The sequence below is a fragment of the Coptis chinensis genome, chromosome 6 (assembly GCF_015680905.1).
Source record: "Coptis chinensis isolate HL-2020 chromosome 6, ASM1568090v1, whole genome shotgun sequence".
Lineage (NCBI taxonomy): Eukaryota > Viridiplantae > Streptophyta > Magnoliopsida > Ranunculales > Ranunculaceae > Coptis > Coptis chinensis.
In genome coordinates, this window is record NC_141461.1 from 5046608 (window position 1) to 5190786 (window position 144179).

Here is a 144179-nt window from a genome sequence, read left to right on the forward strand (position 1 = left end):
GTTTTAAAATTGTTTGTTTGGACCAAAAAGCGTAAATAAATCGTGAATATTAAATATAACATTAAAAATAATAGCTAAATTAGAATTTAAAATTTCTAAATTAAAATTTTCGGTGAGAGGAAAGAAATTTCGGTGAGAGGGAAAGGCCAAAATTCTCGCGCTCTTTTCCCCTATTTAAGATTACTAATGAACAACCCTATTTTCATCCTTCTCTCGTTCAACAAGTTCATCCTTCAACAAGTTTTGGGAGTCAGCACCGGTCGCCGCTGCTGCCGCTATTAGGTAACGTACTTTACGCGCCTTCTTCTTCTCTGATTTTGTATGTTTCATCATCTCATATCTCTTTTTCAATTTTTCACACTACTACTAGGTGATATCACAACTGAAATTAACTTGGGTGTTGGTTGGCTCTGATTATAACCAAAGGTGCGATTTTTATTACTTGTTTTATTCATTAAAAAATTCGATTTTTGTGGTTTGATTTTGCTCTTCTATATGTAATTAGTAATTACTTATTTTAGTTATGTTATGATTTATATTTTTCCTGGTTTGTGGATTGTTAGATTAATATTCATGCTAGCAAACACACACACACACGGTCTGTATAATGAATACACTAGTCCTGTTGATGACAAACCCAAACCCAAACTCAACTTCATACGGTTTAAATATCAGACCCAAGAAAGATACGGGTGTGGACAAAAAGGCAACTAATAATAATGTTGCTCTTGAGTTGAAATTGTTGGAGAAATTTCGTGAAGATATAAAAAAGTTTCCAGATGATAAAGGGTTGGAAGAGTTTATAGGTGTTCCGGTTAATGGGTATGGGAAAGCGGTACTTGCTGGGTATGGGTGGTATAGGGAGAGGGATTGGGAAGAATGCGAACGAGATGTTAAGGTTGTTCAAGATAGAGGAGTGTTTGAAGGTAAAAGGCTGGTATAGGTTTTGTTCTTGAAACTAACTAATTAAGGTACAAGTTTACCAAAGAGTTTTATTATAACGCGTTATGAGTGCCAAAGAAATGAACCCGAGTAACTCCTCTCGACTTAAACCCTAGTTTTGGTTTCTTCCCTCGCCTCAAACAACGCGATGACAATGAAGCTCGTCGGGGTTTTGATGAAGTTGAACAACGAGACAAAGTGTCGATCGAGCTTAAGAACGGCACTATTGTTCATGGCACCATCACCGGGTAGATATCGGTATTCATACTCATTTGAAGACGGTTAAACTGACGTTTGAAAGGAAAGAATCCAGTGACTCTTGATCATCCGACCGTGAGGGGCAGCAGATTCGCTATTACATTCTCCCCGACAAAGATAAACCTTGAGACTTTACTTGGTTGAGGAGACACCTAGGGTCAAGCCAAAGAAACCAACAAACCGGGAGGCCTATGGGGCGTGGTTCGCGGCCGCGTGGCCATGGGTGAGGACGCCGGGCGTGGCGGTGGTCGCTAGAAATGTTGGACTTCGCAAATTTTTGCAGGATTTGCTTATGTACAAGAGTGGGCATATGGAGAGATTTGGTGGATGTTAAGGATAGCCATATTTTTTTTGTTTACCATTCTTACTTTGTTGAAATGTTTTTTAGCTTAAGCCTACTTGGATGGATGCTTAGTAGAATTGTAGAATTGTTTGAACTCATTTCATGTGAATGCATAGTAGTACAATTTGGTTCAATCTTGTTTATCTTTTGGCATTTGAGGATTATAACAATTAGAATTGATAGATTGGTGATAACCCACATTTCTCTTTTGGAGGGAAGGTTCATAGAATGGCCACCTTCTTTGTTTAATGACATTAAAATTCAGATTTGAAGAAAATAGGTGGCCATGGAGTTTCATTTTCAAAAAAAAAAAAATGAACCTGAGTAAGTTGTTATACTTTACTATATTGACCAAATGTCATCTGTTAGTGTCCTTTCACCGGTTGAATGATTCTAACACTGGGTTAATATCTCAGCTTTGTCTTGAGTGATTAACAAGGTATGCTCGAACTGAGCTGACAGACTCCCATCTGAAGTAACAACCGTCCAGTTATCGTCTCAGGTATTTGCGTATCAGGTACCTGGTTTATTTTCCAATTCATGTTTATGCTTATTTTTATCATTTTTTCTACTCAATTCTCAGAGTTTAAGCTTTGTTTGACAGATTTCTTTGAAGGCAGATGAAAAAGACGTGTATGTTTATCCACTAGAATTCTTAGCAAGAACAGATTGACTGGTTACATTCCGGCAGAGTTTGGAAATCTGAGAAGTGTTATGGAGATGTAAGGAACCTCCAGTTTTTCCTATTTTATTACATTAACATACATGTGTAATGTTTCTGAACCAATCTAACCATGTTATTATATTGTAGAGACACATGTCGGAAAAATCAACTCTATGGTCAAATTCCTCGGGAACTTCGGTTCGACTACATAATTTGTTTTCACCGTGAGTTATACTTCCGATGTTTAATATTAGAGAATGAATCCCGATTCAGCCTCTCTGGGAAGAACCTCGGGTTTTAGACTTTTAGGACATTGGCTTTGTGACAAATGTGTGTTCAATGCACCTTTTGACAGATCCCTAGCTGATGCAATCGACCGGTCATCCTTCTCATGATCTTAGTGGCAAAGATGCACGGACCGCACAATCCACCTCCATTTTCCTCAAGGAGCTCGGACAAACCAGTCGTCCCCACTCCATATCTACTCGAATAGTTGTTGTGGCAGGAATTGTTGTTGTGGCGTGTGCAATATTTGTTGTGGCAATATCCCACGGGAATTGTTGTTGTTGTGGCGGGGAATAGTTGTTGTGGCGGGGTGCAATATTTCAAATTTTGAAAGCGTGAAATTCTATCTTAAAGTCTTTTGATGAAAGATTCTTTCTGGGGTAGTAATTATTTGTTTCCTTTTGTCTAACATTTTATTTTTTGGTGGTTTGTTTGTGGAAGCTTTTGGTTGTTAGACCCACAATACTTCAAGTGGATTCTCTAGTTTTTACGGAATAAGCGCCATACAATTAGAATTCACAAAGACATTTTATTTTATTACTTTTTCATTAGGGACTAGGTTATGTAAATTGGAACTTGAAATCTCTAGTATGCTTGTGCATGTTTGATGGGCATTTTAGCCAATTTTGGTAGAACCAACTTCATAGTTTCTGTAACACTTAAGGATTAAGAACAATTGCAGAATTTTTTGTAAATTTGTTAAAACTAGCGCATTAGTTCCATTGAAATTGATCAAAAGTGGTAGGAATTGTTATATTAGTTCCATAGTGCTATCTGACCTTTGAAAGGTTGCACTATAAAAAACTTGTAATTTTTATACTTGCGATTATCTTGTTGGTAATCATTCTATTTTTCTTATTTTCTAGTTTCCCATTCTTTTATTTCTGTGGGATATCTCATCCTACATTTTTGATATTATAGTTATATATAGATATACACCCTATACCGATAAAAAAAAAAGATACTTGATCTGTTATTTTTTGCTATTGGTTTGTTGATTGGTGTGTCTGTGGGTCATCTGTGTGGGTACCGCCTTTTACTTGATTCGTTTACCATATATAGAAGAAGATATGTTTGCATTACTTGGAAAATAATTGCACTGGGCAGTTCTGATTTTTCGTTCTCTTATAGGGTGTGGGAAAAGGACAGTTGTAAGATATGTTGCTTTCGCCCGGCTTGGTGCACGCGTAGTTGAGTATAGCTGTTATGATATAATGGGATCCTCCGAGAAAAAGTTTTACGTAGGCGCTAGCACATGCTTTCAAAGCGGTGAGAGGTATTTGAAGCAAGTGAGCTTTGTTTATGACCGACATGGCTTGTTTTTCGGTTCCCGATGTTGTAACTAATACATGACATTTTTCAGCTACTCTCCAACAATACTTCTTCTCCGCCATTTTGAGGTTTTCGGGAAAGTTTCTTCTCATGAGGGATCATCCGATCAAGTTGGTCTTACCACGAAGTTGCATCCGCTATCGGGGAGTTGACTCACCGCTTTTGATGATCAAGTATCTTGCTCGGAGGACGGTGGTGGCTCTACTTCTCTACTTCCTATAGGCATCTGTTAAAACTTGTATAACTTTGTTATTGTCCCGTCCCACAAAAATGTCCTATAGTGGTTAAGCATTTACACTTAAGTTACATTGACAAGGATTGTGTCCCTATCCAACCACGGATACAAAGTGTCGACATGGCGAAAATACCAAAAATTGAGGTATATGAGTATATCACATAGAATATGTTTGCATGTAGGTGGTCCGACACGGATATCGTGCACACGAGTAGCCGACCGCGGATTATTTTTAGAATATGGCTTGTCCTTGTAACATAGGTTTATAATATCAAGAGAATTGGCCCGGCAAGAAATGGCCTTCTTGTATCTTTCATAAATACACGATTACTATCTCTTACACTTCTCTTGATGAATATTGTACTTTAACAGATTTATTATGGTTCTTGACAAACTTCATAAAAATAAGATTACTTGGGTGATCATGATTATTATTGTCAAGAATCGATGTTTTAATCTTATCTTGCCAAATCAGCATATGAAGGATGCTTTGAGGATACTTGGACATAGGGTACTTGTTTAGTTGCGTTCTTGATTCGGAAGGTCTTCCAGCTCCTATTAGACGGCTGCTTGGTCATGAGATAAGCATCGCGTTAGTTAAGTGAAGACCAGAGAGCTGATATGCTTTCCACGATTCAGACCGCACACTGTCTCAAGTGATGTGAGTGAATTTTGTTGAGTTTTTTTTATAGTGGTATGGTATGAAAAGCACATTAATGCAGTCCTTGCTTTGGATATTGATAATAATCTAGCTAGCTAGCTTGGCTTATTTTTAAGCCATTTTGTAGGTGCAGTGGTAGGTGATATTGATCCGATTTAGTTAGGTTTGATGGGAATTATAAGATTTAGGGCGTCTTTGTGCTTTATTAAGTTCACATACATTTTATTTCCTTGTACATTGTGCTCGAGGAGATTGAATGGTTTTATTCATTTCCATGTTAATAAATGGATTTTATAAAATTGAAATGAAAATAAATTCTGTGTTACTTGGATCCGCCTATAAACTTTTAAAGCGAAAGACATCATCATAGGCCCTATGGACCCATTATCTGCAATTACATTAATCACTTTCCTTCTAACACTCAAACAAAAATCTAATTCAATTGTTGGCTTACAGATCATGAGAAAGAAAGAGGAGAGTAATTTGCTTTCATCCTTAGAAATGATATAAATATATTCATCATTTGTTTTTGTGCGCTCTTTCCTGTTTGATTGATTTCATCGTATATATATTCTGTAAAACTGAATTGTACATGAACTTTTGACATCCATAGTGTTCGTGTTTTGTCCTTTGCCACTGATTAGTACAGGTGGAACTCAATATTCCGAAGAGACTTTGCCAATGCTGCTCTTAGTTTAATATCACCGAAATGGCCATTCCTTGTGAAGAATGGGCATTGAAGAGTCAAACCTAAACTCTTATTCTTGAGGTAATTTTGCTTATAGTTTATATATTTTAATCATTACAGGACTCATTTCTATAGTCACAGATAGTCAGAAAGGAAGGGGTACATCTCTGGCAAGAACTCCTACCATCTCTAGTTTCCTTATCTATCTGGGGTCCTATTCGGTACTCTTCATCCGTTTATTGTCTTTATTACTCAATATTCTCGGTATTGATGATTCTGATTTCTTTTAGGTCGAAATTTGGTTTCCATGTTCTTGAGATGGCTTCACGAAGACATTACAGTTCATAATGAAGACCTTGAAGGTTTATTATAGCAGCGTAAATGAGTATAGTTTAACCTTTAAATTATCACCTTTTTTAATTGTTCACCTTCTTTTTTATATTATATTATTTATTTATTTCTTCATTCTTTGAGAATATCCTTATGGACAAGGGTAGAATTCTTGAGTTAAATAACAATCATAACCTTGGCTCCACCAAATATTATTCCTTAATTATCTGCATTAGGGCATTATGAGTGTGAGACCATACGTCCCCATTTGGAGATAAGCTATAGTGCCCAAGTTGATGAATAATTGCTAATGTTCCGGGCACCTTCCACTTTGGTAGCCTTATTTGGTGTTGTTAAAATTGGATCTCAAACTTGAAGAATCAGTTTTATATGTAAATTAGTTTCACTTTGTTAGTCTAGTAATTTGTGACGTGCAGAAATTCAAAGTGTCCATTCATCCGCCTTTCATTTATATCCGAGAACACTTGCGGAAAAAGTTGAATATGACTTATGACGAGGTGAAAGATGGATAGTGAATCTTGTGCAAAATTCAAAGCTTGACGCAAAGATTGATTCCAAGTCGGGAATTGTTGTCATGGAACCCAATCATGTGAATGTGTAAGTGTTCAACTAGTGTTCAATTTCTCCTGTATGTCTCCATTGACCTTGTTCTTTTACTTTTTTAAGTAGAATAATTTATATGGAAATTTATGTGCTATGCTGCTGACTTAATTAAATGTTACTGTGGACGCCTTTTTTGGACTCTATGAGCTTCTTTAGTAATAATCAATAGAACTGTTCTCTTACTCTTCCCATGGAATTAATAGAGTCTGTAGGGTTGTATATGAGACGAGAGAACACCTCCTTGCGTCAAATATTTTTCTAGAAGGCATAAAATAGTGTCAAAAGTAGGATCTTTGAAGACTGCTCAAGTGGAACAGTTTATTGGAGTTTGAATTGCTCATATTGTTAGGAGTATGAGACCCTGTTGCCACATTGTTTGTGAGTTTGGTTGTTGGACCAAAGAAAATAAATCTTGAACTTTCCGATGTCTTGGAAGGGACAAAACATACTTGCTACTAAGAATTATGCTATCATACTCTTTTTTCTGAATTCCATAGTTTGAGTATAAGGAGCTACTACTTAAGAATAGGATATAAGTATATATCTATATATACATATTTGTTTTCTCTTGCTTTCGACTCTTTTTTATTTATTTCTATTGGTGTATAGGATGAAAGGGACTTTTCTAATGATACCATCCCAAAGTCATCCCCTGATGCTTACAACTCTTGAAGGTGCTAGTTTTGTACAAATGATGTGAGAGCTTGAGTTTAAGGACAAGTCCCATTGATTTGGAAAAACAAGTGTGTATTTCATTAAGTGGCAAGTCTTATTTATGAAAAACGCGTTTTGGTGATGTTATTTTAATAAAAGATTATGTGATTGGATGTACTTGTGAGATTTCTTGTTTATATTATGGACGATTGTAAAATACCCAATAAGTGGGGGGATCTTTATGCAGGTTAAGTAGTCTCCCAAAAAGGGAGGGGGAGGGGGTTTGGGGGATTTTGTTTTTTACATATGAAATAGTTTTGTAACGGTTCTTCACCGTTACTAAACTTTGCAATAAGTAACACAAAAAATCGTTACTAACTTTATAAAAGCATTACTAATGTTAGAAAAGAGTAACACAAAAAAGCGTTACTAACTTTATAAAAGCGTTACTAATGTTAGAAAAGAGTAACACAAAAAAAGCGTTATTAACTTTATAAAACCGTTACTAATGTTAGAAAAGAGTAACACAAAAAGCGTTACTATTTTTATAAAACCGCATTCGATGTTAAAAAGAGTAACACAAAAAAAACGTTACTAATGTTATAAAACCGTTCTCGATAATGTTAAAAAGAGTAACACCAAAAGCGTTACTAATTTTATAAAATCGTTGCTAAAGAGTAATACAGTTGAGCAAAGAAAACAGTTAGTAAATATTTTAGTAACGGTTAGAAATCGTTACAATAAATAATTACGTAACGATTATAAACCGTTACGAATATTAATAACGAATTAGCAATGCCCAAATCAGATTTATAAAACCGTTACAAATATTTTCGAACGGTTTTACGATTTATTAGGGATGTCCTGTTTTGGTATAGTGGGATCCATTAACCTAAGAAAAGAGAAGACCTAGGAGAGCAAAGGAGAGTGAGAGGGCTGAGAAGGAGAATAGTGTTTAAGGGCTAGGGAATAGTGCTCGTAAGAGAATTAGGGTTGTAACATTTGGCCGCCCCGCGGGGACAACGGCGAGAAATGGCACCAAAGAAGGCGCGGTAGTAGCCCCGAAGATAAGGGTCCTGCAACAGATCTTGGGAAGCGGTGGTAGAAGAAGGGGAAGGACGAGGGGGAAGAGCGTAAAAGAAGCGCCGGCTTATGCGGGAAGATATTGAAAGGCCGGAGGAGGAAAAATGAGGAGAGGCGAGAGAAGGAGAGGGGAGGAGGAGAGACCGAGGAAGAAAACAGGGGGGAAGCAGAGAATGAAAAGGCGGAGGACGAAGAGGAACAAGGACCGACCCTAGTGGATAATCCGGTGATCGGGTTAACGGCTGAACAAGTACAACAAATGATTAACAGTGACCGAGTGGCGAATCTTCAACAAACAAGGGTCCAAACGGGTGCGGCCAGTCAAGTGGTGGCGGGGCTGAACCGCAACCCGCTTGCAGATGCGATATGGACTTCGGAGGTACTAAAGCGCTTTAATCAGCCGAGATTCGAGAGATATGATGGAACGGGTGACCCGGCAGATCACATCCATCATTTTAGACAGCAGATGCCTCTTTGGCAAGAGGCGAGGTATGATGGTCTGCGGTGCATGATGTTCCCGGCCAGTCTTAAGGGTGGGGCTTCCGACTGGTACTATCGGTTGCCTTCGAAGAGCATAACTAATTTCCAAGAGTTAGAGCAGGCGTTAGTTGACCACTTTATACATCAGAAGAGGAGGGTTGTGGACATCGCGACCCTATTTAACGTTAGATAGAGATCCGCGGAATCGGTCAGAGAGTACCTATGTCGCTTCAAGGCAGAGACCCTAAAGGTAGAGAATTTGGATGAGAGGACAGCGGTAATAGCATTCGAAAGGGGGCTGCGACCTGGAACGGCAGTTCATTAGTCCGTGGCGAAGAACGAGATAGCAACATTGCACGAGTTATATCCGCGGGTAGAGAAGTATATAAGATATGAAGACACCATGCAGAAGGAGTCGAAGAAAGGAGCCAAGACAGTATCGGCGGTAGAGAAAGGGGGTGAACGTAGAAAGACCGAGGGAAGTGGCCGAGGCGGGGAAAGGTACTGCGGACAGTCCTCAAGGCCGGAAAGAGGAAGGGAGATAGCGCGGAGAGAGCAAAGGGAGCGAAAGCCATACCGCGAGGTGGAACATGTCCCGTTGGCGAAACCGTTAAGTGAGATACTACCGCTGATTAAAAATGTGCAAGGATTATGAAGGGGTCGAACCATTCGGCGAAATGCCCAACAAGCCATCTTGTGAGTATCACCGAAGTCGCGCAATCACGAAACCAATGATTGTTATGCCTTGAAATGGTTAGTCCAGAGATTAATAGAGAAGGGGATGCTGAGGGAATTTGTTGGGGAAACTCCAGACCGGGAGCCTGGGCCTGCCGTGGGACGAATATTGGGAACCATAAATGTTATCTTCAGCGGAGAAGCGTTGAGTCACAATGCCCACCGGGATAAGGTCAGGAGGACAACGAGTATTCAACAGGTCAATGAGTCCCACAGAGGGCAGAGATACAGAGCAGATTTAATGAGCGGGGAGGAGAAAATTACGTTCTCCAAGGCGGACCTCCGTGGATACGCCTACACGAGGATCGTTGGTTATTACAGATGCGATGGGCAATTATGTGGTCAAAAGGGTCCTGATAGACTGTGGTAGCGCCGTGGATTTGCTATTCAGAGGAGCTCTTGAGGAGATGGGGATCAACCCGGGGCAACTAAGACCTCCGCGGACAAATTTGTATGGATTCAATGGAAGTGTGACAGAGCCTATGGGGGAACTTCTACTGCCAGTAACAACGGGGCCCGTGACAGTGTTCTAAAGGTTCATGGTGGTCGACTCCAATTCCTAACACAACGCGATCCTGGGGAGGAGATGGATACATGAGATGAGGGCGGTGCCGTCGACTTACTATCAAGTTATCCGATTCCCTACCCCAACGGGAACATATGAGGTCCGCGGAGATCAGGTGGCATCCAAGAACAGTCACCAGAATACAATCAAAAGGATGTCCCGCGGACCAGAAGAGGAGTCGACGAGCTCTAGGAAGAGGCCGGCATAGCAATTACAGTGCGGGGCCGTGGAGGAAGGAGAGGAGGTCGCGGAGGATCCCAAGACTTTAGACGAGATAGAGATAGTAAACTTGGGAGAGGGCGAAGAGGAGAAGTTCACATCGATAGGGTCGAGTCTTATAGAAGAATGGAAGGATAGGTTGGTCCAATGCTTGGTGAAGAATAGAGACGTCTTTGCGTGGGGGATAGAGGATGTCACTGGGTTAGATCCGGAGTTTGCGTGTCATCGCCTGCATTACGAGGGAGGACGCCGCCCGGTGAGACAGAAGATGAGAAGCATGAGACCCAAATTTGCAGAAGGAATCCGAGAAGAGGTTGCGAGGCTAAAGGGTGCGGGATAATAAGAGAGGTGGAGTTCACAGACTGGTTGTCCAACGTGGTCGCGGTCCCGAAGAAAAATGGAAAGGTCTGGATGTGTGTGGACTTCACGGATGTAAATTTAGAGTGTCCGAAGGACAGTTATCCGATGCCGCGAGTGGATGAGTTGGTAGACAGGACGGCGGGGTTCAGCATCTTCTCATTTATGGATGCGTCTATGGGGTACAATCAGGTGGCAATGTATGGACCTGATCAGGAAAAAACTGCCTTCGTAGTGGAAGGGGGCACATACATACTAGAATGCCATTTGGATTAAAAAATGCGGGAGCCACCTTCCAGCGCTTGGGAGAGAAGATGTTCGAGGGCAAGATCCGAAAAGGCATTGAGATATACATCGATGATATGGTGGAGAAGAGTATGTCAGAACAGGAGCACTTGGAAGGGTTGGAGGAGACATTTCGATCTGCGAACACACAATTTGAAACTCAATCCCGAAGTGCACATTTGGAGTCACCACAGGGGAAATTTCGGGGTATATTGTGACACAGCCGAGGAATAGAGGCCAACCAGGCGGATAAGATCGTTGGTGGAGATGCCATCACCAAAGACGATGAAGGAGGTGCGGCCGTTGGGTTTTGGAAGGGTCGCGGCTCTCAACGAGTTCATCTCAAAATCATCCGACAAATGTAGGCGGCCATGACACTATTGAGAAACACCACAGATTTCACATGGACGGCCAGAATGTGAACGGGCATTCCAGGGGGCTTAAAAGGTAATTAGAGGGTGCGCCATTTGTTCGTCGCGACCGAAGAGGGAAAAAATTGTATTTGTACCTGGGGGTCACAGATTATGCAATCAGCTCGGTCCTCGTTCGAGTAGTGGATAAGATAGAAAGGCCAGTATACTTTCAGAGTAAGACGTTGTTGGATGCAGAAACCGATCTGATCCGGGTGGAGAAGTACCGCCTTGATATTTTCAGCTCGGGTTGAAGCCCTATTTTGAAGCCCACGATGATCGTGGTCACGAACTTGCCTCTTAGCGGGCTTTGAGAGCGAGAAGTCGGGAAGAATGTTGAAATGGGCCGTGATGCTAAGTTCGTATGACATCCAATATCAGGTTAGGACAGCGGAGAAGGCTCAGGCAGTGGCGGAGTTCTTGGCAGAGTTCCCCGCAGAGGATCCTACGTGGGGGGAGGAGATGGTTTTGGAACCAGAGAGGGAAGAGAAACTGGATAGCTTGAACCCATGGGACGAACGAAACGGTTGGAGAGTGTTTTGATGGGTGGGGTCGCAATGGATCTTGCAAATGAATTGGTGTAATATTGGTCACGCCCGAAACAACAACAAAGGAGTGACAATGAAATTGGGTTTCGCAGCATCCAACAACGAAGCGGAGTATGAGGCGGTAATCGCCGGCATGAGAATGGCAGAAGGCCTGGGGGTGAAGGAACTCACTGTATACTCCGACTCTAATTTGGTAGTGTGCCAGGCAAATGAAGGGTTCACGGTGAGATGCCCCAGGATGGCAAGATATTTGGGAGTCCTGCGAAGATGGGCGTCGAAGTTCGCACAAATCCGCTTTGTACATTTGAACCGAGGGGAGAATCGCCACGCAGATGCTCTGGCTTATGTAGCCGCGGCCATGCCAGGGTCCGAGGAAAGGACCCTCGAAGTGAGGAAGTTGGACAAGCCAAGTATCGAGGAAGCATTAGGAGTGATGAATACCGCGGAGGGTGACGAAGGATGGGTGATGCCAATCAAGCAGTTTTTGACAGGGGGTGAGGGGATTTGTCCCAGAGAAAGACGAAGGTTGGAACAGACATCACGAAGATACACGTTGGTGGGAGGGGAATTATATCGGAGGAATTTCAATGGACCGTTGTTAAGATGCTTGGGGCCGAAACTGGCTCAAGAGGTGCTCAGTGAGTTGCACAAAGGGGATTGTGGGAGCCACTCGGCAAGCAGAACAATAGTACATAGGTTGCTAACACAAGGCTACTTCTGGCCTCACATGAAAAGAAACGCCGTGGAATTCGCCAAAAAATGTGAGAAGTGTCAGAGGTTTTCTCAGTTGATATTGGCCCCAGAGCCAGCCACCGCAATTAATGTCTAGCCGGGCCATTCGCGATGTGGGCCCTTGACATAGTGGGACCGCTGCCCATGGCTCGCGGTAAAAGGAGATTCTTATTGGCGCGGACGGACTATTTTACAAAGTGGATCGGCCGCACCATTGCGGCGGTGAAAGAGGTGCAAGTGATCAAGTTCTTGTGGGAAAACATCATATGCCGTTTCGGGGTGCCCTATTCTATCATTGCGGATAATGGAACCCAGTTCATGGGATCAAGGGTTAAGAATTTTCTGCAAGCGTATCACATTAAACAGGGATTCTCGGCCCCCTACAACCCCGAAGGAAACGGACAAGCGGAGTCCTCTAACAAAACCATACTTAACAATCTCAAGAGGAAACTGGAGGGCAAGAAGGGGACCTGGGTCGACGAACTAAGTCGGGTGCTTTGGGCCTATCGGACAACCCCACGAACCTCGACCAAGGAGACCCCTTTTGCATTGGCGTATGGTATAGAGGTCGTGATACCGACAGAAATGGTGGCGGCAACCACTAGGACCGCGGCTGTCAAGGATGGGTCAAACTGGGGCATTCTGGCCAGAGACATGAATCTAGCAGAAGAAAGGAGAGACATAGCACGCATCAAATTGGAAGAATATCACCGCCGCCTGCAAAGGCAATACAACAAGAAACTGAGAGTGAGGAAATTTAAGGTGGGAGACAAGGTGCTTCGACGAGTGACCCCCAGCACCAAGAAAGCCAGCGAGGGGAAGTTGGGTCCGACATGGGAAGGGCCTTACGTGGTGGTCGAGGTGGGGGGAACAGGCACCTACAGGTTACAAACTGTGGAGGGCACAGCGGTGGATAGGCCGTGGAATGTAAGGTTGCTGAAAAAATTTCACGAGTAAATGTAATGAGAGAAACTGAAAATGGCATGAGCTATTTGTACATATATAAAACCGTAGCACTTTTGAGTTAAGTATTATTGCATGAGTTTTCATTGCCCCTCAGAGTGAAGGGAAGGGAGGGGGTGAGCCCTCCAAGGACGAGAGGTCCAAACTTTAGTGGGGCAAAAAGAGTTGCCACACGAAGATGAGGTCCCACAGTGCCGGGGTGAGAGGAGTTGCCCCGGACCTATGTGAGATAGAGGCAAACGAAGCGAAGAGGCTTTCGCGCGCCGCAGCGCAGTGCCCCGCCAGTAGGTAGAGAGTGGCGGGAGGCCCGCGGGCGTGGGGCAAGCAAATCAAATATTCCCAACCAATGGGGATAAATACACTAATAGGGGTCGGTTATTGCTGGATCCATATACGAGTAAGAGTATCAACAGAAACAATCCAGGCAAACAAGCAAAACATAATATGAACATCCCAACTGGAGGGGGTGAAAATACAACAAAATGTAGCATAAAGAGTATGACAAAGTAGCATCAAAAGAAGCCTAGCCAGGGCATAAACAAGCTATTTTCAAGCCGTAGTACTTTTGCGGATCACGGACTCGGCGGCTTCTTCTATAATTTCATCCGCAGCCTCATCTATCGCCCCGGCTACCAACGCAGCGGCCTCTTGCCCTTCAACAGTCGAGTCCGGAATTGGCACAGCGACCTCGGATAGTGGAGCAGCGACAGGGGCTTCAGGAAGGAGACGACCTTCTTTGGTGAGCCGGTCAAACTCCTCCTTGACCTTCTTGGCCACCCTCTTCTCGGCTTGGGCCCGAAAGCTGTTCCGGAGCTCGTCCATATCGGCCTCATGTTGGTTAAGGAGAGCCGATACCTCCTCCTGATGCTTCTGAGAGAGGGAGTCTAGAGCGGCGGCGTGCTTCTCTTGGAGGGTCTCGCACTGATTACTCAAGCGGTCATTAACCTTGGCCATGTAAGCAAGGTGGGCGGCCTTTGCAGTTTTAAGCTCGTCCTGGGCCCTGAGCTTGTCCAGGTCCGCGGCTGCATTCTTCTTTTCTAGATGGGCGACTTCCTTGTCTAGCTCATCGATTCGTGCCCTGGCACCAAAGAGGCCGCGGATCATGAAGGAGATATCCAAACTCATCTGGAAAAGGGAATAGGAGTTAGAATACTCAGAGAGAGGGAAGAAAGATACTTGAATGAAAAGAAAAGGTTACCTTCTCCCAGCCGGTGTAGAACGAAGTCCGGTGAGACTCAAAGGAGCCCCCCCTCAGCGTATGCCATATCTTTGGGGAGATGAGACCCAAAGAACAGGGAGGAAGCCACTGCCGGATTTTCCAAGGCAGAGTCGTTGACAGTTAGAATGCGGTTGCGAAGTTTGAAAGCGGGGCAAAATGGAGGAACGGGTCCAGCGGCCCCCTTATCAGTCCGGGGTGCTACCTCCTTCCCGGGCCGCTGTTCCGCATGGGGAGGCGCGGTAGGTGGAGATGTGTTCTTAGCTGGGGGACCCTCTTCAGGAGCTGAGGGCCGTGGACGTTTGGAGGCTGGGGGAGGAGAGGAATGAGCAGCGGCGAGGGGGGCAGCAATGGGGACGACATCCTCATCCGAGTCACTGTCGAAGAGTTTGCGTTTGTTAACACCCATGTCTGAAGTTTGAGAAGTGGTGGAAGGGGAATGAGAGGATGAGTATTGATCTTCCCAAGTGGTCAGGGATCGGTAGGGAGTAGGGGCTGCGGAGGGAGAAGTGGTCTTGCGAACAGGCTTGGGACGGAGTGGGGGTTTCGTGGTATGGCGCTTTCCCTTAGGAGGTGGGGTGTCACGTGGCTTTCTTTCTTTGGGGGGAGGAGGACGGAAAAATGGGGAGCAGTATTTTCCTATGGATTTCAATTCAGGATCGGACAGTAGGGGAGTAGCGGTTGCAGGGTCAATCCCAAGTATCACGGCTTGAGCAGGTCCCAGGTCGCGAATCTTCTGGAAAGTGGTGGAGGAAATGTGGTCGTAAGGTCGCGACTTTGAGTCGGGGCGCCAACCTGAAAAAGAGAGCCGTCAAGTCAGATGAGAAACCAAAAGATGTACATCAATGGGTGTAGATAAAGAGAGAGACTCACCACTAGGAAGAAAAGCCAAGTGGTTAAGATTCAGTTCGGATGGAAGATCCACGGAGAGGAAATTGCCTGAGATATAAAGAGGGTAGTGATGCCACAATTTGTCTGAGGAAGTGACACCAAGAATAAAATGCCGCTTTCTAGGGCGGACACAAAAGGAGTGATAGCCGACACTGACATCCTTGGTGCTCTTTTTGATGAAGAAGTGAGCGGTTATGTCGCGAACCGTTATCTTGGGTACTTCGGAATGGTTGTAGTGGTTCGCGGCATACATGACCCTCCAGAAATTGCCAATGCCTTGGCAAGGGGGGATGTTAAAGTGATTACACACCTCGACATCAAGACGGGTGAGGGGCAAACGCAGGTCGGCAACAATCTGTCTTACCGTGGCCACGAGGCACCCCGGCCTATAGGGAACTAGATGCGGGAAATGAGTTAGGTCAGGCACATGCTCTAAGATGACGTCAACGGGTATCCCATAAGCTGCTTTAACAACCTCAAGGTTAGGTCTACGGCTGCGTGGTGGGGGCGGCGGGAGGGCAAAAGCTTGCCCAGAGATTGAAGGGGCCTCGGTCTGGTCGGGGAGAGGTGGGGAAGCACGGCTACAGGACTGGGAAGAGGAAGAAGTGGCGGATCTCGGAGCCGACATTGTGGTCGGAGTGGAAGACACACAGCTACAACAAGGCGGAGAAGGAAGGGGAGATGAACAGATTCTAATACCAAGGACAAAGGAGAAATGCGCAATATAGCAATTAAACGGAGCTAGAGAGAAGAGGAGACCAACCTGAGGTAAAAGGAAAGCAGCCGGAGCAAGAATTTCCGCAGAAGAAACCGGAGAAGACGACCATGAGAGCGACCGGTGCTGGGAAACAAGAAGAAAGGTAGAGGGAGAGGTTGAGAGGAACTGAAAGGCAAAAGAAAAGCTAGGTGAGAGAGGAAAAAATCGAAATGGCTTTTTAAGAGGAGGGGTAAAAAGTAATTTGAGGGGAGCTGAAATCGAGGGGACACCAAAAGGAACCAGCCGATGAGGGACGCTGTGGATGCACAAGAAAAGCGGGGCCAGTGTACTCACGTGGAAACTCGTGAATCCAGCGGTGAAAAGAAGACGGAAGGCTACGGTTGGAAAGTTTAATGTGGAGAACTCTCAACTCCCCGATCGAGATACTATCGCGGACTCAAGAGGGGGCATCTGTAGTGGCAGGATGTAGCACCGGGATATCAATGGTGAGATGGGCCGGGTCAGCATAACACATAAGTCCGCGATCCACCGGATCGGGGTGACAGCGTGTGGTCGCGGTACGGAAACCCTATACATGGAGCTAAGAGGACCGCGAGATGGAGGGACAGGTGGAGGGCCATGATGGATGAAAAGAAATGTATAAAGAGTAATAGTGGGGGAGAGAAAAAGGAGGGCGGATCCATTAACCTAAGAAAAGAGAAGACCTAGGAGAGCAAAGGAGAGTGAGAGGGCTGAGAAGGAGAATAGTGTTTAAGGGCTAGGGAATAGTGCTCGTAAGAGAATTAGGGTTGTAACACAAAACAAAAGAAGACCCAACATCAGGATTCTCTATTTATGAAATCCTCTTATAAACCATAGTCCATCTCTGTAATGGTTTTCTTTCATAATTTTTGTGGTTTTTTTCTTGTCATTGTAAATTTTATTGAACGGTTATTGTTATGTAGTGGGCTTTGAATGAAGTTGGGTTAAACCATAAATGGGTTTTGAGTATGATGATGTTGAAGATATTGAGTGGTGTCGGAAACGAAGATACAATGAGGAAGAATCACATGCACATAGAAATAGGACGGAGAGAAAAAGTGTGCGAGCTCGAAGCTTGAGAAGAGAGCGGGGAGACCGAGAGAGGAAAAATCGAGAAACGTTAGAAATTTTGTTAAGTGACTCAATTTACAATTTTGCCCCTGTGACGTACGTGAAAAACACTGTTCATCGACCCCCAAATTTTTCTAATATAGTAAGATACGTAAGAAAAATGTTTTTCACGTACATGCAAGTTTATGGTGCTGGACTAGAATCAAGAGTCCTCTTAATTAGATTTTGGTGTGACCTTTTTTTTTAAGCATCAAATTTGTATACCTTTAGAGTAGGTTTATATACAAGTTCACTGCTTGTTACAATTTGTTTGGACTATGATCAATATAGTTTGTTTAATTGCTTATTGGTTTTGGTGAAATATAATATATATAATAGTTTGTAGGCCCATGTATATGTACAGATTTTTTTGAAAATATTTAGATTTTTTTTTAGAAAATTGAGACTAATGTTTTAGTCGCTAAACTGTTTTAATTTTCTTACAAATTGTTTTAAATGAAGTTTGAAAAAACCCATTTTTTCAAGTGGGAGAGATCATGTTTTAATATGAGAATAATTCTCGTTTTAATTAGATATGCTAGATTACCGCTTTAATTAGAAGTGCTAAAATTTGTTTTAATAGGAGAGAATTTCCGAATTTCCGAATTTCCGTTGTAAACAAGAATTCTCGTTTTTCAAATATGAGAGAAATTTCCATTTTAATAGGAGATGACGTGGAATTTTAATAGATATCGAAAATACCCCTTGTGGGAGCTTTAATATTAAGATATAGACTAGTTTGTAGGCCCGTGCATATGCACCCGCTCTTTTGAAAACATTTAGATTTTTCTTAGAAAATTGGGATTACCGTTTTAGTCGCTAAACCGTTTTAATTTTCTAACAAATTGTTTTAAATGAAGTTTTAATTAAGTTTTTAAAACCCGTTTTTTCAATTAGGAGAGATATCTTGTTTTAATAGGAGAATAATTCCCATTTTAATTAAATATGCTAGATTTTCCCTTTTCAATAGGGGAGGTGTTTCGACCCCCACCTATGTGACAAACGTCCATTGGTAGGACTCTCCACTTTATTCGTTTAATCAACAGGGTTAAAGCCCAATTTGCAATATCATGGATCAATGTACAGGCCCATTAACTCATGTGTCTAGGGTTGAACCCTAGCCACATGGCTTGCCACTTACGTACATTAATTTATGTTTAGATTCGTTTCGTATCAAAGAGATAATCATAAATTAAGAGTCATGTTCAATTACAAATATTTGAGCTACAAGAAGTCTCTACTCTACACATATAAATACAGAACTATTTTTCATACAGAACTACGTTCTTGAGACTTGATCCCACCATTGGAGAGTTATTGTGTTTCATACAGAACACAACACATTGGAGAGTTAAAGAAATATGGCAATCTCTGAAGGAAAAAGCGGCATGGATAAATGTCACTCCAACATGGAGAGAGACTAATTTGGGAGCTGACAGCTGTGCCAGAAAGGGGGCTGCTTTAACACAGAGAGATAGTATATGGTGGATTTCTCGACCTTCTTTCATGATTCATCTGAAGAACCACCATACTACCTATTTTTGATTTGTTAACTAGATAATCATATTCTAGTGCAGCCATGTATTTATATTTTTTTTTCTCTATTCTGCTCCTTTTGGTACCATGTAACTCTTATTCTTTTATAATTAATCAATTACCTTTAGCAAAAAAAAAATGAGACTTGATTCCATCGATGACCGAAAGGTACAGTCTCATCATTCTCCCGATCACCGTCACTTTTCTAACTACTTTTCTACGTTCTTCATCTCTTTCGTCACCACTTAGTGTTTTGATCATATTTGGTCGAAACAAAAAGAATTCTTATTTTAATAGGATAATGATTCCCGCTTTAATTAGAAGTGCTATAATTTGTTTTAATAAGAGAAGAATTCCCATTATAATAGGAGAGAAATTAATGTTGTAAAAAAGGATTCCCGTTTTTCAAATAGGAAATAAATTCCCGTTTTAATAGAAGATGACGTGGAATTTTAATAGAGTTTTGAGAGCTTTAATATTAAGACTACAAAGTAGACCCGTGCATACGCACCGGCTATTTTAAAATTTTGCTTAACAATCATAACTATAACTATAACTATAACTATATATATATATATATATATATATATATATATATATATATATATATATAATATATATATATATATATATATATATATATATTCTAACAAATCGTGATTCCTATTTTTGTCACTAACCCGTCTTAATTTCCTAACAAATTGGTTTAATTAAGTTTTAAAAACCCGTTTTTTAATTGGGAGAGAGATCCCATTTTAATTTAAAAGTGTGATTCCCGTTTCTAATAGAAGAATGATTATCGTTTTAATTAGAAGTGTTAGATTTTTCTTTTTCTATAGGGGAGGAATTTCCATTATAATAGGAGAAGATTCCCGTTTAAATTAGAAATGCTAAAATTTCTCTTTTCAATAGGAGGAATTCCCATTTTAATAGGAATTGATAACATGGAATTTTAAGAGAGCTAGAAAAATACTCTTTGTAGGAGCTTTAATATTAAGATATAGATAGATACATATGAAGTTTGAATTGTAATAGTGGACATTGATGTATTAAATTTTCAAGAAAATATCAATAATGATGAAATATCATGAAAATGTGGAAAATGTGGGGGAGCATAAAAGTTATCCCTCGATCTACACTTTAATCTCAATGAGGAGAATAATTATGAAAGGGTACTCCATTTTTTTTTGAATTCTAAGATATTATTTGTCACACTCCAAATTTCCAAAAAATTTAAAACAGTGAATTATCCAAGGTATAATTATCTCAATCGTCACCTTATTCAATAATCTAAAAACCCAGGATAAAACGAAACCCTAATAACCCATTATCAAATACGACCTTAAAAATTTGAGATCAAACTAGATCAAAAGAATAAATCTTCATTCACGAATTCAAGAATTTCTAATCAACTCTATTACATCTGTTTCAAATCGAAACTTTACCCTTCAGAAAACTTAAACCAGTAAGACTCTAAGAGCGAATCCAAATCAAGTGCGCGTCGTCATCCACTGCATTCTACCAACTATGTTTCCAAGAACACACCTACGTTGCAAAACAAAGTAAACATGGGTCAACAAATTGAATTTGCTGGTATGAGTAAGACTAAATAACATATAACATTACCAACCAAATAACATATGAGTACTACATTCAATCTTCTAAATAAATAAATATAACATTACCAACCATTTTAACTTGGAAGACAAGAAAGTTTTGTTTTCCAAAACGGCGTGTTTGCTTAAATATAACATATGAAGTTTTGTTTTCCAAGTAAGATTTCAATCTCATTATCTCGTAAATTAATTTAATTAAAATCTTACCTATAACCGCTTACGTGTTAGGGTAGGACAACGTGTCTGTATAAAAAGTTAATAAGTCCTACCCGCCTGCAAAACAAAATTAGATTTTCCAAACGTAATCCTTAAAAATATACATTTATTTCACTCTAGATCACTGCAACCATCATGGGTATACATAATCTGGTATAATATATCGCCAATATTAACATTCATGTCACACCACCATATCCATCATATCACGCTAACCACATTCACGTGTATTCCTTCGTAAGAAATTATATGCATCCATTCGTCTACTTATGATAACGAGGAAATCACAACCAAAGAGTACATTCATCCCTCGTGAGTATCAACTCACACAAACCACGTATATATTTCTTGTAAGAACTCATGTGCAATCATAATATATAAATATTCATATGTAATAACTCCATTATACTTAAAATCAATATTTTACTAACTAACCACTTGTCTACTTATGAGAACGAGGAAAATATCACAACCAAGGAGTATATTCATCCCTTGTGAGTATCAACTCACACAAATCACATAAACATTCCTTTTAAAAAATCATGTACATCATAATACATAAATATTCATATGCAATATCTCCATCATACGAAAAATCAATATTTTACTTTGTTTATTAACTTAACTCATTGACTTATTTATTAATAGACACTGCCCAACCTTTAATTCCTACTCCACGATTTGCACTTTACACATTTGTCAAATCACACATACCCGTGTGTCTCACTCACACCGAGTACCACTACAAGACATATGTCCCAAGCGGGGATATCACCTCCATAAAACATATTTTCATCTTGTAAACTCGTAACTTGTGAGTCATAGCCATCTTTGGGCTTTCCATACACAAACAAAGTCTCTTGTGGGCATAAAAATATAACATGTCATTCATGACACATTCAATGAATACATTGGGTCATTCCCGCCATATTCAAAGGATACCAATCATAACACTAATAGGTCATTCATTGCACATTCAATGAATACCGGACCAAAACTAACGACTAAAACCCAAAAGATATATAACTAAAGACTAAAGCCCAAAAGTCTAAAACAAAAACCCCAGCCCATGACAACTAAAATAGATCCACATAAAAACACTTAATATGATAAGGGCCCAGCCCACACAAAGTTAAGAATCGGCCCCTATAACTAGACCAAGCCTAACTAGAACAGATTCGGCCAAAAAACAAACTCTAACCAAAGCCCATCTAAATTAATAGAATCCAGTCCATTTAAAATAAAAATGACCCAACCAACAAAAATAATATAAACTAGCCCAACAACTCAAGGCCCAAAACCATAAACTAAACTTAAGCCCAAAAGTTTATAACTTAAAACAAACTTAAGCCTACAAGTTTATATCCCGACCCAAGCCCAACTAACCAACAGATCTAATAAAATTAAAACTAGACTGGGAGCACCGGATCGCGCTCTCGGTTATCTCCTCACCAGCAGCTCTCCTTCCACCATTGGCCACCACGAGTTCCACCTACCCTACTCCAAAACCAACCGAAATCACTCAGGGTGAAAAACCCAACCACTTTAATTAATACAAAAACTCTAATTCATTAGTTCAAAAAATCCCTCCTCAACTATAGATCTAGACCTCCATTAACAACCCATTCAAGATTTAACAGCCCCACTCCACAGTATCCACTCAACACAATAGACCGCCCAATCACCAACCCAACAACTAACATATCCAATTCAAACAACAACCTAAATCAACCCGATATACACCAACAACAGTTCAAACAAAAAACAATAAAATCGATTTACCCACAATCAACAATTCTAATGGTAACAACTTTATATCAACAATATATAAATAATTAAAATAATAATTAAAATCGATTAATATTCAAATATTTTTATCACATAGCTTTGTTTCAACACTATGCAGACTAATTTGATAGCGTGTAGAATCAGCAGAAAAATAATGAGCAAAACCTTTATATTTTTGACAGTAAAGTTTTTAAATAGACAAAAATCTAGGTTCAGTGAAAGATAAAAATATCTACTCACCTCTGTTGTGTTTACGAGCGACGTGAATGAATATAAACTTGAAAATAAAAAACACCACGTAGCAATCATCAGAAAGCAATCCTAATCACCTTTTTCATTTTTCTGTCTCCCACTATCTTTTTTCTCTCCGTGTTTAAAACCCCCGAAAACAGGGAAGAGGGTTTATCCTCTTTACCCTCGTTTCCTATCTCCAACAAAATTTTATCATATTTTGTTTTATTTTATTTATTCTAAAATTAATATTAATTAAATATTGTAAAAAAATAAATAAATAAAAAGAGCAGGGTGTTATATATTATTTAATGACATAAAAAATGTGGGGGTCGACAACGAATAATTTTCACTTTAGAAAATGATATTGCAGCAATTCGAACCTATCAAAAGGATTCAAGGATAAGGATAGGCAATGGATCGTACAATTTGGAGTTAGGATTTGTATATAGCATTAAGTCATGAAACTACCATATGGCAGTTGCTCTCTAAAGAAAAGGCGCACGTAACAAATATTTTTTTTAAGAGAGCAGTAAGCTACTCATCGAGGGGAATGGGCTAAAGCTTACATCCAAGAGTCGCCACGATGGCAACCCAACCTAAATGACTGTTGGAGATCCCAAGAACTAGGTTCAATTAGAAAACGAAGTTGTGGATGACTCGCTGGACGCACTAAGGAGATTATCAGTCCTTCCTATTCCTCTAATGAAACAATACGTGCATCCTGAGATGTTTTAGGATAAGCAATATTTTTAATGACACCTATATCTTGTTTCACAAGTGGAGTACATCAAGGTACTCTTAATGGGTGGCCACCTATGTGAAATGTGAGAAGTGAGCCGCTTCTTTGAGAATCTTAAAGGCTAGATTTTCTAAAGCATTTCATTAATCCAGGAATTGTTCATGGCCAAAATGAACACAACCGAGAACCGAATATGCATGTAAGAACGAGAACTATGTGAATTCTATTGTCATATTGGTTTACACAAGCGGCTAATGGTTTAATACTTTTAGTACACTTAAAATAGCCAGTAAATCTGATAGTCTCTCACTAGGGAAGGTTCAAACCCACAAGGTACCTATCCCAATGCAGTTCCTATTCTATTTGTACTCTATTATTTTGTTGCATTTTTTCATTCATGTGGGAGATATGTTGGATATTTTGAATGAAAAAATTATGTGTCGCTCTTGCATTACTTAGGAGTTAGTTACTAGGTAGTTATGTAACTACTTGTGCATGTATGAGTGAATCAAATAGATGTGTGACCATTCAAACAAGATAGGTATATGTTGGAGAATCAACCCAAATTAGACTGAAGATCCATCACTTTCTTGGGAAGTGTGGCCCAATGTTTTCGGATCGATTCCCACCATCACCTGGAGGGATTTTTTTTTCTTTTGGGAAGGGGGTTAGGGTTGAAAATGAATAAACATTTTGTTTGTAACTATCAAAAAAGAGAAAACCATCCTTTCCTTCTATTCAAGTTAGTTCTCTGAATATATTTTTCCTCCTATTGAACTTGCTTAAGCTTGGTAATATTGAAAAAAAAATTGATATAGAATAATGTTGATTGTCTTATGTGGGATCTGGTGACGGACATGGAGTATACATTGAATACTTTCACTTGTTTGTGAGCTTTTCCTTTTGTTGACTGTGTGGACCTTTTAAAAATAATATGTCACAGCCCGAATTTCTAAACAATAACAAAGTGAATACCTGAAATATAAATATCTCAAACATCACTATGTTCACTTGTTTAAAAACCCAGACTATGACGAGGTGGATACAATACATACAAAAACCCTTAAAAGCCATATCATAAAAGAATCAACTTAAATTACACAATCCCAAAATTTATCCACCATCACTTTATTAATAGGCTATCTTCCGTCCAAAACAAAACATCAACAAACTCTAAGAATAAAAGTCCTCACTACACTATAACAAAAGTGGTCTTTTGCAACGCCCCCTTTTGCAACGCCACAAAATTGTTGGTAAAAGACATCAATTGCCATGCCTCCCAGTGTCACTAAATGTTTGTCGTTCTATCAGGTTTGACGTTAACTAGATTTACTGTAGCATCACTTGAAGAGTGACAAATGGTCTAATTATTTGTTTTAAAATAAGAATAAATATATATATTTTTAATGAAATTAACCTTTTGCAACGCGGTTGTAGTGGTTACACATAGAAGTATTCAGTAGCAACACGTTTTCCGTAGCAACAAGTGTCGCATATACGATTTTCAGGTGCGGGATATTTGATTTCTCTACCAAATTTATTGAGCGGCTAAAAAATTTTAAAAAAAAAAGAACAAAATTAGAAAACACTTCTCTCTCCATCCGCCCCCTTTTCTTTTTTCTTCACTCAAAGTTTCGCATCCCTTAACCCTCTTTCCTCCACCACCACAAACCTATGGTAATCTGTGTTAAAGTTTAAACCTTTAATTTTAATTTTGGTTTTGGTACGGTTTTGGGTTAATCCTCCACCACCGGAAAATAAATTTAGGGGTTGAACAATTATTTTCCAAATAGTTAAAAAGGATGTATGGATTCGAGGCTATGACGTTTAACATCCACGGAGGTTATTTAGAAGCAATAATACGTGGACATAGCTGATTATAACAATTTATGTCAGTGTGAAACTCTTGATGATATTAAGATGCATCTCTCTGCTACTGAATATGGCCCTTATCTACAAAACGGTATTCAATTTCTCTTTTTTTTTTATATATATATAATTTTACCTTAGTTCTTGTTTATTATAACCAATTGTATACAACTTAATGGCTTATAGAGCCTTCCTCATTGCATAAAACTACGATTGCGGAGAAATGTACTCTTAAACTGGTTGATGAGTATAAGCACATGTTATGCCAAACCACAGACCCCTTGTCGACATTCCTAGAGTATATCACGTATGTTTATTCTACTCACTGGTATATTTCGTCTGGTACATGTAAAATATAATTAAGGTTTTTCGTTGACTCTTATAGGTATGGTCACATGATTGATAATGTTGTCCTCATTGTTCTTGGTACAATCGCATGAGTGAGATGTGAATGAATTGTTAGAGAAATGCCATCCATTGGGTATGTTTGACGGTAATGTCTATGTTCCACGGTCTATATATAGCTTTTGATGCTTCAAATCTTTGGATGAATACTCATCTTCTACTTTCTTTCTTTCAGGTATTGCTAGCCTTGCGGTTGCTCAAAATATGTGTGAGCTTTACCGCTTAGTGCTTGTTGTTCACACCTTTGGCACCATACTTCTCTGAATGCTTTCTCAATTATTTTGTGATGCATTAATTCATTTACCTTAACCTAGTGTGCTTTACGTTTTCAAAGATTGGCACCGAACCCGGACTCGAGATTACTGCGGGAAGCTCTATTCTAGTTTTGGTCTACTTGTAAGTGGCTCCTCAAGCATATTTTTGTTTGTTTGTTTATGTATAAGAGTTCTTGATCAAGAGGGTGTATCATATTTTTCTTTGCAGTCATCCTTATGGCCACAAGGAACCGGGTTGCTTGTGAAGACATAGATCAAGTGAGTTCTCTATGAATTTTGACTCAAAAGCCCACTCTTTCACTCAAATTGTAGAGGGTCTATATATTGATAAGATCAAAGTCTATGCTTGTATCATTCTTTCCATCTTTGGTTATATTGTGTTTCGTTTAGGTTGAGATTGTAGTTGAGCTAGTTTGGGCAGTTTTATTTGGTAAAAACACTTGTAGTTTATGTTATTACTATTTTGTTATCTCACATTCTCACCATTATAAGAATGAAACTTGAGTCCCCTAACTCTCACGGGACCGGAAGAATTAAAATGTTGTATGTAGCAAGTAGGAAGACTGGAGTGGGTGCTCTACTAATCTTTGAAAGTGCATAGTTAGGTGTTTTTCTTTGAATGAAAGCTAATTGTTTAGCTGCTTTCTAAATTTGTGATTTTCTCTCTATGGTATTCCAAGCACAAGCATCGAAAATCATCCAAAATTTATAGACAATAAGCTAAAACCAAATGATTTAGCCTTCTCATGATTTAGTTGTGTGATATATGCTTTTTGTATTGGATGGACAATCTTGTGCAAATTTTATGGTGCTTGTGGCTCATATATGTGCATTGGTTTACTTTGTAGGTTCGTGTTGTTATGGAGAAGTACCCACCATATCAATCTATATTTTCCAAAATGTCCTATGGAGAGAGCCAGATGTTGGACAAGACATTCTATGAAGAGGAGGTTAAAAGGGAATGCTTAGCATTTGAACAACAGGTATGTAGATGTTGCACTCTTCTAGTCAAATATCAATAAGACGTCATATTTATCAACAACATCACAAATATTATGGCCTGGATAAGGTATACAAGGCTCAGTGGTTAGTAGATTTATCTTGTTATGGCCTAAAATTGGGATAAGTTTTTGGGCGATAATTTTGTGAAGGGGTCATATGTAAGAGCTTGTATGGTTGGTATGGAGTCTTACAGACCACAAAGACATGTACATTCCTTGTAGTTTTCTTGTTAGATGTTCTTGTTTTGGCTTCTATAGGAGCCTGTCAATCTTCTAATCTTAAATGCATGATACAGTAGTATGAGTTGTAGATCTGTCCCGGCTCCTTAGTGATCTTGTTTCTGCAACTATTCTATCCATGGATCAACTAATAATCAGAAGCTTGTTTCATTTTCAAATGTAGTTCCATTACGGGGTTTTCTTTGCGTGCATGAGGTTGAGGGAGCAAGAAATAAGGAATCTTATGTGGATCTCTAAATGTGTGGCGCAAAACCAAAAGTCTAGAGTTCATGACAGTGTTGTTTTCATCTTCTAGGTGATTCTGCAGACTGGGAAAGAAGAAAAGATTGCTTTCCTTTGTTTTTTTGGTTCTCTGTGTAAATCTCTCCTTTCTTTTCTTGATCGTTGCAGGTTGCAGAGATTTGGTGCTCCTGCCTTCATGCAACTCTTTGTGTTGGGTAATAAAAGTTATGTAATCTAAGTTTAACTGTTGTGTAAGAATGCCTATATTTTTAAGTTGAAAAATTGCAAATATTGAGATCCAGTCAAGATGTTTATGTTCGAATTTGGCTGTTATTCATGGTAGTAGGTTTTTCGTTCTGATTAAAGCCTTATAGCCTTTGCTGGGCCATTGAGAATATACATTTATGTTGTATTATTGAAAGCTGAAATTAAAGGACTTCTAAGTCTTTATGTATCAGAATACAATTATTTTCTTAGCTAAAGTATATGAAAATTTCACCCAAGTGATTTGTTTGTTCTTTCATGGTTGGCTTTACAATATATTGGTAACCCGATGGTTTCATACAATGGGGCCTCAAGCAGGTGCGGTGGTGATATGAGTTATTCAAATTAATTTTTTATATCCAACTTCATTTGATTGTGCTTATAGCTAATTGAGTTATGAATTCTTTTTGTGTTAGTGCTCATAGGTGATCAGGCTTTACTATGTTAATGGGACAGATATGTGATTGGATGCAAGATATTTAAGGTACTTAGATCTACTAAGAACTAGTTTAGAATATCAATTTTATGTATTCGAAAGCATTATGTGATTATTATCTACTACGGAATTTTGTCTTCTCCTTTATTGTGTGAATTTGTTACTTAGATTCTTTGTTTTTGTTTAGTTAGTCTAAAATATTTAGTATGTATGGTTTTGCAATGCATGGTTCCATAAGCTCTGAATGGAAGGAGCACTCATTAAATTAGGGGTGATGGTTCGAATCACTCGATCTGGATCCAATTATTATCTTAAAAAACAAATAAAAAAAATATTTTATTTTAGATAATTTGGTAGCAACTAAGTTTAGAGCATTATCATTTAGGAATGCTATATGAGTGCATTTTAGCTTTATTGTATTTATTCAGTTACTTACTTGTGTCTTTTTTTGAAATTTTTTGTACCAGATGGGCGATCAGATGCTATTATGACTAATGAAGAATACTTGGGTGGACGCTCTTCAAATTAGAAGTTTATGGACTTTTGTTGATTTTGCTAAGTTAGTTTTTAAGAAATTTGCCTAAATAAGTTGATATTTGTGGAAATTTTGTAAGACGGTGTATTGGCAAAGACTTGTATGGTTGTGTGAAATATTTTTACAGTATATGATTTGATTGAATGAAATTAATATATTTTGTTATGATCATTGCGAATTGATATGGGGTTGTTGTGTTTATCTACGTAAGTTGTATTAGGTACAATCTGCAAATAAAAAAGATTCAAAATCGTGCAAATAAAAAAGCACTATTTTGCCATGGCAAGCTTGAGTAGCTATAAGCCTATAAACACCCTTTTTGCAACGCTCTAGATGCAGCAAATGACTTAAACCTTTTGCAACAAACAAAGTGTGGCTAAAAGGTTGTCATTTGCGATGCCTCAAAGGCACAGGTAAAAGTACACTTTTTGCCATGCTTGATGGTGTTGTTACAAGTTATCTTTTGCAACACTAGGTGTTGCTAAAAATTTGAAATATTTTCAATATCAATTAAATTTGAAAAATAGAAGTAGCAACGACTGATGGCGTTGTAAAAGATTGGGAGCTTTTGCAACGCCATACATTGCGTCGCAATTTATCTTTTGTGACCAACTTTTTAGCAGCGCCTTTGCGACGCCCTGTTTGGCGTTGCAATTGACCAATTGCAACGCTTTTTAAGACTTTTAGCGACGGTATATGGCGCTGCAGAAAACCCCTTCTGTTGTAGTGCTATCATATTCTCATGTCATACTGAAAATGTAAACTACGTTATTACATCCTTCCAACAAAAATCAGACCTAATAAAGGAACTAACGAACTACTCCCTGAAAGAATCCAATACAACCGCCGTGGTTCCATTGCCTTTCACCTATGTTCCCAAGAACACACCCATGTTGCCAAAACAAAGCAAACATATATGGGTCAGCAAAAATGGAATTTGCTGGTATGAGTAGACTAACCACATATATACATTTTCAGTCTTTACTTATCAAACTAACACTTTAAATATATCATAACTTAATCATTCTCAGCTTGGAAGACAAGTAGTTCCGTCATTTCAACCGGCATATAGTTTCTTCCCAAGCAAAACTTTCATTATATTAACTCATTATAATAACTCATTTTAATAACTAAGTAATTTAATTAAAATTTACCGATAACCACTTCTGTATAAGGGTAGGACCGCGTCCCTACACAAAATATTAAGTCCTACCCTTTTGCAAACGAAAGTTAGAAATTTTATATAATATATGTAGATATCCTATAAGTATTCAAATGTAAGCCCAAACACACTCGCATAATCAATTAATCAATTACTTTTCTTATACACCCACCCTTTAGTACCTACTCCACGATTTGCGTGCACTCCACACATTTGCCAAATCACACATTTCTGTGTGCCTCTCCCCCACCGAATACCACGATATCATAGCATACACATATTTCACAGCCTCTTTGGGCATAAAAACTCAGGTCATTCATGACATATTCAATGAATACCTTAGGTCATTCCCGCCACATTTAAGGAATACCTATCATATCACTAACGGGTCATTCATGGCACATTCAATGAATGCCCTGGGTCATTCCCGCCACATTCAAGGAATTCCCAACCCTACATTCCCGTACACTCAAGGAATACAACTAACCCGCAAGGCGAATACCTTAGTTCCTCTCTAGGGTAGTCCAAACAATTTGGTCATTCATAGCACATTCAATGAATACCCCTTTATAACGCTAACGGGTCATTTATGGCACATTCAATAAATGCCCACCTAGCATATGACATCATCAATCATAACACTCATTTCCAAAACTTGAGGCGTGGAGAGTTCTAAAAGGGTGCGGTAAATTTGTTTACGCATTATTGAATTTTATTGTATATATATATTATTTCAGAGAACGGAGGAGTATCTTGTTTCACGTATTATTGTTTATGCATTATTAATTAGATTGATGTCTAAGTGTCATAGCGTCGTATATCATAAGAGACTGAAATATCACATAGTAGTTAATACACGTACACACGTATATATAGAAATGTCTTAGCCTAAAGCCAAGCACTCTAATAGCCCTAGACCTATCCTAATAGACTAATTCATAATCCGAGTTAAAAGTCAAACTTGGTCAACTAGTCAAAAACAACTCTAGTCAACAGTCAAAGTCAACTTTGGTCAACCGTCAAAGTCAACCTACCAAAACCCAATGACTAAGGCCCAAAGGGTTTAGTCTTTCCCAGGCCCAATCTAACATAACTTAAGCCCATAAATGAAATAGAAAGAAAAAACACACAAGCCCACATACTAAGTTCGGCCCAAGCCCAACAAAACCCAAAACCTCACTGCTCATCTTCCTCCCCAGCTCACCACTTCCACCGATCAGTCACCACCAGCCTCCACTAGTCCGCCACCCTCACCCCAGCGGTTTGGTTCCTTGTGAAAACCCCTACCCAATGATACCAACAAAACAAGATTTCCAATCATATGCTAGGGCATCTCTTCCACATTTCCTCCACCACCGCAGAGCTCGCCGGACCACCACTCACCTCCTAACAGTTCGGTTTTGCTCCCTAGCAAAAACCCAACCCAATTATACCAACAAAACAATATTTCCAATCATATCATAAAAGCCGATCTGACTCCATTAATAACCATTCCACGCCTCCACAGTACCCATTTAAACCTCCACACAATTTTAACCCAACAGACACCAACCACAGTTCAACCAGAACCCAAAAACAAACAACAACAGTTCGATCAAAACAAAATTTTTAACACACCAACACTCAAACAGAGAATCAACAATTCTACTGATACTAAGGACCTTGACAATATATACTAATAACTACAATGGTTAGTTAAATTAATCAGATTCGAAATCTTTTATCACTAAAGTTTTTGCGTATCGTTTCAACAGTATAACAATATGCAGCATGGTTTGAGAATAAACAAATGAAAACAGAATATAAAACTTGTATTCTCGACAGAAATCTAGTATAGTGCAGTATAGGTTGTAAGCCACCAGAAAATCCAATTGTTCAGTAAAAGTTAAAATATCTACTCACCGATACAGAACTTATTTGCTCCTCCTGTTATCAGCAAGATCTCCAGCAAGATAGAAACTTCTCTCTTTCCTCTCTGTGAAACTCTCTTTTCTGTAAAACTCTCTGTTTTGACAAACCCTATTTTTCTTCTCTGTTTTAAAAAACCCCCGAAATAGGGAAGAAGGAAATAGGGAAGAGGGTTTATCCTATAAACCCATGTCTCCTATTTCCACTAACACTTATCCTATTTTATTTTATTTATTAAATATAATATTAATACTAATTATATATACTAAAAATAACAAATAAGAAAAACAGGGTGTTATATAATCCGTGTCGGACATGGCACAAACACATTATATGTGATATATCTTAATTTTTTTATATTTCGCCATGTCCGACACCTCGTATTTGTGTCAATATAACTTAGGCGTGGACCAAATAGACACCCCCTAAGTTATGCCATGTGGCAGCATCAAGGGCAAGTGCAAGGTTATGAAGCAACTCGTCAACATTGAAGTTGCAACATAGCAAGCTAGGTTCATTGAACAATGTGGCTAATTAAAGAAGTTGAAGAAATCAATGGATTAAATTCTCCTTCTTCTATTACGATAAAGGAGACCTCAACTTGCCATTAATGAGGGCTTGAATGTACGGAGAGTGAGACATGTATAAAATAGAGAGAATCATTAATGCGATTAGTGTGGGCACCCATTTGCCGAACCACGATAAAATCCGTCTTCTTTCTTCAATTTTTCACATCTTTAAAAAATAGTAAGAAAAATAAAGAGAGAGCAAGACACACACTTTTATTGTGGTTCGGCAAAAAGGTGCCTACGTCCACCCTAATGAACCCTAATAAACGTGTTAGTGATAATCATTGATCCTCCCTCTTTTCTATATGCATTTCTCTCCGTAGCTTCCAGCCCCCATTAATGGTGAGGTAGGGTGCTTTTTTCATGAATTTACAAGATGGGATTAACTACTCAATCCCTTGATTTATGTCTTTCAAAGATCCCTTGATTTCTTCAACTTCTTTAATTAGCCCCATGGTTCAATGGACCTGACTTGCTTAGGTGGAACTGCAATGCTGAGCGGATTTGATGACCATGAAGATGCCCTTAGATGTGTGCCACTCTGCCACATGGCATAATTAAGGGGTGCACAATTGGTCCTCACGGTGATCAATTAAAACAACATCATGTTTTTTACTCTTTTGCTATAGAGAACTAATGAAAGCCGGAGTAAATGTCACCAGATGATCTGTGAGTGTCCAGTGGTTAACTGGTCAAGATTCAAGACATGGGGGATTCTTCTGAACTTGCCCCGAGGTCTGGGTTCGAGCCTACTCTCACATGCGGAGGGGTATGTGAAGATTAGGGATTTAGTAATAAGCAAGAATAAAACAAAGTGCCATTAAATGATTGGATGTGTGTTTGGGGTTTGAACCTGCCAACATGGCGGAGCCAGGGGGCATCAGTATACTTTTCAAAGTACAAAACACTTATTACTAGTTACTACAAGTAAGTAGAAAAGGAAAAAATTGCCATGCCAAATTTGAAAGCTTCGATTTCTGCTTGCTGCTTTCTCACCCAAGAAGAAAATCTTGGCTCCGTCATTGCTGCTAGAGTGGTAGGAAAATATATGGTTTCATGGTACATCACCAAAACTAAACGTTTTCTCTTCATGAGTAGACTTGACTATTATTCACTATGATAAGAGAAGTGAAAATGGAATCGCGCATGTCACCATGTCAGTCATGTACTTATGTACAATACAAATCAAACGGATATCCACACCCATGCCAGAGTCTTCATTTTCAAGTGGTTACAGTATGCCCCTGCATTGTATCTCTGCATAATCGGGTAATGTTTCACTTGATCCAATATACTTTTCTTGCTTTATGTTATTGACAATTGACATACTTCAAGAGTAATATAAAAGAAAGTAATTAGATTGGCATCCGGTGAACTTTGAACGTGCACATGTTAGAATTGAAACCATGCTGACTATTATAATGTAGCATGTCAACTGCATTCCCTTTTTGTTTCTCTAATGTTTTCTACCTGTTAGTGTTCTGATTGAGTTTTGGCTTATTAAACCTTTAGGGGCTTTAGGCCTTCCCATTGTGGATAATTCACTGCGTATGTCATCAAGGTGGAGTTAATAAAAGCAAAATAAACCTGTAGGTGTGGGTGCTAGTATTCCAAAAAGCTGCTTGTTTATTCATATTCCATCAGAATCCTCTGACAAACAAGAGATCCTCTGCAGAAAAGGTTTTAATGGTACTAGGCCAAGCATATGGGCATTGCAGGTAATAAGCGGTTATCCATTTTATGTTTTTTTTTTACTGGCTATGGAGAAATGGAGATTAATTTATTGTATCTGAGCACTGTTTTAGGGGCTACCATTTATGACTTTGGCATGTTTCATGGATATTTTGCTCACTGTTAATAATTTAGCGGCGGAAGGATGTTATTTCATTGGGGAATTGCCTGCTTGGTTAACTGAAACTGAAGTTGTAAGTAAGGTTAGGTTGCTCTGATATTTTCCGCATGTTTAGTTTTTAACGAAAATGGAACTCTAGTAAATGATAATCTTGATTGACAAAAGAGTTTCCACTGAGTTGTATTCTTTGAGAGGACTTTTTTAAATCACATATCTCACACTCAGGCGGCTCACCATATCGTCAGACCTTTCTTGTCAAATCAATTTCCTTTACATAATACTTAGATTTGGTCATTTGGGCGAAACAATTATCAGAGATAATCAAACAATTATTTGTGTGGTCTTAAGCAGCCTGACACACTGAAGTGGATAGACAAGCTTTTCATGAGTAATGGCTTTCGCGTTGATGTTATTACTTATGATGAAGCTGCGAAGCATGTGAGCAGGAACCCTCCTTCAGGAGACTACGGAAATATACTTTTTGTGGCAAAGCAGTTGCGGTTGTCCGACAGTCAGGTATACACTTGTACCCAAACCACAAGCCTTTAATTTCAAGTCACTTCGTATATAGTAAGTTTTAAATTACATTGTTGAAGCGGGAAACATACATTTGTTTAAAAGTGGTGGTAGATTACCTTTTGGAATCAAATTTATGTGGATATCTTTTGGGTCAAGTTGAATAATGCAAGCTGCAATCATCTTTAAGATTGCATGTGGATTTGCTATAATATTCTAAAAGGATCGTGCATTGTTTCTCTAATTGCAGATAGATAGCTGGAGAACAGAATCTTCAAGGATAGAGGATGAAGGAGATGAAGAGGGGTTTGAGGAACTTTGACATCAGAACTGTTGCATCACAATACCGCGACCTCCTCATTTACTCGTACTCTCGCTCTCTTTTAGATCGGCTGCACCAATTAGGTTGCCTACGTACCCTTTCGGGATCAAGCCGCCGTAGTTCACCTCTCCTCCTCCTCTCCCTTCCTCCTTTTTTTCCTTCTCTTTTAGGGTTACTCCTAGGGCATAGTTTGGTCTTGGGCCCATTTTCTGGGCCCAATACACACTACGGTCTGGGCCGTATCTCTTGGCCCAGTACTTATGTGATACATCCCTGAATATGGCTACTACAATTGCCCCCTTCTCGGGTTCGGCGGCGATGACGGACGGCCGGACCCGAAGTCCTCAACTTTCCTTGTCTCTTTCTCGACCTCTAGATATCCACATTGTCCCGTGGATCAGCGTAGCCTTCTTCTCCTCGGGACATCTCATATCCGCACGCTTCGGCTACTAGACCGGTATGTCCGTGAAGTGTCTCACTTTATCGGTTCTCATTCATAGAACTCATTAAGCGTATCTCTACGGGGGTCTCATCCCCTTCACTCTCACTCTTCAAACTCCATTCTCATGCCGGTGAAGTGTCTCCACCCGACTATCCACTCTCATCTACAAAATTCACTACCGTACCCAAGAGTGTCTTGTCCCGACCATAAACTCTCCTCCACATAACTTACTACTACTATGTGCACGGAGTGTCTCACCCTTTCACGTAACTCAATATTGTATCCGCCCAAGGGCTCATCCCCTTTGCCCTTTACTCATGGACCTCAATATCCCGTCCATGAAGGGACTCGTCCCCTTCCATTTGCGGTTTGGAACTCCGCCTGCGGAAGACTCATCACCCTTACTTGTCTCGTTGCGGAAAGAAGCGATGAGGGCCAACCCAGCTTGCCCCCATGTTTGATTCGGATCTCATGTCCGCATATCTCTTGTAACTCCGACCTGCGGCTCAACCAAGCTCGGGGCTACTCTTTTTGACCTTTGTCTCTTTGCCTTTCTCGTCCGTGAAGGGCTCATCTCACTCCGAGCTCGACCGGATTTTCGCCCGGTTAGGGGCTCTCTCATTGCCCCATGTATCTCTAACATCTCTGATCCGCGGAGGGCTCATCCCACTCCGCGGGCTCGACCGGATAGTCGCCGGTTGGGCTCTCTCATTGCCCCATGTATCTCTAACATCTCTAATACGCGGAGGGCTCATCCCACTCCGCGGTCTCGACCGGGTTGTCGCCGGTTAGGGCTCTCTCATTGCCCCATGTATCTCTAGCGTCTCTGATCCGCGGAGGGCTCATCCCACTCCGCGGTCTCGACCGGGTTATCGCCCGGTTGGGGCTCTCCCATTGCCCCCATGTATCTCTAGCATCTCTCGATCCGCGGAGGGCTCATCCCACTCCACCTGCTCGACCGGGTTAATGCGCCGGTTGGGGCTCTCTCATTGCCCCATGTATCTCTAACATCTCTCGATCCGCGGGAGGCTCATCCCACTCCGCGGGCTCGACCGGATGGTCGCCGGTTGGGGCTCTCTCATTGCCCCATGTATCTCTAACATCTCTAATACGCGGAGGGCTCATCCCACTCTGCGGTCTCGACCGGGTTGTCGCCGGTTAGGGCTCTCTCATTGCCCCATGTATCTCTAGCGTCTCTGATTCGCGAAGGGCTCATCCCACTCCGCGGTCTCGACCGGGTTGTCGCCGGTTGGGGCTCTCCCATTGCCCCATGTATCTCTAGCATCTCTGATCCGCGGAGGGCTCATCCCACTCCACGGGCTCGACCGGGTTGTCGCCGGTTAGGGCTCTCTCATTGCCCCATGTATCTCTAGCATCTCTGGTCCGCGGAGGGCTCATCCCACTCCGCGGGCTCTACTGGGTGTGAACTGCAACTTGTGTAAGAGGTGCGCCCCTGCGCATCATCCTCGGCCACAATTCCTCCCTCCTTCCTGTCAGATATTGTGTTCATCACAGTTCTCTCCTCTAAAGGATCACCCACTTTGGAAATTTGGTCTTCTGTCACGGTGTTAACAAGGCCAAGGAGCTCTAAAGAGGCATCCTTTCTCAAGTTAACAGGCACCTCTAGAACTTCAGGCATAGCAAAGGCAAGACTCAAAGTCACAGCCAAAGGCAGTCCCTCAGGCACAGCAACCACAACAACCGTCACTGCAGCAGCAAAAAACTCCAGCATTTGTAATGCATCGTCTCCACCACGTCAAAAACTTCATTCGGAATTTTTGTTCTATGTGCCCCTCACATTCCAGCCACCTAATTATCTTCACACAGTACTCATAGCTTCCATCCAAACGACCAGATCCACTGGACCGATACAATGGCGACGCATCCATCGAACAACTTGTCACAATCATAGGTATCTTCATTAGTACTTGACATCCGTTTCCTACACAGATACCGTCCGAGACTCTACGGAAGGTAGTTCTCTCGATTGGTCTAACCAACCACGCGTCTGCGAGTCAGCGCTCCCGGTTGATCTCACCTAACCACTGCTCTCATTTCCATGAGAAACTACATCACCGTCGGCCTCGAAGAAACCGCTCAACCTCGCACTCAATGTCATCTCTAGTGTATTCAATGGGAATTACTTCGCATTCGGATTCGGGAAATACGGATGCAACATTCAAACCAAAGTTGTTTGCAACATCGGGCGTTTATCTTCAAAGGCGCCTCGGGTTCAATGAGCTGTTCTCGCCACAACATTCTTCTTCCCCATCAGCACTGCAAAACCTATCAAAACATCCTTCTTCTTGTGCCCAAGCAATACGTAGGATCTTTCCAAGATCCCGGACCTTAAAACCAGAAAATCCGACAGCTTCTGTAAACTAGGGCTCTCTCTTCGTACTAGAACTTCCAACAAGGGATGGCTTCTCCATCTTACAACGATCCGACCAACGAAGAGAATATTGAGTACCATCTCTATCTATCCACAAGGCAAATCAAAAGCACTGGAAGCCATAACAGCCCGACCGCCAATCTGTTAGTGATACCACATAACCCAAACCAATCATAATCTATTCTTTTAAGCTTCCATATAGCCTTCGTCGGTTCACCCCTGGGCACAATCTGAAAGTAGAAACTGAAACTAAACTTCACGGCACGAATGAGAATCAAGAAAACTGAGTGCTCCATGCTTTGAAATCATTGTTATGAACACTGAAACAGCAAGCTCAAATATTTTCAGAAGTTCTTTAGGTGACGGAACAGGAATAGAGTAAACATTGAATCCTTTCTTGTTCAAACTTTCAATCATCATAAAAGCTGTAATAATTTGTGACACCATGGTTGCCCACGCAGCACCCATTATACCATAGCCTAAGAAACAGCATGGCACAATATCACCGATGCCCCTTATAACCCCCAAGCCTGAACTTGCACTTTGAGCAACCCGTCCAACAAGAATAAAGGGCCATGCTAAACCTTGAATCTGGACATATGTGTTCGCAGCTGATACTATACTCAAGTTCTTTGGTCCAGTAAAAGCAGTTAATATTTGCGCACCCGTGACTTTTTTGTAAGCAGTAGCATTCCCACTCCACAAGAGAAACCAACAAATAGCAAGATAGATATCTTGTGATTTTCTTCACGAGCAATAGAAGTAGCAACCGATAGAAACATAAACACGTAACTCATGCAATCACCAACCACAGTCCCAGGACCTAATGCAGCAAGCTCAAGAGAACTCACTTGACCAATAACAACAGTATCAATTAAACTCCTTAAAGGCCCACATATCCATAAACCCACAGCTCGTCCAGCAAATAATCCTATCTCTTTTATCTGCTTCAATATGTTACTCTCATTCCCTGCTTCAAACTCCTATATTCTCTTCTTCTTCATGTGGGGTGGTTAAATTACGATTTTGGTTAACAGGACTAGTGCATGAAACTGTTATTTGACATTGTACTTGTCGCGTCCAGCTAACCCACTCAGCTTCAACGGTATGTGAACACAGAGAGATATCTCCAGTTCGCAGATAACACTCTTGTTTTGACAGCATCTCTAATAATCACCAATGAGAGTATACGAAACAGAATGCTTCATCAAACACCATCTCAGCAATAGCCCACTCCAATTTCCAAATCCGAATGTAATCTAAAGCCTCCGACGACAAATCCCCCAGTCTCTGAGGTATCCTCTCCTCTTCACCCTTTTCCTTCATTCCAAATCCATTTCCCACGATAACTTACATTTGCTTAACCAACACTTCCTGAGTAGCCGCTACATGCCCCTCCTTTACCACTTCAACACCACTTTCTCCCTCTTCATCTTCTGAAGGATGACCTTTGGTAACCCCAATCCCTGAGAATGAATTGACATCGCCAACATTATGTACTCGGCTTGAATCCACTGTAACACAGATTTCGCCCAGATTCTCCTCGAGCTGATTAGGTACCGTTTCATATACGCGGACAACTGTATCACGTCCATCTACCGTGCAAGTATCCTCCTCAAGGACAAGCTTCTCTCTTGAAAATGATTCAATGTTTCCATCCAACACCACCTCCTCCGAGGTATAAACTTCAGATATTAGATCTCTCACTTCAAGATCCGCCCTTTCTCCACAGCTGCAAGCTCCTCTCCACTGCCAACTCTCATTTCATCAACCAATGATCTACTAATTATATTGGAAAACCCAACACGTGTGCTGCCGCCATTCACTCCCATTTTCCACTCTTCCTCTCCTGTATAATGACCTTCAGCTAGCTGAACCTCTGAAAAGTAACTATCTTCTCCCTTTATATCTTTTTTGGTACAAATTTCCTCATGTGAAACAGATTCTGCCCTTCCACCAACTCCCCTACCTTTCAATCACAATCCATCAGACTAGCACCTTCGCCTTTGCTCCACACAGATTTCAGTTATAGGCGGCACAGTCTCCACCATTATTACGTCATTACGTTGTTCGTCCTCAGAAAACGCAATTGTTTCTGGTTCAAACCCACTACTCTCTGTAAACACAAAGATAACCTCAGCAGCTGAATTTGGACCCACCCTAATCATTACACAAAGACTCCTCCTCAGCACGAAAATCCATTCTTCCGTCTTCAATTTCAAGATCCCTACCAGTTTGAACATTTACATTCTCTTGTACAAAATCATCAAATACAATCTCATGAATTAAATTCCCTTGTGTCAAACTCAAAATGCGATGACTTGGTCGATGAACCACAACCACCACCAGAGCTGCAACTCTACCGCAGATTGGAGGAGGTAAGAGCGAGGGTAGATACGGCAGCGACTATTACCGAGGCAACCACGCTATTACTTGCACTTCCCCAAGACCCCTCTTATTTCTCTCTCAAACTATGTTGCTGGAACCAACTCCCTCTAACTGACTCAATCTCATTCCATACAATATAAACAAAGACAAAGACAGCACGACCCCGATTATCTTCTCTAGCACAAAAAGATGGGAACTTGAAAACGACAGCTCAATCTCCGAAACCCCTTGTAGAGCGGAGCCGATATTATATAAGGAAATATCAAACTTATATGATTTTGTGTTCTCCCCACAGACGGCGCCATTTGTTGCATCACAATACCGCGACCTCCTCATTTACTCGTACTCTCGCTCTCTTTTAGATCGGCTGCACCAATTAGGTTGCCTACGTACCCTTTCGGGATCAAGCCGCCGTAGTTCACCTCTCCTCCTCCTCTCCCTTCCTCCTTTTTTTCCTTCTCTTTTAGGGTTACTCCTAGGGCATAGTTTGGTCTTAGGCCCATTTTCTGGGCCCAATACACACTACGGTCTGGGCCGTATCTCTTGGCCCAGTACTTATGTGATACATCCCTGAATATGGCTACTACAAGAACCTGTTGAGCAAATAAGTCTAAAATGATTTAATTAAGTATATCGTTAGGTATGTGCAAGTTCCTATTGTAACCACATTGATAAGGCTAACATTTCATATGTTCTCAACCCGATCTTTATTTCTCAGTTGTATCCACTCCTCTGTTAGCGTCCCAACAACCATGACGCCATGTTCCTATTTCTTCCTTGCATGTCTAGCCCTGTTCTTGCAGGCTGTTCATACATCCTTTCCGAACATCCAAGAGAAGCATGGAGATGCAGTTGTTTCTAATATTCTCGACCCAAAGCAACATGCACGGTCCCCTCCAACAAAGCCCTACCAACAAAAACTCGGGCCTGACAAGCCTGCTTTCCTCATTGAAAGGGCCTAAGCAAAGTAAGATTACCCATTATCAAAGCAAGCCCGAGTCAATTGGAGGTTAAAAGGTTTGAGGCTTTGAGCATGTATTTATTAAGCAGTTTCAGATGAACAAACGTTGAATCTAGTTGTTTAACAACCGAATCCAGATAAGCTAACGAGGGGTACTCAAACCGTCAAACGACAGATGCCAAGACTGGAATAACCATTATGTACACACAAACAATAATGGTTCAATTAAATTACCAGCTTTTGAGTATGTTTTCATACAAAGTACACGACAAACAAAATTTTCTTGCTAAGAGAGCTGAAATCAAAAGCCACACCAAAAACAGCCTGATGAAATAATTTGGTCACTACCGGATATAGTATACATTTTTTTTTATTGGCAAGCCTGTACTGATAGTATACACTTGGTTATTGCTTCCATACAAATTGTTTGTGTGCATGTATCAGTTCAGCATTGTAATGCATCTTGTTAACTTTTATGTGAGGACAAACAAAATTTTCTTGCTAAGAGAGCTGAAATCAAAAGCCACACCAAAAACAGCCTGATGAAATAATTTGGTCACTACCGGATTTAGTATACATTTTTTTTTATTGGCAAGCCTGTACTGATAGTATACACTTGGTTATTGCTTCCATACAAATTGTTTGTGTGCATGTATCAGTTCAGCATTGTAATGCATCTTGTTAACTTTTATGTGAGGACACTAGCAAAGTTTTAGTCTACTCCTGAAATCGTCACACGCGTACTATATTTGTGAGAAAAGCAACAACCAACGTCCCCTTGAAGAAACATGTGAGAGTCAATCTCATACTAAAATTTCCTCCTCGTTGTCATTAGAGACCATCTAACTTCTAGTGAGAAAGCTAATTAAAATAAGTGAAATATGAGGAATATAGTCTTCTATAGTTCAATTAGTAAACAGAATGAAAGTGACCAGGGCCCATCGATTCAAAATGTTCCTCTTTAGTTATCCTAGAGACCTAGTAGGGTTTAAAATCTCAACCCAAGCCCAGACAAAATTTGTTCGGGCTCAGCTTTTCTTGCAAGTTAAGAAAGAGCCCAGCCTAAATCCAAGCCCACGAATATTCAAAAATCAGAACTACTCCCGCCAAAAAGACATTTGATCAAATGGCTGAGAGAATTTTGGCTTGAATCAAAAGTTGGAAATATTTTACAATCGACAATTATCTCTATAAATAAATAGCCTACCCATTCATAAGAAGAAAAAAAATCCAAGAACAAAGAAGAAGGTACGTAGTTTTCTGTAGTCTATAAATAAGTGATTTATACGTAATGATTCCGGTGGGATTTCGTTTTGTTCCAACTGAGGTTGAGATGATCTATTACCTACGTGATTCCTATGGCTATGGAGGAGTTCTGCATAGGATAATGAAGAATATTATTGTTACAAAAGACCTATATGGGAGCGAGGAGCCTGCCGAGATATTCAATGGAAGTTCGGCAACAGAGATGTACTTCTTGACTGTCGTCAAGAAGAAATCAGATAATGGTGGCGAAATGAATGTAGATAGAACAGTCAGTGATAAAGGAAGGTGGAAGATGCAGGGTCGTGGCAAGACAAAAGGGGGAGTCACAGACGCGGCGATCTACGACCCTCAAGATAAGTCTCTAATTATTGGGTATATAAAAACTTTGAATTTTTATGGTAATGATGAATCAAAGAAAGAAGTAAGTTGGATAATGCATGAGTACACTTTGAGTGTTAATCCTCCTGGTCAACAAGTATGGGCTCTTTGTAAGATCATCAAAAAGTCCAATAACAGCGCATATTCAAGTTCAGATATCTTAGAGAAGAATACTAGAAATTAAGAGGGTTCGGGAGGATAATGACCCCCTTCCCTACACGCCCAACCCTAAACCTGCCCGAACTTCTTACCAAGATTCTCCTATTCGGCTTCAGTTTATTGATTATACTGATGACTCAAGTTCAAAGTTGCATCCTTTAATATGCACACCACATGATGATGGTAAAGTAGAATCTGGTGGTGCTGTGAGCGTGCCTACTGATGTTGATATGTTTTCCAGTCCAGACATTCTCATTAATCTAGATGAATTATTAGCTTCTCTGGAAGATGAGCCCAAATCTCCGTCTGTGTGCTAATAATAACAATGACGACAAGTTTGGCTTAGAGGAGTTTTCAAATAAACTAGAATCGGAACTGCTAGAAGAGGAGGATAATGATGCCGGTGAGGCTGATTTAAAAGAGTTTTCAAGTAAATTGGAATCGGAACTGCTACAAGAAGAGAAGGATATTATTAATGATGGAATGGAGAAACTTGCAGAGGAGTGTATTGTGGAATCATCAGCAGACAGTCTAGGCGTTCTTAGTGAAGAGGCAAAGTTTCAGTCTGATGAGGATAATCAACTGGATCATCATGCTATAATATTCCAGCTCAAACTAATTGGGTCCCTTATAATGAAAAAGACATGGAATCGGCTTACGCAGATCTTGACAACTTTAAGTTCTTAGAGGAACTAGAATCTATTGTGGGTATAGATAAGTATGAGTTGCAAGTAGATGATCCGTTTTGTAAATCATTCATGGGAGAGATGGATGTCGCATCTGCAATGCCAGCCTTGAGTGTTTAATTAATTCGCCTACTCGATCAATGTGGCGCAGTACTGATGGTGTGCCAAATATATAACAATCCATGGGCATGAGAAAAAGCTTATGGCGGTGATCTATATAGAAGAGAGGAGGAAGAAGAAAGAATGAAGAAAGGACATAAAAACGAAGAGTATAATATATAGTCAATTGGTGGTGCGCTACTGAGGGCTGTGTGCCAAGTAGCAAGCAATGAACATGTGAAGAAGCTTACATCATATCTATTGAAATATTGAACAGAGGAAGCAGGAAGAAGCTACTGATGGTGTGCCAAATAGCAAGCTATGGGCATGTGAAGAAGCTTGTGCCAGTCATTTATAGAGAAGAGAGGCAGAAGAAGAAAGAATGAACATAGAAAGTAAGAAGAAGAAAGACAAGAGAATATGTGCTAATTGCATCTCCAAAGGCAATCCATGTATCAAAACTTGAACTTAATGAAATGATTATCTCTCCCTGTGGACGTAGGCACAATGCCAAACCACGTAAATCTTGTGTTGTCTTGATTTTTGCTTTTGCTTCTTTTTCAATTTTCTTGTTAGCATAGGAGCTTCTCTAGCTACGCATACTCATAGTCAACGATATGCAGGAAACCTTTGCTCAAGAATCTGGTCTTTCCTTAGTTAAATGAAGAGAGGCCTTCTTGTCTGCCTAGCTCTTTTCCATTCCACTCTAATGTATAGAAGAGTACAGGAACACAGGACCTGCCTGCCCTGCTTTATTGATATTTATTTTTTCATTTTTTTTCGATTTGTTTCTTTGATTTCCTGTGGTTACATCCTCTTTAGTCTTTGTTTTGCTAGGTTTAACTCACTATCAAAATGTGAATTTAACTGTCTCCGATTATTGGCTTAGTCTGGTTTCAGGAGTGCTTTCTCTAAAAGCTAATGTTCCATGCATGTGTAATGTCTTCTTATTCATGACCTTGGTCCTTGGAATTGGCGTAGTAATCATCATAACAATAACAAGAATCCGAGAAACAACATTAAACACAAAAAACCAGCCCTTATATCTTCTCATTGTGCACCACAAAAGTGTTTGTCATTACAATGTGTCAGTTTAGTGTATCAACATCTCTCCCCTTACTTAAGCAGATATTCATGATTATGCCTCCTAAACATGTGCGTTGATCTCAAACTTGCTACTGAGAATTACCTGTTCCTTCCATGTATTTTGTGTTATTGTGCCAGCAACGTAGCGTGTTTATCGTTGTGGCCTTGTGGCTGTAATGGTAAGGTTTCACATGTAGCAGTAGCAATACGTATATCAACTTGGTAGGGTAACTTTGCATTGTAAAACTGAAAGTGATGATTGGAGGGGATCAAATCATACACTCAACTAAGATATTTCTGTGTTATTTATTGCGGAGAAGATTCATAATAGAAGTGTTAATAGGTCGAATCACTAACTCAGTTCATAGACAAACAGTGACTTGGTTAAGCCCCATATTTTCTTTCCATACCTTAGAGAAACAGCATATTAGAGTTGATACGTTTTCATATCATGATCTGAATTAGTTATTAGGAATTGAAGGTACGAATGTGTTTGATTATGGTTGGTGCCTTGGTGGATCTTTCTGTCTTTGAAAACATCAGATGTCTTTCTTGCTTACAAAGTTTTTGACTGCAGCCTCTGGGAATAGAATTATAGAAGTAGAGGAGAAGCTTATAAGCCAAAGATAAGATTGCACTACATTAGCCCATTAGGAAACAATGATACATTTACAACAAAAGTTTCTTGCTAAGAGAGCTGAAATCAAAAGCCACACACAAAACGGCCAGAATTCAAGAATAATAATACACAAATCCTTTGCACCCACATATACCGAAGTCCCCAGAAGGAAACTTCCAAATGCAAGCTTCAAACACACGTAGAAGTCCCTCCATGATGGCTCAAGTACTATCCGAATCCGAACCCGACCCGAAAAAATAAATGGATATGAAAATTGACCTGAACCCAACTATTCGGATTCGGGTCAAACCCGACCGATTCCCTGCCCGATTTGGCTATTTGAAAGATTGTGATGTACTGATGTCCCATTCAAGTGAAATATCGACCCGTATACAACATATCATATCGGGCAGCAAGTGAAATGTACGATATATTCCGACATTCACAGGCAGTGTGTAGAAGAGAAGAAGAGTTGAAGAGAGAGAGAGAGAGAATGGAAGTGAGGAGTTGGATAAAAGGTGACGAGACAGCAAAAGAAATGGTTGGAAGAGTTTTAACAGAACGACCCTTACTACTTCTCCCACCACTTCACCGAGTCCCACTTCGGGTTGGTAACGTTGTGGAAATACTTGGCCCTTCTCCTTCTGCCAAGACCCAAGTCTTAATACAGGTTTATTCTCATTTCTCAACCACCCCCCACCCTTTTTCTGTTCAAATATATAATTTTATGCTCTCATTACTCCAAATATGTTATATGTAGGCTGCAGTTAATTGCATTCTTCCTAAAGAGTGGAAAGGTGTAAACTATGGTGGTTTGGAGCGTCTAGTAATGTACATTGATTTGGATTGTCGGTTCGATATTCAACGCCTTTCCGACTCACTAAAACATCATATAAACCAACCCAATGGTAACTAACTAACTAACTAACACTTAACACAATAAAGTTTTTGACATTTGTTTCAAATATGTTCAGAATTTAGACATGAGGATCTGCTGAAGCGAAACTCCACCACGTCTACATCTGTTTTTGATGACGAATTATATCTATCTTGCATGAGGCGCTTCTTATATGTTCGCTGTTACAACAGTCTTGAATTTCTAGCCACTCTTAAGGTGTGAATTTCTATAACGCGCTTAACATATGTGTATAGGAGTCAACAAGGATTATGTGTATTATGTAACTTTATTCTAGTAAGTTTTACTATGATTACTCATGTCTGCATGCTCATAACACTATCTTGTGCATTACAACATGGGTAGTCAGTTCAAGTTATGGTTCCCATGTTCATTTCGATATTCCAATTATGTGTTTACATTTAAGTATTACCAGGTGGATGTTGATTGTTAATTGCATTTTGTTATTGTTCTCCTTGGATTTGTAGACATTACGTTTTCGCCTCGAGAAGGAAAGAGAAGCACATGGTGTTGGCGTTCACTTGCTAATGATCGATAGGTACTTCCCACCTGCCAATTTTATGTATACGGTAGTTTCTGTTTGCACCTAATTTCTATCCAATCTTGTATTTTTCCTATATATAGACTTTTATTAATTTATAAGGTGCCCATTTCTTACTATTCACACAGTACTCTTTTGTTTTTTGGATTATAATATAACAGTTCTTGATGTGTTTCAGTAGTTTGAAGTCATAATTTTAATTGTCGTACAAGTTGGCTAAATGGAATGTTGACGATTTATGAGAAAGGAACAAGGTTACTGTAAAGCAATCCTAAGTTGTCTTTCACTAGACTAAACGGTGACCCACAAATTCTTATCCACCTTAGATGTTTTTAAGTAATTTCGTTGTGCAATCAATCCTTCACATAGGTGCCTTTTTCTTAATGTTGCTAAAGTATTGTTCTCAATATGATCAAACTCCCCTACTTCCAAAGGAGATCACGGAGTTGTTCTGCTGCTTTGCTTCTCTGCATCCAAGAAATTTTGGAACTGAGATTGGCTCTTAGAAGAAATTCAAAGCAAGATACATGTGCAGAACCTGCTCTCCCACCCATTTGTCCACAAGTGGAGTTTCAACTCTTCTATGTCCATTTGGATCTTCTAGATGAAGTTAATCGCATAATGGAAATTGACACTTTTACAAACAGTGGAGGTTACAAAAACTTATATTTTGCAATTGCTCTAAGGAAGTATTACATTTCTAGATAGTTTTGTATACTATTGATATTTAGAAACTCATGCTAAAAATCCAAATTGAGGACGACGTGTTAATTTTTCACAGACTGGTGCAATGTTTGTCATATCTTTTTACTTAATTTTTTGAAGTATGCAACCTTTAGTTATTTTACATTCGCTAATCTTGATCTCATATAGTTCTTAACTTCTTATTGATGATTGAGATTGCTAAACTCTGAATTATACCCACTTTTGAAATGATTATTTAGACATAAGTTTTACTTCAGTAGCTGAATATTTGCATTGCTTTTCCTCAGTATCAGTGCTTTTTATTGGATGGATCGAGCTTCTACACCTGTATCACTAGGGAATGATAAAAGGTAGTGTTGTTATATTAGAATTTTTAGCATTGTGCTAATTTGAATGCAAAAGCTTTGATTTTTTGGATCTCGGACTCGTTCTGTTTTAAGGTCTGTCATCTTATTCTTATGTTAGATTGTTGCCATCTTTCCACTTATTGGAAATCTCAAGGGCTAAGCAAGAGACTATAAATGAGGCCTTTTTTTTTTTTAAACCTTGCTGTTATTATCTCTTCCAAGGTAATTTCTCCAAAAGGTATATTTTCGAGGAAAGAGTAATTGCCATTTTGGATATGGGGGCGCTTCCTTTTTTGTATTTCTAGGTTCTGATTTTTTGACATTATCTTTTGATTTGATTTTTTCAATGACTGAATTTGAAGGCCTAGATTTATCTTATGTGATATCCTTAAAATGGGCCTAGTACCTATAACCTCATGTGGCAAAGTAGCACTCAATCACTTGAGAGCCCCTACGGAATCTAGGTGTACTGTGTTTCTTCCTTGTGCTTTTTCGGTCAAATGTGAAATACATTTATCATCAGACAATTTATGATGCATGTGACATAGTGCATCTCTTTAGCCTTCAAATTCTGGTGAACTAGCAACCTCGCATTGCCATGATGAGTTTGTGAAGACGGAAATTTTCCATTCGGAAGAGTACACACTTTGCCACAGAAGAAATCAGTCTTGGTGTTGCTATTTAAGATTCACTGGTGTGAGACCGAAGGTCATATGATTTTATTTTCAAGGAAATTTGAAAACCCTGTCTGCAGTCCTTAATTCTAGGTCGTGAAGCAGAAGTTGTGAGAGAAGATATGTAAAGGCATCTTGAGTGAGGATACAAACTGAATATAGAGTTGAATGCATAAACAAATTGGTGTATGAACATAGTAGTTTGACAAGACAAATTATTCTGAGGCAATAATGCTGTTGACTTCATTTACTGGAGGAAATGAACAGAATATGCATCTACCACAATTGTAATTAGCAATGCTTACTTGTAGAATGGACCCTATATGCTTGATCTCATGGCCACAATGACTAGCCAGTGCATGTTCATGTGGGATAGTTTCAGGTTTTGAGACCTTCAAAGCATAAAAGCAGAGTTTATCTATTTGTCATTGTTTTTACATGGAAGTGAACTTGTAAAGTGACAAAGAGGAAAATGAAAATATTTTCTTCTGTTATCCACATTTTTCATTTTCCCCCCATACATTAAACTTAGAACACCCTTCATTTGACTGTTTTGGCTTTTTCTTTGCAGTTGGTTATCTTTTCTTCTATCACCTTCAATTTACTTTCTCCTAAATTCATTAGAACTTAATATCTATACTGTGTTCATTTTGTAGGAGGAATTTGTCTCTTCATGCTGTAGTGGAAACCGTAGTTCAGGAAATCCAAAAGCTTCTCCAAGTGCAACCAATGCTAGTTTTATCTACAAAAGCAACTATATTAGGCGAAGGTTCTTTGACAAGCGCTCACAACCGGTTAGATTCTAAATTGCGTATTTGGTCTCCTTTGTTAAGTAAATTTTCTTTATAAAATTGGGAAGCAATTCTGGTTGTCTATTAATTCTCGTTATCTTGCACATCATATTTTCCTTTCGGGTTTTCGTCATGAATTTATTGCCACTAATACTAATTCCAAAGATTAAGAACTTTTATTGGAAAGGAAGTTCTGCTAAAATAAAAGCATTAGACGACATAAAATTGCCAGCGTTTTCTGATACTTCTACCACGCAAAACTTGTATGGAAATCGGCTTCTCTTTAAATTGCATGTGTTGAACAACCAACAGCCTTCCCTTGATACTTATCTAATCTCTGAATTCTAACAAGCTAAAACTCCATTCCAACAGGAATTTCAGAAAATTGTCTTCTCTTGACACCACGGATTTGGTAAGCTCGAGAAGCTGTCAGAAACATTCATATCGTGAATACATGCCTTCAACCTGGCAGGTAATTCATTTTTCATACATGGCTGCATATGTGTTTTCAAATTATTTGGTTTCTGGATTTAAAGAAACTTTTTTACATATACGATTAATGTTCAGTTATAGCATATCTATGGCGATAATAGCTGTGAGATGATTATTCTACAGTGTGTGAGCTTACGATTTAATACACAACACTGTATCTCGAAGTGTAGAATTCTAGGACAAGATCTTCTTGACTGTGTATGAATGATTATGAACTTTCTATTTCCAACCTTATTCCACCAAAATACACCTGTGGGTAGCAGGTGCTTTACATCCATATAGGCAAAAAGGAACTTAAAATTGGTGCTAATGTGTAATCACCAGTGTCTTTATCTACTAATCTCAATTGTCCTCAGTTGTTAATTATATCCCTTTTTCTTTTCTTCTGCAGATTTTTGTTACACACCGGGTACTCGTGCAAGTGTTAGGTATGATGTTCTTTCATTTTAGTAGGACAGCCGTCTTCAAAAACTAATGAAATCAACTAATGACTTGTTTCTTTGCAGATGAAGATCTTCATAACAGCAAACATCAAATTCAGTCAACATATGTGTCTCAATGGTTGCTTCCATCTCTTAGTTTCCTTGACAAGTTTAGAGTGAAAGATGTAAGGACAAACATGCTTGCAAATTTTGGAAATATTTAATTTCAAAATGCCAACAGCAACAGTCTTTTCTATCATCGTCTAAGCTACATTGTCACGAATACATGTGTTCAGATACGAAGTGTCTTTGACACGGCGAAATATAAAAAATTGAGGTATATCACATACAGTATGTGTCCGTGGTGTGTTCGACACGGACACTTGGATATGTATTCGATACGGATTATTTTTAAAATATAGCATGTCCATGTAACATAGATCATCGTAAATTGGACTTCTCACTGTTCTATCGTTTGTCACCATGCAGGCTGGTATCTATATGGTTAGCTGAAGTGCATCTAAACCAGCCAGAAGAAAGTTTAAATCTGAAAATTTATCCGTATGATGTCGTTTACTGATTTATGGACTGGTTTGACTTCTCTCATCCTTATTCCTCTCTTATTTTCGTATAATTTTTTCTGCTCTTCTGTATAGATCTGCCCTGTTAATGTTAAATCTATGGTTAGAGGCTAAAGTTTACTTGAGTATTCAAAATGAGAGATATTGGAATTCTCTTATAGAAGAAATAAGATTTCATGCGAAAGGAAAAACTGTGTACTTCTTCAAAATGGATACCATGAGATATAACTGATTGTTTTTGCTACTTCAGACCGCTGTTTCTAGTACCTGGTTAAATAAAAGTTGACCTACCAAAACATTTGAGGTTCTACTATTGACAAGTTTAATATTGAATTAATTCAATGACTTCTCATATAATGTTGACAGTGTAATATTTCCAAACTGAAACTGCATGGTCATAATGTTAGCTATTCTAGTTAAGTTAGAACTGGAAGGTAGTGATGTTCTCAATTCCATTTTCTGATGTAGAACCTTGTATATTATGGATCAAATCAGCGATCAGTCAAAACCCTTAGGTTCACACCAATTGTTTCATTTGGATCTTCACAATTTACACCTCGTTGTGAAATGCGGTCCATACACTTACATATATGAAAACCGAACAAACAAATATCCGAAATGTATCATAATTTCAAACACACACCTGAAATGCATATTCAATAGTGTAGTTGGTGATAATACACTTCTTTTTTTCTCTACAACTCTTACGTTTTATAGCATGAATTCAGTTTACCTATAGGTTTGTTTAGATCTCAACCTTCCTCTTTACAAGTGATTTGTGTTGAACTGGGAATTGAAAAACCTAAACGTGAAGGAAAGGGTGATGGAGAAAAGGTTTTATCGCCCTTCATGCAGTCCTTGAATGCTGGCTCAACACTCTCTTGTTTTATACAGGGAGATTTATAAGGGGACTTGTTTGTTTGCCTGCAAAGCACCACAATCAATCTGTAAACCACTAAACCACAAGTATAGCTGAAACTTCCCGGACAAAATAAAGATGAAAAAGTATCAGAGTTTGAGGAGGGAAATAAAATGGTTTACGAAAGCTCCATTGAAAGTCATTTGAATATCATAAAGGATAATTGTTGGAAAAAGTTTTATACGATATACCTGTCACGGCGTTTCTCAAGAAACCTCTGTAAAAACTGCTTTCTTGCAATTTGAAGTTCTGTCGCATCCACATCCCAAAAACGAAACAAAAATAAAATTCAAAGAATACCAATTACACCAATTTTTATTTATATTTTATATTAACAGACCAATGAGAAAATGAGATTGGGAAGTTATAGCAATTATTTCGTTTTATCCTTAGCTTTTGCTTCAGGGTCGAACAACTTTCTTAGCGGGACTACTTCAGCTTTTTACTTTTTTCTTTTAATTTTGATGAGTTGCTTTCAGAAGTTTAAAGAGGTGAAAAAAAAAAGGTTGGACATAAAAATGCTGTCGTTGTAGGCATGTCTGTATATCGTATGTCCATAAATAAAGTGTGTTTCGGCAATAACTTGTTTCAACACAACAATAGCAAATGATAAAGAAAGCACAAAGAAACAGAATAAATTTGATGTTGGGAGAGATGAAACTGAACCAAGACAATGGCTGCCTAGTACCTAAGATCTATTATTTAGGGATCAAGTTTCAACGTAGTTCACATTATTTCACATTATGAGAAAAAATGGTTTTTATATGAATGAAGAGGTTGAGTCCTCCTAAGAGGACTGTGTTTATTTGTGTTACAAGAATTGTTATCTCTTTGAACTTTTACCCTTATCTTTCTACAATAATGAACCTGGACATATTCATAAATAGACCAGTTATTGGGTGTAGCTAGGATTAAGTCCTTGGGCTTAATTGATTTGGGCTGGATTCGTGGGCTTAATGAGCCACAAAGTGGGGGTCTATACATCGCCATCTCTTTGGTGGATGGGCAAAGAAGTTAATATAAAAAAAAAAAATAGAAGAACATCGATTTAAAAGAAAAAAAATAAAATAGAAAAAATGTTATCAAGTATTGGCGTGCGTAATCTCATTGTCAAAGGCGACAATAGGCAGTGACAGGAGGTGAAAATAGGCGAAAATTATTGGCAACAAAAGACGGAAATAATTAGCGAAAATTATTGGCGGAAATAATTTGTGGAAATTATTAACGGAAATTATTAGCGGAAATAACAATACAAGAGTATATAAAATTTTGGCAAATAAATGGTTGAAAGGAAAAGGAAATAGAAGTAGTGTGTACTTGCTATATTGTAAAAGTGGAGAGAGAATGAGTGGAAAAAAGACAAAACTAAAAAGAAATATTAAAAATAATAGATCTTAAAAAGTGTTGTCATGTGTTGGCTATTGGTTTGATTGAAACAGTAAATGACTAAACATGTAGAAGGAATGGTAGGGCCGGCATTTGTTATTGATTATCTAAAATTTTGTAGTGACTTTGGAAGAAGAGTTAGGTGTAAGATCTGCCATATATTAGGAAATAGAAGTGGGTTGTTATAAAAGTAGTGAAAAAGTAATGTGGACCACAGTATCCTATTTGGAAAATATTTGTGCAAGTAAAACAAGCAGTAGGACCGTCTTATAAAATATTGGTTGTCAAAGCATAAAAGAAATTGGTATGAGGTGAAAAGTAGAAAGGAAGTGTAGGGCTGGTCTAATAAGTGAAAGTAGGAAATGTCTTTATCAAACTGTATAATTCATTGAGTTGGAAGTTGGTAAGTACGAAATTGGTAGGGCTGGCTATGACTTCCCAATATGATTAGGACCGGCTAAAAGTCGTTTGGGTAATGAAAAGTGTCATGGTACTTGATTGCTTATATATTAAGTAAGGGTCCATGGTTAAAAGAAAGTAAAATAGAAAGGTAGCGCAGGCCTACTAACTTAGTATATACTAGGATATGCCCGTGCCTACGGCCCGCGAGACCTCGACGCGCCTGCCGCGCTACCCCCGACAACTCGTTGCGCCGAAGTTCGGCAAGGCCAGCCGTGCCTTTGGCACGAAACAACTCGTCACGCTTTCGGCGCGAAACAACTCGTCACACCTTCGTCAGCAAGGCATATGTCGCCGGGCGCTTAAAAACAACTCGTCGTGGGCGCAAAGACCCGATAATTGCCTATTATCCATAAGCCTAATAGCATCAATTAGGTCACCCAATCAGGCAAGCATCCATGTCAAATTTGAGGCCCAACAGGTTTATAAGTCCAGCCGCAATTGTTGACTTTTGACTGATTTTTGGATGTCTACCCCCATTATTACCATTTTTTTTTAATTGAGCCCATGCTCATGTTTCCAAGCCCATAAAAAATTCAACCCATAAAAATTTTGTCCAATGTTGACTCTTTTTGTGGGGGTAGGTGAGGTGAGAAAACCTTTTAACTCATCCCATAAAAGCTTTTTAATTCACCCTCTATAATTTTTTAGTGGTTATAGTTAGGGGGTGTGTCGACCACATCGTACCTTATGACGTGGAATATGTCTTCCTACTCATTTCTGTTTTATTAGATAGATATTTTATGCCGTACGACACTTATGAACTCGAGGCGCCTTCAGCACTATCTAACATGAACTCTATCTCCTCTACCAGTCCAATTGGTCATTATCCATAAGCCCAATAGCATCAATTGGGCCAGCCCTATATGCATTACCATGTTAAATTTGGAGGCCCAACAGTTTATAGGCTTGCCTAGTGTTTATAAGCCCAGCCGCAATTGTTGACTTTTGAGTGATTTTTAGATAGATCACATGGATACTGATTTGGTTTAACAAAATTACACAAATCCCAAAATCACTTGGATTCGCCATGTCATATTTTGTGAGGAAGATTTGTAGCCGCCGGATGGGCCCTTCGGGCCCCACACCGTTCTGTTTTGTTAGATAGATATTTTATCCAATTTGAAAGAGAAGTAGAAAGAGTTTAAATAGAAGTACCGGCCAAGTAAAGTTGTGTTGTTGTGGGACCGGTTTTTAATGTTTATTAGGAAGGGACAAACTATGTAGGGTCAGTAAAATAAAGGAGAGGAGGTTTATTGGGAGACGGTGACCAGGCGCTAAGAATCCTACTGCACGAGGGAGTTGGGCTTAGAGTCCTTGTTAAATAGAAACACCAGAAGTCATGATAAATACACGTTCCACAAGGGGATTATCATATATAAACAGATTAAATAAAAAGAAAGTGAATAGAAGCTAAGAACGAAAACTGTGAGAAGGATAATTATATTGTTTGTTTGTAGATTTTTCTAAAAATTATATTGTTTTTTCGTAAAAATTAGGTGGTATATGATTACTATAGGGATGCCAAATCTGGAAAAGGAATTATAAAAGAGGGTCCCAAAAACGCCGGAAACCATAGGGGGCATTTTTCTTATCTGTCGGTGAGCTTTTATTGCTAAAACATAGGGGACATATAATTATCTGTAAATATGAATCCCGATTAGTATGATTATAGAAGCATTACCTGCTTTTAGCTCACAAACAGATGGTAATTTCGCAGAATAGAGCGGTTTTAGTGGGTCTGTGCTGGTCAGAGGAGATAGTGAGCTTTCACCAGCAAGTAGCATTATTGCTTGAACCTGTAAACCATTTAATAAATTCAGAGTTTGATCTGCAATATGTCATCTATGAAGGAAGGACCTAACTAATTGTGGGATCTTGAAAACAAAGAAAAGTTTTAGTACCCTATCCATAGGAACATTGTCATACACATTGACATCCCCAGAGTAGAAAATTGTGAGTTGTGGAGTGGACGACTTGTTGAAGGATGATGCTAGGGATGCTGTATTAGTCCTGTAGATCATAACAAGGACAACATAATGGTCATATTGTCAAATGCAATTGTACATGGGGAAAAGGTATATATCACTTCAAAAGTATATATCTACTTCATAATGGACTAATATGAAAAATTCAATTGTTTCTACTTGAAAACGTAAAAATATTCACTTATTTGAGTTATTTCTACTTTGAAGGTACTTCTCACTTCCAATGCTATCACAGAAGATGATGAATTAGTGAGAATCTGCAAGTGCTTAGGAGCAAACATTCAATTATACATGCATGGGATATGATACTTTGCATGTTGTAAGTATCATCCAGTTACTTGTTTTCAGATGGAACATAGCAACTCTGTGTTAGGTTCATCATTAGCAACCAATGCCAACTCAGCTTTTTATGGTAATGGACTCTGTTAAACTGTAATGTAAATCCTTTACCTGCTTCCAGGAAGTAACTCTTGCTCCAGGAAAGACGGATGCCAGTGAAAATTAGTATCAGATTTTGGTGGAAATAACCCGCGGGGTCGAGACCTTTTCATAACTTCTGCTTCTTGTTCATTTGCCTTGCCAATGCCATGCTGAGTATTGGGATGGAGATATTTTCTAAACAACCCAATGGTCTCATCAGGCATGCTCTCTCTTTCTCTTGATTGAATACTTCTTGTGGGGTTGGTGTTCAGGATTTCTTTCTCCACATATGCAACAATTGGGTCATGGTTGTTTTTTCTTCCGTGAGTCTGTGCCATATAGGCGAACTCCTCTCTTCCTGCCAAGACATGTCACATTTGAGATTCTATGTGCATGTCTTAAGGGGAAGGAGTAGAAAATGTACCACACAGATTAGTTCCTAATCTCTTACATCAATTTAACTCGGTAAATACCTCTTTCATATTTGATAGATTTAGTAGATTTGTTGTGCCGAAAGCTGATAAGTGAGATTGTTTATATTAATACAAAATAATCTTGTTCAACAGTCATATGGTAGCACATTGCTTCCTTGTGGTGATCATGCCATTACAAGCTAGGGAAGTTTCTTTGCTAAATGATGGGCGAACTAGATTTGGTAGGGTACTGAATAGTTGTGTCAGTGAACATGCTAAACAAGACACGGTTCGTAAACTTAGGAAATCTGTTTGAATTCAAGTGAAAGAGTTAAAAGTTAAAATGCATAACAAAAAGTTTTTATGTGCATTCATTGTGAAGACCAATTTTTTGAAGCCAAGGATCTTCTATATATGCCTTTCCTCGAAATAGAAGTACAATAGAGGCTTAAACTCATTATTAAATAAGCCCCCGGAAGGCTCATCAACTCCAAAAAGACACTAGCCTGAAGGCTATCACCGATGTGCCATTTTGAGTAGATCAGTATGGGTCTGCCTTAACTTTCTAATAACTTTCTAAATATTTCAAAAAAAAAGAGAGAAGAAGGCCCCATTAGAGAAAAGAGTTTAGGAAATAAAAGTATAAAACCAGCATAACAATTAGAGAACTCAGGCTTGAGTAAAAGGAGTTGTACATACTTGAAATGTATGAGCTAGCTTGAGCCTTCAATTCCAAATAACAATGTTAAGAACTTAAGAATGTTGGAGGTTTTAATGAAAGAAGAGAGTGAGAGCTTTGACAGGGTCGCCAAAGACAACGAGAAAACTTGCTTTTGTTGCTGGCTATCTTTGGATTTAACACCATACGATGATACAAGTAAATAAACCCTTGGTTATTTATGAACTTAATACACGTGTTATAAAACTTCAACTTTCGAGAGCAATTCTACACTTAGTGCTTGCTTCCCAAACTGTTGCTAAAATTTAGGGAGAACTAGTTTTGCCTCGTGATTTTGGAGTTGAATTTGTTCACCAGCATATTTGCTACTTAGTGCTTGCTTCCCAAACTGTCCCTAATATTTAGGGAGAACTAGTTTTGCCTCGTGATTTCTACTATCTACTATCTATATACTAAAACAGAGACCTTTAAAGGAGGATTTTCTCTCTCCTATGTGTCACTCTAATATGAGAGTTAGATTTTTCTCTATCCTATGTGGCACTATAATATGAAAGATAGTATTTTCTAATAAAATTTACAATCCTACCTACATTGAACCTCTTTTTGGAGAGTTTGAGTGTATTTCTAATTCTTATATTTGGAGCTCTTTGGAGAGTTTGAGTGTATTTCTAATTCTTATATTTGGAGAGTTTGAGTGTATTGTCAATTCTTATATATTTGATAAAATAAAAAAAATTGCTAAAAATAGGTGATTTGTAGAATGTAATTTCATATTACTTAATCAAACACTTTTATTGTTCTAATTTTTATATATTTGATCAAATAAAAAATTGCTAAAAATAAAGTGATTTGTAGAAACTAATTCCATATTACAAATCATACAATTTTAGTGTCTATGAGACTATGATAAAACACCGACTTATTTCAATATATTTTTAACGCCAAAACAATTATACTAAAAAATAACATCACAAAATATATAATAGAAAAAAAAAAAATAATAACGACAAAGCAATAATGACAAATATTTTAAAATATGTATAATATTGAATGAAACTAACGTAAAAAAAAAAAAATTAATGGGGAACAAAAACTGGATGCAAATGTATCGAACTAACCCTCAAATAATATTTAACGGGAAATCGAAACTGGATGCAAATACAAGCATTAAACTAATCTTAAAAATTAATTAATAGAAAATCGAATATGGATACAACTACATTAAACTAACATCAAAGAATAATTAATGAAAATCAAAACTTGGATGCAAATACATCAAACTAACATTAAAAAATAATTGTCATAAAATCGAAACCTGATGCAAATACATTGAGCTAACCATCAAAGATTAAATTAACAGAAATCGAAATGAATACAACCGCATTGAACTAACCTCAAAGAAAAATTAATTATAAATTAGAAACATAATGCAAATGCGTGGAACTAATCTTAAAAAATAATTAACGGAAATCGAAACTATATGCAAATACAACTTTATCAAATAATAAACGAAATCGTAAACCGGATGCAAATACATTAAATTAATCTCACAAAATAATTAATTAGAAATCAAAAACCTGGATGCAAATGCATCGAACCGACCTTGAAGAACAATTAACAGAAATTGGAAATTGGATGCAAATGTATTAAACTAACAAAAAAAAAAAATTAACGATAAATCGAAACCGGATGCAAAGGCATTGAATTGATCTCAAAAAATAAATAACGAAATTGGAAATTGGATGCAACCGTATTAAACTAACCTCAAAATATAAATAAATAATGAAAATCATAAACTGGATGCAAATGCATTGAACTAACCTCAAAACATAGTTGGGTTATATGTTGTGGGAATGTCTCGATAAATATAGTTTTGTATTTAAAATGGTGTTTATCTTATCTCTTTTCAGATTCAAGTAGCTTCAATATATATATATGAACTTCACTTTATTAGGCAATCTCACAAAAAACATCAATCAAACTTCTATTATTAAACAACAAAATGAAGTTGAAGGATTTTATCAAATGCAAGTTTTTTTTTTTGGAGAGTGAGGTTTTCACGCTTATAAGAAATTTGGTTTAATGATAAATATAATATTAATATATAATAGTTACTCATATTTTGCAAATATTTTTCAGAATAATTAATATAACAACACCCGTTCGTAGATAATCTTTGAAGATCGATTCCATATAGTGAGTCATGCATAATTTAAAGAATAATTAACTGGAAATCGAAAACTGAATAATCTTCGATGATCCCACATAGTAAATTAAGCATAATTTACTTTTTATGTCATGTTTGCAATGACACTACGATGGATCGAGAAACTTGGTATTACACACCACATTAGATAATTATAAGGAAATCAAAACCGGATTCAAATACATAACCGAGCTCAAAGAGTAATTAACGAAAATTAGAAACTTTATACAAATTGCATTAAACTAACGACGGCGAGAATAATTAATGGGAAATTAGAAATTGGATGCAAATCTTTGAAAAATATTTAACGAAAAATCGGAAATAGTATGCAAATACATCAAACAAACCTCAAATAATAATTAATGGAAAACAAAAACTTGATGCAAATGCATTGAACTTAACTCAAAAAATAATAAACAAAAATAAAAACTAAATGCAAAATCGCATTGAACTAACCTCATAGAATAATTGGTGGGAAATTGGAAACTAAATGCAAATGCATTGAAATAACCTCAAAGAATAGTTAACGGAAATCGAAACCGGATATAATCATATCGAACTAACCTCAAAGCATAAATAATCATAAACTAGATGCAGATGCATTGAACTAACCTTAAAGAGTTATTAACGGGAAATTGAAAACTGGATCCAAATGCAATGAAGTAATCTCAAAGACTAATTAAACAAACATTGAAAAATGGATGAAACCGCACTGAACTAACCTTAATGAATAATTAACGGGAAATTATAAATTTGATGTAACTGCATTGAACTAACCTCAAAAAATAATTAATGGGAAATCGAAAACTTGATGCAAATGCATTGAACTAATCTCAAAAAACAATTAACATAAAATCGGAAATCGGATGCAACTGCATTGAACTAACCTCAAAGAATAATTAACGGAAAACCAAAAACTGGATGCAATTGCATTAAACTAAAAATCAAATATTAACTAATGGAAAATAAAAATTGGATGCAAATGCATTGAAATAACCTCAAAAATAGTTAACTAGAAATCGAAGTCGGATGTAATCGCATCGACTTGACCTCAAAGCATAAATGTCCACTTTTTAGCCTTCTCACATGAATAATTACGAAAGTAATTAGGAACCCAAAACGAAAGTGAATTTATAAAAAATGCACCCTTACATATATGTAAATTGTATAGAAATTGTAAACTATCGAACTAACCTAGAAAAACAATTAATAGGAAATCAGAAACTGGATACAGATGTATTAAACTAACCTCAAAGAGTAATTAATGGGAGATTGGAACATGGATGCAAATACAATGAACTAATCTCAAAGACTAATTAACGAAACATCGAAAATTGGATGCAACTGTACTGAATTAACCTTAATGAATAACTAATGGAAATCATAAAGTGAATACAATTGCAATTTGAACTAACCTCAAATAATAATTAACGAAAAATGGAAACTTGATGCAACCGCATTGAACTAGCCTTAAAGAATAATTAATGAAAAATTAGAAACTGGATGCAACGTACTACATTAAACTAATATCAAATAATATATAATTAATGGAAAATCAAAAACTTGATGCAAATGCATTGAACTAATAACCCTAAAACATATTTGTATTATATGTAGAGAGAATAAATGTCTCGACAAATATAGTTTTGCATTTTAAATAGTATTTATTATAATTTTTTTTATTGTGATTGAGAATGTCTTGCTATTCAAGCAAACTCAATATTATTTTGGCCACATTGGACATTCTCACAAAACTTTAATCAAACTTATATTATTAAACCTAACAATAAAAAGAAGTCGATGAGTTTTATCAAGGTTTGGTGCTTCCTTTTTATAGAGAATGGTGCAAGAAATTTAAATGAGTAATTAATATAATTTTTATTTTTCATAGTTATGCATAGTTGCTAATATTTTTAGAATAATTTAATATAATGACACCCGCTCATAGGATACGCTCATGTGATAAATCTTTTCAAATGAGAGTAGTGTATTTTTGATGATATGAAAATAATCAATCTGTTTTAGTGATTTGTACACATTAGTACATAAGCTGAATGATGATGATTTACAGCTAAATCACCATAAATCTAATAAAACTATTATACAAGCTAGATTAAGTTTAAGATAATTCTATTTGAAAATTATGGATTAATATTCTAAACCATAAAGTGAAAAGGTTATCTCAATTTAATTCCTTAGTTTCCAACTACTTATACACCATAATCGCTGCTCATTAACATATTTCGGTTTATTTTCAATAAAAATATATTCTGATTCGAAAATTTGCCGCTAAATCACTATAAATTTAAGAAAACTATTATGCAAGCTAGACCGAGTTTAAGATAATTCTATTTAAAAATTACGGATTAATATCCTAAACCACAAAGTGAATATGCTATCTCAATTTGATCCCTTAGTTTCCAAGTACTTATGTACCATAATCGCTGCTCATTAACGTATTTTGATTTATTTTTAATAAAAATATATTCTGATTCGAAAATTTGTGTGAGACATTTTGTAAAACTTTTTCAGCACACAAAATATTTAATAGATCTCGGGCGTATGCCCGGATCCAAAATCTAGTCTATATACTAAAGCAAAGACCTCTAATAGAAGATTTTCTCTCTCCTATGTGGCACTCTAATATGAGAGTTTTTTTTTTTTTTTTGTGGCACTCTAATATGAGAGAGTTAGTTTTTTGTCTCTCCTATGTGACACTCTAATATGAAAGGTAGTCTTTTCTAATAGCCTACAATCTCACATACATAGAACCTCTTAGGAGAGTTTGAGTGTATTTCTAATTATTATATTTGAAGAGTTTGAGTATATTTCAAATTCTTACATATTTAATTAAATAAAAAAAATTACTAAAAAATAGGTGATTTGTAAAAGGTAATTTCCTATTATGAATCAAACACTTTTAGTGTTCCAATTCTTATATATTTGATCAAATAAAAAAAAAAAAAAAAAAATTTGTAGAATTCCTTATTACAAATCATACAATTTTAGTGTCTATGATAAAACACCGACTTATTTCGAATATAATTTTAACACGGCCTCAAAACATAGTTAAAAACAATTATACAAAAAATAACATCACAAAATATATATAATAAAAAAAAAAAAAAAAAAAAAACAAGCAATAACGACAAATATTTTTAAAAATTGCTAAAAAATAGGTGATTTGTAAAAGGTAATTTTCTATTACGAATCAAACACTTTTAGTGTTCCAATTCTTATATATTTGATCAAATAAAAAAAATTGCTAAAAAATATGTAATTTGTATAAACTAATTCCCTACTACAAATTATACAATTTTAGTGTCTATGATAAAACACCGACTTATTTCGAATATATCCTTAACACGACCTCAAAACATAGTTAAAAACAATTATACAAAAAATAACATCACAAAATATATAATAGAAAATGAAAAAAAAAAAAAAAAAAAAAAAAAAAAAAAAAAAAAAAATAATGACAAATAAATTTTTAAAATATATATAATAATTGAATGAAACTAACTTAAAAACAATTAATGGGAACCAAAACTGGATGCAAATGTATCGAACTAACCTCAAATAATATTTAACGGAAAATTATAAACTGGATGCAAATGCAAACATTAAACTAATCTTAAAAAATAATTAATAAAAAATTGGAATATATATGGATACAATTGTATTAAACTAACCTCAAAGAATAATTAACGAAAAATCAAAACTTGGATACAAATACATCAAACTAACATAAAAAAATAATTGTCGGCAAATCGGAAACTGGATGCAAATGCATTGAGCTAACCCTCAAAGATTAAATTAATTGGAAATCAGAAACTGGATGCAACTGCATTGAATTAATATCAAAGAAAAATTAATTATTAATTGTAAACATGATGCAAATGCGTGGAACTAATATTAAAAATAATTAATGGGAAATCGAAAACCGGATGGAACTACTTGACCAACTAATCTCAAAAAATAAAGTGGATGCAAATGCATTGAACTAACCTCAATAAATAATTAATGGAAAATAGAAAACTGGATGCAAATTCATTGAATTAATCTCAAACAATAATTAATGAGAAATCGGAAACTATATGCAAATGTAACTTTATCAAATAATAAATGAGAAATCAGAAACTGGATGCAAATGCATTAAACTAATCTCACAAAATAATTAATGGGAAATCAGAAACTGGATGCAAATGCATTGAACTGACCTCAAAGAACAATTAACAGGGAATTGGAAATTGGATGCAAATGTATTGAACTAATAAAAAAGAATAATTAACGAGAAATCAGAAATTGGATGCAACTGTATTGAACTAACCTCAAAATATAAATAACGGAAAATCAGAAACTGGATGCAAATGCATTGAACTAACCTCAAAACATAGTTGGGCTATATGTTGTGGGAATGTCTCGATAAGTATAGTTTTGTATTTAAAATGATGTTTACCTTATCTCTTTCCGTATGATTGGGAACTCTTTGCTATTCAAGTAGCTACAATATATATGAACTTCACCTTATTAGGCAATCTCACAAAACTTCAATCAAACTTCTATTATTAAACAATAAAATGAAGTTGAAGGGTTTTATTAAAGATACATGAGTTATTTTTTTTTTAATGGAGAATGAGGTTTTCACGTTATAAGAAATTTGGTTGAGTGATCAATATAATATTAATATATAATAGTTTTGCATATTTGCAAATATTTTTCAAAATAATTAATATAACAACACCCATTCGTAGATAATCTTTGAAGATTCTACATAGTAAGTCATGCATAATTTAAAGAATAATTAATGGGAAATCGGGAACTAGATAATCTTCAATGATCCCACATAATAAATCAAACATAATTTACTTTTTATGTCATGTTTGCAAGGACATTACAGATGGATCAGTAGAAGTTGGTATTATACACCACATTGGATAATTAAAAGGAAATCGGAAATTGTATTCAAATGCATAACTAAGCTCAAAGAGTAATTAACGGGAAATTGAAAACTTTATGCAAATGTAATAAACTAAACTAAAAAAGTAATTAACTAGAAATTGAAAACTGGGTGCAATTGCATTAAACTAACGTCAGATAATAACTAAAGGGAAATTAGAAATTGTATGCAAATCCTTGAAAAATATTTAACGGAAAATCGGAAATAGTATCCAAATACATCAAACAAACCTCAGATAATAATTAATGGGCCGAGAAATCGGAAACTGGATGCAAATGCATTGAGCTAAACTCAAAAAATAATTAACATAAAATAAAAAACCGAATGCAACTGCATTAAACTAACCTCATAGAATAATTGGTGGGAAATCGGAAACTAAATGCAAATACATTGAAATAATCTCAAAAATAATTAACGGAAAATCAGAAACCAGATATAATTGCATCGAACTAACTTCAAAGCATAAATAATCAGAGACTAGATGCAGATGTATTGAACTAACCTTAAAGAGTTATTAACGGGAAATCGAAAACTGGATCCAAATGCAATAAACTAATCTCAAAGACTAATTAACGAAACATTGAAAAATGGATGAAACTACACTGAACTAACCTAAATGAATAATTATCGGGAAATTATAAATTTGATGTAACTGCATTGAACTAACCTCAAAAAATAATTAACGGAAAATCAAAAACTTGATGCAAATGCATTTAACTAACCTCAAAGAACAATTAACATAAATTCGGAAATTGGATGCAACTGCATTGAACTAACATCAAAGAATAATTAACAGAAAACCAAAAACTAGATGCAACTGCATTAAACTAAAATAAGATATTAACTAATGGGAAATCAGAAATTTGATGCAAATGCATTGAAATATCCTCAAAAAATAGTTAACTGGAAATCGGAAGTCGGATGTAACTGCATCGCACTGACCTCAAAGCATAAATGTCCGCTTTTTTAGCCTTCTCACATGAGTAATTACGAGTAATTAGGAACCCAAAATGAAAGTGAGTTTAAAAAAACAGACTCTTACATGTAGAAATTGTAAACTATCGAACTAACCTAGAAAAACAATTAATAGGAAATCGGCCGGATCACGGATGTATTGAACTAACCTCAAAGAGTAATTAACGAGAGATTAGAACCTGGATGCAAATGCAATAAACTAATCTTAAATACTAATTAACGAAACATCAAAAACTGGATGCAACTGTACTGAATTAACCTTAATGAATAAGTAACGGGATATCATAAAATGGATGCAATTACACTGAACTAACCTTAAATAATAATTGATGGGAAATCGGAAACTTGATGCAACTGCATTGAACTAACCTCAAAGAATAATTAATGAGAATTTGGAAACTGGATGCAACGTACTACATTAAACTAACCTCAAAGAATAATTAATGGAAAATCATAAACTTGATGCAAATGCATTCAACTAATAACCCTAAAATATATTTGTATTATATGTAGGGGGAATAAATGCCTTGACAAATATAGTTTTGCATTTTAAGTAATGTTTATCATATTTTTTTTATTGTGATTGGGAATGCCTTGCTATTCAAGTAGCTTCAATATTATCTTCACCAAATTGGACATTCTCAAAAAACTTCAATCAAACTTCTATTGTTAAAACTAACAATGAAAAGAAGTCGATGAGTTTTATTAAGGTTTGATGCTTCCTTTTTATAGAGAGTGGTGCAAGAAATTTAATTGAGTAATTAATATAATTTTTTCATATCTCATAGCTATGCATAGTTGCTAATATTTTTTTAGAATAATTTAATATAACGACACCCGCTAAGTAGGACACGTTCATGTGATAAATCTTTTCAAGTGGGAGTAGTGTATTCTTTGAGGATATGGAAACAATCAATCTGTTTTAGTGATTTGTACACATTAGTATGTAAAATTTGAAATGGTGATGATTTACCGTTAAATCACCATAAATCTAATAAAACTATTATACAAGCTAGATTGAGTTTAAGATAATTTCATTTGAAAATTACGGATTAATATCCTAAACCACAAAGTGAATAGGTTATCTCAATTTGATCCCTTAGTTTCCAAGTACTTATGCACCATAATCGCTGCTCGGCTATCTCAATTTGATCCCTTAGTTTCCAAGTACTTATGCACCATAATCGTTGTTCATTAACGTATTTCGGTTTATTTTCAATAAAAATATATTCTGATTCGAAAATTTGCTGCTAAATCACCATAAATCTAAGAAAACTATTATACAAGCTAGATCGAGTTTAAGATAATTTTATTTGAAAATTATGGATTAATATCCTAAACCATAAAGTGAAGATGCTATCTTAATTTAATCTCTTAGTTTCTAAGTACTTATGCATCGTAATCGCTGCTCATTAACATATTTTGATTTATTTTCAATAAAAATATATTCTGATTCGAAAATTTGTGTGAGACATTTTATAAAGCCTTTTCAGCACACAAAATATTTAATAGATCCCGGGCGTATGCCCGGGTTCAAAATCTAGTGTGAAACTCTAATATGAAAGATAATAGAGGATTTTCTCTCTCCTATGTGGCACTCTAATATGAGAGTTAGTTTTTTTTTTTTTTTTTTTTTTTTTTTTTTTTTTTTATGTGAAACTCTAATATGAAAGATAATCTTTTCTAATAGCCTATAATCCCACGTACATAGAACCTCTTTGAAGAGTTTGAGTGTATTTCTAATTCTTATATTTGGAGAGTTGGAGTGTATTACAACTTCTTATATATTTGATCAGATAAACATAATTGCTAAAAAATAGGTGATTTATAAAAGGTAATTTCCTATTACGAATCAAACATTTTTAGTGTTCCAATTCTTATATATATATTTGATCAAATAAAAAAAATTGCTAAAAATATGTGATTTGTAGAAACTAATTCCCTATTACAAATCATACAATTTTAATAAGCACCGACTTATTTCGAATATATGCTTAACACTGACTCAAAACACAGTTAAAAACAATTATACAAAAAATAACATCACAAAATATATAATGGAATTTTTTTTTAAAAAATAACGGCAAAGCAATAATGACAAATATTTTAAAAAATATATAATATTGAATGAAACTAACGTAAAAAAACAATTAATGGGGAACCGAAAACTGGATGCAAATGTTTCGGAGCCATATCAATATTGTCCCTAAGTTTCGATTTCACAACTTTTGAAACCCATTTTGCAATTGCTTGATGTTGTGAACATATTCCTCAGTATGTAGCTCGCTCACAGTTTAACAAATTACAACGTAGAGAAACTTAAAAATAAAATAAAATAAAATAAGAATAATAAAATTAACTGAGTTCAGTTCCAAAAACCATAAAAGTTACTGACATATGTTTTAAAAGTAACTACCAGATACATACAATAGATCCAAGAGATACTTGACCCAAATTGTACTTAAGAACCACGAGTTCAACATTCAACCAATATCACTGATTACAGGTAAATAAATTACAACTTAGAGAAACTTAATAAAAAAGAATAATAACAAAATAATCATCGATATCACTATTTTAGTACCTAAAATATTAAAAGTTACTGACAGATGCTTTGAAAGTAACTACCTAAATATGTACATTAGATCCAAGAGATACTTAGCACAAAATGTACTAAAAGAAACACGAGTTCTGCCTTTTAACCAATATCATCGATCACAGTCAATAAATTACAACTTAGAGAAACTTACTTGAAAAATATAAAAAATAAAAATAAATAACCTACATCATTTGAGTACCCAAAATCATAAAAATTGCTGATAGATGTTTCAAAAGTAACTACTAAATATGTGCATTATATCCAAGAGATACTTAGCTCAAAATGTACTAAAAAACACAAGTTCAAAGATTCAACCAATATCATCAATCACAAATCAATAAATTAAAATTTGTAGAAACTTAATTGAAAAAAAATATAAAATAAAATAATCACCACCATTTCAGTATCCAAAATAATAAAAGTTGTTGAAAGATATTTCGAAAGTAACTACTAAATATGTGCACTAAATCCAAAAGATACATACCCAACCCTAGCCTAAAATGTACTAAAAAAACACGAGTTCAACATTCAACCAAGTATCATTTAGAGAAACTTAATAAAGAAAAAAAATAATATAAAATAAAATAATAATCACCATTTCAAGCCCAAAATCATAAAAATTGCTGAGATATGTTTCAAAAGTAACTATCATATATATACATAAGGTCCAAAATATACTTAGCCCAAAATGTACTTAAATAACACGAGTTCAACATTCAACTAGTATTTTCTATATGTAACAAATATATTTATCAGTTTATAACTCGATCACAAATCAATAAATTAAAACTCAGAGATATTTATGCTAAAAAAACAAGCATTTTAAAAAATATATATATATTTGGTATGTAAGAAATAATATTTATAAGTGACAAACAGATTCGTCATTTATGTAGCTGATATATTGTTTGAAAGTAACTACCAAATTCGTACATTATAGGCAAGAAATTTTTTATACAAAATGTATTGAAAAAAAACACAAGTTCGTTTTTCAGGTTCTTCTAAAACACCTGCTCCACAATCAAATATCCAACACTCATTGTCAATTCAACTTATCACATTGGAATTTTTTCTCCATTAGATAATTTACCTTTCAATTTTGAACGTCTTCAAACTACTAAATGAAAAAAGAGAGATTGGGAATACCTTTTGACAAAGTTGTTACTTGACAACTTACCTTTCTTACGTCTTGGAACTATGATAAGGTTTTAGCGCATCCAAACACACAAAGGTAAAACCTTTTTCATTTGTTGTACAACTTTTAAGTGTAGCTAAACTAAATGATGAGTTTTACATCTTGTTGAACTGATTTTTTCATATCTCTAACAAAAATAGATTTTTGTAGATTAATGATGAAGATACAAGCAACCAAACTAAAATATGAAGTTGATATTTGTTTATTCCGTGTGAATTATATATGAACAAAAACTTTAAAATGGATAATATAATTGGTTGTGAGAGATAAATGTAGGATAATGAAAATGGTAAATGGGGAAAAGTGAATAACAAGAGAATTGAAGGATTAAGAAAAAAAAAATAAAAGAAATTATGTGGAAATGAGCTGAGTAATAAGAAATATAAGAAGAAAATGAGATATCTTGCTTGTTTTCCTTTAACTATTTTTCCATGAATTATTCCTTGAACTATTTTCCCCCAATTTATTATGTCTTGTGTCACCTTACAAGTGAGAGAGACCCGACAAACTCACATGCACTGTATATCGAAACTTTACTAGTGTTAATTGTTTTATCACTAACATTTTTCCCCGCTCAATTATTTCCCCCCTAATGATTTCCATAAATTCATTTGTCTATTTTTATCTTATAAGTGAGGGACTGACAAACTCATGTGCATTGTATATCAGCAACTTTACTGTTATACATTGACTAATTATTATTTCATCTACTGATGAAACTACTTCATGATTTAGAATTTCGGTTTTGTTGGATATTGATGTAATAAATTTGAAAAGAATATGAATTTTATCATTTTAATGGAATATATCTTTTGTTCATTTTATTATGAGGCATCTTTTATTATTTTGCAAAGAATATGAATTTTGTTATTTGAATAAAGATGGATTGTGTTAAATTTATTGTTTTATTATTTATTAATTATTTTTATATATTATATTTTTAGTCATTTTAATTAGTTAAGAAATAAAAAAAAAATACTCAAAAATCAATAATTGAGTGTAAGAGGAGAGAGAAAAGTGTAAGAGGAGAGAGAGTACTGTTTTGTTTAAAAACAAAACTCAAATACGTCAACATCATAGGACAAGAGGAGAGAAAAGTATAAGAGGTGAGAGAAAAGTGTTTTGTTTTTATTTGAAGGGCAAAATTGTCAAAAGCCGCGTTGAAAAGTCAAAATTGGAAGTGGGTTACTACTTGGGAACACATTGACATTATGGGTTACTACATGGGAAATTATTCCCGCCCAACTATTTTCCTGCCCAATTTATTATGTCTTGTGTCACCTTACAAGTGAGAGACTGACAAACTCACATGCACTGTATATCAGAAACTTTACTAGTGTTAATTGTTTTATCGCTAACATTTTTCCCGCTCAATTATTTCCCGCCTAACAGATTTCCCGCCAAATTCATTTGTCTATTTTTATCTTATAAGTGAGGGACTGACAAACTCATGTGCATTGTATATCAGCAACTTTACTGTTATACATTGACTAATTATTATTTCATCCCTCAATTGAAACTACTTCATGATTTAGAATTTCGGTTTTGTTGGATTTTGATGTAATAAATTTGAAAAGAATATGAATTTTATCATTTTAATGGAATATATCTTTTGTTCATTTTATTATGAGGCATCTTTTATTATTTTGCAAAGAATATGAATTTTGTTATTTGAATAAAGATGGATTGTGTTAAATTTATTGTTTTATTATTTATTAATTATTTTTATATATTATATTTTTAGTCATTTTAATTAGTTAAGAAATAAAAAAAAATACTCAAAAATCAATAATTGAGTGTAAGAGGAGAGAGAAAAGTGTAAGAGGAGAGAGAGTACTGTTTTGTTTAAAAACAAAACTCAAATACGTCAACATCATAGGACAAGAGGAGAGAAAAGTATAAGAGGTGAGAGAAAAGTGTTTTGTTTTTATTTGAAGGGCAAAATTGTCAAAAGCCGCGTTGAAAAGTCAAAATTGGAAGTGGGTTACTACTTGGGAACACATTGACATTATGGGTTACTACTTGGGAAATTATTCCCGCCCAACTATTTTCCTGCCTTGCACAATTTATTATGTCTTGTGTCACCTTACAAGTGAGAGACTGACAAACTCACATGCTGTATATCGAAACTTTCTTAGTGTTAATTGTTTTATCGCTAACATTTTTCCGCTCAATTATTTCCCTTATAACATTTTCCCGCCAAATTCATTTGTCTATTTTTATCTTATAAGTGAGGGATCGACAAACTTCTTAATGTGCATTGTATATCGATAACTTTCTTGTTATACATTGACTAATTATTATTTCATCTACTGATGAAACTACTTCATGATTTAGAATTTCGGTTTTGTTGGATTTTGATGTAATAAATTTGAAAAGAATATGAATTTTATCATTTTAATGGAATATATCTTTTGTTCATTTTATTATGAGGCATCTTTTATTATTTTGCAAAGAATATGAATTTTGTTATTTGAATAAAGATGGATTGTGTTAAATTTATTGTTTTATTATTTATTAATTATTTTTATATATTATATTTTTAGTCATTTTAATTAGTTAAGAAATAAAAAAAAATACTCAAAAATCAATAATTGAGTGTAAGAGGAGAGAGAAAAGTGTAAGAGGAGAGAGAGTACTGTTTTGTTTAAAAACAAAACTCAAATACGTCAACATCATAGGACAAGAGGAGAGAAAAGTATAAAAGGTGAGAGAAAAGTGTTTTGTTTTTATTTGAAGGGCAAAATTGTCAAAAGCCGCGTTGAAAAGTCAAAATTGGAAGTGGGTTACTACTTGGAAACACATTGACATTATGAGTTACTACTTGGGAAATTACCCCCATAAATGGGACTAGCATCCTTTTGGCAAAAAATAAAACAATAATGATTATTTCTTATATGTCCTTTTACACCCCACATGCCCATAGTTCTATGAAATCGGATTGCCGCGAGATATCATATCCCACTAGGTAGTTGTCATGAGATCGCATTATCAATCCACTTGACATCGTTCTTGTGAGATCCCATATCCCACCACGGCGATTCTTGCATGACATATTTTTTGTATCTTTTTTTTTTTTTTTTTCACTTTAAATTTTGCGTATTGAACACACGACATATGGATACCTCATTTTCTTCTTTAAAGTTTCTTTATACACTCTAAGAACAATACCAAAACTATGAAAAAAAAACTTACAATCGAGCCATAATTTTGCTATCTCGCGGCAAATATTTTTATATGCTATAAGAAAATTTTGTGATCAAATTAATGAAGAAGAGTTTTGATAATTAACACAAGCAAAGATTTTATTTTAGTAAACACAATCATCTCACGGCAACTAATATTTTTTACGGTGGCTATTAAAAAAAATTAAAAGAAAAAAGGACCCATGACAACCACTTTCCGTGGAATATGGAATCTCGCAACAATCTGATGCCGTGGATTGTACGTTCTCGCAACAATTGTTTGCCGTCAGTGTTTTTTGTGTGATTAATGGAGAGATACCTTTGAATTGGTCAAAGGATTGCTAGTCCCATTTATAGGGGTGTCAATATTGCGGCCCTAAATGATGAAAACAGGCAAGTCTAGTGGGTCCAATGCTCCAATAGGTCGCCCCAATAGACCAATCTTTGTCAGCGAACCCAGGCACACTAGCTGAATTGATTACGTGGTCACGACTTTAATGCAACAGTATTTTCTTCCACTCTTAATAATTCCTGGTGGAAGGTTCGCCTTCAATGTTTCATTTGTTGCTTTGTCTACATTTCCTTGACGTCTTCACTTCTTCCTCTGTTGCATTTTGTCCACACGTATTTTAAGACCTTCAGAAGTATTTCTGATTTTTTCTTCTTCAAGACTGATTCTAGAAGCTGAAATAAAAGGTGTAGGGACGTCTGTGCAATTCATGGGTGGGGTGGACAGTGCATAACATGGATGCGTGATGCCTCACTGTACCAGTTCAACTGTGCAACTTAGCATGGAATTGCGTATTCTGGTCCAAGCACATGATCTAATACTTTGAAAGTTATCCTGATCTTGAGATGTAAATGTTTGATCACGATGAAAACCTAATAAATGGGACCAGAGATTGCTCCGCTCAATTACTATATGGGTCCATACTATATCCCTAGTTGTTGATCATATATATATATATATATTTTTTTTTGGGAAGAGATAACGACCAAAAAATACACCGAATCTTTGGTTTTGGTTTCAAAAAATACTAGCATGTTGGAGCGGGAAATTAAGAGGATGTACAATTAACCAAACCAGGAAACCAAGCCCACTAAAAGCTTAGTACATGTGGAAATGTTGATTTAAAAAAAATTGCAACCGAATTCCAATCAAAATAAGCCTAACCAAATTGCAACTGATGCGTTTGTTTTTTTTTGCACTTATTTTATGTTACATATCCGAAACCGAAATCAATCGGGTTAATAAAAAAACTCCATTCAAAAATTCAAATTTGAATCGATCGTAAAAATTTAAATTTCTAACCCGATTTGTTGCTCTAGATGTAAAGAGATCCCATTAATCCACTAATTTAGACTAAATGTGCTAAATTTGTCGGGATAAAAAAAAATTAAATAATTTCTGAATTTTAAAATATATTAGAATTATGTCCGGAATTTCTGATGGAATTGTTGAAATTTAATTGTCTTCTGACATGCGCGATGCGCCTGTTTTTTTTTCGCACTTATTTTATGTTGCCTATCAGAAACCGAAATCAATCGGGATAATAAAAAACCTTAATTCCAAAATTCAAATTTGAATTGAACATAAAAATCTAAATTCCCGACCCGATTTGTTGTTCTAGATGTGAAGAGGTCCCACTAACCCACTAATTTAGACTAAATGTGCTAAATTTGTCGAGATAAAAAATAATAATTTATGAATTTTAAAATATATTGAAATTTTGTTTGGAATTTCTGATGGAATTGTCGAAATTTCGGATTAGAGAGAGAAAGAGACGAGATAATGAAGATAAAGAATGAAGAGATGAGATGAGATGAGATGAGATATTAAGGAGAGAGAAAGAGATATGAGATATTGAGGAGAAATAGTGAAGATAAGAGATGTGATAATAAAGAAAGAGAAATGGGATATTGATGAGAAATAGAAAAGAGATGAGATAATGTGAGATGAGATGTAGTATGTTTAAGTTTTAACCATTCCATACCATCCATTATTACGTCCTTTTGTTTTGAGAACAATTGAAATAATCAAAAAATTGTTAGGGACAAAATTGAAATTAAAAAATCCAATCGACTAAAAAAATACTGTTGCTTGAGGAGTATTCTTTACAAAGTAAAGATAGAACATACTCTTTTTTTATTCGAAAAATATAATGTATTTTGATTTGGTTTCAATTCATACCACTATCCAATTTCTCTAATCCTACGTAGACTTTTAGTTTTTTCTCCAAATCTAAAATGCCCACGTGTGATCCTACAAAATCTTGACGTGTACAAATATCAACAAAAAACCGTGAAATTTCAGCCCAATCTTTCAATGTTTCAAAAGATCATAATATAAAGCAAGTTGGAGAAAATGATGACGTGTCGGTGTGGTGGGCCAGGAGAAATTGGCCACTCCAATTGAGTATTCAAAATTTTGACACTAAAAGATTTTGAAATTTTCAGATATTGATGAATTGGATATGTGAAATTTCATATGTGATGACATGTCAAAGTTTTTCAAATTTGGAGATTAAACTAACGGTCCAGATAAGCGGTCTGTTAGAGAAGTTGGACTATGTGTATGAATTGAAACCAAATCAAAATACGTTACATTTTTCGATTTAAAAAAAAAAAAAGTACATTGTATTATTTGGTCGTTATCTCTTTTGGGATAGTTACTTTCTGTTACCAAAATCATGCTACATGCCTAAGAGACGAGTTTGTGACTTATTTGTTTTTGGCCATTAAAAGTTGAAAACTAGTTAGTCAGTGGGGATGGTTATATGAACTCCACTTAAAGTTATTTTACCACTAAATACAATATATTAAAAGCTGATTTTTGGTGGAGATGTTCTCCACACAATAAAGATTATCCTCACAAAAAATCAATTCATTTGAAGATGTACAACCTCGGAAAAAATGGTTTAGAATATTATGAAATTATCTAAAGGCCTATATTTTTTTTAATCTCATAACAATTTTTGATGAGGTTAAACATATTCAATTAAACTGATTTTTTTTTGGGGGGTGTTCTCCATCATGTGATGTATATTTCTATAAAAAAAAATTAGTCTTCAATTCATCTTGAAAGTCCACTTTTAGGAGTAGAGTAACTTTGGACTCACTATAAGGTGAAGTTCATATAACCATACCCGTTAGTTAAATACTTAAATTGTTTGATTACTGATGACCTTAGTGGTGATCCTGAACCACGATCTCCAGCTACCACGATATAGTGAAATCTTCAACTCTTCGGACTAGAAAGTACAAGTGCTTAATTTTCAACACTTCATAACCAACCAAGTAACGAACACATCCACCCAAAGACAAACTCACTCTAGAGCAACTCTTTTACCATGGATCGAACTTCAGAATCTCTTCAACTTGAAGTGATCTTCATACCATTTCTTGTTCCAGGCCATATGATTCCCATGGTAAACATAGCTAGACTATTCGCCACTCACGGCATCAATGTTACCATCATTACTAACAACTTTGGTGCTATCCAATTCCACAAAGCCTTAACTGAAGAGCTCAAATCAGGTCATAAAATTACCATTCACACATTATCAGAGGAGAGTGCTACTCCTCAAGAAACAAAGAACGTGAAGAATTTCCTTTTCTCTACAGGAACGCTAAAATCACAGGTTGAACAAGTCATCACACAACGTAGTCCCCAGTGTATCGTTTCGGACATGTTCTTTCCTTGGACAGCTGATATAGCCATTGCCCTTGGGATACCTAGACTTGTTTTTTATGGATTTAGCTACTTGGGTCATTGTGGCATGGAGATTGTTACAACTGTCCCTCCTTATTCAGAGGAGCCATATGTTCTTCCAAGCATTCCTGATAAGATAGAATTTTTAAGATCTCAATTGCCTTTCAACATTAGGACCCCAAAGGAGTGGTATGCTTTCTTCAATGCAATCAGAGAGGCGGATAAGAAGAGCTTTGGCGTGTTGGTGAACAGTTTCTATGAGTTAGAGCCTGGTTACCCAGAATGCTACACCAAGTTAACTGGAACTAAAACATGGCACATTGGGCCATTGCATCACATTATCAAGAGATTCAATGCAGATAAGGGTGATGAAAGAAGGGGTGAAGTCATTACTGCTGGACATAGTTGTTTGAGTTGGCTTAATAGCAAAATAAAAAATTCAGTACTATATATGAGTTTTGGGAGCATGGCAAAATTTAGTTCAGCTCAGCTTCTCGAGATTGCATCCGGTCTCGAAGCCTCAGGACACCCTTTCATATGGGTTATTAAGACAACGGAAGGAGATGAAACTTCGTTGCCGGAAGGATTTGAAGAAAGAATGACGGAAGAGAAGAAGGGGCTGGTAATTAAAGGATGGGCACTACAAATGCTCATCTTGGAACATCCAGCTATTGGTGGCTTTGTTACACATTGTGGTTGGAATTCAACTATGGAAAGCATTACTTCCGGTGTGCCAATGATCACTTGGCCAATCACCGCGGATCAGTTCTATAACGAAAAGGTTGTTACTAAGGTGCTTAAGATTGGTGTGGAAGTGGGCGTTGAGGAATGGCGCGAAATGACAGTAGAACAAAGTTACTTTGTTACAAGGGATAAAATAGAGAAGGCGGTGATTCGGTTAATGAGTGTGGATGAAGAAGCAATTGAGAGGAGAAAGCGCGCTAAGGAGTTTGGTGAGATGGCCAAAAGGGCTGTCGAAGATGGTGGTTCGTCTTATGTTGATCTCGTCTCTTTGATTGACAATCTCAAAACAATGCAATCTTCCAGAAAGTAGGACAACACATCTTGATGCTGTGGTAGTCAAAGGAATATTGATCCATTCCTTCTTTTCTTGTTATTGTTGTTTGGTGCAGTTGTTCTTGTTGCTGGAGTAGTAACTCGTAATTGTTGTTGTTACTGTCGAGTTTCGTCATTCTTGTTGTTCCACTCTGCTACAATTCTACAAATAAACATATTTGGTAGTGTGGTAGGCATTTATATGTAGTATTCGACTACTACTCGGCCTATTATCGAAAAAAAAAGAAAAAAAGAAAGACTACTACTCCCTTAGATCTATAGCAAGTTTAGTTTTCCCAATTTCATGTTTGAGCCATATATTAAACTAGCTTTCGAACTCGTCGGTCCGGATATATTAAATTATTCTGATAAATATTAACAACTATGCTGAGCTATTAGATATGAATATTATATTGATAACTCATCCAAATTTCTTGTAGCGTGAAAATTTCACACTCCGTAAAAACTTTTTTTTTGTCAATTAATGTAGAAGTTTGATAAAAACTTTTGTGAGAATGCCCAATAAAGCGAGGATTATATTAAAACTACTTGAATAGCAAGACATTCTCGATCATATGAAAAATGATATGATAAACACCATTTTAACTGCAAAACAGTACTTGTTTAGACATTCCCACTCCTATAATATATAACTATATTTTGATGTTAGTTTAATGCATTTGCATCCACTTTCTAATTTTCCATTAATTACTTTTTGAGATTAATTCAATGCAGTTCAATCTAATTTTCAATTTCCTGTTAAATATTCTTTGAGGTTATTGCGATGCATTTGCAACCATTTCCCCATTTTCTACTAATTTTTCTTTGATGTTAGTTCCACGCAGTTGAACACAGTTTTTGATTTTCCATTAATTATTCTTTGAGGTTAGTTCTCGATGCACTTGCATATAGTTTTTGATTTTCCGTTATTTATTATTTGAAGTTAGTTCAATGCATTTGCATTCCGTTTTCGATTTCCCATTAATTATTCTTTGAGATTAAATCTATGCAGTTGCATTAAATTTTTAATTATTCTTTAAAGTTATTTAATGCATTTGCATCCATTTTCAATTTTCCGTTAATTATTTTTTGAGGGTAGTTCAATGCAATTGCATCAAGTTTCCGATTTCATGTTAATTATTATTTGGAGTTAGTTCCTTGCAGTTGCATCCAATTTCTGGTTTCCTGTTAATAATTCTTTGAGGTTAGTTCAATGTTGTTGTATCTAGTTTCCGATTTCTCGTTAATTATATTATGAGGTTAGTTCGATATGATGCAGTTGCATCCACTTATTAATTTCGCATTAATTATTTTTTGAGGCTAGTTCCATGTATTTCCATGTAGTTTCTGATTTTCCATTATTTATTTTTTGAGGTACGGTTAGTTCAATAGTTTTTGAGTTCTAGCTTGTTTATTCTATGAGGTCAGCTCAACACAGTTGTATCCAATTGTTTATTTCCCATTAAATATTCTATGAGGTTAGTTCCATGCATTTGCATTCTGTTTCTGATTTTCCGTTAATTATTTTTTGAAGTTAGTTTGATCAATGCATTTGTGTCCAGTTTAAGATTTCACTTTAATTATTCTTTAAGGCGGGCTAGTTCTATGCATTTGCATCCTGTTTCCGATTTCCCGTTAATTATTCTCTGAGGTTAGTTCAATGCATTTGCATCTAATTTATGATTTTTCATTAATTATTCTGTGAGGTTAGTTATGTGTAGTTGCATCCAATTTTTGAGTCCTTTTTATTTATTTATTTATTTTTAGATTAGTTCAATGCATTTGTATCCAGTTCTTGATTTCCCGTTAATTATTCTTTGAGGTTAGTAACATGTAGGTGCATCTAGTTTCCGAGTCCTTTTTATTTTTTATTTTTTTTAGGTTAGTTCAATGCATTTGCAACTAGTTCCCAATTTCTCGTTAATTATTCTTTGAGGTTACTTTCACGTAATTGCATCTAGTTTCTAATTTTCCGTTAATTATTCTTTGAGGTTAGTTCAATGTCGTTGCATCCAGTTTCCGATATCTCGTTAATTATACTATGAGGTTAGTTTGATATAGTTGCATCAAGTTGTTGATTTCACGTTAATTATTCTTTGAGGCTAGTTCTATGCATTTGCATCTAGTTTTTGATTTTTCGTTAATTATTCTTTAAGGTTAGTTCAATGCAATTGCATCCATTTTTCAATTTCCCGTTCTTATTCCTTGAGGTTAGTTCAATACATTTGCTTCTAGATTCGATTGTTTCATTTTGCGATTTTCCGTTAATTATTCTTTGAGGTAAGTTTAATGCATTTGCATCTAATTTTTTATTTCCCGTTAATTTTCCTTTTAGGTTAATTAGTTTTACGGAGTTGCATCCGTTTTCGATTTCATATTAATTATTCGATCTCTGATGTTAGTTTCATGTAGTTGCATCTAGATTCTGATTTCCAGTTAATTATTCTTTGAGGTTAGCTCGATTTAGTTCCATTCAGTTTCCGATTTTCCGTTAATTATTATTTGAGGTTAGTTCAATGCATTTGCTCTCAGTTTTCGATTTTCCCTTAATTCATTTATGACGTTAGTTAAATGCAGTTGCATCCAATTTTCTATTTTCCATTAATTATTATGAGGTTAGTTGAATGCAGTTGCATCAAGTTTTCGATTTCCCGTTAAGTCTTTTTTAGGTTAGTTCAATGTATTTGCATCGAGTTTATGATTTTCTATTAATTATTTTTTTAGGCCAGTTCAATGCATTTGCATCCTGTTGCCGATTCCCCGCAATTTATTATTCTCTGAGGTTAATTAGTTCAGTGCAGTTGCATCATGTTTCTGATTTCCCATTAATTATTCTTTGAGGTTAGTTAAATGCATTTGTATCCAGTTGCCGATTTCGCGTTAATTATTTTTCAAGGTTAGTTTGTTTCGATGTATTTGCTTCGAGTTTTCAATTTCTCGTTAATTATTCGTTGAGGTTAGTTCAATGCACTTGCATCCAGTTTTCGATTTCTCGTTAATTATTCTTTGTGGTTTGGTAAATGCATTTGCATCCAGGCCAGTTTCCGACTGCGCGTTAATAATTAGTTCAACATTTGTATCAAGTTTCCGATTTCCCCTTAATTATCTAAGGTTGTGTGTAATACCAATTTATATTGATTCTTATGTAGTGTCTTTACAAACATGACATTAAAAATAATAATAAAAAAATTAAATTAAATTAAACATGATTCGCTATATGGTATATATCATCAAATAGACAAAATTATTTATGTTACGATAAAAACATAAATCCAAATTAGAAGGTTTTCCGTTAAGCTTTTTTGTGGTTTACAATATTTAATCACATTGAAAATGGAAACACATTAGTCTTTAGGCTTTTAGAGATATCTCAAATGCTATTTAGGCTTAGGCTTTTAGAGAGATGAGAGATCTCAAGTTCTACACCGTGGGATTTGAAAAAATATTGTGCTTCCATTAACGTGCCTTGACCATACCGTGGTAGCAATATTGAACATTTGGTAAGAATTACATCTCGTGAACAGTTGGAGAATCAAGTTGTTGAGCAAATATATTTTATAGAATTTATGCAAGTATTATTTTATTTTCTTAATTATATTTGAGTGTTTAGAATAGAGGAAAATAAAAAAACGTGAGAAAAAGCATGTGATAACGTTTTTCCAATATTTGTCTCATTTTTTTTTTAGTAATAATGTTTGGGTTTTTTGGGAGCATATGCAAACTTCCAATTTTCTCACCTATTTTCCTGTAATTAGACAAAGTGTTTTATAAAAGTTGGAGTCTCTATGAAGACTCCAAAAAATAAAGCCAAGAGGGTATAATTATAATATATATCTCCTTTGTTTTCAGTAATAATGTTTGGTTATTTTGGGAGTATACGTTAAACTTCTAATTTTCTCTCCTATTTTCCCATAATTAGGCAAAGTGTTTTACAAAAGTTGGAGTCTTTATGAAGGCTAAAAAAAATAGAGCCAAGAGGGTATAGCTATAATATATATTTCCTTTTTTTTTTTTCGGTAATAATATTTGGTTTTTTTGGGAGTATACATAAACTTTCAATTTTCTCTCCTATTTTCCCGTAATCAAGCAAAGTGTTTTACAAAAGTTAGAGTCTTTATGGAGGCTCCAAAAAATAGAGCCAAGAGGGTATAACTATAATATATATCTATTTTTTTTTCAGTAATAATATTTGGTTTTTTTGGGAGTATATGGTAAACTTCCAATTTTCTCTCCTACTTCTCCGTAATTAGGCAAAGTGTTTTACAAAAGTTGGAGTCTCTATGAAGGCTCCAAAAAATAGAGCCAAGAGGGTATAACTATAATCTACTATCTATATACTAAAGCAGAGACCTCCAATGAAGGATTTTCTCTTTCCTATGTGACACTCTAATATGAGAGTTAGTCTTTTCTCAATCCTATGTGGTACTCTAATATGAAAGATAATATTTTATAGGAACCTTTTTAGAGAGTTTGAGTATATTTCTAATTCTTATATTTGGAGAGTTTGAGTGTATTTCCCATTTTTATACATTTAATCAAATAAAAATAATTGCTAAAAAATAGATAATTTGTAGAAGGTAATTTCATATTACGAATCAAACACTTTTAGTGTTCCAATTCTTATATATTTGATCAAATAAAAAAATTGCTAAAAAATAGGTGATTTGTAGAACAAATAATTGCTAAAAAATAGGTGATTTGTATAAGGTAATTTCCTATTACAAATCAAACACTTTTAGTATTCCAATTCTTATATATTTGATCAAATAAAAAATATTGCTAAAAAATAGGTGATTTGTATAAGCTAATTCCCTATTACAAATCATATACTTTTAGTGTCTATGATAAAACACCAACTTATTTTGAATATAACTTTAACGCGGCTTCAAAAACACTATATATATTTCAGTTAATAACTTATTATGGGGTGTAAAATCAGCTTCCAGCGGTTCCCCATATTCTCTAAGGATTGTATGAGACATACCAAATTAGAACACTCAAAATGTTATTCGCATAATCCTTTCATATACATGGAATTTGCATTTGTTGTTGGTTATTAACTTCTTAAGAAGTAGACCAATATACTTATCGAATAAGTGCCCAAATACCCATCACACACTCTCACATTTTTAACATATGCACTTTTCTTCCTTTTCATTTTTCTTTCTTGGATCTCATTCTAATTTTCAAACACATGCAGTCTACAATATGATAATACATATTGAAAGTCTAAACCTGTAAAAAGAACACCGACTTATTATGAAGGGGTGTTTTTATTTGCACATTTGATTTATGTTTCTTCGTATGACATTATTTTTTTAGACAATTTAATGATATATCTAATAATCATCCAAACACAACCTCTCACATACATACACTCGAACACTCGATTCAGAAAATGTCAAAGTTAACACGAGATCAAATGTCAAGGTGCAAACTCTCCCAAGTTCTTTCTCATTAATGTAGATAGCTGTGCTTCTATCAGTTTAAGAACACTATGAAAGGATCAGATGATCACCGATAGTCATATTTGGAAGACAAATAGATGTAATGCATGGTTATGCATGTAATGTTATTGTTGGGGGAAAGTTAACTCGACACTCCCGATGTAATAGTGTTTTCGAAAGCTCGAAAGAGGTAGGATTATGTATTTTGGAAGGAGAGACTGCACCAACATTCTGGTTGCCTACGTACCCAGTGAGGAATCCGAGATCAAGTATCTTAAAACATAGTTTTGGAGGCTGCAGAAGCCTCCATATATATAGCAATCTCCTGCCTTGGTGGCTAAGAAAGTGATTCTCGGATATTGCCTTCCTTGATGAATCCTATCATGACTCTATTTCAAATAGGATATGACTCTATCTAAAATAGGATCATTCCCTAAGATTTCATTCTATCCTTGTGCAAGATCTTATCGGATTGCACTAGGATCTTATTGGGTGACTGTATCAGAATGATCTAGACGGATTTGGTCCACGAACTTGGGCCACCTGGATGGCCCTGAACCTGTTGTGAACTTTGACAGATTAGAAGACCGGATTATCCAAAGTGTTTTCTGACAGCCACCGAACTGGTTCGCCGCTAGTCTTACACCCGGTCCATGGTTTGAGTACACTTTGAACCAGAAAAATGACGTAGGGTACACACAATTGTTTTTCTATTCAATGTATATAGAGCAATAAAGTATGTTTATATGTGAATCCATAAAGTTTTTTCCATCACAATGAGCTGACTATAACAATCTAGATTTTGTATTCGAATATCATCGGAAAACACAAATGAACTCAAAAGCAAAATTGTATTTGGCACTTGGGACGTTTTCCTTTAGGGCCCAAATGGTAAGCAAAACCTTAAATATATGTACTTAACTAATTTCATTTATAAACAATACATTGGCTTTCTTTGAACTGAATATATACAACCTTCTTACATTTCATTTTAGCTCCTGAAACAAAAATTAGAATTGACTCTTATAACAAATACAAGATACAGTGAGTGAAGAGGATTAAATTAACTGATCGAGGTGGCTGTCTTTGGTTTCCTAAGCTTTGTTCATTTTTTTCCTGAGTACAAGAAGATGGGATAGTGCTAAAAATAAAATTTCAAAATGTGTGCTCATTCTAAGTGCAGGAAGATGTGATAGTACTAAAAGATATGGGTAAGGATGCTTATATATAATGTCCATATCATAGAGTAAGATCCTGCCAAGTATGTTTTACCTCTCTAACTTTATAAATGGGTGTGAATGCTTATAGAATGTCCATATCATCATGGAGTAGGATCTTGCCAAGTTGTATAATAATATGATGTCCTATATGAGTTACTCTTGGTATTGCATAAGAAAACTATTATTGAATTTGCATTGTGATAAGCATTTCAAAGTGATGAAACTACAGTTGAATTTGCAATAACTCAACAACCTTTATTCAATACGCAACAACCTTTGGTTGCAAAGAGAGCCACCTAAACATTTTTAGGTTGTAGGGATTTTAATAATTTTGGAGTAAAATATATTGAAGCTTAAAAATTCTTAAGAGTGTGTCTACTGATAATTGATGGATGATAATTCTTTGGTCTAAAAGAATGAAGAGTGTTTGTGTCAAATATTGTTATACTTATTTTTGTGGCACTTTATTGATACCATCAAACTTAACTCTTTCAACATTAGTATTAGTGCAATATTGGAAATTTTTTGTGGTACTATTTCTTCATCCGAACTTTGTTTTGCAATGTGCTTGGAGAAACATTGAGAATAGATAAATCTACTATAAGAAACAAGGAAAAAGGTGGAATAAAATGGAATATTTGAGCATTTTATTGTAAGTTCAAGGTGTGTGTTAGAAGCTTCAAGTTTGGAAAGGGAATGTTAATTGAAAGGCACACTCTTCTTCCATCCATTTGATTATTAGATTGTTCAAATTTGAAAATTAATAGTCATTACTCATTTTACCCATCCAATCTTACGTTAACACTTTGACATGTTCACATTGACGAAAAACATAGAAAGACATGATCTTCTATGTTATTCATGCATGTTGCAATTGAATAAGTATATTTTGCATATATACAAATAATTACCTAGAAAAAGATAAATACTTAGGGGAGTATTCTAAGTAGGTGAACGCATTTTCTTGAAAGAGAATTTTTTTTGTATTCATCAATTCATCGTAGAACACGTTCATGTGATAAATCTTTTCAAGTGGGAGTAGTGTATTCTTTGAGGATATGAAAATAATCAATTTGTTTTAGTGATTTAATAGATATTTTAGTGATTTGTACACATTAGTACGTAAGCCGAGCGGTAATGATTTACCGCTAAATCACCATAAATCTAAGAAAACTATTATACAAGCTAGATTGAGTTTAAGATAATTCCATTTGAAAACTACAGATTAATATCTTAAACCACAAAGTGAGAAGAGACTATCTCAATTTGATCCCTTAATTTTCAAGTATTTATGCACCATAATCGCTGCTCATTAACGTATTTCAATTTATTTTTAATAAAAATATATTTTGATTCGAAAGTTTGTATGAGACATTTTGGAAAGCTTTTTATAGACACAAAATATTTAATAGATCCTGAGCGTATGCCTGGGTCCAAAATCTAGTATATATCTAAAGATAATGCCCTTTTAATCTATACTACAAACAGGGCCGGCTCTGAGATTGTGGGGGACCTAGCCGAGCTTTTAAAATCGGGCTTTTGTAAAACTCAAAATATCTAGTGAAAAATCATATACATATTGTTTATAAGTAATAACTAATTTTAAGGTTCTCTTAACATCAAAATGTGAGTGATCTACTAGTTAGAATCTTACAGTTTGTTCATTTCAGCCCAAGTTCGACTCCGGTAGAGGCATTGGTCATACCAAATGGGGCCTTTTTAGTGGGCTATTTCATGGGCGCCCTAGGCAGCCTGCTTGCCCCTCTGAGCCGGCCCTGACTACAAATATACCTTTTTCTTTTCCGATTAACTAAGTACATATATAACTTGTAACACCAATATCAACTAGTTTTTGAACCCGTCTTACGAACGGGTGGCGTTATATAAATTATTCTAAAAAATATTTGCTACTATGAGATATGAATATTATATTGATTGCTCATTCAAATTTCTTGTAACGTGAAAACTCCACTCTCCATAAAAAGAAAAAACCCATCCATGAAAATCATAATAATCGGTTCCGATTTCGGTTCGGGTACCCATAAGTTTTTTACTATTCGGTTCAAATGGTTTCAGTTCTTGAAGACCCACTTATAATGGGTCTAACATTTTAAGACCCAGAACTGCTATAAACAATTTCAATTCCGGGTAATTGGGTACCCATGCACACCCCTAAGTTCAATGCACTTGTATCTTTTTTCCGGTTTCTCATTAATTATTCTTTGTGGTTAGTTCAATGCATTTGCATTTAGTTTCGATTTCCTATTAATTATTCTTTCAAGTAATTAGTTTGATGCAGTTGTATCTAGTTTCCGATTTCCCTTTAATCATTCTTCGATGCAGTTGCATCCAGTTTTTGATTTTCTGTTAATTATTCTCTGAGGTTAGCTCAATGCAAATGCGTCCCGTTTTCAATTTCTCATCCATTAATATTTGGAGTTAGTTCAATGTATTTGCATCCCATTCCTGATTTATTGTTAATTATTTTTTGTGGTTAGCTCAATGCATTTGCGTCCAATTTCCGATTTCCTATTAATTATTTTTTGAGGTTATCTTAATGCATTTGCATTCACTTTCTGATTTCTCGTTAATTATTTTTTGTAGTTAGTTCAATGTAGTTACATCCAGTTTTTTATTTCAAGTTAATTATTATTTAAGGTTAGCTCAATGCAGTTGCATCCAGTTTTTGATTTCCCGATAATTATCCTTTAAGGTTTGTTCAATGCAGTTGCATCCAGTTTACGATTTTCCGTTAATCATTCTTTGAGGTCAGTTAAGTGAATTGAAATTGTCACACCCCATTACCGCGACCAAACATCTTACTCGTATTAGAACTCTATTTGTTATCGGCTGCACCAATTAGGTTTCCTATGCACCCATTTCGGGATAAAGCCGCCGTAGTTCACCTCTCTCTCCTCACCCCTCTCTGCCTCCATTATGAGCTCCCCCCTCCTCTCCTTTCTCATCTCTTCCTTTTTATATCCCTTTCTTAGGTTTATTTCCTGAGGCATAGTATGGTCTTGGGCCTATTCTCTGGGCCCAATACATACTATGGTGCTGGCCCTATCTCTTAGCCCACTTCACACATGCTCCCTCTATGAATATGGCTACTATAGTGCCCCCTCTCGGGTGCGCGGACTTCTATAAATTCACAGATTCGAGAAGTCCTCAACCTTCCTTATCTGCCAAATTCTCAGTCTACCAAATGTTTGTATCTCGGATTCCATGACCTCTACTCTTATTCAACTTGTACTCGGCGCTTTGCATCTCATATCCGAATCCCACTGACTTAATGCTCCTTCTATATAATTAAATTGACTCCATACTATTCTCGAGTGTGCTCATCTACTTCGTGATTTGGAATATGCATTCTAGGGTTGCCCCTTGTACTTTTGTGGACGAATCTTGATCGACATATCCTTATTCACCTCAATCCTTTTGCCCACATATCAGTGAATGGTTTCTTCCCTTCGCTCTCACTCTTCAAACTCAATCCTCATGCTCGTGAAGTGTCTCAACCCAGCTATCAACTCTTCTCTACAAAACTCACTACCATGTCCGTGCGGAGTGTCTCATCTCAGCCACCACATCTCCTTCATAGAACTCATCACTATGTCCACAGAGTGTCTTAGCCCAGCCATAAGCTCTCCTTCATAGAACTCACTACTATGTCCATGGAGTGTCTCAGCCTACCCATAAGCTCTCCTTCATACAACTCACTACTATGTCCGCAGAGTGTCTCAGCCCAGTCATAAGCTTTCCTTCATAGAACTCACTACTATGTCCACGGAGTATCTCACCCTTTCATTTCTCTTTCGTAGAACTTAGTATTGTATCCATGAATGGTCTCATCCCCTTCGCACTTATTCACATAACTAACTACCATGTCTGTGATGGGTCTCTTCCCCTTGGCCCTCACTCTTCACAATCAATCGTCATCTAAAGTATCTCAACCCATCAGCTCTCGTACATAGAACTCAATAGTGTATCTGCAAAGGGTCTCAACCTCTTCGCTCTTACTCTTCAAACTCAACATATTGTCCCCAAAGGGTCTCATCCCCTTTGCACATACTCATGGAACTTGATATCCTGTCGGCACAGGGCCTCATCCCATCCATTTCACTTTTGTATAACTCAACAGTATATCTGCGAAGGGTCTTAACCCCTTCACTCTTATTAGTAACACTTAACATCTCCACAAGGGTCTCATCCCACTCTCCTCGGTACGCTGTAAAACTCTACATCATGTTCGCGAAGGGTTTCATCTCCCCCGCTCTGTGGCTTAGAGGCAGCTCATTTGGCCCCAAGCTTGATTCGGACACTGCGGTCCATGAAGGGCTCATCCACCCGTTCTCTAGCTTAGAGGCAGCTTATTTTGCCCCAAACTTGACTCGGACATAACGGTCTATGAAGGGCTCATCCCCCCGTTCTCCGGCTTAGAGGCAACTCATTTTGCCCCAAGCTTGATTCGGGCACGACAGTCCACGAAGGGCCCATTCCCCCCGTTCTCTGGCTTAGAGGCAGCTCATTTTGCCCCAAGCTTGATTCGGACACAGCGGTCCATGAAGGGTGCATCCCCCCCGTTCTCTAGCTTAGAGGCAACTCATATCTATCTCTTCCCACATAAAAGTAGACCAAACATCCTCTGGTAAATATGTGCGGACGAATTCTCGAAGCATTAAGAGATAATAGTGTACATGTATATAACTCAGTGCAAAGATATCATGCCCTTAATGTGAACTGTAAGTCACCACTACATAGAGACACCAACAGACTCCGAGGTACCCCGTATAGCTAGTACGGGGACCGACCAGGTCTTACTTAATGTTATATCATGCAATAAACCTTTAATGTAGAAAGTAAACTCTTTGATGACAATATAGTGTATGCAAATAAGGGAGTAAATGAGGTAAGATGGATCCATCTCTCAATACCAGCTCAATCTCAACTCTGATCCGCGGTACCGTGGATCTTTCTCTTTCTCTGTAACCTGAAACTTTCATATTTGAGTTTTGCACAAATAACACGTGAGTTTTAACGAAGAACATTAATTCAGCATAAGTATTGGCCTACAAATATAATGGAGATCATGTGCTCCAAACAGTGTACCATCCATCTTACCCTAAGGTGTACAACCACGTTTCTTATTCATGGTCTCTCGACTCCAAGAGCCGAATAGGTTCGCGGAATACTACTGAGATCTGAGGACAATCCCATTTTGTCCCCACATACATCTCTGCCAAGGACGGGGACAAGGCTTGTTTGCCCCCAGTGTAACTATGGCTGACGACCGAGTCACTACTCGTCCATCCATTATGTACATGATGGTAAAAGAAACGAATTACCTGCCGCGGTGTATGCCTCTCTATGTTTTTTGTAATCATCTTACCATCCGTATTCAAACGCTTCCAAGCCATTGATCTCAGTCCCAACCTTTGCGAAACTTCATGATTTCAAGCAAGAAAAAGCATTGAAGAACTCTTCTGAGAAGTATGTCCAACTTATGCATTTTCTATAACCCACCAGTCCATCATGCTCCAGAGACAATAAACTTAATCAAATGGCAAGATTTGGCTTTTGTATACTAAAGCATCTTCATTGGAAATAAATTTGTTGGTGTTTAAAGAAAATGGATAACAAAAGACTTATTTGTTCATAGCTCTTCATGCGCATTTTGTTGAACACTCTTTGTGCACTGACTTTCGCTGTGGAGCAATACAAGCTTGTATCTCTCTATCTTATACCTATCCGCGTCATGGTATGACCTCAGTGTCATACACTATTAAGGGTGTTACTCTTTTGATTCCATCATTTCCATTTTTTCCGTCGTCGACGACCCACAGTATTCGCTGCCACTTCGATCTTTGCTTCATTTCCCTACCCTTTGTCAAACACTTCCTGTTCCTATCTTGATAATCACAGAAAAACACCTTCTATTTAATTACTCAAACAATGGTGGCCAACACCCAATGGTATTTATGATATGAACAATATCACCATCATAACTAACAACTTATTTTGCCTAATACCACAAATGTTCACCCTTCTGCTGACATCTGATCTCGAACTCCGCACCTCCTCTGTTCCGATTTCGCGAACTACTTCTACCATTAGCATTTTCCCTTCTAAAATATAGATATCTTTCATAAAGCGAATAATATTAAACTTGAGCACCTAGTTCTTGGTATTAAACTTTCTGCTGGAACAGTCCCTGCCCCTGTTTGTTCTTCAAACATATACTATTTCTCTAGCAACGGTTTAAAAGGTCCCCAACTGCCTGAAACAACTAACAAACCAAGTCAATATTTGTAAAAGAAACAAGCTTAATTAGTCTTCCTAATTTATGGAAAATCATAGTGGCATATCAACCAATGACACTTTATATAGTGGCATAATTAAAGGAGAAACATAGTCGAAAAAGGCAACAAGGAGAAGGCCCAAAGCCAGACATCGCCTATGGAGCTATTACGTGGCACTCCCAAGATCTTTAATGACAACAAGGCTAGAATTAATATAAATAAATTGGTAGCCCCATATACCCATGTGCTTAGCACCGATCATCTTCTAGCACAAAAAGATGAGAACTTGAAAACGACATAAAAGAAACATAAAGGTTGCACAGCAGAGCAGATATCAAATAATGACATATCAAATTTATCTGATTTGGTGGTATAGATCTGTCGCGCATTCGAAAGATAAACTAGACCGAACATCAGTGTCGAGTTTGGAAGATGTATTATCTGGAAATGTTCTGTCGTATTAGCTGTTAACTATTGTCGCTTTATCTTTAGCACCCCCAGATCTCTGCCACCACTGTATTCTCTTTTCTTGACCACCAACTTATTTTTCACTCCCCACAGACGGCGCCATTTGTCGCACCCCATTACCGCGACCAAACATCTTACTCGTATTAGAACTCTATTTGTTATCGGCTGCACCAATTAGGTTGCCTATGTACCCATTTCGGGATCAAACCGCCGTAGCTCACCTCTCTCTCCTCACCCCTCTCTCGCCTCCATTATGAGCTCCCCACTCCTCTCCTTTCTCCTATTTTCCCTTTTATATCCCTCTCTTAGGTTTACTTCCTGAGGCATAGTATGGTCTTGGGCCTATTCTCTGGGCCCAATACATACTATGGTGCTGGCCCTATCTCTTATCCCACTTCACACATGCTCCCTCTATGAATATGGCTACTACAGAAATTGCATCCATTCAGTTTTTTATTTCTCGTTAATTATTCTATGAGGTATTCATTTTTTGTTAATTATTCTTTGAAGTTAATTCATCAATGCAATTGCATCCAGTTTCTGATTTCCCATTAATTATCTAAGATAGTGTGTAATACCAACTTCTAATGAACATTTTGTAGTGTCTTTGCAAACATGGCACAAAAAAAAATTATAAATGATTCACTGTATGGGATCAACAAAGATACTCCAATTTCTAATTTAAATTACTGATACTACATTCCCATCTGGTGATAATATGCATCGAAGGCATATGATTCATGTGCAACTACATTGTCAGGTGCATAGCATGGCTGCATGGTTGCCCCCGCACGCCCAATCTAATGATACCTGCAGCATCTTGGGGAGTTGGGGTTAGAACCATCCTTGGCAGTGCAAAACTTTTGGTTTGTAGTGTCATTCATTCACCAATAGTTACGCATATCCAGTGCATTGGAAATGAAAGCATCGACTACTCACTTTTGTGATCCATACTATACTGTTACTGGCACATACAACTATATCCCCAAAGAAAATGATATTGAGAAAAATAACGCATTTTGTTAAACATCAAGTATCCTATTACTAATTGTTCCAAAGAAAAGCAAGATATTTGTCAAATTATTGGGCCAATCTCTTTTTTTTTTAGATTTATCAATTATTGGGTCAATCTCAACCTTTATAAAGTTGAAAATCAAAGCACATAATATTTACAATGAATTAACGTGAAAAACCTCAACTATTTAATTATTAGATATAAGCTCTCATTCAATACCCTCTTAAATAAAGGATATGGTAGTTTCTACACCAAATTAAGGTGGGCAGCGTTGAAAATGTTTTGCTATATTAGCTTCATACCTAACAGAACGTGAATGACATAACATTAGGAAACAAGTTACTTATACTTGATAGACTCCTACGTCAGTTAAGAATATGGGATTATACTTGTTGCATGTAATATTTTTGCCTTTGTCGCAACTGCCCTTCCATTTTTCGGTGGAGGACCAAAGCCTTCATCATTAAAACTCTCTACTTCTGGCCAGATTCCGGTGTCCATGACGCCTACCATGATGTTGCTCTCGTAGCCACTCTTTCCACATTCTGTACTCAACCCCATGAAATCCGATGATCTTGTCGTGTGAAGACTTATTGTTCTACTTGGAAAGACGGATACAATCCCTCCAATGCCTAAAGATGCAAATGTGTCAAAGATATCACTTGAATAATATAGCAAGTAAGATGCTATGCTTTCATTATTAAAATCAGTTAAGTACTATACTAATTGTCAAGCTTTTTCCTTTCTCTAGCAGTGAGTTTGGCTGCAAATCCATTGAAACTTCTTTTGGAGCTATGAACCAAGGAATCTGAAAGCGAACTGGGAACAAAAAAAAACACTATAAAATAAATAATCAAAGGTGATTAAATCGAGATACAAAAAAGTAGAGAAATCCCCAAGTAACGTGAAGAATTAATTAACTAATACGCAATAATTGTGTACCTGTTCTCAAGAATTTGTTCCAGAATGGTCTGGTGGTGTGCTAAAGGTGAATATGTGCTCTTCGTGAGAGCTCCCATATACACAATGTAAACCTTCATGAAAACAAAATTAGAATTTTCATCATACATCATACTCTATCTTATAGTCTTCTTATAAACATTTAAACATCCATGATAGAGAATAATCCATTCTTTTCCTCTCTTTTTTTTTTTAAGGTTTTTGGTTGAGGGGCTGAAAACCCATACCATTTCACATAAAAGAAAGGAAGGGCTAGACAAAACTTTTGGTAGAGTGTTTGAAAAAAGGAAAAACCAAATGGCGTATTAGGGAGGAGTGGAGGACAGAGCGGAATGTTACCTTGCGATCATCAGCAAAGGCAGAACAATAGAAGATGCTTAAGAAGGAGATTAGAATAAATTAAAATAGTTAGTACTTAACCAATTACATCATACAAAATACATGAAGCTAAAAATGATGGTGAGATTACCCACCAAACTGAAGCCATTGAATGTATTGCCGCCTATTGCAAATGGGGAGGGGGAATTGAATTAGGGTATTTAAGGCAGAAGTGAAAGAAGTCAAATAAATCCTATCATTGATCTGCTAACTTGTCGGCACACCCGTCTACCTCTTTATACCACCACTGTAATGTTAATCTCTTGATTGACTACAAATATCCTTAATATCCATAGATAGTGGTTGAAATGACGAACGTACCTTCTGAATTTCTCTGTAGCAAGCATTATCGACGATAACTATGAAAAGCAAAGCGGTCTGTTGTAGACACAACTCCAGCCATGCATTGCCATAGGAAAACTTTCCACTCATAAGGCAAGTTGACCTTCCAAATTCTTGAGTTGTCTCTAGCAGCATTCCATCTAAGAGCCTAATAATAATTAGTATCCAAGTTCCAGACTAATGAGGGCCATCACACAAACAAACAAAAAGAGGAAATCCACTTGGATTTTTTTTCCCGACCAATCTGTGTTTCCAATATTGCCTGTAATGGGAAAGGGAACATGTAATAAGAAAGTATTCCATTTCTACTTACAGAAAAAGAAAAAAGTCGTATAGATAAAACAGCTGATGCAATAATTTGATATGAAACATTTCAGACTATTCAATTTAATATCAATTTTTTCTTCCTCCGATACCAGAGCATAAGACCTTCAATCAACATGGAAAAACAATCGTACTTATAACTCATTTTTTAAGAATACAATATTCTACGATATCTAAAAGTCAACTTACTGGTTATGGTATTAAATTCTACCTTTATGTAGCAGCTATGCGCTTGTCTTCTCTTAGCCTCGTAACTATCTTTCATCCTGCAAATGCAATCCACGTTTCTCAATGACTTTCACATACAAAACTGTTGAGTAAGTTATGTTATTGCAACATGCACCAACAGGGGCCAATACTCTGCAACACTGTGCAACATAGCATATATAGAGATAATACATAAAAAGGTAGGCTTATCATAAATAATTCACAGATAGAAAATACCTTAGAGTAACCACTTTCAACAATCAATCAGAATAGAAAAAGGCTTTTAAGGTAGTGTTGTGATTCATATAGGTGATATACTTAATATAATGCACATATTGGTTGAGATGGTGTCTCATATGCAGTGTATACTGATAACAATCCCCATTGTAACTGCAAATGTTGAGGATGAGGAACACAAAGTCCAACAACATAAGCTGGAATAAATCTACTTTGTTCTTTGAAACCGAATTTCATATTGTACCTCTCCAACCAATTCAAGCCACCCATTAATAAGTTTACTTGGAAATGAGATTTAACTGCAGATTACTGACAACCCTTATTTAGCTTCGCCTCCACTTTTCTTAGCTTAATCTTTAACTCCTCAATATCCCCAGCTAGCTTGGATTCCCCATTAGTCTCAGCTACTCTCCCATCATCCACATCTTTAGTTATGTTCAACTCTTCGACATCATGTTTCAACTCTTGCACATCTTTGAGTACTTTCATGTCCATAACAACCTACCAAAAGGAAAAAACTAACTTCTATATAATGATTTCCTATAAGAGATATAAGTACTCTAATATAATATACATTACAAAATAAAAAGATCACGGGATATTAGTCATAGTGGAGAATGGGATCGACTGAGGAGAACGACTCTCAATTTATGCTCTCTTCAATTTGATGTGTCTTTCATTATCTTTCGTGAACTGTTAAAATAAACGTGAAAACAGGAAGAGCAATGAAACAAACCAAAATCTAAGAACTTTTCATACTCACCAAGCTACTGGTGATTTCCTCCTCTTTTGTCCCAGAGAAGGCTCTGATACTAATCAAATGTCCTTAGTCCTTACGAACTCCTTCTACTGAACATGCATCCAATCTACTGTATTACTCAAACAAAGTGAAACCAAAGAAAATAAAATAATAATTATATAATATTGAAATACTAAAGGAAAGAGAAAGGAATAAGAGCCACAAAGGTATATATAAAAATTGATGAAACCAACCTGAGAATTGTGAGAGTGACGATTGAATGGTTTTTTTTCTGGTTTTACCATATCAAAGGACTTGGCTGTAGATAATTGAAAGCAAAACAGAGTTTCAAAATAACATATTTAAAACAAACTCAGCAAGACATTCTAACAATCACTTAAGATGTAGTAACACACTCAAGAGCTCTTCTTCTAAGCTAAAGATCATTTCAGGATACATAGAACCATTAGATAGATCAAGTCCAACAAAAAACCTTTTCTACAAACAAAAAGTACTAATAAAGTAAAGTCTAGGTATGTTATTTAATTTCTTCTAAACATGCTACTTTTCAAACCCAGTGTTGAGTAGCTTATTGATGTGGTAACCACACTGAAAAGCATATTGATGTGTCTATATTGATTTGAATGTGTCAATCAAAATTTTCAAGTGTGTCGATAGTGTATGACAATAGTTCATTAAACAAATTGTGAAATCTGGACAACACACTAAAAAATATGTATATTGTGGTTTTCCTTGGTTCTACTTTAGCCAATCTGCTCCAAAACTTAAAATGCCTAAAATGCTATTTTAATCCAAAAATATTTTAAACTATCAAGAACTATAACTAACTCTTCTCAAACTATCTATCTGAGTGAAGATAAACCTGTAAGCATTGATTTTGTAGTAAGTCAAAGTTACTAATTTTGCATAATATTTAATCAAAAAGATATTTGTTAACCTGATAAAGCGTACATATTCGAAGTATTGAGTGTAAAATTTGATATTCATTAATTCTTCAAGATAGGGCCAATGATATTCATTTAACATTGACCATCTTTATTCAAAGTATGTGATTCTAACCAAATATACACATTTAGAAAAAACTGGAAGAAGAGAAATACCTTATTAATTGTAGAATTTTAAATCAATGATTGTGGCTTGTGCATAAATCCCAAAGAGATGGAGGTACCTGTTCATAATCACTAATCCCCGTGAGATTGAAGCCCTACAATTGCATAAAAGATCATATTCAAAAAATTCATATATCTAAGACCAAATCAGAAAGTTTGATAATGACATCTCAAATTTGTAAATTTATTGTAAATAAGGTTCATATAATTTACTTGTATGACGTGTTCATATCAAGTGTGCACGAACCCCGATGTTTTAGCTAATGTTCACATAACATTTAATATTTCAATTTATAAAATAGGCAATTGGATAGAATGTTCCACTTGAAGGTAATCAGAGGTTTTAGATAGAGGCAAAAAAATAGTTATTTACCCATTAATGAACCTGCCTTCAAAAGCAACTATGTCAAAATCGATTGTGTATAATGAAGTGTTCCACCAATTGATATACCAAAACTTAGATATCTATCACTTGACTTAGTAGTATTGATATAAACAATGCACAATTAATATCCTCAATACCATTACTCCTAATACTATTTATCATATATAAGCTAAGCCAATGCATCCATAGTTTACTGATTATCTTCACAACCTGCGTATTTGTTATTATGGGGTGATTGAGGGGCAAGATGGGAAGTCAAGGGGATATTTTTGTCTAAGTATAGAAAAGAGTTGGGGAGAAATACCAAATCCAGCACAAAATTAGACACATAGACATAAAAGTGCAAAACCTACTACCTTTGGTTGATTTTCGATTGGATCAGGCGGCTTCAAGTTGTTGCTTTGGCTTGCCGATGAATCATCTATTCCTGAAATCTTTTCAATGCTCACTTAACACATTTTCACACAAAATGGAAACGATATAAAATAACCAATTATTCAAAGATCAATACCTTAATAGAACAATACTTAATATGACGAAGCAATAACGCAATGAGAAAGAAAAAAATATAAAAAAATTAGATTATCCCTGGATTGCATGAATTAAGATGGACGTACAACTAATTTCACTTACCTTAATACTAAAGTTGAAATTTTAGGGTGTACTTTGATCTATCTAAGAAATTTTAGAATTACTAAAGTTGAATGATCTAATCTTTTTTACCTTATTACTATAGTGAATTAGATGGTCATATGGAATATGTTCATGGCAAGTGCAAATCATACAAAAAGAGTGCATGAAGAAAGCTCTTTTTTCTATTGCCTTGCATATTCGACTATTCGAGGAGAGACCAACCTAGTAGCACGCAGACAAAGTTGCTAAATGTTAAAAAATAGTAAGAGCAAACAAAATGCTACGTCTAAACTTTCAAAGGAAAAAACATACAGAGATGAATATAGTATCAATAAAATACCAATAAGTAATATTTTAGTTGTATAAGATATGCATTGTTCTTGCTGATTTAAAAATCGATTAAAATGCAAACTCTCTTTTGCAATATTAGAAAGAGACTTGGATCAAGCTTGGTATTGTATCCCTTTCTTGGGGTCTTAGACCAATGCCATGTGTTAGTCAATGGTCTGCGATTGGACTCCAGTTCAACTATAAATAGTCACGGTGGTTGAACCAACTATTCCAGCATATTAGGAAATTACTAAAAAAAAATTAATGACAAAGTGGCTACTAAAAAGTCCCAATCTTGTGCAAATGACATATATCTACCCAATGGAGATTGAGGTTTTGTGAACTTACCCAACTGTAGAAGTCATCATAGAGCTAATAGTGTCACACTTGATATAGATGAAGAGTCCGAGTTGAGTATAAACCTTTAAAACAACTGAGCTACCATACCTGAAAAAGAATCGAGAATGAGAGCTTGTAACAAATATCTAAGGTCGTTGAGGCTACCGTTAGCAATTAAAGAAAGTATTACATTTGACCTTGCCTCTTTTTGTGTGTGAGATGGTATATGGATGATGTAGATAGATGATGGTCGTTCAACAAAATAGAAGCGTATCAAAACCTAATTATCCCTCAATAAGTAAAGGATGAGTAGGGTATCGTTCCACTTTTAAGTGTATGTTATGTGAATGACAGGACTGGAAAGGGGGTTTGAAGGATTAAAAACTATGATTGTAGAGATTTTAGATTCTAATGCTAAACTAAACTTAACTAAATTAAACTAAACTAAACTATTGAGAATTTATAAGAGAAGGAATTCAAGAGATTAGAATCCACCAATACTTTTGATCTATGACCTTATGCTTCATGGTTGTTCTCATAAGTAGACTACAATTAGGCAATCGAGCGAGTGCCGATGCCCTCTTGGACGAAACATCATTAATGAATAACTCTACTTAAGGTTGTTCCTATGTTCATGTTACTAGGATCTTCTTTCCTTTTATGTGAGCTTGGGTAGCTATTCAATGAATCACCATCTACGACAAACACAAGGAATACTTCCCTTACTCTAAAACATTACACAACTAGAAGAAAAGTAGAGAATAATAGTATAATATATATTCAATTACAATAAATAAAACCCTATTCTAGCATTATATTCAATTGCAATAAATAAAAACATGTCACTAACAAATATTCAATTGCAATAAATAAAAACCTTAATCTATACTTCCATCCCCTGGTCTGGGCAATGGAACTAATAACTTAAAACATAAATAACTAACCTTATTGAAGAACACCATGAACCAAAAAGAATCAACAAACCCCTAAGCATCGGCTTCATCTTCTCCCTTGAAGGAGAAGATTAGCCTTCCATAAAAGAAGGAAGAACACGAAGAACGAGAAGAAGAAGAGTCGAAGAACATAAGACTAGAAAGACTAATTTATTAAGACTCAGCTAGTTAAAACCGATCTTTTATTATTAATCGCTCTCTGCCTCAAGTTCTGGAGACAAGAGTATAAGTGAATTGGAAAATTACATGAGGTACTTAGGTCATCTATTTATAGAGGTTACAATGAGCTCTAGAAGCATTCCAAACCGCCATTTGTTTCCTAATACAAATAGACTTCTTTCAGAGTCCAACTTCGTCTCTAAAACTGAGAAATAATTGGCTACAGTGTCGTTTCATACGTTTGGACTCATGATCCATGCGTCTCAGACTCGAGAAATACATTTGGACTCATGATCCATGTGTCCCAGACGCGAGCATTGAGTCTGGACTCACGATCCATGAGTCTCAGATGCGGAAGTCTATTTTGTCTCTTCTACTCTATCCTTCTATCCTCTTTTGCGGGTTTTGGTCCAAGCAACGAATCCTTTGGCCTTGGGCTTCCAAATAGTCTTTAAAATAGGTCCAAGTCGCATATTTAATAACTTCAATTCCTTGGCCTTCTCCATGATTGTCCACGAGCTTCCTATGTGATCTTTAATGCTCCGAATTGCTCCGTTTTACCCCTTTTTCTCTAAAATTCTACAAAACTCACTTTTTCTCCTGTAGAATCATAAAACATAACTTACAAATACTATTAGTCCACTATGATGGCTAAACAAGAGGCATAATCGAGGGTTAAATTGTACTTTTTGAGCACTTTTCAACATTAAGACTACAAATGTATATGAACTCCTTAGTTGTCTAGTTGTCTATCACAAAAAGGATCTGAAAAGTCTATCGTAAGTGGTCTTATTAATGCCAATGGAAAACTTATAATGTAACAAAAGAATACTTACTGGGATTTGTAAGTTGAGTAGATAGTGATCTAAGCGGTGATAATGAAATACTTGTGAAGAAAAAGCTAAATCGGTCATGACACATAATGGTCACTTGGCCATAAACCATGGTGTAGAAGGAGAATGGTATGGGTACATAATGCAACTGAGTTGGTAATTGCTTTAAGAGCTCTATGTGCATCGAATTTAATATATGTTATCATATATAGTTGGTACTTGGTTCTCCTCCCCGCTACAACGTTCTCATATATTATCATAGTCAAGCCTAATAACCTGCAAAAAAAGTAACATTCAATCTAGTAAATAATACAACCATTCTTGTTGATATTTCCATACATTAAATTAAGCCAAAGATATTTCCATCAGTACAAAAGCATATTGCTTCGTCTAATTAGAAAACAAACACGTAAACTATAAACGTCAAAAAGATTGGTGACTCTTGGGGACCATGGACAAATTGGTTTACTAACTATAAGGGATGGGTAATGTTAACTTATATATATTAGATCACCAAGAAGTTCCAAGAAAAAATTTCTTATCCTTGTCAAGCATAACTTGTACTAAAATCCCCTCTCCTCCTCCAGTAAAAAATATTATAAGATCAAAATTGGACTAAAACATAATTGAGAGATCATCGTTCCAGTTTCCTTTCATATATTGTGTTGCAAACCATAAGTTGGCATCTCATTAACAAAGATTTTAGTAAACCTTTTATATGTTATTAAAGATTTTAGCAAGGCAAAGAAAGAAACCAAATATTTTGTTGTGTGTGTGATTCGGCCAAGTTATTTGAAGTATCCACAGAAAACTACTAGAATAAAAGTAATGAGGAACAAATCTTACAACAAAATGCCATCACGAAAGGAGAAAAACTGCAGTAGTTAGTGGTCCAAAGCATGCTTTGCATAAGTGATGATTCGAATTCGTTCTTAATACCTTCATGTTGGTTGTCTTTCATATGTTATTTCACACATTCAGATACAATGAGAATGAATAGCTCACATCAACAACTCAAATAGGTTAGTTACTCCAATATCACATAATTGTAAAACACTTGTCAACGGACTTGAAAATCTTAGGAGCTAAATACTTCATTTTTGAAAGATAACAATAGGAGCTAAACACTTTTAAGGAAACAGTTTTATTCTATAAGCGTACTTGTGTCATTCTAGTACTATGATGATTTGCCACATACTTAAACGAGAAATCTAGCTCCATTAGAATCTTTAACACGCTAAAAACCATAAAAATGCGGACATTCCATCTAAATGGATTAAGAAGACTTATGAATAATGTCATAGGCCAATTTCTAAACGATAACAAAGTGAATATTTGAAATATAAAAAAATCTCAAACATCACTAGGTTCACTTGTTTAAAACCCGGACTATGACGAGGATACTACATAGAAAACCCTAACAGCCATGTCATAAAAGAAACAACTTAAAATAAAATAATCCCAATAATTATCTGCAACTTCTTTATTAAGATAACATCCTTCCAAATAAAATATCAAACAAACTCTCAGAATAGTATTCCTCACTACCATGTTCTCATGCCATGAAAAAGGTAAACTACGTTATTACATCCTTCCAATAGGAATCAGACCTATAAGAAAACTAACGGACTGCTCCAGGCAAGAATCCCAATCACATGCCGCAGTTCCACTGCCTTCCACCTATGTTCCCAAGAACACACCCACGTTGCCAAAACAAAGCAAACATGGCTCAAACAAATAGAATTTGCTGGTATGAAATAGACTAAATACATATAAACATTTCAAACTTTACTTATCCAACTAACACTTTAAATCTATCATAACCTAAACATTCTCAAATTGGAAGACCAGTAGTTCCGCATCTCAACCGCATAGTTTCTTCCCAAGCAAAACTTCCATTTTATTAACTCATTCTAATAACTCCTTTTAATATCTAAATAATTGAATTACACTTACCGATGTCCGCCACAGAAAGGGTAGGACCGCTGGCGTCCCTACAAAAATATTATTAAGTCTTACCCTCCCAAGAAAAAAAGTTAGAACTTGTATATAACATATGTAGATATCCTATATGGATTCAAAAGTAAGCCCAAACACACACGCATAATCTAATCAATTTCTCTTGTCAATTAATCAATTACTTTTCTTATACACCCACCCTTTAGTACCTACTCTACGATTTACACTCCACACATTTGCCAAATCACACATTCCTGTGTGCCTCTCTCCCACCAAATGCCACAATATCATAGCCATCTCTAGGCTTTCATACACATATTTCACACCTCTTTGGGCACAAAACTCGGTCATTCATGGCACATTCAATGAACACCTTAGGTCATTCCCCGCCACATTCAAGGAATACCTATCATATCACTAACGGTCATTTATGGCACATTTCAATGAATGCCCTGGTCATTCCTGCCACATTCAAGGAATACCCAATCCTACATTCCCGTGCACACTTTCAAGGAATACAACTAACCCGCAAGGCTAATACCTTAGTTCCTCTTTAGGGCGCCCACTAATCTGTCATTCATTGCACATTCAATGAATACCCGGGTCATTGATGGCACATTCAATGAATACCCTTATATAACGCTAACGGGCCATTTATGGCACATTCAATAAATGCCCACCTAACATATGACATCATCAGTCATAACTCAATTCCAAAACTTGAGGCGTGGAGAGTTCTAAAAGGGTGTAGTAAGTTTTGTTTACGCATTATTGTACTTTATTGCATAGATTATTTCAGAGAACGTAGGAATATCTTGATTCAATTAATTTTGGTTTACACGTTATTAATTTCATGAATGTATAAGTGTCGTAACGTTGTGTATCGTAGAAGACTGAAAAAAATCACAAAGCAGTAAATACATGTACACAAATATATTTAGAAAGGTCTTAGCCTAAAGTCAAACACGTTAATAGTCCTAGACTTATCCTATTAGACCGAATCATAATTTTAGGTAAAAGTCAAATTTTCGGGTCAACTAGTCAAAGTCAACCCTGGTCAAAGTCAAAGTCAAAGTCCACTCTAGTCAACAGTCAAAGTCAGAGTCCACTCTGGTCAACAGTCAATATTGGTCAACCTAGCCTAAACTCCAAAAACCCAAAAGCCCAAATCCTAAGGCCCATAGTCTAAAGTGAAGTCCAAAAAATTTAAAACCAAACAAAACATATAAGCCCATCACGATTTGGCCCAAGCCCAAATCGTGATGTAATCGCTTCATCTTCTTCACTCTCCCATTCTCCAAACACCACCACCGACCACCACCACAACACCACCACCGCCATCCATGACTAAAAGAACCCAGAGGTTTTCATCCTCACAAAAACCCCCACCTACCTATACCATCAAATCATGATTCTATTATACTGTAAAAATTTGAATCGACGCCATTAAAGGTTTATTCAAGCTTCAATCACCCTCTCTCCAAAGACCCAATCAACCACCAACAATCCACCTCAACCCAACAACATAACCTCACAACCAAATCTAATAAAAAACACTAGTCTAAACAATCAAGACTCAGGACGGTGTGGTGCTGATTTTGTCGCCATTGAAGCTCCTCCGGAGCTTCAGCAGCCCACCTCGCGACACCAACAACCCATCTAACACCAGTTATCACCCTAACAGTTCCAATCACAACCACAGCCAAACCTCATCAATAAAAATTCAAATTTTACAGTAATACTTCACCACAAAGTTCCAAACTTAACAACCATTCCAACACACTAGACAAATAGGGCGTTTTGGGTTCTGAGGTTTACGCCCTTAACCACCGGTGTCGAGTCTTCGACATCTCAATGCTAAACTAGTCATAGTTTTATTTACTGTATTGTTGAAAAAAAAAAGGTATCTAACATAGTCTGCACCATTAACAGAGTCGGCACCCTTAACAGAGTTTTACATACTGTGGTACTGCGACATTCGTATAAATCAGTCGACACCATTAAAGGGGTTTACACTATCTCAATTCTGGAAAACAGTATTACTGGGATGAATAGCTTAAACAAATATAACAAAAACTTCAGACTACTCACCGTTTTAAAACCGAATAGCTTCCCGAGAGCGAAACCCCGAAAGCCCAACGTCTACTGTCGCGCGAAACTAGACGATCTTTCTCGTTCAAAAACTTTTCAGTAAAACTCTCCCTTTTTTTTTTTTTTTAAACCCTCGCTGTGTTTTTCCCCCAGAAACTCTCGGGAGAAAACTCTATTTTCTAGTTTTTAAAACCTCCCCGAAAAACAAGGGTTTTAAACCTATCTACTTACTTACGGGCTTTTATCCGAACTACTGGATATCCTATTTCTGTTTTATCTATTTACCTTATTATTATTATTATTAATATTAATATTATTATAGGAAAAGCAAATAAAAGCCGGGGTGTTATAAATAACAATCACAAAAATTCTAAATTGAATAAGATCCAATTATGAAAAGTTTTGATTCACAGAAAGCCACAATATAACAACAACAATAACAGAACAATAAACAACTAATCTAAACCAATAAAATTATAGATTTATAAAATTTGTAGTGTATCAACAAACAACTGAAAAAAAATCAAGGTTTGTGATCATCTAAGGCTATCCACGTCATAGTGATTTTTTCTTGAGTAAGTGGATTTTATGCACCTACCTATATAGAATCACCGTAAAACTTTGATTATTTCGTTTGCAATGGAGATATCAGTTACAATCGGCCATGGAAAGTAGTCGAGTAGCCTCTATTCATGGGAGAGGAAAGTCATTATAAGGGTTTTAGAGAGTTCGATCGGTTTATTAGCTGCGTTCGGGGTTTTTCTAGGATGCATGATTATAGTTTCTAGTCACGGGCTTTTTTGGGTTTTACTTTTCCATTTAAGTCAGACACATCGATCCCCTGATTTTCCGTGAGTAAAAAAATTGTGGACACACTTTTTTGGATTTTACTAAGTACATGCATGTGACAATGACTCACGCTGTTAAAGGAACTACAATTATTTGAAGTAAAGTACCATCGACCTTTAGAAAATCATTTTTGCATAGCAATTCAGGGCAACAAAAGCGAGAGAAGGTACAATAAATGAATTTTTCAAAGAAATCATAGCACCCTTGTAAAATGTAAAGCATTTGATGCATATACTCTTGCACCAATTATTTAAAAACTTCAAGTTTTGTAAAGATTTAAATCCGATAAAGACTAAAGGACTTATCCCTAAAAACATGCAAGTTTTTACGAAGATACTCAAGGTATGTTGGAATGGTGAACTTATAATACTACCTTAGATGTTGCAGAGAGATATAGTCTCCTCATTTCCTGTGGTGCTGTGAAGAGAAAAAAATTAGCACTCACACAGTTCTGCAAAATTAAAGCTAGAAAGAATGATCTAATTCATTAGTTAATTTCATAAATCTCTTTTTCCATATGTTACTGTTTTAAAAATATAAATTTGAACTCGAGAAATTTGGGTCATATAAGCTTTGTTTAATTTCTTGCTCCGGCTACGTATAACATTTCTCTCTTCATTTGTTACAAATTAATTTTCTTTAGATTAAATTCATTTAATCATAATAGAAGTTCGTACTCATTCATTAGACAATTAATATCTAGTATGATATAAATCAATAGGTCGTATGATACTATAATGATAGGGCTAATAACACATCCATGCATATCATATATACAAATATCGAAAAAAATATACATGTATCATATATACAAATCCCCCGCTCCATTCAAGTGAAACATCCCTGAAGCCCTCCACATTCAGCAACCATACAAACACAAAATCACACACACACACATACAGAAAATGTAAAAGGTACTACATAGCCAGAATTTATTAGTGCAAAAACCAAAAAAGCTTACCAAAACACATTTGACCATTGCCATAGTGTATGGATGCAAAAGTAACGAGGTGGGACTAAAGCCTGTTTTCACACCGAAAAATATCATTAGGAAAACTGTATCCCATAGCCACAAAGGAAAAACAAAATGAAACACAAAACACAAAAGTTCCAATAAAAATTATATGTTTTTGGGAACATGAGGAGCTACATAGGGTAATGTTCAAGGTAATCAACTTGAAACTGAGAAAGGCTATCCGTGTAAAATGAACTGAAGAAAAAGAGTATAAAGAAAGTAGAGGAGTCATACCTGATATGATCAGGTAATCTGGGTAATTAGATAAGGGTTTTGACTTTTGAGTAAAAGAGAAATTAAAAGCTCGAGCTCCTAAAAGTCCTTCGCCGCACAGAGACACAAATAATCTTTATATTAATCCCTGGGATACAGATAAATAATTTGATGAAGCTTATGATGCCAAATTGACAGTTTAATATGGCACGTAAAGATCAATGCAAATCGGTGTATAAACCATATCAATGATCAAAGTGCAATGGTGCGGAGAGCAACAAATCATTAAATCCTTAGCAAGGTACAAATTAATTGTCCCAAACAGGAGAGGTTCTCCTATACTTTATCAGGTTCTTAAACTAACCAATTCCAAGTTCACGAAGAAGAACCAAATCTTAGTTTATAAGAAATAATGTCAGAAACCACCAATTTTTAGGTAGTAAACAAAAAGGTCTGCACTGATCAAATGATTAAGTCGTAAAATGAAGCTTACTATTGTTCATGGAATAGAAACATGGCAACCTCATTATCTAAAAAACTCGGTCGGGGTATTAATTTGGCTTGAACTAAGGAAACTTGTATTAATATGGCAACCCCAAGCTTGACTCGGACATAACGGTCTACGAAGGGCTCATCCCCCCGTTCTCCGGCTTAGAGGCAACTCATTTTGCCCCAAGCTTGATTCGGGCACGACAGTCCACGAAGGGCCCATTCCCCCCGTTCTCTGGCTTAGAGGCAGCTCATTTTGCCCCAAGCTTGATTCGGACACAGCGGTCCATGAAGGGTGCATCCCCCCCGTTCTCTAGCTTAGAGGCAACTCATATCTATCTCTTCCCACATAAAAGTAGACCAAACATCCTCGGTAAATATGTGCGGGGCCAGATTCTCGAAGCATTAAGAGATAATAGTGTACATGTATATAACTTCGGTGCAAAGATATCATGCCCTTAATGTGAACTGTAAGTCACCACTACATAGAGACACCAACAGACTCGAGGTACCCGTATAGCTAGTGCGGGGGACCGACCGATCTTACTTAATGTTATATCATGCAATAAACCTTTAATGTAGAAAGTACACTCTTTGATGACAATATAGTGTATGCAAATAAGGGGAGTAAATGAGGTAAGATGGATCCATCTCTCAATACCAAAATCAATCTCAACTCGATCCAGCGGTGCGCAGTGGATCTTTCTCTTTCTCTGTAACCTGAAACTTTCATATTTGAGTTTTGCACAAATAACACGTGAGTTTTAACGAAGAACATTAATTCAGCATAAGTATTGGCCTACAAATATAATGGAGATCATGTGCTCCAAACAGTGTACCATCCATCTTACCCTAAGGTGTACAACCACGTTTCTTATTCATGGTCTGCGACCTCCAAGAGCGAATAGGTTCGCGGAATACTACGAGGTCTGAGGACAATCCCATTTTGTCCCCACATACATCTCTACCAAGGACGGGGACAAGGCTTGTTTGCCCCCAGTGTAACTATGGCTGACGACCGAGTCACTACTCGTCCATCCATTATGTACATGATGGTAAAAGAAACGAATTACCTGCCGCGGTGTATGCCTCTCTATGTTTTTTGTAATCATCTTACCATCCGTATTCAAACGCTCCAAGCCATTGATCTCAGTCCCAACCTTTGCGAACTTCATGATTTCAAGCAGTAAAAGCATTGAAGAACTCTTCTGAGAAGTATGTCCAACTTATGCATTTTCTATAACCCACCAGTCCATCATGCTCCAGAGACAATAAACTTAATCAAATGGCAAGATTTGGCTTTTGTATACTAAAGCATCTTCATTGGAAATAAATTTGTTGGTGTTTAAAGAAAATGGATAACAAAAGACTTATTTGTTCATAGCTCTTCATGCGCATTTTGTTGAACACTCTTTGTGCACTGACTTTCGCTGTGGAGCAATACAAGCTTGTATCTCTCTATCTTATACCTATCCGCGTCGTGGTATGACCTCAGTGTCATACACTATTAAGGGTGTTACTCTTTTGATTCCATCATTTCCATTTTTTCCGTCGTCGACGACCCGATCTTACGATTCGCCACCACGATCTTTGCTTCATTTCCCTACCCTTTGTCAAACACTTCCTGTTCCTATCTTGATAATCACAGAAAAACACCTTCTATTTAATTACTCAAACAATGGTGGCCAACACCCAATGGTATTTATGATATGAACAATATCACCATCATAACTAACAACTTATTTTGCCTAATACCACAAATGTTCACCCTTCTGCTGACATCTGATCTCGAACTCCGCGCCTCCTCTGTTCCGATTTCGCGAACTACTTCTACCATCAGCCTTTTCCCTTCTAAAATATAGATATCTTTCATAAAGCGAATAATATTAAACTTGAGCACCTAGTTCTTGGTATTAAACTTTCTGCTGGAACAGTCCCTGCCCCTGTTTGTTCTTCAAACATATACTATTTCTCTAGCAACGGTTTAAAAGGTCCCCAACTGCCTGAAACAACTAACAAACCAAGTCAATATTTGTAAAAGAAACAAGCTTAATTAGTCTTGCTAATTTACGGAAAATCATAGTGGCATATCAACCAATGACACTTTATATAGTGGCATAATTAAAGGAGAAACATAGTCGAAAAGGCAACAAGGAGAAGGCCCAACAGCAGATTACTGCCTATGGAGCTATTACGCGGCACTCCTGAAGATCTTTAATGACAACAAGGCTAGAATTAATATAAATAAATTGGTAGCCCCATATACCCATGTGCTTAGCACCGATCATCTTCTCTAGCACAAAAAAGATGAGAACTTGAAAACGACATAAAAGAAACATAAAGGTTGCACAGCAGAGCAGATATCAAATAATGACATATCAAATTTATCTGATTTGGTGGTATAGATCTGTCGCGCATTCGAAAGATAAACTAGACCGAACATCAGTGTCGAGTTTGGAAGATGTATTATCTGGAAATGTTACTCGTCGTGATTAGGCTGTTAACTATTGTCGCTTTATCTTTAGCACCCCGGATCTCCACCACCAGATTCTCTTTTCTTGACCACCAACTTATTTTTCACTCCCCACGAGACGAGCCATTTGTCGCACCCCATTACCGCGACCAAACATCTTACTCAGATTAGAACTCTATTTGTTATCGGCTGCACCAATTAGGTTGCCTATGTACCCATTTCGGGATCAAACCGCCCGTAGCTCACCTCTCTCTCCTCACCCCTCTCTGCCTCCATTATGAGCTCCCCACCCTCTCCTTTCTCCTATTTTCCCTTTTATATCCCTCTCTTAGGTTTTACTTCACGAGGCATAGTATGGTCTTGGGCCTATTCTCTGGCCCAATACATACTATGGTCTTTAACTATCTCTTATCCCACTTCACACATGCTCCCTCTATGAATATGGCTACTACTGAAATTGCATCCATTCAGTTTTTATTTCTCGTTAATTATTCTATGAGGTATTCATTTTTGTTAATTATTCTTTGAAGTTAATTCATCAATGCAATTGCATCCAGTTTACGATTTCCCATTAATTATCTAAGATAGTGTGTAATACCAACTTCTAATGAACATTTTGTAGTGTCTTTGCAAACATGGCACAAAAAAATTATAAATGATTCAATCTGTATGGGATCAACAAAGATACTCAATTTCTAATTTAAATTACGATACTACATTCCCATCGGGTGATAATATGCATCGAAGGCATATGATTCATGTGCAACTACATTGTCGTGCATAGCATGGTTGCATGGTTGCCCCCGCACGCCCAATCTAATGATACCTGCAGCATCTTGGGGAGTTGGGATTAGAACCATCCTTGGCAGTGCAAAACTTTTGGTTTGTAGTGTCATTCATTCACCAATAGTTACGCATATCCAGTGCATTGGAAATGAAAGCATCGACTACTCACTTTTGTGATCCATACTATACTGTTACTGGCACATACAACTATATCCCCAAAGAAAATGATATTGAGAAAAATAACGCATTTTGTTAAACATCAAGTATCCTATTACTAATTGTTCCAGTAAAAGCAAGATATTTGTCAAATTATTGGGCCAATCTCTGTTTTTTTTTTCGTTATCAATTATTGGGTCAATCTCAACCTTTATAAAGTTGAAAATCAAAGCACATAATATTTACAATGAATTAACGTGAAAAACCTCAACTATTTAATTATTAGATATAAGCTCTCATTCAATACCCTCTTAAATAAAGGATATGGTAGTTTCTACACCAAATTAAGGTGGGCAGCGTTGAAAATGTTTTGCTATATTAGCTTCATACCTAACAGAACGTGAATGACATAACATTAGGAAACAAGTTACTTATACTTGATAGACTCCTACGTCAGTTAAGAATATGGGATTATACTTGTTGCATGTAATATTTTTGCCTTTATGCAACTGCCCTTCCATTTTTCGGTGGAGGACCAAAGCCTTCATCATTAAAACTCTCTACTTACGGCGGATTCGGTGTCCATGGCGCCTACCATGATGTTGCTCTCGTAGCCACTCTTTCCACATTACATACTCAACCCCATGAAATCCGATGATCTTGTCGTGTGAAGACTTATTGTTCTACTTGGAAAGACGGGTACAATCCCTCCAATGCCTAAAGATGCAAATGTGTCAAAGATATCACTTGAATAATATAGCAAGTAAGATGCTATGCTTTCATTATTAAAATCAGTTAAGTACTATACTAATTGTCAAGCTTTTTCCTTTCTCTAGCAGTGAGTTTGGCTGCAAATCCATTGAAACTTCTTTTGTAGCTATGAACCAAGGAATCTGAAAGCGAACTGGGAACAAAAAAAAACACTATAAAATAAATAATCACAGGTGATTAAATCGAGATACAAAAAAGTAGAGAAATCCCCAAGTAACGTGAAGAATTAATTAACTAATACGCAATAATTGTGTACCTGTTCTCAAGAATTTGTTCCAGAATGGTCTGGTGGTGTGCTAAAGGTGAATATGTGCTCTTCGTGAGAGCTCCCATATACACAATGTAAACCTTCATGAAAACAAAATTAGAATTTTCATCATACATCAGACTCTATCTTATAGTCTTCTTATAAACATTTAAACATCCATGATAGAGAATAATCCATTCTTTTCCTCTCTTTTTTTTTTTGGTAAGGCTGGCTGAGGGGCTGAAAAACCCATACCATTTCACATAAAAGAAAGGAAGGGCTAGACAAAACTTTTGGTAGAGTGTTTGAAAAAAGGAAAAACCAAATGGCGTATTAGGGAGGAGTGGAGGACAGAGCGGAATGTTACCTTGCGATCATCAGCAAAGGCAGAACAATAGAAGATGCTTAAGAAGGAGATTAGAATAAATTAAAATAGTTAGTACTTAACCAATTACATCATACAAAATACATGAAGCTAAAAATGATGGTGAGATTACCCACCAAACTGAAGCCATTGAATGTATTGCCGCCTATTGCAAATGGGGAGGGGGAATTGAATTAGGGTATTTAAGGCAGAAGTGAAAGAAGTCAGATAAATCCTATCATTGATCTGCTAACTTGTCGGCACACCCGTCTACCTCTTTATACCACCACTGTAATGTTAATCTCTTGATTGACTACAAATATCCTTAATATCCATAGATAGTGGTTGAAATGACGAACGTACCTTCTGAATTTCTCTGTAGCAAGCATTATCGACGATAACTATGAAAAGCAAAGCGGTCTGTTGTAGACACAACTCCAGCCATGCATTGCCATAGGAAAACTTTCCACTCATAAGGCAAGTTGACCTTCCAAATTCTTGAGTTGTCTCTAGCAGCATTCCATCTAAGAGCCTAATAATAATTAGTATCCAAGTTCCAGACTAATGAGGGCCATCACACAAACAAACAAAAAGAGGAAATCCACTTGGATTTTTTTTCCCGACCAATCTGTGTTTCCAATATTGCCTGTAATGGGAAAGGGAACATGTAATAAGAAAGTATTCCATTTCTACTTACAGAAAAAGAAAAAAGTCGTATAGATAAAACAGCTGATGCAATAATTTGATATGAAACATTTCAGACTATTCAATTTAATATCAATTTTTTCTTCCTCCGATACCAGAGCATAAGACCTTCAATCAACATGGAAAAACAATCGTACTTATAACTCATTTTTTAAGAATACAATATTCTACGATATCTAAAAGTCAACTTACTGGTTATGGTATTAAATTCTACCTTTATCTAGCAGCTATGCGCTTGTCTTCTCTTAGCCTCGTAACTATCTTTCATCCTGCAAATGCAATCCACGTTTCTCAATGACTTTCACATACAAAACTGTTGAGTAAGTTATGTTATTGCAACATGCACCAACAGGGGCCAATACTCTGCAACACTGTGCAACATAGCATATATAGAGATAATACATAAAAAGGTAGGCTTATCATAAATAATTCACAGATAGAAAATACCTTAGAGTAACCACTTTCAACAATCAATCAGAATAGAAAAAGGCTTTTAAGGTAGTGTCGTGATTCATATAGGTGATATACTTAATATAATGCACATATTGGTTGAGATGGTGTCTCATATGCAAAGGTATATCTTGATAACAATCCCCATTGTAACTGCAAATGTTGAGGATGAGGACACAAAGTCCAACAACATAAGCTGGAATAAATCTACTTTGTTCTTTGAAACCGAATTTCATATTGTACCTCTCCAACCAATTCAAGCCACCCATTAATAAGTTTACTTGGAAATGAGATTTAACCTAGATTCATGACAACCCTTATTTAGCTTAAGCCTCCACTTTTCTTAGCTTAATCTTTAACTCCTCAATATCCCCAGCTAGCTTGGATTCCCCATTAGTCTCAGCTACTCTCCCATCATCCACATCTTTAGTTATGTTCAACTCTTCGACATCATGTTTCAACTCTTGCACATCTTTGAGTACTTTCATGTCCATAACAACCTACCAAAAGGAAAAACTAACTTCTATATAATGATTTCCTATAAGAGATATAAGTACTCTAATATAATATACATTACAAAATAAAAAGATCACGGGGATATTAGTCATAGTGGAGAATGGGATCGACCGAGGAGAACGACTCTCAATTTATGCTCTCTTCAATTTGATGTGTCTTTCATTATCTTTAGTGAACTGTTAAAATAAACGAAAACAGGAAAGAGCAATGAAACAAACCAAAATCTAAGAACTTTTCATACTCACCAAGCTCTTGGTGATTTCCTCCTCTTTTGTCCCGAGAGAGGCTCGATACTAATCAAATGTCCTTAGTCCTTACGAACTCCTTCTACTGAACATGCATCCAATCTACTGTATTACTCAAACAAAGTGAAACCAAAGAAAATAAAATAATAATTATATAATATTGAAATACTAAAGGAAAGAGAAAGGAATAAGAGCCACAAAGGTATATATAAAAATTGATGAAACCAACCTGAGAATTGTGAGAGTGACGATTGAATGGTTTTTTTTCTGGTTTTACCATATCAAAGGACTTGGCTGTAGATAATTGAAAGCAAAACAGAGTTTCAAAATAACATATTTAAAACAAACTCAGCAAGACATTCTAACAATCACTTAAGATGTAGTAACACACTCAAGAGCTCTTCTTCTAAGCTAAAGATCATTTCAGGATACATAGAACCATTAGATAGATCAAGTCCAACAAAAAACCTTTTCTACAAACAAAAAGTACTAATAAAGTAAAGTCTAGGTATGTTATTTAATTTCTTCTAAACATGCTACTTTTCAAACCCAGTGTTGAGTAGCTTATTGATGTGGTAACCACACTGAAAAGCATATTGATGTGTCTATATTGATTTGAATGTGTCAATCAAAATTTTCAAGTGTGTCGATAGTGTATGACAATAGTTCATTAAACAAATTGTGAAATCTGGACAACACACTAAAAATATGTATATTGTGGTTTTCCTTGGTTCTACTTTAGCCAATCTGCTCCAAAACTTAAAATGCCTAAAATGCTATTTTAATCCAAAAATATTTTAAACTATCAAGAACTATAACTAACTCTTCTCAAACTATCTATCTGAGTGAAGATAAACCTGTAAGCATTGATTTTGTAGTAAGTCAAAGTTACTAATTTTGCATAATATTTAATCAAAAAGATATTTGTTAACCTGATAGAGCGTACATATTCGAAGTATTGAGTGTAGAATTTGATATTCATTAATTCTTCAAGATAGGGCCAATGATATTCATTTAACATTGACCATCTTTATTCAAAGTATGTGATTCTAACCAAATATACACATTTAGAAAAAACTGGAAGAAGAGAAATACCTTATTAATTGGAGAATTTTAAATCAATGATTGTGGCTTGTGCATAAATCCCAAAGAGATGGAGGTACCTGTTCATAATCACTAATCCCCGTGAGATTGAAGCCCTACAATTGCATAAAAGATCATATTCAAAAAATTCATATATCTAAGACCAAATCAGAAAGTTTGATAATGACATCTCAAATTTGTAAATTTATTGTAAATAAGGTTCATATAATTTACTTGTATGACGTGTTCATATCAAGTGTGCACGAACCCCGATGTTTTAGCTAATGTTCACATAACATTTAATATTTCAATTTATAAAATAGGCAATTGGATAGAATGTTCCACTTGAAGGTAATCAGAGGTTTTAGATAGAGGCAAAAAAATAGTTATTTACCCATTAATGAACCTGCCTTCAAAAGCAACTATGTCAAAATCGATTGTGTATAATGAAGTGTTCCACCAATTGATATACCAAAACTTAGATATCTATCACTTGACTTAGTAGTATTGATATAAACAATGCACAATTAATATCCTCAATACCATTACTCCTAATACTATTTATCATATATAAGCTAAGCCAATGCATCCATAGTTTACTGATTATCTTCACAACCTGCGTATTTGTTATTATGGGGTGATTGAGGGGCAAGATGGGAAGTCAAGGGGATATTTTTGTCTAAGTATAGAAAAGAGTTGGGGAGAAATACCAAATCCAGCACAAAATTAGACACATAGACATAAAAGTGCAAAACCTACTACCTTTGGTTGATTTTCGATTGGATCAAAGGGACTTCAAGTTGTTGCTTTGGCTTGCGATGAATCATCTATTCCTGAAATCTTTTCAATGCTCACTTAACACATTTTCACACAAAATGGAAACGATATAAAATAACCAATTATTCAAAGATCAATACCTTAATAGAACAATACTTAATATGACGAAGCAATAACGCAATGAGAAAGAAAAAAATATAAAAATTAGATTATCCCTGGATTGCATGAATTAAGATGGACGCATAACTAATTTCACTTACCTTAATACTAAAGTTGAAATTTTAGGGTGTACTTTGATCTATCTAAGAAATTTTAGAATTACTAAAGTTGAATGATCTAATCTTTTTTACCTTATTACTATAGTGAATTAGATGGTCATATGGAATATGTTCATGGCAAGTGCAAATCATACAAAAAGAGTGCATGAAGAAAGCTCTTTTTTCTATTGCCTTGCATATTCGACTATTCGAGGAGAGACCAACCTAGTAGCACGCAGACAAAGTTGCTAAATGTTAAAAAATAGTAAGAGCAAACAAAATGCTACGTCTAAACTTTCAAAGGAAAAAACATACAGAGATGAATATAGTATCAATAAAATACCAATAAGTAATATTTTAGTTGTATAAGATATGCATTGTTCTTGCTGATTTAAAAATCGATTAAAATGCAAACTCTCTTTTGCAATATTAGAAAGAGACTTGGATCAAGCTTGGTATTGTATCCCTTTCTTGGGGTCTTAGACCAATGCCATGTGTTAGTCAATGGTCTGCGATTGGACTCCAGTTCAACTATAAATAGTCACGGTGGTTGAACCAACTATTCCAGCATATTAGGAAATTACTAAAAAAAAATTAATGACAAAGTGGCTACTAAAAAGTCCCAATCTTGTGCAAATGACATATATCTACCCAATGGAGATTGAGGTTTTGTGAACTTACCCAACTGTAGAAGTCATCATAGAGCTAATAGTGTCACACTTGATATAGATGAAGAGTCTGAGTTGAGTATAAACCTTTAAAAACAACTGAGCTACCATACCTGAAAAAAGAATCGAGAATGAGAGCTTGTAACAAATATCTAAGGTCGTGAGGCTACCGTTAGCAATTAAAGAAAGTATTACATTTGACCTTGCCTCTTTTTGTGTGTGAGATGGTATATGGATGATGTAGATAGATGATGGTCGTTCAACAAAATAGAAGCGTATCAAAACCTAATTATCCCTCAATAAGTAAAGGATGAGTAGGGTATCGTTCCACTTTTAAGTGTATGTTATGTGAATGACAGGACTGGAAAGGGGGTTTGAAGGATTAAAAACTATGATTGTAGAGATTTTAGATTCTAATGCTAAACTAAACTTAACTAAATTAAACTAAACTAAACTATTGAGAATTTATAAGAGAAGGAATTCAAGAGATTAGAATCCACCAATACTTTTGATCTATGACCTTATGCTTCATGGTTGTTCTCATAAGTAGACTACAATTAGGCAATCGAGCGAGTGCCGATGCCCTCTTGGACGAAACATCATTAATGAATAACTCTACTTAAGGTTGTTCCTATGTTCATGTTACTAGGATCTTCTTTCCTTTTATGTGAGCTTGGGTAGCTATTCAATGAATCACCATCTACGACAAACACAAGGAATACTTCCCTTACTCTAAAACATTACACAACTAGAAGAAAAGTAGAGAATAATAGTATAATATATATTCAATTACAATAAATAAAACCCTATTCTAGCATTATATTCAATTGCAATAAATAAAAACATGTCACTAACAAATATTCAATTGCAATAAATAAAAACCTTAATCTATACTTCCATCCCCTGGTCTGGGCAATGGAACTAATAACTTAAAACATAAATAACTAACCTTATTGAAGAACACCATGAACCAAAAGAATCAACAAACCCTAAGCACGGCTTCATCTTCTCCCTTGAAGGAGAAGATTAGCCTTCCATAAAGAAGGAAGAACACGAAGAACGAGAAGAAGAAGAGTCGAAGAACATAAGACTAGAAAGACTAATTTATTAAGACTCAGCTAGTTAAAACCGATCTTTTATTATTAATCGCTCTCTGCCTCAAGTTCTGGAGACAAGAGTATAAGTGAATTGGAAAATTACATGAGGTACTTAGGTCATCTATTTATAGAGGTTACAATGAGCTCTAGAAGCATTCCAAACCGCCATTTGTTTCCTAATACAAATAGACTTCTTTCAGAGTCCAACTTCGTCTCTAAAACTGAGAAATAATTGGCTACAAAGATTAATCGTTTCATACGTTTGGACTCATGATCCATGCGTCTCAGACTCGAGAAATACATCTGGACTTATGATCCATGTGTCCCAGACGCGAGCATTGAGTCTGGACTCACGATCCATGAGTCTCAGACGCGGAAGTCTATTTTGTCTCTTCTACTCTATCCTTCTATCCTCTTTTGCGGGTTTTGGTCCAAGCAACGAATCCTTTGGCCTTGGGCTTCCAAATAGTCTTTAAAATAGGTCCAAGTCGCATATTTAATAACTTCAATTCCTTGGCCTTCTCCATGATTGTCCACGAGCTTCCTATGTGATCTTTAATGCTCCGAATTGCTCCGTTTTACCCCTTTTTCTCTAAAATTCTACAAAACTCACTTTTTCTCCTGTAGAATCATAAAACATAACTTACAAATACTATTAGTCCACTATGATGGCTAAACAAGAGGCATAATCGAGGGTTAAATTGTACTTTTTGAGCACTTTTCAACATTAAGACTACAAATGTATATGAACTCCTTAGTTGTCTAGTTGTCTATCACAAAAAGGATCTGAAAAGTCTATCGTAAGTGGTCTTATTAATGCCAATGGAAAACTTATAATGTAACAAAAGAATACTTACTGGGATTTGTAAGTTGAGTAGATAGTGATCTAGCGGTGATAATGAAATACTTGTGAAGAAAAAGCTAAATCAGTGCGACACATAATGGTCACTTGGCCATAAACCATGGTGTAGAAGGAGAATGGTATGGGTACATAATGCAACTGAGTTGGTAATTGCTTTAAGAGCTCTATGTGCATCGAATTTAATATATGTTATCATATATAGTTGGTACTTGGTTCTCCTCCCCACGCACAACGTTCTCATATATTATCATAGTCAAGCCTAATAACCTGCAAAAAAAGTAACATTCAATCTAGTAAATAATACAACCATTCTTGTTGATATTTCCATACATTAAATTAAGCCAAAGATATTTCCATCAGTACAAAAGCATATTGCTTCGTCTAATTAGAAAACAAACACGTAAACTATAAACGTCAAAAAGATTGGTGACTCTTGGGGACCATGGACAAATTGGTTTACTAACTATAAGGGATGGGTAATGTTAACTTATATATATTAGATCACCAAGAAGTTCCAAGAAAAAATTTCTTATCCTTGTCAAGCATAACTTGTACTAAAATCCCTCTCCTCCTCCAAAAAAAATATTATAAGATCAAAATTGGACTAAAACATAATTGAGAGATCATCGTTCCAGTTTCCTTTCATATATTGTGTTGCAAACCATAAGTTGGCATCTCATTAACAAAGATTTTAGTAAACCTTTTATATGTTATTAAAGATTTTAGCAAGGCAAAGAAAGAAACCAAATATTTTGTTGTGTGTGTGATTCGCCAAGTTATTTGAAGTATCCACGAAAAACTACTAGAATAAAAGTAATGAGGAACAAATCTTACAACAAAATGCCATCACGAAAAGGAGAAAAACTGCAAGAGTTAGTGGTCCAAAGCATGCTTTGCATAAGTGATGATTCGAATTCGTTCTTAATACCTTCATGTTGGTTGTCTTTCATATGTTATTTCACACATTCAGATACAATGAGAATGAATAGCTCACATCAACAACTCAAATAGGTTAGTTACTCCAATATCACATAATTGTAAAACACTTGTCAACGGACTTGAAAATCTTAGGAGCTAAATACTTCATTTTTGAAAGATAACAATAGGAGCTAAACACTTTTAAGGAAACAGTTTTATTCTATAAGCGTACTTGTGTCATTCTAGTACTATGATGATTTGCCACATACTTAAACGAGAAATCTAGCTCCATTAGAATCTTTAACACGCGCTAAAACCATAAAAAATGCCAGACATTCCATCTAAATGGATTAAGAAGACTTATGAATAATGTCATAGCCCGAATTTCTAAACGATAACAAAGTGAATATTTGAAATATAAAAAAAATCTCAAACATCACTAGGTTCACTTGTTTAAAAACCCAGACTATGACGGAGGATACTACACATAGAAAACCCTAACAGCCATGTCATAAAAGAAACAACTTAAAATAAAATAATCCCAATAATTATCTATAACTTCTTTATTAAGATAACATCCTTCCAAATAAAATATCAAACAAACTCTCAGAATAGTATTCCTCACTACCATGTTCTCATGCCATGAAAAAGGTAAACTACGTTATTACATCCTTCCAATAGGAATCAGACCTATAAGAAAACTAACGGACTGCTCCAGGCAAGAATCCCAATCACATGCCGCAGTTCCACTGCCTTCCACCTATGTTCCCAAGAACACACCCACGTTGCCAAAACAAAGCAAACATGGCTCAGCAAATAGAATTTGCTGGTATGAGTAGACTAAATACATATAAACATTTCAAACTTTACTTATCCAACTAACACTTTAAATCTATCATAACCTAAACATTCTCAGCTTGGAAGACAGGTAGTTCCGTCATCTCAACCGGCATAGTTTCTTCCCAAGCAAAACTTCCATTTTATTAACTCATTCTAATAACTCCTTTTAATATCTAAATAATTGAATTACACTTACCGATGTCCGCACAGATAAGGGTAGGACCCGGCCCCTCCAAAAAAATATTATTAAGTCTTACCCTCCCTGCAAAAAGAAAGTTAGAACTTGTATATAACATATGTAGATATCCTATATGGATTCAAAAGTAAGCCCAAACACACTCGCATAATCTAATCAATTTCTCTTGTCAATTAATCAATTACTTTTCTTATACACCCACCCTTTAGTACCTACTCTACGATTTACACTCCACACATTTGCCAAATCACACATTCCCTGTGCCCTCTCCCCACCAAATGCCACAATATCATAGCCATCTCTAGGCTTTCATACACATATTTCACAGCCTCTTTGGGCACAAAACTCAGTCATTCATGGCACATTCAATGAACACCTTAGGTCATTCCCCGCCACATTCAAGGAATACCTATCATATCACTAATCGGCCATTTATGGCACATTCAATGAATGCCCGGGTCATTCCTCGCCACATTCAAGGAATACCCAATCCTACATTCCCGTACACTCAAGGAATACAACTAACCCGCAAGCGAATACCTTAGTTCCTCTTTAGGGCGATCCCACTACAATCGGTCATTCATTGCACATTCAAATAATACCGGTCATTGATGGCACATTCAATGAATACCCTTATATAACGCTTAACGGGCCATTTATGGCACATTCAATAAATGCCCACCTAACATATGACATCATCGGTCATAACTCAATTCCAAAACTTGAGGGAGGAGAGTTCTAAAAGGGTGTAATAAGTTTTGTTTACGCGTTATTGTACTTTATTGCATAGATTATTTCGTGAGAACGTAGGAATATCTTGATTCAATTAATTTTGGTTTACACGTTATTAATTTCATGAATGTATAAGTGTCGTAACGCGTGTATCGTAGAAACCAAAAAAATCACAAAGCGAGAAAATACGCATGTACAAATATATTTAGAAAGGTCTTAGCCTAAAGTCAAACACGTTAATAGTCCTAGACTTATCCTATTAGACCGAATCATAATTTTAGGTAAAAGTCAAATTTTCGGGTCAACTAGTCAAAGTCAACCCCGTCAAAGTCAAAGTCAAAGTCCACTCTAGTCAATAAAAAAGTCGAGTCCACTCGGTCAACAAATAATATTGGTCAACCTAGCCTAAACTCCAAAGACCCAAAAGCCCAAATCCTAAGGCCCATAGTCTAAAGTGAAGTCCAAAAAATTTAAAACCAAACAAAACATATAAGCCCATCACAATTTGGCCCAAGCCCAAATCGTGATGTACTGTTCATCTTCTTCACTCTCCCATTCTCCAGCCACCACCGACCACCACAACAGTCACCACCGGCCATCCATGACTAAAAAAGAACCCAGAGGTTTTCATCCTCACAAAAACCCCCACCTACCTATACCATCAAATCATGATTCTATTATACTGTAAAAATTTGAATCGACGCCATTAAAGGTTTATTCAAGCTTCAATCACCCTCTCTCCAGCACCCAATCAACCACCAACAATCCACCTCAACCCAACAACATAACCTCACAACCAAATCTAATAAAAAACACTAGTCTAAACAATCAAGACTCAGGACGGTGTGGTGCTGATTTTGTCGCCATTGAAGCTCCTCCGGAGCTTCAGCAGCCCACCTCGCGACACCAACAACCCATCTAACACCAGTTATCACCCTAACAGTTCCAATCACAACCACAGCCAAACCTCATCAATAAAAATTCAAATTTTACAGTAATACTTCACCACAAAGTTCCAAACTTAACAACCATTCCAACACACTAGACAAATAGGGCGTTTTGGGTTCTGAGGTTTACGCCCTTAACCACCGGTGTCGAGTCTTCGACATCTCAATGCTAAACTAGTCATAGTTTTATTTACTGTATTGTTGAAAAAAAAGGTATCTAACATAGTCTGCACCATTAACGAGTCGGCACCCTTTAACAGAGTTTTACATATTTGGTATGCTGCGACATTCGTATAAATCGGTCGACACCATTAAAGGGGTTTACACTATCTCAATTCTGGAAAACAAGATACTTTGGGATGAATAGCTTAAACAAATATAACAAAACTTCAGACTACTCACCGCTTTAAAACCCGAATAGCTTCCCCGAGAGCTTAAACCCGAAAGCCCAACGCCTACTTGTCACAAAACTAGACGATCTTTCTCGTTCAAAAACTTTTCAGTAAAACTCTCCATTTTTTTTTTAAACCCTCGTTGTGTTTTTCCCCCAGAAACTCTCGGGAGAAAACTCTATTTTCTAGTTTTTAAAACCTCCCCGAAAAACAAGAGTTTTAAACCTATCTACTTACTTACGGGATTTTATCCGAACTACTGGATATCCTATTTCTGTTTTATCTATTTACCTTATTATTATTATTATTAATATTAATATTATTATAGGAAAAGCAAATAAAAGCCGGGGTGTTATAAATAACAATCACAAAAATTCTAAATTGAATAAGATCCAATTATGAAAAGTTTTGATTCACAGAAAACCACAATATAACAACAACAATAACAGAACAATAAACAACTAATCTAAACCAATAAAATTATAGATTTATAAAATTTGTAGTGTATCAACAAACAACTGAAAAAAAATCAAGGTTTGTGATCATCTAAGGCTATCCACGTCATAGTGATTTTTTCTTGAGTAAGTGGATTTTATGCACCTACCTATATAGAATCACCGTAAAACTTTGATTATTTCGTTTGCAATGGAGATATCAGTTACAATCGGCCATGGAAAGTAGTCGAGTAGCCTCTATTCATGGGAGAGGAAAGTCATTATAAGGGTTTTAGAGAGTTCGATCGGTTTATTAGCTGCGTTCGGGGTTTTTCTAGGATGCATGATTATAGTTTCTAGTCACGGGCTTTTTTGGGTTTTACTTTTCCATTTAAGTCAGACACATCGATCCCCTGATTTTCCGTGAGTAAAAAAATTGTGGACACACTTTTTTGGATTTTACTAAGTACATGCATGTGACAATGACTCACGCTGTTAAAGGAACTACAATTATTTGAAGTAAAGTACCATCGACCTTTAGAAAATCATTTTTGCATAGCAATTCAGGCAACAAAAGCAGAGAAGGTACAATAAATGAATTTTTCAAAGAAATCATAGCACCCTTGTAAAATGTAAAGCATTTGATGCATATACTCTTGCACCAATTATTTAAAAACTTCAAGTTTTGTAAAGATTTAAATCCGATAAAGACTAAAGGACTTATCCCGAAAAACGCATGCAAGTTTTTACGAAGATACTCTGGGCGTATGTTGGAATGGTGAACTTATAATACTACCTTAGATGTTGCAGAGAGAAGATATAGTCTCCTCATTTCCTGTGGTGCTGTGAAGAGAAAAAAATTAGCACTCACACAGTTCTGCAAAATTAAAGCTAGAAAGAATGATCTAATTCATTAGTTAATTTCATAAATCTCTTTTTCCATATGTTACTGTTTTAAAAATATAAATTTGAACTCGAGAAATTTGGGTCATATAAGCTTTGTTTAATTTCTTGCTCCGGCTACGTATAACATTTCTCTCTTCATTTGTTACAAATTAATTTTCTTTAGATTAAATTCATTTAATCATAATAGAAGTTCATTTGTTCATTCATTAGACAATTAATATCTAGTATGATATAAATCAATAGGTCGTATGATACTATAATGATAGGTCTAATAACACATCCATGCATATCATATATACAAATATCGAAAAAAATATACATGTATCATATATACAAATCCCCCGCTCCATTCAAGTAAAACATCCCTGAAGCCCTCCACATTCAGCAACCATACAAACACAAAATCACACACACACACATACAGAAAATGTAAAAGGTACTACATAGCCAGAATTTATTAGTGCAAAAACCAAAAAAGCTTACCAAAACACATTTGACCATTGCCATAGTGTATGGATGCAAAAGTAACAGGTGGGACTAAAGCCTGTTTTCACACGAAAAATATCATTAGGAAAACTGTATCCCATAGCCACAAAGGAAAAACAAAATGAAACACAAAACACAAAAGTTCCAATAAAAAATTATATGTTTTTTGGGAACATGAGGAGCTACATAGGGTAATGTTCAAGGTAATCAACTTGAAACTGAGAAAGGCTATCCGTGTAAAAATGAACTGAAGAAAAAGAGTATAAAGAAAGTAGATGAGTCATACCTGATATGATCAGGTAATCTGGGTAATTAGATAAGGGTTTTGACTTTTGAGTAAAAGAGAAATTAAAAGCTCGAGCTCCTAAAAGTCCTTCGCCGCACAGAGACACAAATAATCTTTATATTAATCCCTGGGATACAGATAAATAATTTGATGAAGCTTATGATGCCAAATTGACAGTTTAATATGGCACGTAAAGATCAATGCAAATCGGTGTATAAACCATATCAATGATCAAAGTGCAATGGTGCGGAGAGCAACAAATCATTAAATCCTTAGCAAGGTACAAATTAATTGTCCCAAATAGGAGAGGTTCTCCTATACTTTATCAGGTTCTTAAACTAACCAATTCCAAGTTCAATTTAAGAAGAACCAAATCTTAGTTTATAAGAAATAATGTCAGAAACCACCAATTTTTAGGTAGTAAACAAAAAGGTCTGCACTGATCAAATGATTAAGTCGTAAAATGAAGCTTACTATTGTTCATGGAATAGAAACATGGCAACCTCATTATCTAAAAAAACTCGGTCGGGGTATTAATTTGGCTTGAACTAAGGAAACTTGTATAATCATCTACAGGAAAAGCAGTAGCACCTCTTAAAGGACCCGATTCTAAATCATTTAAGCTCCTTTTGAAATCAACATTTGAAGTTGTTATGCCATATCTCATTGACATCACCCTATGTAAATTTAATGAAGGTCCACTATCATTAAATAACCTATAGAGAAAATTAATTTCTAATGCAAACAAACCTGTTGTAAGTCCAGGAGATCTCCGGCCTCCTAAAGTTGTACAAAGGTAGGGTACGATGCAAGTCCTATTGTCCTAAAAACATTCAACTTTGTAAATCAGATTTCAGACCAACAGTTTAATGTAGTAAAACTTCAAGGTTATAAGTCTGTTTTATTTTGGCCACGATCATAAATTAGACACCACAATGTCAAAGAAGTGACACCCTTGATGTATAATTATAATTATAAATTGACATTGGTGGAATGTGCGTATGCGCCTATATTTTCCCTTTATTTTTTAACAATTTCCAACATGTATGTAGATATCGACAACTGGAAAACTGGAGTGGAAAAACGTACCTGGTGCCAAGTATCCAACTGTGCCTTGGAATGCTAATGATGAGGAAATGTTGCTCCCATTTTGGAGATTAACACCCAACATCCTAGCTGTTCCGAAGTCGCTCACATGAGGTTCCCAATCTCCATCAAAGAGAATATTTGAAGGCTTTAGATCACAGTGAACAATTGGTTCACCATATTCTGAGTGCAAGTAAACCAAACCATTTGCAACAGAAACACACACTTTGAGCCTGTCGGATAGAGTCCACCTAGACATAGTGAGGTAAAGTCTATAGTCTCATTTTTCTTGATAAACATGGCCTAGGTAACCTTAGAGTGTGATTTTTCATATTGTACCACCTCATCTATAATAAATGAAGTGTATGTGCAAGCATCTAGTACTCTAGGAGTGCATTTATTATGTCCCTCCTATATTTTACATTCATAAGAGCATCTCTAGGTGGACGCATTCGTGGTCGCATTCTTCAAATTTGAAGAAATGCGTCGGAATTTCCCGGAATTCCAACTCTAGGTGGACGCATTCGTGGTCGCATCACCTGCTTGTTCGCATTCTTGTTCGCAAATTTGGCAATTTGGATGGGGATGCGGCGTGACATTGGTAATGTCACGCGCCATTGCAAATGTCGCCCCACAACTTTTTTGACTTTGACCAGCACCACACGCGCCAGTTGCACTGTCGCGCGCCACTTTTAATGTCGCGTAGGGGTTTTTTTTCACTTGCGCGCCACTCCTAATGTCGCGTGGGTTGTTTTCAAATTATACATGGGCGACATTACAACTGTCGCGCGACAGTGCTAATGTCGCGTGGGTTGTTTTTTGGTAATCGAATTTGCGACCACCTAGAGTTGGTCGAAATTTGCGACCAACTTCTTCATTCGCATTCTTCAAATATGAAGAGTATGCTACCACCACCTAGAGATGCTCTAACATTAATATGCTGGTAGGGGTCCGTTGAACCCCCTTCCTCTTGAGGCCGCACTAAAAAGGGATGGTGCTGGGGGTGGGATGGTGGTAAATACATGTGTTTCTCAAGAGCTTTTCATAGCTGAATTGCCATCAAAAGAACAATAAGAAACTTGATAGGAAACAAAACTCATAGAAGACCGATAATGGTATCATCGCTAAGATCGTATTTCTCTTGGAGAGTGAGCAATGCATCGACAAAGTGTTTCTTAGCACCCCACTCTTTTCATGGGCAAGTGTGTGTTCTTCCATAATGGCTCTGGTAAGACGTCCCTACGTGCCCCATGCTTGGCAAATCCTCCTCCTCCAATGAAACATCCAACGGAGCCATGGAATGTGTTCAGCCATTGCAAGCGATGCACCAAGCTTTAACCCATTGGCTACAATTGCCTTGAACTCCACTCCTTGTTCATCCATGACGCCTTCTGAATTAACAAAGTGCTTACCAAAGGCAAGCCTTGTTATGTTGATGAATGTTACTATACTCAAGTAATTTCAAAGAAGTTCAAGCAAGAAAAGGCCGAGAGAGAAATCAATAATACCAACACTAATACTAATGGTTCAGACTACAAATAGTTGAGCGTTTGAATATTGAAGCATTAGAAAATACCTTACAGAGTTACAGGAAACATTGGTCTGATCTCTTTGTAAGCATAGAAGTGTCTGATTCTTTGTCCTTTGTTGGGGTCGCTATTCATGTGAGTTTCTCGTTTCCAAAAATAGTTTATTTCCTAAAAAAATACGTATAGATTTCTCCTTTTCCAAAAAGAGTTTAATTCCTAAAAGATAGGTAACTACCTAAGATATAGGAAAACTTCTTATTTAGTTATCCTGATTTTCCGAACTTCTTATTTAGTTGTCCTGATTTTTCGTAACAACCCAGGATACTTAATCCCCCTGGGTACGTGGACAGCCTCAGAGAGCTTCAAAAAGAACTACTATTATATATATACTAGTTTTCAAACCCGTTCTATGAACGGGTGCCGTTATATTAAATTATTATGAAAATTATAATACCTATGTGGAGCTATGAGGTATAAATATTATATTGGTTTTTACTTTATTTTTTGTGTGTTGTTCTTTGTCTTTTCCAATTCGGTTGTGTAACTGTTATCCACATATTCTATGTAGAGCTATGAGATATGCATGTTATATTTTCTTTTACTTAATTTTTTATGCGGATGGTTCTTTATCTTCTCAAGTTCGGTTGTGTAACTGTTATCCACATGTTATATGTAGAGCTATGAGATATGAATATTATATTGGGTTTCACAATATTTTTGATGTGTTTCCTATGAATATCATTAATTAGTATATCTCGCTGTCACGTAATATTGCTTCAATCTAGTTATTAGATAATGATACTTGGCTACACTATGAATAAATTATGATTGAGCATTTAGTAATGGTTTCTTGCTTTCTAGGAAAAAAGTGTTAATCTTTTCAAGTTTACATCCATTATCAGCTATATTTTGTTTGTTTATTTATGTAAATCAATTGGGAAATAATTGATTATGGACAGAGTAGAGGTGTCAATGATAGGTGGCCGAAAACTGTAAGATTTGAGGAGAAAGGTTATTCTGGGTTGCATTATCCCACAACTCTTTCGTTGTACATAGAACTTGTTGTTGATTGGAAATGATGTTATTTTTCAGTTTTTTAATGTAAATGGTGTAAATTTATAAAATTTTGTAATGGCTGAAAAGTAAGAGCAAAAGCGGCAATGCGCACGTAAAAATGTTATCAATGCATCTCTGTTGCTATTTCTGATTATGTATGATCTGACTCTATGGTAGAGTCTTTCGTGTATAACAAATGATATTGGACCACGCCCATGCAATACACATGTCTGGATTAACACCAAGACTTGTAAAAGCATTACACGCATTGTATGGCCGAATGTGCTCACGAAATGACCTCGCATTGGCATTAGATCCTTCATACAATGATTTAAAGGTAGGGGGCAGTTCAGAAAGCAAAGGCAATTTGATCTTTCCTTGTAAACAAAGACATCCCAAATAGAGGTCTGTTTTGGTTGACTTTGATAGTTGTTCATCTTTCCAATGTAGGGCGTAACGAAATCCACATTGCACATCCATTCAACCAAGATAATGTTTTCCTTTCTATGGAGTAGGCACATCTACATCCATTGGAGAGGTGAATACTCATTGCATACGATTCTTTTTTTCTTGGCGAAGCGTTGAGCCAATTGTTGCCGAAAGTAGGTACTAACCCTCGTGAGATAGTATGTTGAGAAAGAGTTGAAGAAGTAGACTTCTGAGAAACATTGTAAACATTTATGTTGTTATTTCTTTTCCTTCCTGAATGCTAATAGAGAAATTAAGTGTCAAAAATTGATTTAAACAAACATATACTTTACAATATAAGGAATAAGATGAAGAATATTTCTTTTAGAAAAAAAAAAAAAAAAAAAAAAAAAATGCTAATATTAATACATGCATATGAAAATTGTCAAAAACTGCTTTAAACATTATTAATAGTTTAACCAACAACTTACAAATGAGATAACTACAAAAACAAACATAGAATATGAAATCTTTGTTTCACAATATATAGAATAAGAATTCGCAATGCATCTTCGTAGTATTATAAAATTGATAGCATGACATGTCCAGTAGCAATTACCTCTCAATTATTAATACATGATGGTTAATATTCCATGAATTAGATGAAAAATTCTTCATACTATGGTAGAAAGAAACAATTATTTTATAGCTTAGTTTACGAAGATATCAATTTTTTTACTTTTTCGACTGTAGAGGCTAACAAAAGTACAGAAGAAGTGGATGATTAAAAAAAAAGATACCTCAATATTCTCAAAGATTTTGAACGCTTTGCTCCCAAAGTCTTGCTCTATGAATTTCTACTTCCGTTTGGTGTACTAATCCTTATGAGATGGAATGTTGAGAAAGAGTCAAGAAGTTGAATTAGAAAACATTGTAATCGTTTATGTTGTTATTTCTTTTCCTTCCGAATGCTAATAATAATACATTCGCCTAAAAAAGTAACAAAAATTGATTTAAACAAACAATATAAGGAATAAGATAAATAATATAAAAAAAATAACAACTCATAATAAGTTTGTTACTTTTTAGGGAGATGGATGCTAACAAAAGTACGTAAGAACCGGAGAAGTTGTGCTATGAGTAAAAAAAATATACCTCAATATTCTCAAAGATTTTGAGCACATAATTGCTCCCGTCTTGCTCTATGAATTTCTACTTATGTTTGTTGTTCCATGATGATTATACCTTTAACTTAAAAAATAAATGGTAATCGTACCTCAATTGATTAAAGAGATGCAGCGAAGAGAAGTTAGAAAATTATTGCTATTCACCTATTGCTTCAAAATTACTTGCTCTTTCGACCACAATGTGGTTGAGTTATCTTGTCTAATTATCTATGATTAAAGAACCACTATAATCAATCGAGAACAAAGAGGGTACCTGTTTTCTCCATTGTTTGAAGACGGCTACTGAAAAAGAGTTGAACTTGGAGTGCTTTTATGGGAGTGCCTCTCTTTTACATATTCGTGAAAGTAAAAATAGGGGTGAAGTGAGTGAGATGGCTTTAAACAACTGAATAAAACTTGAAAAGCAAGCTTTAAGTTTGTGATAGAAATCTCAAAGTAAAAAAAAAAACTTTGAAGAGGCCTAACTTCATTCTGTAAGGAAACCAACATGAATATTTTGTGCCATGGCACTTACCTTATGACCATGCTGAAATCACTGGCCTCACTGTGTTGATAAACTTGGCTTGAGGTTTTATAAGGAATGGTGAATTTATAAGTAAGGGCGGGAATAATTTGATGCATTCTAGGCAAGTGTTACCTCCTTGTACATTCTAAACACAGTTTTATGTGGTTCAATATACTTTACGTCTATCTTTATGTTTGTCTATGGAGCAAAGAAGTATGCATATATTACTTGGTGTCATTTGCCAACAGGGCATAATTTTGTACTTTGGAGCAGCATTACTATTTTCCTTTCTATATTGGTACTCGATGTTTAAATTTTTTTTTTCGGTTTATTTCGTTTATTTCATTTGTCATTGGTTTTTAAGTCTAACAAATGGTGGGTTGTTTGAATTATTAGGATTTACAACTATCTTAACTTTGATGTATAAATTTGCACTTATTAGAAGTTCTGATACATCAGTAGATTTAAATAGTAGGTTAAAATGTTAAATAAGTGGGTCGGTGTAAATTTACTGCTTTGAAAATAAGACATATTGTAAACATTTGTCTAAATATGATTTTATGATGTTTGAAGTTTGTTTCGGTTAAAGTGTAGAAGTTCTTTCATCATCATTCCTTACACCTCCAGCCACAAACCCATTTTCCCTAAACTCCTAGTTGTCGCCCTCTATTCTTTTGTTTTCATATTCATTGTAGTCTTACTTATCTACTACCGTAGACGCCATGGATGGGTAAGTTTCTTTAGTCAAATATTGTTTTAGTCTAATTGCTTAAGATACTTAAGAGACAAAATGGACTGAGTTGTATATGTGCATGTGTTGGGGACTTGGGTGTTATCTTTATCCTAATTTATGTTTTGGCTGAATTGAATATTTTATGTTTGATTTGACAAGTTTAGTAGTGGACCTGCATCAGTAGTAATATTCCAGATTATGGATTTGGAATGAGAAATACTAACTGCTGTTTTGTTAGTTTTAAAAAGTTGTTGTTAGTTTTTATGTTTTTGGAGGGCATTTTTTTTATGTTTTGAAATGTAATATGTCTTGATACTTTGCAAGTTTGAAAAAAACTTATACCATGGCATATGCTTATATTATTGGATATAGCTTGGCTACTGGTAAAGTATATGGGAAATGGTTTGCTCACGATCTTTGAAGACGAAACAAATAAAAGAGCACTATTCTTGATCTTTAGGCATTCTTTTAGGCCCATATATATTTCTAAATATGTGTTTTTTTTTTTTAGTTATTGGGAGATGATGTTCGGAATCCTCAAGATTTAATTTTTCATTGCTTCCTCCAATAAATTTGGATTAATGTCCGTCTATTTTTAGGTTTATTCGTTTCAGGCATGAACTTCAGTGAAATTAGAAGACTTCTTTTGTAATGGTATAGTTCGAATAGCACATTAACTACGAATATATTTCAAAACAACATTATTTTTCTACAAATGAAGTAAATAAATGAAATTAATGCATATCTAAAGTTTAAAATAAGCGTTTAACAGAAAAAAAAATACTATGTGACCAACATAATAAAATTTTGGTATTCAAGTACTAATCCTCATGGTTTTCTTTTCTTTATTATGGAACTCTCCATTCCCTTCATTCCTTTAATTTTTTTCTTCGAGATAATATATTTTATCTTTGTTGTGTTTATCATCAACCAAACAATCTAGCATAATATTTTTGAGGATGTCGAGTTGATTCTGTTTCTCTTCAACTTCTATTCTTTTCTTCATAAGTTCTTTGAAATTGAAGTCTTCAATTTCCATATCACGTTCATCCTTTATAAACTGTATTGCGTGAAAAGTCAAATCCTCTCGCTTTTGCAAATGTAATATGTGGTGCTTCCATCAATTTCTTTAACTATGATGTCTTCATTGTTAAAGAATAAGTCTTTCGGTACCTTTAATGTTACAGTGCTTTTGAATCGTCCGCTCTCTAATTTTGTGTTGTAGACCGGATCTTGTTGTATGTTAAGTCCTGCTTCTAGAATTTCCTTTAGATTTTTTTTTTTTTTACATAAGCTGCATGTAATTTTCATACGCCATTATCTGCAATAGACATAATAAAATGAAGTCAATAAATAATTGAAAATAATGGAGAAAAGGAAGAAAATAGGCTACTTGGTTTTTCGATATGTGTAGTTCAATTGTTTTTTTTTTAGGTTAATAGATTATGTTTTACTAAGTGATTGAAAGTTCACTTTTCGTAAGGTTCTAGTTTTGTATATATATCTTATATTTTGATATTTTGGAACAGCGAGCTTCTCCTTTTTTGCAGCCTCCACTCTATTAGGACCCAAGATTATGACACGTGTTGGGTAATTTGAAATGTGGATTTTGAGTTTTATGGTGTGGGCACGTGTAAAACGTGAGTGGTAGTTGTGACATTTTGAAAGAGCATAACACCATACACACCACAATAGACGGTCAAACTTGGTAAATGATGGTTAACTAACGATAGGGTTAGCTAAAGCTAAAAAATGTAAAAATGTGGGTCTAACGCAAATACCCATATTATTGGGACGACCTAAAGCTAAATCACCTTATTTTAAATTAGATTTTTTTTTAATTAGGTAGAAGTTTTTGGGTTTTAGAAACCTCTAAGTTTACTATTACTGTTGGGCCTAGGACCATCAAATTTGGTAACATATGTTTTAAGCGGGTATTGTATTTCAAATTCTATTCAAATTTGACCTGCTACACTACACAGCCACTCGATTACTTGAAATCGATAAAAACTTGAGACCAAAGAAATCCTATCAATGAAAATTCATTCTCTATTTTTTGAAACTTCACGACTCTTTAAGTTTCAACATTCATGGCGTTTCAAGCTTAAGCTAATGTATCGTTTCCGTCTCCATTTGTTCGACATTCTATAATTCTCCATTGAAATTCAATTTTGAGAGGAAAAAGCCCACACTGAATTCTAAAGCGAAAAAAGAAGACAAAGAGGTATTGGTTTTCACTTATTTTCATTATTACTGCTGTTGAAACTGAAATTGCTATTGTCCAGTTCCTGTCCAGTTGTCCGTCCATCTGTGTAAAAATTGTTCTGTTTTGAGGCACTTCATGCTTCACGCTCGAACATGCTTGAAGAAACGGAAAAAGGGGCTGAGATTAAGGCATGTTTTGTCGCAGGCTCGTTAATTGACTGTCTCTTTGGAAGGAGTAGGCACGGAGTTGACTATTTAAGATAAGGTGCTTGTACCTTTTTTTACTTTTGTTTGTGTTCCCCACCCCCTGCAAATGCCAGTTTTATAAATTTCATGGCCTCCACTGAATTTATTAGGAGCACCAACAAACAAAAAAAAGAAGAGGAAAGTAGTATCTTTGAAATAAACTGTACAAAGGGGGAGCACCAGTGGAAAAATTAAAATGAGGAAACTAATATTTTATTTCTAGCTCTTCCCAAAAGAACACATATATCAAATTACGCCCGAGAGTTACCGTAATTCCAATTTATGGGGTCACAACAGTGTTACTTTTGTTGAAAGATGATTCCATTGGAACAGGCAACTATAGTGTACGGCTCGATACTGGGTCACTGGGTGTAAGGATCACCTTTGTGGTAGTCGTCTGGAAGTAGATCCAGGTGGCAGGTTGGCTTCGTATAGGAAAGTTTGAAGCTAATTGGTGAATACTGTTTTTTTCATCAAGACAGAATGTACGCCCCCTGTAAGCTTTTTAGCTTAACCCACTCAAACTGAATGTGATTCAGCTTAAATACTTCGAATTCAATAGTGAAGTAGTTCTGACTCATCATCTGCGCTGGTAAGTAACTTCCACCTTGCAATCTAGTGGAGTCCCCGTTTTTGTCAAGACATGAAATAGGCCAATCTTCTATGTCCACCATAGATTGCCCGAGTATAGTGTGAAAAAGAATTCTTTGTTGTGTGTGTATTTTTTGTGTTCCTCCATTAGAAAGTATAGTAGAGATGTGCTTCTTTGACCATGAGGTGGATTAACTTGTCATCTTAGTATTTCTGTCGATGATGTGCACTTATAATGAGGCTTTCCTGTCTGAATACTAAAAGTGAAAAAATTTCATCTGTTGTTCTGAGCTTCTGATTTTTTTTATATGCAAATGTATATTTAGGTTAAGGAGTGTCTAGGGTTCATTTAGAATTTTAGGAGTTGTGATTGGTAGCTCTTGGAGCCTGTTACAGTCTAATTTTCACTTAACTACATAATGTACGCAAGCAAATGTTGGCCTAGATTTTCTCTTTGATTCGGTTCTAACCTAAGTCATCGTAATCAATATCCTTCAGTGAGCACCAGGGAATGTGAAAGAGTTATCAGAAAGTATATGTGATTCTTTGGTCTATAATCATTTTGTTCCCCATTTTTGTATGTGGCGAACTTTTATCCTACCTAACTGCCTTATAAAGATAAAGTTCATTGATTATTTCTGGTGATTGGCTCAGTAATTCTTTGAAATTACTTAGAATTGTTAATTTTAGTATTATTCTTATTCCTATTACTATTTGTATTTTTATTGTTATTGTTGTTGTTGGTTGTTGTTGTTGTCGTCATTTGAATAGGCTGTCTTGTGTTCCATTCCACCAATGTGCTATTTGTTTGGTTAGACTTCCCTCGAAGTTTTCTAGAGGCCCGACACGATATATCGATGTTCTCTATTTTCATTGCTTTGCTTTGATTGAAAAAAAAAAAAAAGAAAAGAAATATTTTGCACAACATTGAGTTTGTTGTTGGAGAGCAGAAAAGGTATGAATTGATGGAAACCGGGAAATAGATTTGAGGTAAAATTTAACATTAGAAACATCCTTTTCGAAGATGAGGCTCCTTGTTAGATATTATACTTCAAGGGTTTAGCCTAGTCTATGCTTACGGTCCTATGGCAGCGGTTGTGATCTTGTTCAGGGTGATAAGGTTTGATGGTTTCATATTCATTTGGTTGGGATAATGGTTTGGTGGTAGTATAGTGCATCTGGTTTAGTGGTATTAGCTAGTGTGGTTGTAAGTGCGACCTTATTTTCTCTATTAGCAATGAGTTCTGATTGTGCCATTGTAAAAAAAGGGAACAAAAATCTAAAGCTTGAGAATACAATATGTGAAAAAGGCAATTGAATAAAAAAGACGGGGGTTTAAACAATGATTAGGTAAAGTAGGTCGACACGACTTGAATGATTGCTAATGAAAGGGTGCAGTAGTTTATTCATTGATGCTACTTAGAGTTAATATTGTGTTTTTGTTTATTTTTTTGATCCTTAATAGTTACTAAATTAATATTGTCACACAAATATTACAACAGTTCTTGGGAAGTTAGCTAGAAGCTAACAACCTAAGACCAAGTATCCCAGTCCCAACTCTCAAGGTACCAAATCAGAACCAAAAGAGACGAAAAAAATGCAATAGTAGCACAGGAATAAGGGCGAAATACAACATGGTATGTAACAAAGGGCTTCAGGCTATGGCTGCAACATGCAGTGACCTACGTGAACTTCGGGTCTTTCCAGCTTTTGCCCGGGAGGACAGTGATTCCCCAGTCTCATAAGTGGGCCTTGTTGCCATTTCTAAAGGCTGTAAGAAGTTGTGTTCAATTCTACATTTTTGCAATAAAATGACCAATGCAGCTGTTGTGGCCATGTCAAAGAACTATCCAGATCTTGTGGTTTTCCGTCTTTGTATAATGGGGCGACACCTACCAAACCATCTGACAGGTGAACCCATGGATATGGGCTTTGGTGCTATTGTAATGAACTGTAAGAAGCTCAGAAGGTTAGCAATATCTGCTTTGCTCACCGATAAGGCCTTCTATTACATTGGACAGTATGGGAAGTTAGTTCGCATTAATCGGTTGCTTTTTTGAGACACCGACGTGGCACTAACTTATGTGCTTCCGAGGGATGCCCTGAATTGCGAAGCTTGAGATTAGAGATTGCCCTTTTGAGTATGCAGTCTCGCTCTTCTTGGTTTGCACCATTTTCATAACATGAGGTTCCTGTGGATGTCTTTTTGTAGATTGATTGTTGGAGGTTGCTCGAAGACGACAGCAAACACGTGAATTACCGAAGATTGAAGAGGATTTTGGCCAAACAGTTGAGAAGTTATACATGTATCGATCTCTTGATAGATGGTGGAGTGATGCACCAAACTTTGTGACAATCTTGTAGACTTGCGTTTTAACAGAAGGGAGAGCACATTGCTTGTTTGTTTATATCACAGCTCAGGAGCAAATTCCGGAGGGATTTGAATAGTGGGTATTTTTTAAAATCCACATGAGATGCTGGTTCCTGCAGACATAATAGCCTTCTATTTTCTTGGCTTGGGCTGTTGGAATGGCATTAGGACGAACCATGTTGAGAATGCTGCATGTTTTACCATCTGGCCTTCCAAAAGTTTGTTAAAGAAAAAATTGATGTGGCTTATGGTTGTTTGAATGAAATTGGTTGGCTCACCCCACTATAATCATACTGTTTCAGATATTTCTCTTGTAGAGTTTCTTGTAGTCTAATGTCTGTGCAAAGGAATAATCATATTTGTGCTCTTTGGTTTGTTGAACTGTTCTTGTTTCATTTGCTTCTCTAGGAGCAAGTGCTGTTTTGGGATTCTTCGCTTCGGCTTGCAGTCTGCCCTTTGATTACGTTAAAAGTCAAATACAAAAGATGCAGCCAAATGCAACTGGAAAGTACTCTTACAGCGGCTCTTTGGACTGTGTCCTTAAAACTTGGAAAGTAGGAGGAGCCTTAAAATTTTACACTGAATTTCCTTTTTATTGTGTTAAGATTGCTCATTATGTCAAGGTAAGCTCTTCCTCATAGTATTTAAAGGTCATATAGGATTCTTTGTTGCCAAAAGGATTTCTTTATGATATTCTCCTTTCTCAAAAATTCATTCCGACTTAACATCGTCCCTATATCGCCAGTAAGTGCTTTTTATTTTTTCTCTTCACATATGTTAAATTTGTTTTTCATTTATAGCTGTGGAAATTAAGATTACAGGACTTCATATTCAATTGTGGTGGACTATCAGTAGCATTTGTTTTTGTGACGTACTGGGATTCTGACTGCATGTCCTCCATCTTTAGCAGCTAATATGTTTATTTCTTTTATTCTAACCCTTTTTCATTGAGCTCGGTCTGACATCATGATTTTACTCAGGGTACAAAAGCTGAAAGGGCAATTCAGAAATCTCTATGTGATTATCGTGCGCGCCCGACCACAGAGCAAAATGATTCCTTTGTTCGTTCTTATTTCAAGTGAGTTGCCAATCATCTGTGATCAAACTGGTTTTTACATGACAAAATTCTGTTTTGAGGAACTTGGATATGTTGGTTTGGTAAGGTATGGCATGGAGATTGGCAGGCCAACATTTGTTCCAAATCAAGACTTATCGATTCATGACTATTAGTCTCAGAAAACATGGGAAAAAAACAAACAGTGCTCCCAATAGTTCATGCAAATGCTCTAATGATTTCAATGCTTTTTTTTTTGTAATTTCCTTCAGCACACCCCTTGAATAACATCTCAATGGTTTTAAGCTCTTGAACCATAACTGACGTTTGAATACCTCCACCAAAGCAACAATGTCTAACATTTTTAAAATGGTGTCTAATTGCTCAACGATATCCGTATTCTCTTGCAGTTCTTGCCCCATCAGTATTAAGATTTAGACACCCATCAGCTGGTGCTTACCTTTCGCTTTATTGAGCTTTACCATTAGTTGGTTTGATAGAACACCTAGTTGATGAAAAAATTGTCAGTTTTTTTGACACTGGTTTGTTATCTAGAGCCTGTGTAAAGCGAAACTTTGTCAAATCCTAGTTAGCCAGAGAGTTATTATTTCTGATATACAGCCCTGGGTGCAGATTTTTGTTTTACTTTTAGATAAGTTCAGTTGGTTACAAATTGACTTTTCTACCACTTTAGTTAGAGTATGTATTCAAGTATGTTATATTGCTTATAGATTTTCATTCATATGCTACCTTATTTGAGTTTGGATTGTGGCTTACTGTTAGTTTCTATAAATGCAGAATCGGCATCGAAATTTGGCTCAGGAATGTTTCTTCTTGTTCAAGTTGTTCTCTTGTTGGATTTCGTTCACGGATGGAACGACGCATAGGTTAAAAAAGATGATCAAGCAATTCTGGTTAACAAATAATTATCAACATGGGCACTAATGGAAAAGTTATGTATCCTATCAGTTGGATATAGACTCAAATTCACATGGTTTGTTTTTACTGTTTGTTCTTGGGTGTGAACAAAATGAACATTGTTTTAAACCAAACAAATAATACCATTTCAATCTACTACTCAATGTTCGCTTTGGTGGAGATAGTAGCACATAGAAGTAATTACAATATACACAAAACACAATGTCAGCTGCATTTCAAACTTGTGCACTTAAATAATCACATAGAAGATCAATCTTAATTTAGCATATTATATGATTAAAATATCGGGACCTTCATACTTTGATGAGTGTCAAAAAGCAAATCGTGATAGAAATAATTCCTACTGAGCAGTCTGCCTGTCGACGTGGATACCCTCACAGCGCTCCAAAAAGGACTGCTATTATATATATATATATAAAGATGTGGGCTACCATTGGGGATAATGTCATATAAACTTATTGGAACATTGATATATAAAGTGAATTGAAGGCAGAACTTATTCTCCACTAATATAAATTAACTTTAGCAGCTGATGATAGTATCCAAAAGTCAGACGTTAATTTAGTTCTTGTATTTGGAAAGGCATTGTAAAAGAATCGTACCATTGACAACCCAATCACTCCCATAAAATTTAAGCAGCAACATATAATTAAAAACCACCAAAGAACCAATTATAAGCACAACAAACTATCGAAAACATGCAAAATAATAAATGTGTACTAAAAAGAAAACACCGTATTAGAAACAATAAGCATCAGTCAATATTTAGTCCAACAAAAAACTACAAATTACAAACTAAATTAGACCAATAAAAAAAATTGACCTGGGTCTTACGAATTGAAGGGCTCTTAATTCCTTCGGGGCAAGCCATGTAGCTGTTGAACGTTGTCCCATTACATATAGATGGTAGGTTTAGGATTACCTACTTGTGATGCCATACTTTAAAACTTGTCCAATTTGAAGACAAAAAAAGAAGAACTGAGTTGAAGAAGTGTATATGAGAGGGTACTAAGAAATGGTAGTCATCAAAATTGAAACTTCGTCGCTTGATTTTAGGTGAAGAAGATGATGTTTGAGAGACGGTGGGTTTTGTTTGATGTGGATTCTTTGTAGAAAAGAAAGGGTTTTGGTCGGGGTCTTGGGGAAAGAGTATTGGGGATTTGGGGTTTATTAGGAAGAGCGTGGGTCTTTTTAGCAGTTTTTTTTTCCACTTTTTTCGTAATCCCCCTCCTTACGTGGATAGCCTAATAGAGCTCAAAAAGGGACTACTATTATATATATATGAAGATATAAAGATGGAAAGATGGAAAGGGCTATTGCATTTCTTGGTTTGGCAAGTCCCTGACACGGTCATTTATTCGCTGGCCCCAAATGTTCTAACAAATCAATATATGTTCTGACAAATCAATATTATTTTGTGAGTTTGTCTACCCCGAGGATATCTTCATAGGGACGAGATCCGAGACCGTTGGATGTGTGATCTAACAGTCCGAAAATCAAAAACAAACTCACATTCTCTCTCTTCCTTTTTGTTTTTTATTTTCGGACCGTTGGATCACACATCCAACGGTCTCAGAACCCTCATCCCTATGAGGATATTCTCGTGGTTGCCCAAGCCATTATTTTGTGAGGACATTTGAGTGATGAGACCAGAGGTCTAAAAACAAAGTATCTGACATAAGTTTTTGAAGCTTTTCTTAAATGTTCGCTAGAGTGATTTTGTATCACGCTGCTTAAATTTGTCAAACAAATACACTCTTTGGATTGGGCTGGTGGTGGAATGAGACATTTTGGATCTTAGGTGCAAATGTGCGACCTCGATCGATTGATAAATGATAAGTGATAACTAGAGTTAACCAAGCACCTAAAATCCGAATAATATGTGGTCGTGACTCGCGAGACGCTTGCAGGTCGAGAGATGCTTGCAAGATACTTTGCTTTTAAACGCTATGGACCGAAAAATTTTCTAATCAATTAATTTACTCTTAATTTTTCCCATTTGGTAAAACTTCTTTCCGTTACTACCATTTGAACGACCCAAAGGGCAATCATGCATTAAGTTTTATAAGGTACAAGGCTTTTTGCGGTTTATTGTTTTTGGCCCTTAGAGCATCTCTAGGTGAAGCCATGAAGGTATCAAGTGTCAATTTGACTCCACCATTTAAAATTTCGGCAAAATTTATTTCTAGGTGGAGACAAATATAGAGGCATTAAATGTCTAGCTGCATCCGTAGAGACAAATTTGTTGTTTTGGATATGGATGCAGTGTAACATCCTGGGAGTGACGAGTGGGGTTTTTTTTAGAACAACTCTAGCTACTTTTTTAGGCAAAACAAAATTTTAATAATTTAAAAAAATTAACTTAGGATCCACTTTTAATGAAAAAAATATTTAATAGATCCCACTATTAACTAGATTTGCTTTTGCCACTTCTGCCACTTAGAGAGGTTAGACTGTTAGAGCGGAATGGTAGAAGCCCAGCATGGCAGGGTGCCATACCAATATTCATTCCTATCCGTGTACCGCGAATTTATATAAAATTTCCAGCTTTTCTCTGTAAAAAAAAAATCGAAGCAAGCAACGTATCCACACCAAACAAACTCACTCTAGAGCAACTTTTGGTGATGGATCAAACTTCAGAATCTGTTCAACTTGAAGTGATCTTCATACCATTCCTAGCTCCTGGCCATATGATTCCCATGGTAAACATAGCTAGGCTTTTTGCAACTCACGGAGTAAATGCTACTATCATTACTACCACCTTTGCCTCTATCCAATTCCATAAGGCCTTTACACAAGAGCTAAAATCAGGTAACAAAATTACCATTCACACAGTACTATCAGAAGAAGAGAGTGCCTCGCCACAAGGAACAACTGGTGAAGCTTCCTTTTCCAAGGTGACAGATTTAATTGTTTTGATGGCAATGCTTCAACCAAAGATTGAACAAGTCATCAGACAACGCCGTCCCCACTGTATCGTTTCTGACATGTTCTGTGCTTGGACTTCTGATATAGCCATCTCCCTTGGTATTCCTAGACTTGTTTTTTATGGGGTTAGCTACTTGGCTCATTGTTGTACGGAGATTGTTACTGGAGTCCCTCCTGGTTCAGAGGATCCCTATGTTATTCCAGGCCTTCCGGACAAGATAGAGTTCTTAAGATCACAATTGCATTTCAATGTTAAAACCCTAACGATGTGGTATGATTTCCTTCATGAACTTAGGGAGGCAGATAAGAAGAGTTTTGGTGTCTTGGTGAACAGTTTCTATTAAATTATACCAAGTTAACTGGAACTAATACATGGCACATAGGGCCATTGCATCACATTATCAAGAGATTCAATGTAGAGAAGGCTGATGATGTCAATACTGACGGGCATAATAGTTGTTTGAGTTGGCTTAATACCAAGAAGCACAATTCTGTTATGTATATTAGTTTTGGGAGCATGGCAAAATGTAGTTCAGCTCAACTTCTGGAAATTGCATCCGGTCTCGAAGCTTCAGGACACCCCTTCATTTGGGTTGTTAGAGAGGGTGAGACAACGGTGGGTGAGATAACATTGTTGCCAGAAGGATTGGAGGAAAGAATGACGGAAGGGGACAAGGGGTTGATAATAAAAGGATGGGCACCACAAATGCTCATCTTGGAACATCCAGCTGTTGGTGGTTTTGGCCAATCACCGCCGAACAATTCTACAATGAAAAGGTTATTACTAAGGTGCTTAAGATTGGCGTGGAAGTGGGCGTTGAGAAATGGTGTGAGATGACGGTTGAACAAAGTTACTTTGTTACAAGGGGTAAAATAGAGAAGGTGGTAATTCGGTTGATGGGTGTTAATGAAGTAGCAGATGAGAGGAGAAAGCGTGCTAAGGAGTATGGTCAGATGGCCAAGAGGGCTGTGGAAGATGGTGGCTCGTCTTATGTTCATCTCGTCTCTCTTATAGACAATCTCAAATCCCTGCCATCTTCCAAAAAATAGATCTATACTCCCTATTGTTCGTTCTTCTAGTTATCATATTGTTGTTCTTGCTGGAGTGGTGCATTGCTCATTGGTGGTGCAAGTGTGCAAATGTGCAATTGTTGTTATCCCAATTCAATTCTGGGACAAATAAACAGTCTTTAGAGTAGCCAGTATGGTAGTACTAAAGTAGGAGTTGTAATTCTCGCCATTAACGATGCAATTTTTTTTTCGATAGAAGGTCATTCACGATGCATAAACAGGCACACCACCAATTGTGTACATACAATTGCTCTATCGAAAAAAAAATGTACTTACAATTGCATAAAGCCATGGTAAAACATCAACAATGTAAATATGTAATTACATTTTTAGTACTTACCCAATGGCTAAATCTATTCCACTTCTTAAAGGGAAGCGACTACAACACATGGCCAATACATAAATTTTTAACGAAGTCGCACCTGATTGGTTTGAGATCATGACGTGGCACTAAAGAGAAACTAATATCTCTCAAGTAGGGCAGGGATTGGGTCGGGTTCGGGTCGGATATGACTATATCCAAATCCGAATCTGAATATTTTCACAATATCCGAACCCGAACAAAATTGAAATTTAATATCCGAATCCGACTCGAACCTGACCGACCCGATCGGATAACACTAAAAATTTTTAAAAAAAAAAAAAAAAAACCCAAATTTTTTTATCCAAACCCGACATATCCGAACCCGAACCCAACCCGAATCCGATGTATTCGGTAATTGGGTCGGATTTGGGTCTACCCGACCCGATTCCTGCCCTACTCACCAGTGAATGAACTGAATATTAAGGGAAAAAAACAGTAAAGTGAAGTAAGAGTCTCTCTCTTCTCTTTCCTAAAGTACTTGTTAAAACATTCCCAACTCTCCTCTCTTTATTTATTTTCATTAATAATTTGGGGGTTTTAGAAGAAAGTCATGGGGGATGCCTATATAGTATACTAGGATTACTAGCGACAAATTTCCAACTTTCTCAAATTTCACATAAGAAGATTTTGATAGTGTTTCGTTTGACCAATTTCCTACTGCTTTTTCAAATTTCACAAAAGAAGATTTCGATAGGTTTTCAAAAGAGTTAGGCTCGCTTACTAATTTTGAAGACCCTATGGTCACATAAGTTAATATGCTTGCTGCCCATGAAGAAGATAATGTACAAGAATTAGAAGTTTGTGATGTGGAAGGATATGAGTTCGAAGAGGATGATGCGGACGAAATGGTTACAATGGATTTATTTTAATGATATTATGTTGTGTTGGTATTGAAACATATCGTCAATCAAGATTTAGTGTTCGACAATATATATATATGGTTTTAATAAATATCAATAATACTTAACTTTTTTTTAATGATTACTGCTTATGCATATATGATTGTTGATCTGTATGAATATATTGATTAAGACAATCATAGTCTGCTTCCATAAATAATTGACAAAATAGCTTCAGTTCACACAACAAAAATGATGAAATAGGATTTTACTCTTTATTTTTTGTAAAAAAGAAAATGGTGAAAAGAGAGAAGAACGAGAGATAGAAATGGAGGAAAGAGATACTTTTACTTCACTTTACTGTTTTTTTCCCTTATTAATAGAGTCTTGTTACTACCATATCCCATATTGTGTTGGGCAGACCTTGAGTTGTGTCGGGGTCTGCCTATTGTGTTGGGCACAACTTGACTCCATACACCCCCAACCAAAATACCCATAAACCGTATAACCGGCAAATACCAGTTCCATAAAAAACCAGTTTCATCTCCATGTTTACCACACCGTTTACAGCTTCATCTTCATAAAAAACACACCGTTTACCACTGTTTGTGTTTTTTTATGTTCAAATCCTAAAACGACATGGCCACACCGTTTGAAATAAGTCCCAAATGGTGTGGACACACCGGTAAAGAGGCCAAAAAACAGAACTCTATGTTTTTCCAAGTTCAAATCCCAAACGATATGCCTACGCCGTGTGGACTAAGTCCCAAACGGTGTGGCTACACCAGTAAAGAGGCCAAAAAACAAAACTTTATATTTTTCCAAGTTCAAATCCCAAACAATATGACAACACCGTTTGGGACTTAGTTCAAACGGTGTAGCCATATCATTGGGGACTTACTCCAAACGGTAAGTTTTTTTTTTCTAAGTCCAAATCCCAAACGACATGACCACATCGTTTTGGACTCACTCCAGACGGTGTGACCAGACCGTTTGATGTGCAAAACGAACGACCTAGCCGGGTCATTTAAGCCTAGGGTGTTCGAATTTTCTCTTTCAACCCTATATATCACTGTACACATGCTTAATTACGTTTAATTTAGATTTACCTTATTCTTATTAAATGTATCATCATCCATTCCTCTATTTTCTTCACTTGGAACTTGTTCTATATTTTCTTCTTGAATGGAGTCATGATGCATTACATTTTCTTCTTCATCTTCATGTTCTAAAATAGGGTTGGGCTCTTCCATTAGTGTTTAGTGTTAGTGTTATGATATAGTTTTCTTTAGGGTTTAAGGGTTTAAG

The 144179-nt window shown here is 36.1% G+C and overlaps 6 protein-coding genes, 1 long non-coding RNA gene and 2 pseudogenes across 13 annotated transcripts; 7 read left to right on the forward strand and 2 right to left on the reverse strand.

Moving 5' to 3' along the window:
- Positions 1-11771: 11771 nt before the first annotated feature.
- On the forward strand, positions 11772-12527 carry LOC147490972 (uncharacterized). Its single transcript, XM_086567150.1, has one exon. The coding sequence runs from the start codon at positions 11772-11774 to the stop codon at positions 12525-12527; it is 756 nt and encodes a 251-aa protein (XP_086423276.1).
- A 7604-nt stretch (positions 12528-20131) lies between these two features.
- On the reverse strand, positions 20132-31924 carry LOC147490973 (uncharacterized). The gene is made up of 2 exons (XR_015198314.1): positions 31790-31924; positions 20132-20430 (listed from the first exon to the last, which is right to left on the reverse strand). It is a non-coding gene; the product is annotated as an uncharacterized LOC147490973 (long non-coding RNA).
- On the forward strand, positions 25164-27779 carry LOC147490974 (V-type proton ATPase subunit d2-like; annotated as a pseudogene). Its single transcript, XR_015198783.1, has 8 exons — positions 25164-25441; positions 25534-25654; positions 25733-25840; positions 25928-26148; positions 26210-26285; positions 26876-27010; positions 27432-27563; positions 27659-27779. The product of XR_015198783.1 is annotated as a V-type proton ATPase subunit d2-like (transcript).
- A 1308-nt stretch (positions 31925-33232) lies between the features above and the next one.
- On the forward strand, positions 33233-35063 carry LOC147490975 (O-methyltransferase 1, chloroplastic-like). Of its 4 annotated transcripts, none has more exons than XM_086566200.1 (4): positions 33233-34082; positions 34170-34298; positions 34565-34732; positions 34983-35063. In XM_086566200.1, the coding sequence occupies exons 2-4, from the start codon at positions 34182-34184 to the stop codon at positions 35052-35054; spliced, it is 357 nt and encodes a 118-aa protein (XP_086422326.1). In that variant the 5' UTR covers positions 33233-34082; positions 34170-34181; the 3' UTR covers positions 35055-35063. The 4 variants fall into 4 exon arrangements, with proteins under 4 accessions (XP_086422326.1, XP_086422327.1, XP_086422329.1 ...); XM_086566201.1 differs by having other exon boundaries at positions 34568-34732; XM_086566203.1 differs by having other exon boundaries at positions 34170-34289.
- A 7465-nt stretch (positions 35064-42528) lies between these two features.
- Positions 42529-43065, forward strand: LOC147490976 (NAC domain-containing protein 101-like). Its single transcript, XM_086567152.1, has one exon. It carries the CDS (start codon positions 42529-42531, stop codon positions 43063-43065), a length of 537 nt encoding a protein of 178 aa, XP_086423278.1.
- A 2862-nt stretch (positions 43066-45927) lies between these two features.
- On the forward strand, positions 45928-56654 carry XRCC2 (homolog of X-ray repair cross complementing 2 (XRCC2)). Of its 3 annotated transcripts, XR_015198681.1 has the most exons (12): positions 45939-46200; positions 46291-46438; positions 46505-46644; positions 46914-46984; positions 47980-48042; positions 49370-49507; positions 49877-49976; positions 50388-50424; positions 50503-50603; positions 50908-51009; positions 55959-56070; positions 56212-56654. XR_015198681.1 is itself a non-coding variant. In XM_086566046.1 (10 exons), exons 1-10 carry the CDS (start codon positions 45952-45954, stop codon positions 50929-50931), a joined length of 1071 nt encoding a protein of 356 aa, XP_086422172.1. In that variant the 5' UTR covers positions 45939-45951; the 3' UTR covers positions 50932-51190. The 3 variants fall into 3 exon arrangements, 1 of the variants encoding a protein (XP_086422172.1); XR_015198682.1 differs by lacking the exons at positions 46291-46438; positions 46505-46644 and having other exon boundaries at positions 45928-46200; XM_086566046.1 differs by lacking the exons at positions 55959-56070; positions 56212-56654 and having other exon boundaries at positions 50908-51190.
- LOC147490978 (protein TIFY 10A-like) lies at positions 51610-56509 on the reverse strand. The gene is made up of 5 exons (XM_086566047.1): positions 56202-56509; positions 55668-55776; positions 55448-55562; positions 52110-52167; positions 51610-51923 (listed from the first exon to the last, which is right to left on the reverse strand). The coding sequence occupies exons 1-5, from the start codon at positions 56507-56509 to the stop codon at positions 51752-51754; spliced, it is 762 nt and encodes a 253-aa protein (XP_086422173.1). The 3' UTR covers positions 51610-51751.
- An 18921-nt stretch (positions 56655-75575) lies between the features above and the next one.
- On the forward strand, positions 75576-77358 carry LOC147490979 (UDP-glucose flavonoid 3-O-glucosyltransferase 7-like). Its single transcript, XM_086568897.1, has one exon. It carries the CDS (start codon positions 75734-75736, stop codon positions 77147-77149), a length of 1416 nt encoding a protein of 471 aa, XP_086425023.1. The 5' UTR covers positions 75576-75733; the 3' UTR covers positions 77150-77358.
- Positions 77359-140168: 62810 nt separating this feature from the next.
- On the forward strand, positions 140169-141789 carry LOC147490980 (UDP-glucosyl transferase 73CC6-like; annotated as a pseudogene).
- The last annotated feature ends 2390 nt before the right edge of the window (positions 141790-144179 follow it).

Bases quoted from the DNA above. Each gene is read 5' to 3' on its own strand.
- LOC147490975 (XM_086566200.1), top strand. From the start codon at position 34,182: ATGACTTTGGCATGTTTCATGGATATTTTGCTCACTGTTAATAATTTA. The intron at 34,299-34,564 runs GTTAGGTTGCTC...TGTGGTCTTAAG, and splicing joins AAACTGAAGTTGTAAGTAAG to CAGCCTGACACACTGAAGTG. The intron at 34,733-34,982 runs GTATACACTTGT...CTCTAATTGCAG, and splicing joins TGCGGTTGTCCGACAGTCAG to ATAGATAGCTGGAGAACAGA.
- LOC147490979 (XM_086568897.1), top strand. From the start codon at position 75,734: ATGGATCGAACTTCAGAATCTCTTCAACTTGAAGTGATCTTCATACCA.
- XRCC2 (XM_086566046.1), top strand. From the start codon at position 45,952: ATGTACGATATATTCCGACATTCACAGGCAGTGTGTAGAAGAGAAGAA. The intron at 46,201-46,290 runs GTTTATTCTCAT...TGTTATATGTAG, and splicing joins AGACCCAAGTCTTAATACAG to GCTGCAGTTAATTGCATTCT. The intron at 46,985-47,979 runs GTACTTCCCACC...GCTTTTCCTCAG, and splicing joins CACTTGCTAATGATCGATAG to TATCAGTGCTTTTTATTGGA.
- LOC147490976 (XM_086567152.1), top strand. From the start codon at position 42,529: ATGATTCCGGTGGGATTTCGTTTTGTTCCAACTGAGGTTGAGATGATC.
- LOC147490978 (XM_086566047.1), bottom strand. From the start codon at position 56,509: ATGGCACAGACTCACGGAAGAAAAAACAACCATGACCCAATTGTTGCA. The intron at 52,168-55,447 runs GTAATGCTTCTA...TGGATGCGACAG, and splicing joins TGTTTGTGAGCTAAAAGCAG to AACTTCAAATTGCAAGAAAG. The intron at 51,924-52,109 runs GTATATCGTATA...GGTGCTTTGCAG, and splicing joins CTTGAGAAACGCCGTGACAG to GCAAACAAACAAGTCCCCTT.
- LOC147490972 (XM_086567150.1), top strand. From the start codon at position 11,772: ATGAAATTGGGTTTCGCAGCATCCAACAACGAAGCGGAGTATGAGGCG.